Below are 144179 nucleotides of genomic sequence, written 5' to 3' on the forward strand. Positions count from 1 at the left end.
GCGGCGAATTACCAATAGACCACTGTTCGCACAAGTGTTATATATGCCATCGTAAAAACATATTCTGCTGGAATGTCGCAGTATCGATAAAAGAACAAATGGGCGACGACAACGAACATTCACAGGAATGTGCGCTCACTTCGCAGAACGCAACCAGAAGGAAGAGGTGGATCCCAAGTACATCTGCCCATTCGTGCGGCGATACATGAGCAACTACGTCAGGAAGCCCACTGACAACGAACTCAAGGAGTCGCAGCCAGCGACGGTGAGTCGCGGCGGGTCAGAGAATTGATGCGTGCATGCGCCTTCGCGCGTATTCTTTTACGAGTTGGCGTGTTGTGTTCAGCGCTCGAAAGACGCGCCAGGTGCAGAAAAGTCGCACAGGCAAATGCGTATTGCGAACAACGAAATCCAGACAGATAAAATCACAGTGCACCCATTTCACAGCGCTACATCAGCCGCACGAGCACTGTGCTAAAACTTCGGACCGGGAAGACTGCTGATGCGATGGCAACAGTTTCCGCGAGCAAGCAAACAGGACCCCATTATTGGTACAGACACAGTTGGGTGCGATCATCATTCTAGACTACTCTTCAGTAAAAGTATTCTACGATAAGAAAAAGGCACGTATATTCTGATAAGAAAAGAAAGTTACAAATGCGTAAAAATATAAATTTTGGTGCTCATGCCGCCCTAATTTGTGCTCATGTGATCAAAGTAAAAATAGGACAATAAGTGCGTTTCATAGGCCTTTCTACTTCTGTTTAAATCCAAAAGTTCTCTCATTTTAACTTTTCTTTTATGCTACTATTGCATTTTCAAAGTTCTTGAATTATCGCTTTATTGCGATAGCAATGATATTGAGACACCAGGCGCATTTCTGCCGTCGCCTTTGTATAAAGTCTGAGGGCGATAATATCGTTGCCGTGTGCCGGATGCTGTATGTACGAGTGAAAGCGTGCGAATGTCAGTCGGTGACAGCGGCTCAATCTCGCACACGCAAGGGTGGAGAGGGGGGAGGAAGCGCGCCGTCTTCCGTCGCGCGCAAGGCTCCAGGGGCGGGAGGGCAGGGATGAGGGGCGCGTCCTACTCCGCGCGGCCCGGGCGGCCGCGCACGCCGGCCCGGGCTGCTGTATCTTGAAAGCCATCTGCGACGGGGACAGATTCCGCCGCGCGCTGTGTTTTCACTGCTTAGTTCGCGTTGATGCAAGACGCAGCACGAAGGGGATTTCGCTCGCTGCTGCGGCCGCGCTTCCTCATTCCACCGTTGTCACAGCAAGTTTCCGTGGTCATCGAGTGAGATGTGTTCATGTTTCCTTGTGCGCGCATGACACCACGCTTGTTAATTTAGTTAGTATGCCCATGTTTACAAGTTTATACGGCCGATAAAACTACTGTCCTTACTTTGTATAGCTGTCCACTAACTTGCTATCGCAATGGATGCTTCGCCTTTCGGGCGAAAGTGCGACTTTTCTTTTTATTCTTCAAAATAGGAAGCAGACCCATTCATTCATTTCATATTATTTTTGGCGCTCTTTGCGTTATAGTAAACATTTTACAAACGCCAGTTTTCAGCGCCCCCAATGACAAGATAACACGAAGAGACGACAATACATCTAAAGCTACAGAATGTAAGATAAATGTTAAAACAACGTTAAGATGGTGTATAAGTCGAACAATTATGAGGGATGCTGGAGAAGCGCTCGTCAAATATATTTTATATGCTTAACAGGCTGCATATATCTGGGATTAATGCGAATAAAATGCATCGTCTTCATTCCTTTTCAACAACCGCACTTTTCTTCGCTGTGGAATGATGCAGCTCTTCGGAGCAAGATTAATAATGTGATAACTGTTTAACTCTTGTCAGTAAGTGTCGTTCCAAGTTGTACTTCTGCGTAAATATTCCTTGAATACTGAATCGAGTTGTGTCTTTGACACCGTACCCCCTTCTAGAACTCCACCCCACCTAGCATGTCCCCGTTTGAAACACATGACATATTCACTTGTTTCTTTCTGTTTCCTTCTACAGAACGGAGGGCCACCGACAGAACTCAAGCGGCTAATGCAAGATGATCAATAACTGACAAAAAAATACGATGTGAAGTGCATCAGTTTCGTGGCCCGGTTGCTTGCAAGGTGTTGCTGCCGGCATGTAGACTATCGAACATATCTGCATCTGTGCTCGCATATGACAACCAACGCAAGTTTCTACTCCCCACCACGTTAGGTCACCTGGATTCAAGATCATTCACGGTGACTAAAGTACTCGGACTGCGGTCACATGCCTCACACGCGCAGAAAGTGTTATACGTCCATTAAAACAGTTCAGGAAGTCTACAGACCTCAGCGAATCTAGGAACTGCCTCTGGTTAACCAGAGGCAGTTCTATGCATCCTTATCTCTCTCGACATCTCCTGAAGAAGCGGCAGCCTCAGTATTTTCAAAAATTTCTTTCTTTCTTTCTTTCTTTCTTTCTTTCTTTCTTTCTTTCTTTCTTTCTTTTCATCCTTGAACTCCCTGCGCATAGGGTAGCAAACTGGGCGTGTGCCTGGTTGACCACTTGGACTTTTCTTCAGTTGTCGCTCAAGATCAGGCAATAAAAAGAAAAACACGGCAAAGTTGCGCAGTTGCTTTAGTAATTAGGAACTACCTTAAGTGCTATATGTAGCCGATGATGGTTGTGATTTAGACTTGATCATTTCGAAAGCGTTCAGTGTAGTGCGATCAGCACACGGACACAGAAGAAACAGAACGTACAAGCAAGGCTAACTTCCAGAAGTTACACCTTACCGGACAACAACGTATGGCCCTTACGCACCCCGCATGTTCGCCCCAGGACATATACTCAACAAATGAGCATTGATAGCCGAAGCAGTGCAACAAAAGCTTGGCGAACACAAACACAAAAATTAATGGCTCAACATTGCTGAGAGTTCACGACACGGAATTTCTTGGTGTTTATGTAGACAGTCAGTTGCCATTACACATTCACGTGTATTAAATAATCTTAAGCATGTACAAGACGATGCCCATATCATACAAAGTAAGAGACGTATTTCCTCTACGCGCTCTTTTAGCATTTTACCACTCCTTCATTAATTCCCACTTCACATGTGCCATTGCAATCTGTGGTTTGACCTACAACTCAACGCTAGTCCCACTAAAAGTTGCAGAAAGTACTACGCTACGTGAAATTCTTTGTCTTCACACGCAAGGTTCTGTGAAGTTTGTCTGCTCTGCTTACTTTTAAACAATCAGCCTCTCAAGACATGCATTATGGCCATGGTTCATAAAATGCTAGACGACATTCTTTACTGCCCGACAACAAAATTAATACAGCAGAATAGACCATATTTAATAAGATCGACCTCTAACAGACAGACAGACAAAGGACTTTACGTTGTTGAAAATACCACAACAAAAAAATAATGGTGTACTTTTATTCACTAACAGAGCTATTAGGTCGTGGAATGAAGTTCCTGATCAGATATCTTCAGCAAAGTGGCTTTGCATTTTCAAACACAAACTTCGTTGGCACGTCACTGGCATTGAATAAACACGCAAATAATTACGCATGCAAGTGATCTGCAGCGCTATCAGTGTTCTTTACTAGCGGCGCAAAATTGAGCACGCTGCCCTGGCGTAACTGCAAATTCCACCAATGTTACATCTAGCAAACACGGTGAGAACGCTGTAGCAAATGTATGCGCAAAGTTAAATGCATGTGAAGTGAATACAGCATTTGTGAAGAATTTGTGAACAAGTGCTCGAAAGCGTCGTGCGATTCTTTTACTTTGTTTCCGAGTGTCCCGAGAGAACTCCGTGTTTCACAAACTTCATATTTGAGGATAAAAAGGAGCACGTTGTGGCCTGTGCATGGGAGAACATCAAAGTTTTTTGGGGTAATCCCAGTGTGCACAATATTTTCCTTATTAGGCGCTCCTAAGTGTATACAATTCAGTTTTATGAGTGGCGCCAATTGTTGCACGCCGCCCTGGCATAACTACAAGTGTAACGAAGATGGCATTTAGTGAAAATGGGAGGCATCTACGGCAGATCTCTGCGTGCAGTTAAATGAACGTAGATCAAAGACTGTCCTCTGCAAAAAAAAAAAAAAATTCTGAATCAATTATTTCAAGGTGTCACACTGCCGTTATACGTAATATTTTGCGGAGTCCTTAAGCAACGTTACAAGGCACCAGCTTCATATTTAAGAGGAAGATGAAGTTGAGTGTGTGACGAAGCCCGTCTGGTTGAGATGATACATAGTCAAAGGCGGGGTGAGTGCACCAACCAAAAAAGGTCAGGCAAGGTCAAGCTTAATGCTTTCTCAAACTTTCACGTTCCTGGATCACTTTCAAAAGTTACCAATAATCGCCGAGCTCTCACTTATTTCTCGATTTTCATGCGTCAAAAGGGGTTTGCAGTTGGTTTTGCGATCAGAACGGTGAACGAAGCAAGACACCCTGTTTACATTTGGAGAAAATAAGGGGCACAGTTTGAGCAATGTGTAGACAAAGTTTAAAGCATGCGGATTAATTGTGGTATTCGCAATAAATTATGTATACAAGTCCTCCGAAGCGCTAGGAGTGTACCTTACGAGGGGCGATAAATTGAGCACGGTGGCGTGGCCGAGCTACAAATTCCGCGAAGATACCACAAAGACAAGCGGTGGTGATCACCATGCTAAATCTATGGCCAGATTTGATTACGTCAAATGCAGCGTTTGCAAAAAAAAATCCTCAAGCAAGTGTTGGAACAGTTCTTAAAAGCTTTCTAAGCAAACATATGTTGGAAGTATTCTTAAAAACGATACCCCTACATTCGGGTATGAGCCTCAACTTTTCTCTCGCTCCTGCTAACTTGTGACTCCTCTGCAAAATCTGAGCCCGATCTAAACTTGAATATGCGTCGTCAGTATAGGACCCGCAAAGCATTTCAATTATACATGATAGAGAAGCACTACGAACTCGTTCTTTCCTTTATTTATTCTAGCTATTGCCGTGTTACCAGTGTAAGTCAGATGAAAAAAAGAGAGAGAAGTATCGACCTACCTAATTATCACTATTTATTTATTTATTTATTTATTTATTTATTTATTTATTTATTTATTCAATACTGCGGACCTTACACAGATCCAAGTTACGTCGAAAGATATCGCGTCTTTCTTTCTTTCATAAAATATGCCACTTAACCCAACTCTCCAAGGCACGCTTCTCCACCCCCCAACGTATATCTCAGCCCGCAATGATCAAATGTTCAAAATTGGTGTGGCTGCTTATATGCTGATTCTTTTATCCCGATAAATAGCACTTAATGAAACCACCTGTCTGCCTACATCGCTTCGATCACCGACGTCACCACGTTCAAGACAGCCATCGATAACGAATATTATGCCTGCTCTCTGTTGTAGTAAAACACTTTGTGGAGCTAGTTGGTGCATAGCTTTCAATAGATGAAGCGCCAATAGTGGCGGCACACAGTCCTGTCTGTATTCCTTCCTGTGTGCCGTCACCATCGGCGCTTCATTTATTGAAAACTCTCTGTTGTAATTACTTGTATTTGTCGTTCTCTTTTCCCACCTCTCTGTAATTCTTCGGTGTTAAGAATAAATAAATAAATAAATAAATAAATAAATAAATAAATAAATAAATAAATAAATAAATAAATGTGTTACTTTGCTGTTATCAGCTACATTTCCAAGTGCACCGAGGAGACGCTGCATTACACAAAGTTTATATTCAATTAAAATGGGGCCGATTTTAAGAGGGGTGGGAGGGGGCAGGCATGTACCCTAAGGCCAATGTTCTAGCAAAGTAAAACCCGTATGGAGGAATTACTGCCTGTTTTTTTTTTTTTTCGACTGTTCGAAAGCATTATATGCGTCCAAGGTTTCCAACGTACCAGTTATACAGGGTGTCCCAACTGTCATGGACTTACATTTAAAAATTTGAAAATGCCACATAGCTGGACAGAAATAAGGTAATGTTATTTGCGGTTACTTGGAGATAAATTATTTCTTGCATTCCGCCTAATTACATATTTAGTCTTAACTAATTAACCAACTTCTCCAACCTTGTATTTAAATGAAAAGTGTCAATGATAAAATTGTAGAGCAACATGAAAAACTCCCGATATAGCTTTCTGTTGCGCAATACGTGCTACATAAAAGTTTTCCCGAGCGTCAAAGAACGCGCAAAGTGCCTCGAGCGGCCAGTCGCGCGGCAATTCCTAACGCATACATAAAAAGGTCGATTTCTTTCTTTGGCAGTGATAGTGACAGTCTTACTAGCGCATGCACAGAGATATGTTCAATGTCGGCACTTTCAGTGATTAGGCAGGTCAATTCACACTCGCTTTTTTGTGGGACATGAATATCGCGAAAGCAGACAATGTAGCGGCATTTCTGGCAATGAAGGGCAAGAAAAAAATTAGCTAGGGGACGATTTTTTTTTATTTACTTAGGGTACTCCCTCAGCGGCTCATTCAATCATCTACGGGTTTGACCTATGCAAGCGGTGTCACTATAGCGCGCTATTATGCCTGGGAAGTCTCAAACTGACGAAACACTTGCATGCAGCCTGTGGCTGTGGCTGCATGGCATGAAGCCATGCAGCCTGTGGCTTGGCATGGCCTAAACGCCTTTTCATTCCGCATTTGAATGGACCGCAGTCCTGTATGGGACAACCGTGGCCACGAGGAGGCGATCACGCGTCTCATTTGTGAGTGCCTTCGCACAGCCTTCCCTGCTCCCCTATAGTGAGCCTAGAAAAAAGTACCAGCCGCATTAGTTAGACTGGACAATCGGCCTCTGTCGAAAGCGAGAATCCTCGGGCACTGATCTAGACTGTTCTACACTAATCCGGCAGAGAAGGCGCTGAACGCGTTCTTGCGCTTGTTAAGGACGTGCGGACTTAGTGACAGACTTGGAGAATTAGCACCTTGGCCTAATGCAAACAGTGCAGCCCTGAATACAAATGCTGCTACAGCCTTTGTACAAGCCACTGGGCTAGACGCACGGCTTTAGATATTCTGCAACGTTGTGGACTTGTGTAAACGCACCTTCTTCTCCTATCATCTTCATTATCATCATCATTAATCAGTCCTTTACTGTCAGTTTCTTTTCCCCAGTGAAGAGTAGCAAGCCAGAAACTGTACAAAAACTGGTGAAGAAACACAGAGCCGAAAGGGTGTATAGTTTATATATATTGTTGTGAAGTTGGGAGTCCGCGCGGCCGCGAAGGTTACATGGATGGTGTCGTGCCAGGTGCCGGTAGAAAGAGGGGTTTCGAGCGACGTTCAAAGAATGAGAAAAAGAATTATATTCAAAAGACCATTTTCAGTTTTACAAACGCGGCTCCAACTATTGGGGCACCCCACATGCTACAGTCATTGCATGTCCCAGCCTCTCTCCTTGCAGCGGTCGGGATCCGGTTTTTATGCCGTTTATTTTCGTCTTTCCCTCGCCGAGGGAACTCACTGGCCAATCAGAAACGCCGAATCGCTCACCATCTCCCGTTCCCCCACGTCCCATGTGTCGCCAACGTTGCACAATACGATGCAACCACGTGGCAAACTGTGTACCTGCCACCGACGCTTTCCCCGACAGTTCTCGACAATGACCCTGTAATTGATCAGTGGTCTCTTCGTGACGGCCAGGAGGGGCGACGTTGATGTCTTGAAGAGAACTGTCATTTCTGGGCGCTCGAAAAGCCGAAGATATGGACCCTGACTGTCTGTCCGTAAGACTCAGGTTACGCTGATTGAGCTGCCTCAAGTGAACAATGAGGCGTGATGAGCACCCGTGACAGCCGCATGTCTGCCGGTGAAGCATCCTTTGTTCTGAGAGATCGCCAAGCACGACAACATATAATGTTTCACCGTATATGTAACTACTAACGTTTCAGTGACGAGAGACCAGTCGATACACCCTTCACGCACTTAAGCAGGCATAGTGATGTGTGTATGAGTCTTAGTTTAACGAAAGCGCCTTAAGTTGAAATAAATCAATAGATTATCAAATCTATCCAGTGCGAGCGCATATCACTACTTGCACCAGTGTGAAAAAGAAATGTCAAGGCCATGAGTAAAACAGCTCGTCTATATGGTGTAATAAGATGAAGCAATATCATATTTCCTGGCTGGTTCAAGAGCAGACGGCAGCAAAGCTCCTGGCTTCGTGACTGTGGCCCTTATCTTTATCGCCTACTGCCGGCTTGGCATGGCGCAAGACGTGCGTACGAGTGTGTTGGCAGCAGGCGTGGTAATCTTAATTAATCACTGCTGACAAGAACTGAAAGTGCCCCAAACGCCCTGCGAACAATCCTGCAGCGATAAATTCTAAGTGAAATTAGTGCGTCGCAGCTCACGCGTGCTACTCAGTGCCGATCCTGAGATGTGGTCGCACTCCCGTGTGGCCACAGCTCAGGATATAGGCACCACTAATTATCCGGTACGCGATTTCGTGTAGGCACCACATTTACGGTACTAAATGCGATGCTCCCCTAGGCTGGCTGGCAGTTCAAACAGTTGCAGTATTAAAAAATGGAGGACGCTTAAGCTTCGCCTTTAAGAGTGGAACGCGATAGCATTCAAATATTCCTGACTGCTTCTCAGACTTCCCGCCAACTGCAGCGTACGTAAGCGTAATGTTTACTGGGAAACGCTGGCGGCGAACACTATGCACGAAGGCGGGCTTTCTGGTAAAAACGCGGCCTCTTGCGTGGGCCGCGATGCAGCTGATGCGAGCGCCATCTGGAGTTGTTGCAAGGAACCGGGCGCGCCGCTCCGTGACCCCCAAGATATTCGCGCGCCGGCGGGCGCAAACAGCGGACGCCGTGGCCGGTTTATGAATAGAAGAAACGCTTGAAAAGAGATTTGTTTGAGTTTTCGCCTAACAGAATTATGTTTTCTCGTATATTCTAATTACAATCCTACGCTGTCGTGTCTGTAGGTTATGCGTAAGTCGTACTTTACGATTTTTCTACGTATTTTAGCTTCAGAATTTCAACTAGTTTAGTAACTTCATGGAGACACATGAAGGGCCTGGGTATGCGTGGCTCGAAATAAATTTGGCTGGGACTACGTTCGACGCTGAACACTGGACGACGACTTCAGATTTTGTGCAATACGGTGCCCTTAACGCTATCGCGTTAAAATGCTATTGAGTGTATGGACGAGAAGAAGGGTAACTGGGTGGTTAATTTTTTTACTTGACGCAAACGCATTAGGCCAATAGGCAATGAAACCAAGGAAAGCATAGGAGAAATAACCTGTAGATTTAATCAAGTCTACAAATCGTCAGGCAAAGGGAAAATAAAATGGACGAAAAGACAACGTGCATTGGTTGGAACCAAACTCACATGGGACGCGGGCCATCCCTACTGAAAGAGCCCCGTGTTCCCCTTAACTCATATATCGAATAATATCATATGACACACAGAAAAAACTTGTTTTTGTATGGACTCCTATACGTTTAATATCGGGTTATTGGATATGAGAGTTATGGGGCATATGAATATTTCAATAGGGGTATTCTCTGTACCAGTTCACCTACGGCGAGGGCTGTTCCTACATCCCCTTTCTTGGATATTTGTGCATGTGTACGAGATCTGACCCTGCAGTGTTAGCCAGCACTGCTCATGCCCATGGTGGAGGACGTAGTACATCCTTCTGACCAGCGGCAGGTAGCATGGTGGCAGGTAACGAAGCTAAAGGGCAGGAGTGATTCAGCCCTCTTGACTATGTCTAGTGTTAAAAAGTCTTCAGTGGCTTAGGTAATAAAAAGAAGATAGTTGAAGAGAATGAAGAGCAAGGTAAATGTGATACGTATTTTACACAAAATTTCACATGACACTGAAAAGATTGGCGAAAAGCACGGTGCACAAGTGGATGCTTTCATATCCTTTAAATACGAAAGTTCTACGCAAAACAGGGACCGTCACAGAAAAAAAAAAAGGACACAGATAAATATACGCGTAAAATAAAGCACGAAAATAGTCTAATGGAATGTGTAGACAATGTCGTCCACAAGATCTATTTCCCGTGCGGAATATCGTGCATAGGGCAGACAAATCGCTGACAGAGGCACTGGAGAGAGGGCACATGTGTGTAACAAAAATGTTTCAGACATCAGTAAATTGGGCGACATACTGCATATGGTGTGGCCGCAATCACATCGTCATCAATATCAAGGGTTTGACTTGCTGTAGTTAAAAAAAAGTGCTAGAATTTTGGAAGCATATTTGATACTGGTGGGCGAATACACTAATTTTCGAATAAGAATCAAATATTACACACTAATTCGAATTCATATTCGAAAAGGAATATTTCAGTACTTCCAAACATTTGAAACCAATCAAATATTGTGCAACAACCGGCTGTTAAAGTCTTGCTACTCTTCTCAATTTGCTAAACAAAGTGTCGCAAATTATCAGAAGTGAAAGAACGACAAATGTTTTCGAAGGAATGCAGATACAAAGAAACAAAAGGGATAGTGCAAGTTTTGTTTTACAGCGAAGCTGTTAGCATCTTGGTGGTCGGCATCTTTCGTGTCCGTCCGTGAACAAGAAATATTACCATCAGCAATGGCTCATGCCTCCCTAAAGAAGCAAAAAAAAAAATGCAGTGGCTCATGACTCTCATAATGCAGAGGCTACAATGAGTCAGCAAAGTGAAGCGAACAGTGCACACCTTCACTGGAATCACGCATGTAACCTACAGATCGAACAGCGTACGTTTCAATAAGCAACAATCTCAAAAAAAACAAGCATCTATCATCATCAGCAATCGCTCATACCACGTAATCAAACAAAAATTCAATGGCTCATACCCCCGTAAGCAAGCAAAAAATGCAATGGTTCGTACCCCTTTAGGACAGAGGCTACAAACGCTCAGTAAAGTGAAGCAAACAGGGCGTACATTCATTGAAATCACCCATACAACACAAAGAACAAGATATGTTTCGATAAAAAACAAGCTCAAAACAAGCATACAAACCAACAAAAAATTTGCGAGGACACTTAAGCTTCGCTTTTAAGAATGGGACGCCGTACCAGTCAGAAGATCCCTGATTGCTTCTCACGCTTCCCGGCAACTGCAGCTTATTGTTGCGGCTAGACTGGCGTTCAGGGCATGGAATCCACCAAACCCATCGACTACTACGTCAGGTCGTAGAAAATGAAAGAAAAGGAATTATTTAGGTTAGTTACACGGCTTCAGTTACGTCGGAGCAAGTTAATCATCTCAATTCACATCAGGACCGTCTCCCTCCACTCTCGAAAAGTATTTGCTTTTAATCCCGTCGTCTTCCCTAGGCGAGTGGACTAGGGAATCTGAAGACTATCCAGCAGCAAATCACCATCGTCGACTCCGTTGCGATACCACGCCGATGCTCGCAATAACTCGCGGTAACTCCACATCGAAGAACCTGGTTTGGAATTTGTGTAGGAAAGAAATCATCCGACGACACCTGGTTCGTTCGTCGTTGCTCCCCCCGTTCTTGGCTCAGTCTGGCGGGTGAAGGGCGGGCTGAGATCTTTTCGTGGAACCCTGCAACAGCCGGTTTACACGCAGTTTTAACGGCTGGATAAGTGCCGAGGGATGGGTGGTGATTTGACTCGTCTAATTAAGTACGCCTGTTCATTCGTTGTCGAGGTTATCTGCCCTTCATCCTTTTCTCCGGTTTGCAGGTAATGGTGGGGTGAGCGCTTTTGTCGTTCTCCACGCCGCGTTGACGTCTGGATAGGAGGTGCGGTGGTTTGACACGTGGCAAACGTTCAATTAACAGCCTTGGTGGTGTTGAGACGTAACATTATGTAACCGCAATGTTTTCCCAGAAACGCTGGCGACGAGCGCTATCCTATGCGCGAGGGCGAGTTTTCTGGTTTATTGTTTGATGATATTGCACGGAATCGATCTGGTCGCGCCGCTCCTACAGAGACAGACCTCAAGCGGCAGCTAGAAAAGGGGTTTGTGTTTGCGTTTCCGCATAACGGAATTATCTTTTCTCTTGTATTCAAATTAAAATCCGTCGCTATCGTGTCTGGAGGTAATGTGTAAGTGTTACAAATTTTCTGACGTATTTTACTTTGAGAAATTTAATAACATCAGTAGCGCCTAGGTGCCACGCTGAGGGCCTGTGTGGTTAGGAATGATCTTCTAGGCCGCGCATGCCGACGCCGGATTTTCTGCGACATGGAGATCTTAACGCTATCGCGCTAAAGATCAATGCATACCCCCCTCAGAGTTGCAGTGGTGGTTTTGCATTAGATTCGCATGAACTCCGCTCTCGCGGGGCCTGGATCGCAAGTAAACATTTTTTTTTTTCGCGACGGAAGCGTACAAGACAACCTGTGTGTATTTCTTGTAGTCTGTTGTTTAATGTGGTTAGCAGTATAGTCATGTATAGTAGTTTTATCTTTTACGGTAGGATCAGCGATGTCTTTCTTGCAACTGGCCCTTTTACACGCCTTTACAGCACACAAGTCCCTACGCAGTTCTTTTTCTTTCTTATACCACGACCTCCGTCTTTTTTTTTCTTTTTTCCTTAACACCCATTTATTTCGCCTATTTGTGAAGCTCTAATTGATACAGCAGTCATTCATTCTTGAAAAGCTTGTTTCTTGGAAGGCTCTAAAGCTTTCGAGAGGCTATTCGCACACTCTTTAATGGCAACTAGTAAGCTTGTGTTTAGGAAAAACTAGGCAAATCCATTTTATCGTAGCGTAATTACAACTTCTTATATGATTTTCATTTCTCTTTTTTCATCTCTTGTTCTTCATTTACTTTCGGTGACCCTTTCTTGACATTACCCGTCGCTGTAGCTCAGTGCCTTTGCACTGAGCTACCGCTTCACTAAGCTCAAGCTCGCTGCGTCGATCCCGGCCGCGGCGGCTGCATTTTGATGGGAGTGGAATAGAAAACGCTCGTGCACCGTGCAGTGAGTGGTACAGTGCCTTGTATCGTGCCGTGGTACGCTGTGTACCATGCCGTGGATGTTGTAGCGTGCGCCGTGGACGGTAACAAAACCCAGGTGGTCAAAATTAACTGGGAGTCCCCCCACTACGGCATGCCTCAGAATCATATCGTGACTGTGGCACGTAAGACATCGGAACATGTTTCATGACTTCAAGTTCTTGTCATATATTTGACTTGCGCCTGAGAACAAATAAACAGTTGAGAGCGTGCGCACTTGTTCGCGCATGTCCTTTTCGTTGTCTTTTGTACGAAATACCAGCGTATAGAAAACCGCATAATGTCATGCCAACTAGTCCTAGTTCAAACTTTACTGAACGTTTTGCCCTGCACTTCGCAAGAAACGGTTCGCCAATTGATTTAGTTTAACGTCTCGAAGCAGTATTGGCCACTTGTAATTTAGTTTATTGATTTGTTCGTTAGTTTCTTATTTATTTATTTATTTATTTATTTATTTATTTTAGTCCTTACTGTGCCAATACACTAGGCCCCACGCCAGTGTTCTGAAGAACATTTGGGTGGAGGAGGCACTGGCATTCAGAAAGCGCTTGCAAAATGAACTTTCTTTATTTCATTTTTTTAGTGCGATTAGCATTATTTGCTTACATATATCTAGCATCTTACGTCGACCCAATGGCCCAAGTTGTCTACTAGCTTCGGTCAATAGGTATGTGCTCATGATCTGATGCCGTCGTGGTCATTCCGTCGTTGTCACACCATCATCATCATCAAGCAGTCGTCATCATCTCACTGTCGTCATGCCGTCATCATCATACCCCTTTCGTCGTTCCATAAATACCATTCCTTCTTCTCCATTTAATCGTAATCAGGCTGTCGTCATTTAATCATGATTATGCCGTCCTTAGCTCGTTGCGTCGTCTTCAATTTAAGTAGAACCCTTATCAGAAGAGTATAGGCTTGGGCTGGTTGGTAATGCATAGTTGCACTAGAAGCATAGCGCAGGAAGGACGATCGACAAAGACTAGACAGGACAAGCGCTAACTTTCAACACAGCGTTTATTGCGGAAGAGGAGCATATATACGCAAATGCATTATCATCACATTATCATTATCACATTAGCATTATCAACTACAGAGCTTGAATTCATGGCTTGACGGCATGTGGCGTTTTTGTTAAGTTTTTATGTCCTTCTTTCCCTTAGCAGAATCATTTGTGTATATATGCTCCTCTTCCGCAATAAACGCTGTGTTGAAAGTTAGCGCTTGTCCTGTCTAGTCTTTGTCGATCGTCCTTCCTGCGCTATGCTTCTAGTGGAACCCTTTTCGTAAGCCTCCAGGTTTATGCCCCGTAGGTGAGTACTGGTAACACGCAGCTGTTATACACTTTTCTCCTGAGGGATAATGGCAACCTGCTGTTGATAATCTGAGAATGCCTGCCAAACGCACTCCAGCCCATTCTTATTCTTCTGATTATTTCAGTCTCATGATCCAGATCCGCGGTCACTACCTGCCCTAAGTAGATGTATTCCCTTACCACTTCCAGTGCCTTGCTATCTATAGTAAACTGCTGTTCTCTTCCCGAGACTGTTAAGAATTACTTTAGTTTCCTGCAGATTAATTTTTAGACCCACCCTTCTGCTTTGCCTGTCCAGGTCAGTGAGCATGCGTTGCAATTGGTCCCCTGAGTTACTAAGCAAGGCAATATCATCAACGAATCGCAAGTTACTAAGGTATTCTCCATTAACTCTTATCCCCAATGCTTCCCAATCCAGGCTCTGAATACCTCCTGTAAACACGCTGTGAACAGCATTGGAGAGATCGTATCTCCCTGCCTGACGCCCTTCTTTATTGGGATAGTGTTGCTTTCTTTATGGAGTACTACGGTGGCTACGGAGCTATGGAAAGAAGAAGTATGGGTGTAAGGTTAAGGGGGATAAGAAGATAAGATTGGGTGAAGGAACAAACGCGAGTTAATGACATCTTAGTTGAAATAAAGAAAACGAAATGGGCATGGGCAGGGTATGTAATGAGGAGGGAAGATAACCGGTGGTCATTAAGGGTTACGGACTGGATTCCAAGAGAATGGAAGCGTAGCAGAGGGCGGCAGAAAGTTAGGTGGGCGGATGAGATTAAGAAGTTTGCAGGGACAACATGGACAAAATTAACACAGGACCGGGATAGTTGGAGAAGTATGAATAAATGAAACCACGTATATTCCACATGAAAATGCGCCGAAGACGCTGCGGTGGAAAGAGAGGGGTATTGCTAAAGGCGAAGGGTGAGTCTGCCTCCGTTTTATTAACGAACGTCCTGGAGGCAGCTAAGTGGGAGCCGCATGACGCTTGTGGCTGTCGCGGAGCCGATCGCCGACGGGTGGGGCCGCGGGGCCCTGGAGGAACCACAGCAGAGCTCGCCAGAGCTCGAGGCATGGTCCGGAGACGTGGTATACGGGCAAGCCCAAGTCCGGAGAGAAGGAGGTCAGGCTCCCCGCTGCATGGTGGCCAGGGCACGAAGCCTCGGTGGGATGTAGAGGGGGCACTCCAAACACAGGTGGTTGAGATCAGCACGACATGTGCACATGGAACAGAACCCACTTACGGGTGGCGGTGTGCCACCCCTGTGGAAACGGTTCAGCAAGTGAGGAGTAAGGAGGGTGGCTGTCTGAATTCTCCGAAGCAAGACTGACTCTCGCTGTCAGTCGGTGGAAGCGAAGGTACAAAGAGTGGATTGCCCACTGCAGTGAGGTAGGCGGCACGTCGTTGATGGGACGCATGCTTGTCTGCCATCGGGTCTGCTACCTCAGGTGTGGTAGCTAGGAGAGGATAAGGAGTATCGGAGGCTCTGGCTAGCACGGTAGAGAGATGAGCGCGCGCCAGTCTATGAGCCTTCTCGTTTCCGGGGATACCGCAGTGCGCAGGGACCCAGTGGATGGTAACATCGTGACCGCATTCGCGGAGCGGGCATGCCTGGTGCCGGATCTTCTGCAGTACATTCTAATTCCCTCTAATTCCTCCAATAGCACTGCTAGACTCACCTCACTAGATAACGTTCTAGCGTTAAACGTTTCCAGGTTCAGATTCCAATGGCGGCATGCGTAAAGAACATTAGCACATGCCCGATGGGCAGCCTGGGAGTCTGTGTACACATGATGGTGAACAGGGTCAGTTTGAGACGAAGTTGCGAGGGCCCATTCCAAATAATCTAGGATGGCCATTAGCTCAGCGCGGGTGTTGGACATTGCTTCTGCTGATATATGATGGCGGTGGTTCTGATTTTCATTTGTCTGGTCGTACCACGCAGTGGCATAACAGGTGTTAATAGCACCGTCTGCAGGCAGTGCAGCGTCCGTGTATACGATGCGTTCAGTCAAGGAGAGTGAACTCGTAGCCATGGCATGCCTCTTGGCATATGCAAGGCGCCGCATTCGCCGAGTAGGGTCCATATTGAGAGGAAATGGCCTGCCATCGGTGAGAGCCGTGATTTCCCACGGCAGCGTTTTGTTGGGCAAAATGGGCATTGTGTGGACGTCATACCCTAGGAGCATGAGTATATGGGAGTATGGGAGAGTCCTTTGCCCTGCAGTGAGCGTAGCCAGGCTGATGACGATGATGATGATGCCGTCCTTGTCATGCTATTGTCGTGATTGCGTCGTCGTCATGGATTCAATGTCACGCCCTCGTCGTGATGTCATCGTGGTCGTTCCATTGTCGTCATTCCAGCTTTGTCATCCGATTCTTGTCATAACATCGTCGTCACGCACTCGTCGGCGTCTCATTGTACCCATGTCATTGTCATCACGCTATCGACGTCATATCATCGTGATCATTTCAGAATGGTCATCCCGTTGTCGTCATGCCCTCATTGTCATGCTGCCTTCGTCGTTTAAACGAAATCGTTCTTTCTTCGTGATGCTATAGTCGTCGTAAAGTCATCGTCATGCCGTCATGGTCATGGCCGGTGAGCGAGTGTCATAGAAAAGTGGGCCGTTCCCGGAGACAGTGCATGCCGCATATGGTAAACGCAATGAAAATCTCAGATGACCACTACAGATTCTAAATAAAAGTGCCTTTAGCATTACCATGTGTCGGTACATTTAATAAATACTAGTCACATTAATGTCGACAGTATTCTTGAAACGGGTTCTGCTATCTTTCTTTTACTAGCGCGCGCAGAAATACGCGCCCTCCATTTCATTCAGTGTGCGTGAAAGCATTTTTGGGACGCGCTATATATCAAAAGCAAAGGCTGGTCTCAGGATTGCTAGTAAACTGACAAGTGGTGGATTTCTGGTAAATTCAGCATTGCCTTGCTTCAGTCGTAAGTATGCAATTGGTGCTCCAAAATAATTACAATACTGGAAATTAATGGAACATTCTTATTCAGCTGATTACACATCGCGGTTTCTTGACTTCTGTCCGTCTTCAATGCGCGGCGTCGTGTTCAACCGGAGCTGGACGCCATACCGCCAAGCTTGTTAAGTTTATAGACGGGCGGTTGTGATCCAGTGCTTCCTTTAAGCCGTTCTGCTGATAACGAACTGGCCTTCTGATAAGACACCGTCAGCCCTGGCAGGTCGCCATAAGACGTCACTCCCTTTCTGCCCGCCTGCCTGCCTGCCGAAGGTATCTCGCAGTAGACACGGTGAAGCCTTGTCCTTCTATTTGCCTCTCCGTTTTAAATAAACAAGATCTTCCATGAGTGCCAACTCAACAAGTTTTTCAACGCGAGTGCCTCAAGTGTTCAAATTTACTCGGCGGCCTAATTGCCAAGCGCTTTAATTGCGAGAGTCATTATACAGGTCTTTATAAATGACCCTGGAAAATCCTCGTTTTGAAAAAAACCAAATGATTTCGCGATGGGTTATGAACTCATTACATGACGACTGTGAGCTTGGCGTTCTCATTACTGCAGCACTTCTTTATGGCATGGCAGTAACGCATTCTATAAAAAAAAGCATTACAATAAAGATATCTGCAAACACACACACAAAAGTCCGGCAAGCAAATGTAAGCATACAATAAAGATATGCAGTCAGGCGGTGGTCCTTGAGCTGCATGCACACTACGAACATAAGTAGCAGATTGCTGAAAGAACGACCGAGCGCTTTCCGGTGTTTCAGGGTGATATAATCTCGACCGGGTGTGGTAGTCCTTCACCGCAGAAATAAGGAAACGACGACGAAGCCGGGGATAGTGAGGATGGAAAAAAGTAAAAAAAAAGGTTGTATTCACTTCATTGGTACATGAATGTGACTCTCATCTGAGCCTCGAGCCGTATCTGTAACACGTGGGCCAGCCCGGCCTTAAATAACCACTGGCGGTCTCGTTGTCGTCGCCCGTCATCTTCCGGGGACTGTGTAGTTGTGCTTTTCGCCGTCCACCCTTTTGTATCAACTTGTGGAGAGCGGGGGGGGGGGGGGGGGGGGCGCCTTCTTGCCTTTTTGGTTTGCCCCTTTTGGCCCTTGTGTCAGCTCGGAGAGCGTGTCGTCGATCGATTCGGAGAAGGGGCCAATCATGTCGACGTGGGGAAGCCCGCCTGAACGCCTTTCAGACCCGACAGGTCGATCATAAAAGCCTGCCCGCCGCCACAGGAGCTCTCGAAGGGGCTGCGGTATCCGAGCACCTCGTAGAAACCTGTAGACCCCGTACTTCTTGCTTCGTTTTGGCCGAATGTTCCAAGGCCCGGATGGTGACACCTTCTGGAAATAAACCACGCCCAGCCCAAGGCACAACCAACAGCGAGCACCCAGCCAACCACGAGAACTGCCAAGTTCACAAGTCCTTCCCATAACATCAGAATCGTACCTGCAGCCCTCGTTTGAGATTCCTGAAAACTAACAAATGAGAAAACCAGACTTCAGGGCGTTTTTCAATCAGCCGAATGCCCAACGTTTTCGTGGTTCCTTTTTCCGAGAAAGCCACGTTTGTTGAGAGGCTTGAGAGCACATTGAAACCCAGCAATACGGTTAAGCATAAATTCAAAATGGGGAAACAAAATGCCTTCGAAGGAAAGCAGCGAACGAAGGAGGAGCAACACACAAGAAACTTACGGATGCGCCTACTTTCACAATTACGAACGCGTAATGCACACCCGAGTGGATCGTTGTCTGAAATCTTTCGGGCCTCGCCCAAGGCATAAAAGGGCGCCAGGCATACGCGGCCCTCTGTCGTTGTCTGCCACTTTGTGTGCCCGCAGTTTGCTTTTTCGTCCCCGAAGATGAGGCCGTAAATGCGGAAGGAATTGCCAGCCTCCTTTTTCCCTCACTCTCGCGGCGCATTCTACTGCAGTGAGTCTGACGGGTCCTGTTCGCACACGCATATCTCCGCCCGGTTGAAACCTTCAGCCACACCCCTACTCGCGGACACGCGTTCGGATTTGTTGTTACGTGACGCCTTCGTTTTCTTACCCGCCACAACGAGCCCTTTGAAGTTCTGTGGGATGGCCTGTTCGTTTGTCTTACGGGCTGCGGTGTGGCGATTTTCTCTGTTCTTTGCTGAGCCACAACTTAGTTCGCTTGATTTTGCGCTGTTTAAACAATTTTTGCCATACCAGGTGGTCGTCTAATGCGCCTCTGAAGTCTCCGAGCGTTGGGTTCCTGCGCTGCTGGACCGCCTTGGAATTCTCCTCTCCTTTTGACAATTCTGGAAAGTCGTCCAAATGCAGAGGTACGAGAGAGTTTTTCAGCGCCTCCTTGAACCTTTCGGGACTGTTTAAACTGATCTCGTCTCCGCAAGGAACGTCCTCCGGGATAGTCCTAGTTTCCACTTTCGCGACGTAATCGCTCCCTTTTTCTGTCGCGATTCTTTCAACCACCTTCAGTGAGTCTGAAGAGCTTTCCGAATGTGTTAGGGCCAAATAAGTCTCTAATTCCTCTGCTAGCCCTTGCTGTGGTATTCCTACTGACCCGGATGTGTCCTCGCTAGCGCCTTTTTGACTGATTTCACTAGCTATGGGCTGCGCTTCTTGACGGTCACTGTCAGGAGTCATATTTTTGGCTTCGTTGCCGTGATTTATCTCTGCCGCGATCTCTTGGCCTTTGGAACGCGTGAGAGCTTGGAACGCATGGTCGCCAAAACTCGGGCCCCTCTTCTTCAACAGCACATCCGAGTGATTTGAAAATAAGTAGCGATAGTGTTTCGACAGATTTGGCGATACTGCTGCTTCAGTGAGCAATAGTCCAAACGGCCCTTCAATCTTTACGCGGGATATGGGCAAGCAAACACTATTCTTGTCGACTACCTGCCGGATCCACGCATATTCCCCGGTGAAATCCTCACGTTTCACAAACGCAGGGTGGACAATGTCAATTGTCGCAGCTGAGTCCCTAAGCACTTTACACGGCATTCCATTTACTACTATGTCGCGTAGGTAAGGTTCTAAGAGATCCAAGTTGTCATCGCCGCCTTTCACGAAAGAAAGCAAATTCTAGGCTTCCTACAGCCGATCGCAAGGTGTCCAGGCTCCTGGCAACGGCAACAGGCGATTGGTTTTCTAGCCTCCAACGCTTTTTCTGTTTTCTTTCGTCTTTTACTCCGGCGTTATTCTCTCCTGAATTATCGGGCTGCACGCGTTTTGTCCCTCCTCCAGCTTTTTCGGGGTGAATGGGGCGCCTGTTTCCCTTACTGAATTTTGTGAATGGCTTGACCCGCGTTTTCTCGGATCCCCGACGTGTGGCGAATTCGCGTTCTAAGCCCTCCTCGCCCGACCTATCTTGAATACACCGGCGCATCGCTTCAATCAAGGACCCATAGAACTGCTCTAAGCAGATTAACTCAACGACCTTGTTGTGACAACCAAACGCGTCTTCCTATTTTAGCCACTCAATTAAATTGGCTTTCAATTTGTAAGTGAAATCTTGAAAAGATTCGCCTGGTGTTCTAGCTGCTTCACGAAAACGACGACGGAAAGCCTTCGCTGAGAGCCGATATTTTCCTTAACAACGCAGCTTTGATTTTCTGATAGTCGTCTGCGTCGTCTCTCACTAGCCTTGAAATTATTTCGGTTGCTTCGCGAGGAAGAACGGTCAAAATCTGTTGTGACTAACTCTATAGCGCCAACTCGTTTTCTCGAAGGTTCGTTCAAAAGCAACAAGAAACAATCCCATGTCATCGTTTACCTTGTACGACGGCATGAAATCCCTTATTTTTACTCCTGCTTCACCTGATCGTCTTTCATTTATTGAGATGTTATTTGCCGACTGCATGGCCTGACCAAGCTGAATGTCCAGTTCTTTAAGCTCTAGTTCGTGAGCTCTCTGTTACTTTCTCTCAGCAGCTTGATCAGCTGTCTCTGCTGTTCCCGTTCCTCTCTTTCTGCAGCTTGTTGTTCAGCTTTCTCCTTTCTCAGCCGTTCTTCTACAGCATTTTGTTCAGCTTTCTCAGCTCGTTTCTCCATCTCTTTCGATGCTTCTGAAATTTCGTCCTCAAGAGCCCCGCACTTCTCAATTGCCCAAAAAAGCTGCGGCTTTCTCCGACTTTTACCAACCTCAATTCCCAGCTCTTCACAAATCAATAACAACGCTGGCTTTCTCCATTTGCTTAAATCCATGGACAATACCGAACGAGGACATTGTTACTCAGCTATGACGTGACGAAGATTTCAGCAGGAGCCTGCGCGTACAGAAACTAATTTGCAGGTTTAGAAAACACACGAGCTAAACCTTGGCAAATTCTCACAGAAGGTCAAGCGCTCACCATTCTTCTGAAGCCGGGACGAAGGGTGAAGTATCCCATTGCTGCCTACCAGTTGATATAATCTCGACCGGGTGAGGTGGGCCTTCACCGCAGGAAACAGGAAACGACGACGAAGCCGGGGATAGTGAGGATGAAAAAAAGTAAAAAAGGTTGTATGCACTTTATTGGTACATGCATGTGACTCTCATCTGAGTCTCGAGCGGTCTCTCTAACACCTGGGTCAGCCCTGCCTTAAGTAACCACTGGCGGTCTCGTTGTCGTCGTTGTCTTCTTTCGGAGCCTGCGGAGTTGTAGTGCTTTTCGCCGTCCACCTTTATGTGTCAACTTGTGGAGAGCGGGAGCGGGGGGGGGGGGGGGGGGGGGGCGCCTTGTTGCGTTTTTTGCCCGACACCCTTTTGTGTCAGCTCGGAGAGCGTGTCGTCGATTCGGGGAAGAGGGCAATGCCGTCGACGTGCGGAAGCCTGCCTGAACGCTTTTCAGAACCGACAGGTCGGTCATAACAAGGGTGTCTGTCACACATTCGACTGCACCACTGCATTATGAGTGACACAGAGGCTTTATAAAGCGTAGGTGCACGTAAAACGCAAGTGCCCCTTGGTTGTAGTCCGTGCATCTCATTCGTTCTCGAAAGTGAAGTCTCTCATAATTGTTCTTCTTGTTTTGTTTTGTTTATTTAACTGAATGCCTACACTGCTCTCTGAATTGTACGTTCTTGTGAACAGCTTCAAAAGCAGCACAGATACCGGTCAATGGCTGGTGTGCACATGTGCATGGTGGAGAGTTAACTACCAAATCAGCTTCTCTTGGACTGTGGATCTTCCAGCTAAGGCAGCTGCATCGTTGAAAGTGCTTGCACACACTGGCGGAGTACTTCATTCTACTCGGACACAAGCCGGGCGAACATGCTTCACCGTCCATTGACATATTTTAAACAATATTATATTTTAAAGAGATTTTAAGCAATCCAGTATGTTACCTTACGGTGCACTTTGGTAAGTAAGTGCATCAGGCCTATATCACTAAGGTGGTGATACAAATAAAGAGCCGGACGCTGGAGTAGAGATTTAGTGAAAATCTTACATTGTAGCTATAACCATGATTGGTAAACAATGCAACGACGGGACACAGCGAGTGTGACAGGACAACCCGCTGTCTTGACACCGGGTGAATGAGCCACGACGGAATAAGTGCCGTGTTAGCAGAAAGGTACCATCGTTAGCAGACCCTCCATCCTCACTGAAAAAAAAAAAAAGATCCAGGAATAGGACTACCACTCTTCAGTGCGTTGTCCTTCTTTGGATGTCCTGCCTTTGCGCTGCGTATCACTGCGCATCACCATGTGCCCTCATCAGCCAGGCTTATACCACACGTATGCTTGCAAGCGACCTCTAGCTCGCTCCTACGCGCAGAACCCGCTATCGTCCTCGGCCGGCTGAGCGCCCCCCACTCTGCTCGTCGCTTGGCTCTTCGGCTTCCCGAATAAACGTGAAGACGACGACACGTCACCTTGGCTGCCGTCACGTCGTCCTTACACCTTTCATGTAGTTGTGCAACAAGCGGCCCAAATGCACGCCGTCTTGAAGGCAGCTATCGGTGTTCAAGGATTAGGGTTAGTTGGAAAAGACATGTTTCCACAGCGTCCTCTTCCGCATCGTGACTGACTCACCCGTCAAAACAGCATATTCCACGCGAGGTGAGCCATAAACCAGACGGAAGACAGCACTCGGGGAGTTGTGAAAGAAGGTTGTAAACTCGCGAGCTGAGAACCTACTCTTTCGCCCATAATATGTTCAGTGTGAAAGTGTTTACCTTCTCTGCTCCCACGTGTCTGGCCACGAAGTTGCACAACAGACGCCGCCTCACAGAAACATCGCGGATTCTGGCTGGTTTACTCTATCGTGAATGTCGCTCCGGCTGGTGGGAATATTTATGGACAAAGGCTTACACTGCACGAATTGCTATTCAATCTGACCAATAATGGATCCTCGCATACTAATCATGCGGTTAACAGTGGACCATACTGTATGCAGTGGCGTAGCTAGGTCGTCTGGCACCCGGGGCCCATAGGTCTTCTGTCACCCCCCTCCCCGGGTGTAGCCGGCGGAAAGAGGGGTGTCCTCAGACGTATATGACACCCCCCCCCCCCCCCCTCTCTGGCCCCTGCACCCGGGGCCCCCGGCCCCCCGGCCCCCCCTGTTGCTACGCCACTGACTGTATGCAACTCCACGTCGTTTACGTGGCGCCAATTTATTCAACTGCAGTTCAGCTTTTGTGCGGTCTTTGGCTGACCCGTTCAAATATGGGCTCGTAGGACATTTCATTAGCCTATTAACCAAACAGTCCACCTAACAGCACTAGTTAGAATTCGGCGTACTCTTTGCACTCGTGCGTCAGATGAATCGCTGTATGGCGAAAGACTGCGGTGTGTTCTGCTTTAACCTAACTAGTAGCTAAGAAAGAATCATGCGGCTTCCAGACACTTAGGGAATCAATGTAATCGAAGCTTTCTGTGCTGTTTGCGTTGATTGACAATAATTGGCGGTAATGTTGAACGGAAATGTTTAAGCTCTTCAGCGTTTAGTTCAGTATATACGAGAGTGTTGAGGTGATGTCAAGTGTTAGCTTGAGCGCACCACCTACGTTTCTCTGCGTAGTACAAAGAATACACAGCGAGACGCGTTTCAGTGAGGCGTTGTAGTGCGCCATTGTTCATAGCCTGCGAGAATGTTCGCTCTATCAGTGCCTCACGGCGCATCGTATTGGTGCAGAAGTGTTAAAATTTAATTATGTTGCGGGGCTTTACGTGCCAAAGCCACAATTTGATTATGAGGCACGCTGTAATGGGTGTTGTGAATTAATTTTGAATACCTTTAACATGCACTTAAATCCAAATACACGAGCGTTTTTCTTTTCGTTTCCCTCCAGTCGAAATGCAGCCACCGCGGTCATGATTTAACCCGTGATCTTGAGCAACGCCACTGCCACAAAGCTATCGTGACTGCAACAGAAGTGTTGATTTGCTGGCCGCCTGCTTGCGTAGCGCTGTCTTGATGCTGCTGTGCTCTAAAGCTGCTTTGCATCTGAGCGCCCTGCGCCTGTTGTTCTCTGGCCAAAGTTCCACGGTGTTTATTTTTCAGAAATAGCAGAAATGCATCGTACCATACCTTGTATTTACATTTATCCAGTTTGTCCGCAACTCTTGCCATGTCTGGTAGTAACATTTCGCTGATTCAAGAGACCCCCAAAGAAGACACGCGTTTTTACGGCGCGTTTTCCTTCTTTTGTGCTTCTAGGTGGTGTTGGCTCTAAGCATTTTCTGCCTCCTCTCCCTACCTCCTCTCTCTATCTCCTTTCTACCATTATATTTTCTACCCTTTTGGGCGGTTGCGCGTGAGTGCAAAGGCAAGCACTGCAGCTTCTGCAATGCTTTTACGGGGGCTCATGCATAATTGGTACCGTCCAGGAGCTATTGTGAGACGCCCCAGTGAGCTCAAGAGGGAATTGTGACAATGCCGTGCAAACGTTGCTTGTACCCGTCTCATGTGCTCGTAGACGATGATAATGTTTACCAGCATGCGCTTTGAAATGGGGCGGTGAGAAATAGTCACCTAGCCTGCTTGATTTAATCAGATTTTACTACATCTATCATCATCTATCCTTTTGCCTGTTTGAACCCGATCGTATCTTTCATGTTTAAAACCTCTGCCACTACCTGGTAACTTAAACTGCGCTAGGGACGAGACACCGAAGTAGAAGAAGACAGGATGAACGCAGACTAACAACTGGTTTACTTAAACCACACTATGTTGCCTTTTCGAACAATGCGCATGCGCAAGCCCAATCATAACCGCCTGACCATAGAACACTCCTTCGCCAAGCCAATATCTACACAAAAAAATTAAGCTCTTAAGTGAAAAGATACACTGATAGTTCGCTGACGCCCTTATCTGGGCCGTGTCTTGCTATCAAGGAGGCTTCCAAGATGGCGGCCCCATCGCTGGTCTATGCGACACAACTCGATTTCAATTGCGAGGTTCGTTCACCGACAGCACGCATAAATATCTGATATTCCTGTTTCTGGCACCCTCACGTCTTCACATACTAAGACGCCGTCATCAAAAATCTACTGAAAACTGAAATTTATCTGCACCGGCAAGCCGAACTAGAAGTCATCGTCCTCAGTAAAAGCCTCCTTTTATGCCCCCTGCAGGACAAAGGACCCAGCGATCTCCAATTACGCCTGTCTTGCGCTTGCTGATTGGAACTTTCGCATGAAAATTTCCCAAATGCATCACCGCACGTAATTATCTGCCGTTCTCGAAGGCGCTTCGCTTGCCTTGGCACCAATTCTGTAACTCTAATGGTCCATCGGTTATCTGTCCTACACATTGCATGGCCTGCCCAGCTTTATTTTTTTTCTTAATGTCAACTAGAATATCGGCTATTTCCGTTTGCTCTCTGATCTACACACCTTTTTTTCTGTCTGGTAAACATAATATTTTTCATTTCATCGCTCTTTGCGTGATCCTTAGTTTGTTCTCGATCTTCATTGTTAACTTCCAAGTTCCTGTCCCATATATAAACACCGGTAGAATACAATGATTGTACATATTTCTTTTCAACGTCAGTGGTAAACTCCCAGTCAGGATTTGGGAATGTCTGCCGAATGCATTGTAAGCCATTCTTATTCTTCTGTGAATTACCTTCTCATGATGAGAGTCCCCTGTGATTGTACCACCTACAAATTCAATTGCGATGAAACTTGCATCGCAACAATTCCAGCATTTTATAAACTCTTCTTGATGTCTGCTATCAGAAGGAGTCTACGCACCTACAGCGTTCTTCCTCTTATATTATAGCTGTATGCCACTGCCTGAACGATGACAGGCTTCATCCTGCAATGCTGTGCATGTATAATCGTCTGACAAAGTACACATTTGCATATACTTCGCTTTGTAATTGCTCCTGTGCGCTTAAAAATAATCAAATGATTATCTTTACTTTGTCGCGTTTAGCCGTGCCGGCGCTTCACTTATTCATGTAGTCAGCGAACACTTTGAACTGATCCTTTTGCTTGAAATGAATACGTTTGGACACTTGTATAAACTTGTACCAGAGTTTCTAACCTAATTTAGAACAGGCCGTATAGTCGTACACACCGCCTAGCGTGAGATGTAAGGAAAACAAAAACAATAGGCGGTAAACACAATGCGAGAGGGACAGCGTGTGGGAAACAGGGCGAAATTTGGGAGAGGTTAGGCTAGCGACAGGCTTGGCACGCTACTCCAAATAATACGATGAGGGATGAAGGCGCGGTAGTGAGAGAAAAAAGTAAATTTGGAGGATCCTCAAGCGTCATCTTTAAAAAGTGGAATGTAAGAGCATTCAAAGATCCCTGACTAATTCTCACGCTTCCCGGCGACATGCAGCTTATGTAACCATACCGTTTGCTGGGAAACGCTGGCGGCGAACGCTATGCAAGAAGGCGAGCTTTCTGGTAGAAACGCGGCCTCTTGCGTGGGCCGATCCTGGAGGTAGTGCACAGTCACGCAAAAATATCCTATCATTTTCAAGTTTCTTTTAGTCTTTCGCAGTTTTGATATTTCAGTCCGATGATTTAATATAAAAGACATGCGCTGCCGGTGTTTTGCTTCATCACATTTGTTTGTGGGCTATGTAATTCTCAAAATTCCTAGGGATAACTTTGTCAAGAATGTATGACAAGGTATGAGCAACTTTCGTGATATAATGGTGTGGTAACATCCCCCCCATATACCGCATGTCATACAGCAAGGCGTGGCATAAACATATGCCTAAATATACAAGGAAACTTTCGCTCACGGGGAGGCCGGCGTTTCTGCGACAAGGGGCCCTTAACGCTAGCGCGTTAAAACGCGCACGCACGCACGCACGCCCACACGTACACACACACACACACACACACACACGCACACGCGCGCGCGTGCTCGCCCGCACTAGCACGTATATCCACAAGTTAATTATTTACAGAGTCGCATTGAGGCCATAATTACACAGAGTTGCTATAACTTCCTCCGTTGGGCGCTATTATAAGCCAGGGCACTGCCAAGCTGCGAGAACTTCCCGCACCTTAAGTCGGAAGTCGTGTCGCGAGTTGAAAGCGTTCCTCAAGACAGCCCATGAAGTCGCAAAGCGTCTGCAAACACACAAGACGCGGTCAGTATGCAGGAACACACACAAGCACCATCGGGGCATCACCGCCTAACGCATTTGCTATTAACGACATACCGGTAAGCACGAAGGCGGGGAAGTAAGTAAGAACAAAATATACGCCACCGAAGAACTGTCATGTATATAAGCATCAAATCTGACATTATTCGAAAGCTTCCCGGTGATATGACCAGACTTGTAAAGGCTGTTCTCACTTTCAAGACACTGCTTAGCTGAGCAACGGATTGTTTCGCACTCAGGAGTGAAGCACACTTTGCAGGTACGAATAACGAAACAAGAAATACAAAGGGGACCCTCTGTGTCGTCTCGTTTCTCTGCACACTGCTTTCCGTCGAGTCGCATCTCCTTGGCATCCTTGTTTTCTTTTTATGCACAGCCCACAGGTGACTCTTGAAGAAGGGCGGGGAGGGGTCAGGGTGTGCGCCGCTATCAACTGTTTATATGGCATCCTGCGGTGCGCTAATGACGCCGCGCCGTTGGCGGCATTTTGGCAAGCTCTTTACCTTCTCGCTGGCGGGTCGAGCGATAGCGACTGACCACAGGCGCGCACCAACACCTGTCCCTTGGTCCATCGCGCCGGCCTTGCTCCGTTACCCTCCCCCCTCTTTCGAGGCGCGGACTCCTTGTCGCGCGCCGGGAGGATGTGGCCAATTCGGTTGCTCGTGCGACTCGGTCGTTAGTTCTGTCAGCGACCTTCGTTCGTCTGGGACGTCCCAGACACTACCTCGGCTCCATAGGCGTCGAGTGAGGAACCATCGAGAGCACCCATCGACCCCGAAAATAAAGAAGCTGCCAGGAGCAGTCGTCAATCTCAAGGTATGCCCATGCTTTTATTTGTACTTTTTTGTTTCGTATTGCTTTTTTAACATTATCAACCGGCGTCGTTGGTTCATGTTAGATTTGCTGATTGATTCGTGTGGTTTAACGTCCCAAAGCAACTCTGGTGCTATATGAGGCAGGCAGTAGTGTAAGGCTCCGGATTAATTTTGGCCCCCTGGGTTTCCTTAACTGAGCACCTAAATTTAAGTACAAGAGTGTTCTTCAATTTCACCCCCATTGATACGCGGCCAGGAATTGAATCCATTACCTCGTCCACAGCACCAGAGCGCTATAGCCACTGGAATCACCCTACCGAGCTAGTTGTACAGAAAACACGATGCTAAATGTCACTTCGTTTACCCTTAAGATCATATCCACTGAAACTGTTGAAGCAGCTCTGAATCACTCGTGGTCACTCGAGCAGCTCGAACTGCGCTTGTCAACATGAGAAAACTCTTTCTTTTTTTGCGTGTGTGCGTGTGTGGTACCTGGCAAACTATTAAACTCATCAGATTTCATTCTGTCACACGATTTTGATTACTCCGACAAATTGACTGCCCCGTAAAAGCAAAAAAAAAAAAAAGATATCTCAATCTTGCTGTTGAGAGCTCGCGGCAGCTAACTGGTCTTTGCATTATGTTCTACACCTATATAAAAACTCACACTTCAATGCTGTGCGCTGAACGCAATAGTGAAAGAAATGTTTCTCTTAGCAGATGTCCCAATATACAACTCTTCTTAGCAAGGCCACTCCTATATCGAAGTTCTGGCACTGCCATCAACAGTTTTATGTACGCACAGGGCAGTTGCATTTTTACAGGCTGTCATTTTACCGCGTTGACTGGCACCCTGTGGGAATCTGTTTCTGTGGGTGACCACAAGCACACAATACACCTGCAGTGGTAGAATGTTATTTACAATATTCTCAGAAAATGGCAAGGAACAATACACTGCGGTGTGCAAGAATGCATTTCTGTGAAAATAACGCACAGTGCTGTGTAACATTATAGCACATCAGTGGTACATAACACAGACTAAAACTCACTGACGACAACATCACCGAGTGCACATTGTGGTCGTCTACATCGCGCTGAAGTTTTGCACTCAAATCGCATAAGAGCAGGACGCTAATTAACTTGCGCAACATTATCGCACGTCTCAGAATTCCTGCAGAATGCACAAGCATTAAACTCTCACCATCTTAATTTTGACAATTGCAAACGGGCCCTTCTAGAAAATTAAAGTGTCAGTTGATCCCATACGCATCTTCACATAGCCCTTAAAGGCAGGAACGATGGGCTCCCGAGATGAAAAGAAAACAGAGCTGATTTATATTCATTGTATCACTTCAAGCAAATGCCGTCTCAAATGTCTGCTATGTCAAACCAGCACTTTCACCAGAGGTCCTCGCCTTCAGTCTCCACGTGTCAAGCCTACCGGATTAGTATGCAAGCTGGTTACGGTGTATCTCGCAATCGCGTTTCTCTTACGGCTCGTATAAGTCCACGTACCACTATAGCGTCCTGTCCAACTCAAACGAATGTCCTTTCTACAAAGGATGCCCATAAACTACAAGACGTTGGTTTGTAGTCATGAAGCGCAACTCGTCAGCGTTAACGAGATATATTGAAGTGACCCGCTGGGGTACCCGAGGGGCTACGGTGTTGCACTGCTGAGCTTGAGGTCGTGGGTTTGATCCCGGCCACGGCGACCACATTCCGATGGTGGCGGAATACGAATATGCTCACGTAGCGTGCATTAGGTTCACGCTACAGAATTAGTAAAGGCAAGGCGCAGAAGACCAGGACTCAAAACGAACACAAACGACAGGACCGGCGCCTTGCGTTTACTAATTCAAGCATGAGCCAACTAGCCGAAGCAAGAGTTTAACTTGACGCTAAAGAACCCAAGGTGGTAAAAATTAACCCGGAATCCCCCCCCCCCCCCCCGAGGCATATTTATTGTCCTACGGTTTGGTGGCATTGGCACGTGAAACGCCTGAATTTAGTTTATAAATAAATAAATAAATATATATATATATATATATATATATATATATATATATATATATATATATATATATATATATATACCGAACTCGCACGTCCTAATGTAAGCGCTGAACCTGCAGGCCTTGCTTCGATATAGTGAAGTTGAAACGTTGGTCGAACACCGCTAGTTCCAACATCGCGATGTCAAATGATCTCCACAGAGCCTTATGCTTCAAATATGCTTCAAAAGAAGATATCGATGTGAAAAAGGTCGTGTTGGATAGTATTTCATCATGACATGTTACATGGTTCATTTCGATACCGTTTACAGTGCTGCTGAGGCTTTCCAATGCTCAGTTAAAAAGTTTTGTTCGATACTTTACTACCAACTAAGCTTAGAATCGTGAAACTAGATAGAGAGAACCGGTGCATCAAAGCACGAAGGTTTCAGTGGTTCTTGAACGAGACGTCTGTAACAATAGATGCACGGTACATGTTTCGTTCCTAAAGAATAACAGTTGTTGAGATACATTTACATTCTACTCCCGACCACACTGTCTCGTCCTCTCAGTATAAAGTTTGGCACAAATCTTTCTGACAAAGACTATTGCCATCTAAAGAAAGGTTGGTGGACGAAGCCTATGCTGAGCACCTATCATGAACTCTCGGAATGAAAAAAAAAATCCAGCAGTTGGCGAATCTGCAGGCTGTCTTCACTTTGCTGTTCCTCACGCACACCTACTAAACTAGAACATTAATCCTCCTGAAGCTATATCGGACAACTCGCTACACAAGGCAAAGCAAAACTGCAGAAACGTCAAGATGCCCAAATGTCTCAGACAAAAAGAAAGACACCGCATATACTGCTAGAAAATTCTATTGTACTGAATATACAAGCCTAACATGCTGTTTTGATTAAGAACCTGGGCATGTGCCGCATAGATTTGGTATAAGGCCCAATAGAAATTACTATCTACTGTATAGGCGTTCAATAACGCCAGAAGTTCTACGCAGAATGAGACATGTTATCTCGTTACCCTCATTGCTTTGTCTCAGTGATCGCAGAAAAAATGACGCAATACAACATTATTTACGTAACATATAACCGTCGCTATGCTGAGCATATTCAAGGGGCCAGTGATTAATGTTGTATTTTTTCTAACTGCACACGTCCCATACGACGAACACAGAAGCCGACCAGAAGCCAACAGAAATGCAATGTGTCACGACGCAGCTGTTATGGAAAGGGTTCCTCAGTACAGTGTAGTAACATGTTATGGGTACAATGATTTGCATACCAACGTGTTTGCACGCAATCGTGCATGCATACTTTCTGACGGCACGGTTTCTTCTAACGGCACGTGTGCCTATGTCAAAGTTGCAGCGCCGGTGTCCTCGCAACCTTTTGTCCTCGTAAGCTCGGAACCCCGTGTACGAAAACCTGATAAGGTTGTCCGGATGCTGTCAATGAAGGAGATGGTCCCGCTTGTCGCACACGTGACAAGCGATCTTCTTGCGACAGCGTGAAGTTGCGAATGGCGTTGCAGCCATAACACTCGCTTTCGCAAACACAAGTGCCACTTGCGCTGCCGCTTTCCTCACTTGCGAAACGTTGCCTTTTTCGAAGGCGCAACTTCAAGCACCGTTGACGCCAAAGGACCTTCGTCACACGCGCCAAGCCTAACGCGGTCACTACACGAGGTATAGCAGGACCATAACCAAACGCTATTAAACGAGGCGCGATCAGATATGTCGCTCGTATTTCTTTCATGGACGCCGCGCAGTGTCGGAGCGCTACTATGCTGCGGCGAGCGAGACGCAACGTCAATCAACCATGTCACTGAACTCAATGGTGCAAGACATATCAGTTAGGGGAATGGGCATTGCGAAAGGCAAGCGATTGAGGCAATGCAGTCGCAACGCTTCTTGGGTCACGTGAACTGCAGTTAAAAAAACAAAATAGAAGGAGGTACATGGCTGCTTTCTGTTCTCTTTAACACAAGCAATTTCCTGCTATTTAAAAGGGAACTATAATAGCTTAAGTTTGTAAAGAAGTGTATCGTCTGATCCAGGAAGAAGCGTCCACACAGAGAAAATCTTTGTATGGCATTGCAAGTTTAGACGATGAAACACCTAATTAAAATTTTATTGACTTATTGAATTATTGGTTTGTCTTAGCTTCGCGGAACAGAGTTTCAAACGCTAGCTGGTGTCTAACTTGGTTGTGATTTTCCTGCCTACAGGATCCTTTATGTCCCCTTAATGTCGGCTGTAATCGTGCCACTTGACGCTTTTACGAAGAAGGATACAGTTCACGGTCTAATCTCCCAACGGCTTCCTATAGAGCGCCCCCCTTCCCCTCCATCACCCGTCTTCATACAATTCCCTTTCAAAGTAAAAAGCTGACGAAGAAGCTGCTCCTCGGGCTCGTGCTATCTTTTAAGCTGCTTCAGAGCGTCGGAAAAAGATTACGTACGGCTTCCCATAAGAAATACACTAGTCGAAGAGGTAGATATTATTTGCACAACATGATTCGCAATGTACAGCCATGCAAATCGCGAAGTTGCGCAAAAGAATTTTTTTCCCTTTCATTGCTTCAGGTAACTTACCGCGACTGCTGAATTAAAGGCAGACAAAGCACAAGGTATTGTCCATTATTAAGGACCTCGAGATCGCCAATAATAATTAAACACAAATCTCCCAAATATAACACAAGATATATAAGCATTCAACGTATTAATTTCCATCAAAAAGTTACGATTAAGTATTTCAGGACAGAAGTGCCTGAAACGCCAACGCATTATGTGGCACATTCAGTGATCAGTTAATTACAGATCAGGGACAGAATTCACAAATCTTTTTGTTAGTAAATGCTCTTTGCCATTGGCCGGCCGCATTCGCTGATGATATGTCCAGTGTCAAGACTGACGAGTTTTTTTCTTCAGAAGAATTCCAGCGTAAGAGCTTCTAATGTGTACGGGCCCAGAGGCCCAATTCACAAAGCTTTTTTGTTCGTATAAGTGTTCTTTTCATTGGCAAGTCGCCTCCGGTAATAATATGTCCACTATCAGCATTGGCTGCAATTTTCTCTTACGCAGAAATGTATCGTAAGACGGATGTCTACCAATCATAATCTAGAAAGGATCATTGGCGAAAGCAGGCGGCCGATGGTACACAGTGCTTACGAAGTTGTGCGTTTGTGAATTCGGCTCCAGTTCTACGCAATCGCGCATGGCGGAGGAAGAATCGTGAACAGAAAAATGTGTCAATAATCCGAGTGTAGCCGAGGCGACAGTAGCCGACAGCTGAGGACGTATTCTGGGACGATCGCTTTCGGCGATACTATCGCCTCAACCATCAGGCGCACGTTGATTGGCTATTGAGCAAAACCGGATGAGCTGATTGGCTGGTTGAACATTAATTAGGTCAGGCGAAGGCGATAGTATCGCCGAAAGTGATCATGCGAGAATACATCCCCTAGTAGTTGAAGCTTCGTAGTTTTTTCGGCTGTTGTCGGTCACGTGGATCACATATTTTCCATTCAGTGCTAAAGTCAGATAACTAGAAACTAGAGCTAGTCTCAGGATTACAACGTAAATTGACATGGCTCGAGCACTGATACGAGCATATTGTCACGTGGTGGTGACGTAGAAGAACACAGTAGCAATACTGTGAACGAGAAAACTAACTTTTATTGGGCGAACTTGTGCCCACAAAACAGGCTACACTTATAGCACAACGAAAGCGGCGAACACAGTCGGCGATCGTCGGAAAATCTGCCCAGCGGGTCAAGCGCGTCGGCTTTTATACAGCAGTCGTCGAATGTTCCAGACTAATCGCTGGGACCCGCGCGTATTCCACAATGTTCTACGCCATTCGCGTCAGGCGATGAAATCAGATAACATAAGGTTCGGCGACAACAGACAGCCGGGTAGAATCATCGATAACTTTCCAGAAACGTCGGATACATGCAGGCGCGTCCGTCGCTGTGCGATTACAGTTGTTAAGCGGCGAAACGTGGTCGCCCGATAAAGATAAGTACACGTGTCAATATCCTGCAATTTCACAATTTGTCATTCAAAACGACATAGAGTGGACTCGAAAACGAACTCGAGGGGACCATGAACATATTTTCGTTTTGTCAGAAGCTAACATTAACAGAAATGAGCCATTCAAATTAATTTCGTCGTTCCAGGGCGTCGATCACAGAAGCGTGGTGAAGGGAATAGCAAAAGGGCAGATGTAAAAGAAAGAAAGAAATTGACTGCTTGGGAACAATAGAAAGTATCCCTTTGCGCACTCCTATCTTGTTATAGCCCTTCTATAAACCTTCCCTGCTTTCGCTGCCCAAATTGTTTGAGTGTCACAAAAGCTGATATGTCACAGAACTCTAGTGTTTTCCATAATATGGAAACAAATTATATAATGTAATCTAGTCACCATCAGCTTTATCACATGTGCACGTACTGTTCGGCGATTCATTCTTTTTTCACTCATCTCGTAGTCCGCCTTCCCACGTGCCCCTGCACTCGCAAACGTTATACGAGGCTCCAAAAGGTACGCAAAGCTAAATGATGCGCGGAGTCCATGGCCTCTAAGATTAACACGATGCCGATTTCTGAAGCCATGGCAGCGTCGCAGGAGTAGCGCGCGCGCACGAGTTTCAAGTTCAGGCACGATGAGCTCCAGCATTTTTTCTATTCTTTTTCTAAGAGAATAGCTTTCGCACCCGTTTGCACAGTCAGTGATTGGCGGTCGGTGGTCATAGCACGGCGGTCGGATTTTCATCCCCCGATTCAAAGGCGCCGATGCTCAGGGCAGCTAGCTGCCCTCGAGCAACCGATCTTCACAGGTCATTCGTCGCCGAACGCCTGGTAGTAAAAGCTTTTTGAGACGCACGTACCTTCGCGCGAGCGGGTTTTGGGTGGTTTACATTCTGTGCTGGAGCGCTCGAGAAGGACAGCGCCCTCCTTCTCTCCCACCGCCCCCTACCGCTGTGGCGGCAGCAGGAAAGGAGGATGGCAGTAGGCTTCCACGCGGGCTCTCGCGCCGCTGGAGAAAAGGCACACACATCACGAGTCGGCTTGCATTCGTACAGCCACCTACACTGCACCGCTACGCATCTGCTGGTTAATGACTGTTTTCTACCGAATTGCGCAACAACAAGAAACGCATCCTAAATATTCTCGCCGCAGCAAATGCGCGTCTTCAAGTGCGTCATTCGTTTGATAAAGCGAATAGCCTTGTAAAAGCGTTCGGGTATACTCGCTTACATTGAAATTTATTGTCGATGATTGCAGCACAATTAATACTATTTTTTTTTTTTTGACCACGCGGTTTGCAATACGGCACATTGTGTTTAAATAAATGCGTGCACTCCTTCTGCGGAAAGAGGCCGCACAAGTGGCCTGCGCAACTTAGCGTCCACGATTAACTGTTCGTAATCTATAGGCTGGTCTATTGGTATCCCGGCTACTCTAAGCACTTTCTCTTTTGGGGTCTTTGCCCCTGCACCCAGCCCCAGCAGATAGCGGGCATATATTGCATGCAGTCGTTAATTCGTGCTATTCATGCATCCTTTTTTAGTGCACGCGTTTCTTTTTTTTCAGGTTTATCACAAACACACTGTTAGATACGTGCACCTGGCTACAGAAGTTTCTGAATAACAGAACCCATTAAAGATTACACTGATAAATTTGTTGCAGTCAACGCCTACACGCGAGAATGACAATGCGAACCGTAAGCTTCCTGAAATAAAGCAGGGCGCCCGTGAATTCCAGCGTAGGTGCCGAATATACGAGAATATGCCAAATTTGCCTGACTTCCTTGTTCCGAAAACTGAGCCCAGTGCAAAACAGAGTGCAGAAGATAGTGCAGAAAACAGCGCAGTAAACAGTGCAAAACAGCGCAGAACAGCATGCAACACATTTTGGCGCTGAAGTGCCTAAGAAATTTTCACACCTTCTCAAAATCTACGCTTTGTGGTTGTTTCAGTTGATCGAGAACTCATGTCGGACTTCACGGCAAGTCATCCGAAAACATCTTCACTGGTGGCTACTGCGTGAACAAAGTGTGGACGGACTGGCGGTTCGAACACCACTGCCATTTGGTCAAAGTTAAAAGAAGAACAAATTGTGTCCAGGCTAATCGCTACGCAACCGTGAGTCTGGTGGGAATGGTAGTGGATCGTCTGCTGCTTTGTGGCATCAGAGTAACGTGGAACATTGAGTTGCTTACACTGAAAACGAAGCTGCGAACACTTGTATCCTGACTGCGAAAAAAGAAACAGATAAGAGAACGGAAAGCGATTGCGTTGACAACCCTGCCGAAACCCACACAGTGAAAGTCTGGAGCCTGTGACTGGAGAGGCGCCCGCCTTTGAAGACGCACAATAACAGGCGAAGTCGCAAAGGACAAAACGCAGGAAGTAAGGGGAAGTGACACTTAATTAACAGAGTCACGAAAACGCGGGCATTAAGACAAGCGAAGGCGGTAGATTCGCTCGGCTACTTACACAATTGAGATAAACAAAAGCTCCGGGAGCACGAGTGACTCGAGATACGTGGGCGGCTCGGCGCTAATGTATGCAGAAGGAATTGCCGAGCAACGGCAATAGACCAAGACACTCCTCCCTGAGATAGTGGCACTTAAGGCGATATCTAGGCATAAGATCCCGCGCAGACAGAAGGCAGCCGAGAGATTACAACAAAACAACCGAGACAGTAAGCAAGGAGTTGCAGAACGGGACAGTGAAAGGGCAAGGCCGGCCGCGTATAACAAGATATAGGGAAAAGGATAAGGGAAGCCAGCGAGACGACACCCGAATGCGCCAGATCATAAGGGAAGTACGGCTGGAGCACCCAACTGCAAGCTCTTCTTAGTTGGAAAGAACAGCGAAAGGAGCTGCAGAGATTACTGAATAGTCACTAAATCACGCGCGGGCTAGGCTGAATCGGAATAGCAGTAGTGAAGTCGTCGTCGTAACTTAAGGCTGGTCGGCGCGTATGCAGACCGAGTGAAAACGGAGGCGAAGCTCTACGAGCAAAGCATTCCAAAGAACGCGCTCATTGTGAACTTGAGGGCCGGAGGGGGTAAAAAGAATCAGTTTTGGAGTGACAGACGGCGAGAGCACATAGACAGAGTGTGAGACAGGGTCTGCTTACACAACAGCCTCCTTAAGGCAAGGCGTTTGCTAAAGAACGCAACAAAACTCTCACCACAAGTGAACTGCAAGATGGCGGCCGCTCACTTTGCCGTGCTGGACTACGTCGTGCTCGTCGTTTTCCTGGTGCTGTCCGCCGGCATCGGCGTGTTCTTCGCATGGCGCGACCGCCGGGCAAAGTCCAACAAACACTTCCTCACTGGAAACAGGGAGCTCAGCTGGCTGCCGGTGTCCATGTCGATGATGGCCAGCTTCCTCTCTTCCATCGCTATCCTCGGACTTCCGTCGGAAGTGTTTCTGCGCGGTTCGACCATCTGGACTGGTGCTATATCTTCCAGCCTGGCTGTCCTCGTGGCGGCTTTCGTGTTCCTGCCCATGTACTACAAAATGGATATCACCAGCATCAACGAGGTGAGTAAACGTTGTCACTCTGTTCATGTTTTAACGATGAGTATCGCCTCTTAGTCGGATGGGGCCAAGTGCAGCGAAATAGTACTTCGGCAATTTTTTTTATGAAAGGGTAGTCTCACTGATGCTATATTGGCAAAGCCGCAGAACTGGCAATACGGCAAGTTTTTTTTTTGTTGTTGTTGTTGTTAGCAGCCTTTACACATCACGTAAGCCAATGACGCGTGCACCTGGTGGTTGTCGGCGTAAGTCCCAGCACACCGCCTCAAAGTTATTTCCTGCGCGCCGCGTGCCACCGCAGAAACCGCCTTGTCTTGGAGGCCTTGCCGAGGAGTCACGCACTCTAGTCATGCGTCACTTCCGGCGAGCGTAATGGTGGCGTTTTCTTTTTCCCAGTTCCGGTATCAAAAGCGACTGTTCTTGCGAGCTGTTCAAGACGCTCCCGCTCGTATTTCTAACATGAAATTTTGCACTGAGGCTTCTCTACGTCTACACCGTAGAATTTTTACGCTGTCCAAAATTTCGTTGAAGCTAACCTTGACAGATAGAGAATAATTGTGATAGTGGAGGTGACGGAACACTGTCTTCTTCAGTTGTTAACACGTGTGATTCGATATGACTTCGATATGATATTTGGTGGAAGGAAGGAACGAAAAAGTGGAGAATGAAAGGCAGGGAGGTTAACCAGTTTAGCTCAACCGATTTGCTACCCTACACATGGGAGCGGGATGGGGGGATGAAGGATGGGGAGGAAAGAGAGAGAGAGCACACAGCACAGCACACACATCGTCAGTTACAGTCCGTCACTCTTGCGTGGTACGTGACATCACTGTCACAGCCGCTTGTCCAAGCGCGTCTCTTTCAAAAATTTCAAAACCGAAGTAGTCTCTTCGTCGCCTTCAGCTGCGATGTCTTCTGTCGGCGACATGTGAAAATCGTTTCAACTGACAATGGTCTATTGTCAAGGTGCGCTAGAACGGACGCCAGGGACTGTCTCTGAACATTATATTCAGGACAGTCGCACATAATGTGTTCTAGCATGAGTGGCCACAGCACTCTACATAGCCAGAGACATAGTCATGGTGGCACAATTAAACGAGACCACGCTCCACCAGCTAACAATCCACAGACGCCGCAATCGGAACGTCGCAGTGGTCAGCACACTCTGGACGAAGAACTAGCGACAAGACTTCAGCAGATCAAGTCTATATGCCTGGAAAACAAGCAGTACGAGGTTCAGGGCTATGTGGCTGCTCCGGATGCCTCCTGCAAAGGAGCCATCCCCAGCATAGAAAAGAACACCACGCCGACAACGCTGATGACGAACATCCGATCCCCGATGGCTCAGGTCTGGCATGCAAGAATGATTGGAGATTCAGTGACGGCCATCATCGCGTTCTCTGGCGTTCGGGTTTCCCGGTACACCTACTATTACGGAGCACAATACCGGTGCTACATTCATAAACCCCGGCAGCAGCTGTGCTGCGTGTGCCTCTCGACGGGTCATCGAGCGGATGTTTGCCCAACCCCGGATAAACCCCTGTGTACTGCGTGCGGAAATTCCACCCCCTCCGAAGGATATGATTGCGCGATTAAATGTTTCCATTGTGGCGGAGAGCACCCCGCCACTGGCTCCCGATGTCCAGTGAGGCAACGAAAACACTTTAACAAGAGGCACGTGTTCCGAGAGCAGCAGAAAATGGCGGAGCAACAACTCCAGTACGACAAGAAGTCCAGCAAGGTGACGATATTCAACGTTGCGGCACCTACCACTACTGGTGCAACACGTGGTCGTCCCCGCAACTGATTCCGGGGACACAGCCAGTCCCAAAGTCACAGTAGATCCAGGGGCCGCAGACCGTCCAAGGACCAGAAGCAACCATGTGGTCGAAGCCGATCTGGGAGCCGCATCCAGACGCAGCAGAAACAGCTACCGAAAGGACTTCATGCCACGTGGACGAAAACGCCCGACCAGCACACCAGGAAAGTGACAACGGAGAAAATGACAACTGAGAGTTGTTCAGCGCAGTATTCCCCTTTTCCTACTCCCTTCCTTCACTTCTATTCGCACCGCAAACAAACAAACAAACAAAACAATCTATCTCCCGCACAGACGATTCCACTCCCCGAGGCACCCACACTCGCAAGTGAGAAACTTCTTCCCAATTCCTGCACCAAACAAGAAATATGCGAAATCATAGATGAAATGGCGACTGTTTTGAGAGCCGAGATGCAAAAATATGAAGGAAGAGATTATGGCCGATGTCAAGCATATGCTACGAGTCCTACAACAAGCCATGACAGACATGCAACAATTCATCAGCACATCTTTCAGCGCAGCTTTCAGCCATAAAAAGGACTCCCTGCCACATGACACTAACGCCACTCGATACCCACGAAGGTCGCACCCTTATATCCGTCCGGCTCGTACAACATATGTCCTCACCAGCGAGGCGGTATCAACTAATCATGACCAGCAAACCTAAGAGACGCACTACCACCCCCTTCCGAATGTGGCAATGGAATTGCAGAGGGTACCGAAGGAAGAGGGGCTCCCTCACACAATTCCTCGCCACACAGCCTCACCCACCGGACGTTACAGCACTTCAACAAGTACATTGCACTCCCACGCTCACTGGATACAATGCGTACACAGACAAACATGACACCACCAAACCACCACTAGCTACCACACTTGTGTCCAAACAAATCACAGTGATCGAGCACATGTTCGACAGCTCCCATATTCCGCATGTGCAATTAGAAATTATACCCAGGAATCGATATCAAACCAGCTTGTTTTTCCTAATATCTACCGTGCTACAGGGAACCTAAATCGCGATGAGACTACTTTGGGCAACTTTTTTCGGCCGCCAGCAAACAAGTAAAAAAGTTGATTCTTCTGAGAAATTTCAATGCGTCCCACCTAGCCTGGGGCTATCAAACAGAAACCCCAAAAGGCCGCTGTCTAGTCCACGCCATAAGCCTTTATAGATTCACTCTGCTGACAGAACCTGACACACCAACAAGAATGGGTAACAGCGTAAGCAGGGATACCTGCCCTGACCTAACAATGGTCAAGGGTTGACTGAATGCTCCTGGAACAACCTAATGGAGAACTTGGGCAGTGACCACAGCATTCTAGCCACAGAAGTCCAACTGATGGCTGTACGCACCCCAGAACGTGAAATTAAAATAACGAACTGGGACGCCTTCCGGCGCAACAGAACCAAGTCTCAGCAACACGACATTCCATCTCTACACGAGTGGACACAACAGCCGCCACTCGTGTAGAGGCTCGCGTAGAGACAACAGTTGCCACAGGCTTTAAAGCTGCCACTAAGCAGTTCACTGCATCAACGGAGACAACGGATGTGGACAGACATCTTATCCATCTCTGGGATGCTCGAAGAGGGCCGACAAAACGATGGAAGAGGCAGCTGCACAATTGTAGGCTGAAAGAAAGAATCGCCCGGATCACAGCAGAAGCGGAAGAATGCGCCACCTACCTCACTAATAACAATTGGCACAAAATCTGCGACTGCCTTAATGGCACACTAAGTACTTCCAAAACGTGGTCCCTCCTTAGAGCACTACTCAACCCAACGCACACAACCAACACCATCCACACTATCATCCACAAAAAACGAATGGATGATGACGCTCTCCTCCAAACACTGCAATAGAGATACAATGATTCTGGTCACCGACCGGAGTAAAAGACTATCCACACGAGGAAGAAACCCAATTGGACGACGATATTACCAAGACAGAAGTGAGGGCAGCTCTACACGGCATAAGACGTAACACTGCGCCCAGGGCAGACGGCCTTCACTATGTACCCCTACGCAACCTCCACGATCAGGACATACAGCTACTCACTGCATACTACAACGACAATTGGAAAAACGGAACGCTTCCACAGGAATGGCGACTCGCCGATATTACCTTAATTCCGCAATCCGAGAAACCATTGTCCCTCCAAAATCTCAGACCCACTTCCCTGACTTCGTGTATCGGCAAACTCTTCGAGCACGTAGTTCTAATGCGCCTCCAGCTTTACCTCGAAGCGAACCAATTCTTCCCCAATGCCTTATTCGGCTATCGACCAGGTCTGTCTGCGCAGGACATGCTCCTACAACTTAAGGAGGATGTTGTGGATGGTCCGAGTAAAGCTCAAACAAGAGCAATTCTGGCGTTGGACCTCAAGGAGGCCTTCGACAATGTTTCACATGACCTCAATATAAACAATCGTGCATCCTCCCGATGCGGAAAAGGCATCTATGACCATGTCCAAGCCTTTTACCTGATCACACGGCCACCATCGGCGTAAGAAAAATTTGGTCAGATATCATAAAGCTTTCCGGCAGAGTGACTCCCCTGGGTTTAGGTTTGAGTTTGAGTTTATTGAACATCACATGGAGTGGGTTACATATGAAGAAAAGTATACAGAAAGGGGTCCCTTAGTGTAAACACTGCAATGGGACCTCTTGTCAAAATATGCATAACAATAATACAAAATACCAGAAGCAATTAGCAAACAGAATCAATTACGAAATACAAGCAAACGATACATACAAATATAGGGAGTTGGCAAGAATAGGAAGTAATGAACAGAAGAACTAATCAAAATTGAATAACATATGTGAATAAGTGAGTAAATAAGCGAAGGTCACATATGCAATAAATAAAAATTGAACACTAATAAATCGCACCACATGAAGTAACTGAATGAACATAAATAAGAATACAAGAAATTCACTGGAGAGGAGGAAGAAGGAATAACAGCGACCACCAATAGATCGACTACTCACTCATGAACAGGCAAACTGAACGTTTGAAAATAATTAATGAGGACGAGGTTTTAGCCTCCAAAGGTAGATTATTCCACACTTTGATGGCACTGAAGTTTACGGTATTTTGTCCATAAGCTTCAGTGCGAGTCCTAGGCAGTAAAATATTATTATTGTGGGAAAAACATGTAATATTAGAGTTATTAGAGTAGACGTAAATTTCTCTCCTATATTATAAAGAAGACTTGGATTACGCACGATCCGGTCGGTCATAATAGGTCTTAAAAAGTAATATTTGAAATAGGAAGGATATTTAATAACCAAAACAGTGTAGCCGAATGAGCGCGATATGTCCTGTTGGTAATAAAACGGAATGACTGTTTTTGGATATGTTCTAGCGGGCATAAGTAAGTTTTATATGTAAGGCCTTATGATTCGATACAATAGGTCAAATTACGATGAATGAACGCAAAATATAGAGAAGTTAGAGTACGGAGCGCGAAATATTGACGAGCTTCGGTAAGAGCCCAAATGCCGTAGGTGGTTTTCCTTTTTATTTGATTAATGCGCGCATTAAAGATTAAAAAACAGTCAAGTTCAAACCGAGAAATGTGCATTGATTAGGTGTATATATTGCATAGTTATTGGCATACACCGGGAGGAACTTACACCGTTTTTTAGACCTAGACCTGAAAATAACAAACTTTGTATTAGATGGATTAATAGCAAGCTTATTTTTATGGCACCAAATAGTAACGCTCTGCAGATCACTGTTTAGCTGGGAAGTTAAGACTGGAATGGAGTCATCTGAAATGAAAATAGTGGTGTAATCAGCGTATAGTAAGCATTCGGTGTGTGTTGACAAACAATCTGATAGGTCATGTGTTGATGAGGAATAGGAGAGGGCCTAACATAGAGCCTTGAGGTACCTTTATGTCAGAAAGCACGCCTGAAATAGATACAGTCTGAGTACGATTAAGTAAGTAATTAGAAATTAGTTCTCGCAGCGAGCCAGTTAAACCATAATAAGAGTGTTTGTCCAAAAGAATAGAGTGATTGATCGAGGCAAAACATAACTGAAGTCAATAAAGATTTATCCAAGGAATCTGCCGTCATCGATTGTGTTCTGATGTTTTCAGTAATTGCAGCCAACGTGAGGTTAGTGGAGGGCCCCTGACGAAATCCAAACTGATGTGGCGATAGTAGCTGAAATTGGTTATGGTAGTTTGTAAGACCTATCGAAAATAACCTTCCAACAACCTTACTAAAAAATGAATAATAGTGATGGGCCTATAATTATTCATGGCTAATCTATCGGCTTTCTTATATAAATAGGTATTATCTTGCTTTTCTTCAGTTCAGAATAAAAAATAGGGTGTTTAATGACTGAATTGACAATATGAGCAAAGACAGGAACGATGATAATGTCCTTTATTTGCCTAGCTGGTATGTTGTCAAGTCCAGCGCCAGTTGTTTTCAAATTCGAGATCGTATTGCGAACCTCAGTGGGAGTGGTTTGGAAAAGGTAAAAGGATTGCAAAGAACGACGACTGTCACTAGAGTAAGAGTGCCCGGATTGTGTTGTGACAGAAAAATATTCGCTGAAAGCAATTGCAGTGGTATCAGAAGTGCGAAAGGTGTTTCCATTATGGCAGATTTCCGTAATACTAGTTACGGAGATAGTTTTAGTTAGAAATGAATTTAGTATACGCCACTGCTTTCCTGTATTCTTACCGGCTTGAATTATTACGTGTTCATAGTAATCCCGTTTCGCTTTTCTTATTAGTAGGATTAACGTATTGCTATATTATTGCATGGCTCCTTTAAAGACAGATCAAAAGGCTCTTTCTTCGATTTTATGTACAGCTTGTCTTTTCTTCGTAAACAAGTAAGAAGACCTGGAGTTAGCCATGGGTTTAGGGGAGCTGAATTCTTTCTTCCGCGCAAAACATTAGAGGTTGAGGAAGTTATAGCATGAGATATGAGCGAAGAAAATTCGCTGTAGGTAACCTGAGGTTATGTGCAGGTAACGACGTGAGACCAGGCTGTTGTAGCTATTGAATCGGTGAACTTTTTTTTTTGTCAAGGACTGATTTGGAAAAGCAAGCATTCGAAGGAATGGCTACGCGCCGAAAACGGAGTGCTACAGAGAAGTGGTCAGTTATATTGTCGAGGATGACAAAAGCCTCGGGAGAAGTAAGTAAATTTGATAAAGCTTGATCAATTAAAGTACCAGAAATGTTGATAATAAAGCGAGTTGGATCGTTCAAGAGCGAATCAAGACCATATCCAAGAAAAATACTTTTATAAAGATTGGAACCCGAACATGAATCATCCAATAAGTGGATATTGATGTCGGAATAATAATAATATTGATGTTCGTTTCTCTCACCCATCCTGTTCAACGTGGTGATGCAACGATCCTTGACAAACTTCCGAACGTGCAGCACGCCCTGTACGCCAATCATGTAACAATCTGGGCAACCACAAAGTTGCACGGCGCCATTCAGGGCGAACTACAGGAAGCAGTAAATATAGTACAAGAGTGTGCAACAGCCGGAGGACTCACCCAGGCAGCTGAGAAGTCGGATTTTCTGCTTATATTAAAGAAAACGCAATAGGGCCGATATTCCACGAACCATCACACTGCATCTCAATGGCAACCTTATTCCAAGGGCAGACAGACTACGTGTGCTACGGCTTTACAAACAACACGACGGGAAGGCCACACGTACCCTACACATACTCCGCCAAAAAATCACCCTAGTAACGCCCGCCATAAAGCGCATTACAAGCCGCCGACAAGGACTCCAAGAAAAAGATGTACTCCGAATCGTTCAAGCCGTCATAATTAGCAGATTAACCTGCCACCTCCCCTATCATAACCTGACTCAGACCGACACCCACCAGATGGACCCCTCCTCCTTACAGCACTAAAGGCAGCGCTGGGACTACCCCAACATGCGTCCACGATGCTCCTATATAGTACGACTAGGGGTGCACAACACCATCCGCAAGCTAGTCGAATGACGTCTTAAAAGCCAATTGCAACGTCTCCAACAAACAATGCAGGGGTGCCTCATTCTATCCCGGCTAGGGTACCAAACACCAAGAAAACCACAACAGGAAGACCGCACACTTCTTGCGCTTAGCCTTCGGATCAAAATTCACCTGGCCCCAATTCCGCGGAATATGCACCCTGAGCGTCATAAAGGTCGAAGAAAGGCAAGAGCACAAGCCCTGGCTCCACTCTTTGTCGATGACACATCGGACACACCGGTCCTACACAACAACGTGGCCCGGCAACCACAGAGACGTGCCCTATGTCTAGTCGTACTAGATAGTAAAGACATTCTGAGGGCTTCGGCCACGCTCAACATTGTGGGCAGCGGCAAGGCAGAAGAGGCTGCTATCGCCCTATCCATCGTACACGCTTCAACCATACCGGCGCCGGATGGACCCATCCTAGTGGTAACTCATTCACAGACCACCTGCGCGACTTCGGCACAACGGACGGTGATACCCTACACACACCGCATCCTTACATCTTTACACCCCACAGCGTTACACAGGGTGCGTATCGTCTGGACACATGGACACGTCTCTCTCCATGGTAATGAACGCGCTAATGTGGTAGCCCGAGAGCTCGCTAACCGGGCGCCATTGGAAGAGCTGCACAACCCTGACGACGCACCGACTGAAACACTGAACTACACTGAAGCTCTACAACATTACACAGATAGCAGGAGACACTTCCCCCCACCACATAATTTCCTTAACCTAGAAGACGCCGTCACGTGGCGACAACTTCAAACTAATTCATTTCCAGTCTCTTTTATATCCACCTCTTCCACCCCGCACAATATCCCTCATACTGTCCCTACTGTGGAGCAAAGCTCACAGTATCTCATTGCACCTGGGAGTGCCCACTAGTTCCTGGTTAGTCCGCTATTCCTTCATCTTCCTCCTGGGAGACTGCGCTGACCAGCTTAGACCCGCAAGAGCAGCGACGGCTAATCCGGCGGGCACGCGGAATCTCCCCACCTCAATAGAAATCATTGTTCTCTCTCTCTCTCTCTCGATCGATGGGGGCGAAATGAAAAAACACCCGCGTACCATGCATTGGATGCAAGTTTTTTTTAAAAAAAAACAAGTGGTATAAATTAATCCGGAGTCGTCCACTATACACACGGCATGCCTCATAATCAGATCGTGGATTTTCCATATACAAAACCATAATTTAATCTTAAAATTATGCCACTGCGTAAAATGATAGGAAAACTTTGCAAATCGGCGCGCAATCATCATAATGTAACTCCTTTCAACAGGACAGTTTCACACGAACACCTGTACTCGCCGCACCTTCTTCAAGATAATCCACTAAGTCGGCCGGGATACCGATATTACATAGACAGAAAGCAATTTTATTTCTTCCCTTTTTTTTCTTTTTGGTCGAATTCTCGTTCAGAATTGCTAAGAATCTTGGCTTCTGAAAATATAAACACCGCATGTAGTCCATGCTTATCTCCTCCTCATGCAACGCGACCGCGTTTACGGAGATAGGTGATCACCGTTTCCTACAGCTGCCGCCGTGTTGTCACCCGGGTCGGACCGGTCCGCGGCATTTTACTAATCTCCTTAAGCTTTTTATAGCAGCAATAAAAAGTCCTAAGCCGCAGATTACTGCGACCACCTGTTGGAGTCCGTTCAACGAATAGAATTACAGGTGGCTTCTTTTGTTATGCACTTGCGCGCAAGCGACGTCGCAGTGCTCGTGTTTAGTAACATTAAGCACGTTTATACAGGGTGTCCAGGCTAACGTTAGCCAGTACTTTAAAATATGTGAATGCCACGTAGCTGGACAGAACTAAGGTAATGTTGTTTCCCATCGCTTGGACATACTCAGTACTCAGATTATATTTGCATTCCGTCTAATCATGTAATTAATCTTAATTTAATATTCAACTTCTCTGATATCATATATAGATGAAAAGTGTCAATGACAAAATTGTAAAGCAACATAAAAAACTCCCGATGCAACTTTTTATTGCTCAATACGTGCTGCATAAAACTGCCTTTCCGAGCGTGAAAGGAGCCCGTGAATATACGCAAAGTGCCTCGAGCGGCCAGTCGCGCGGCGATTTTGCGTGCATTTGCAGGCTTCTTCCACGTTCGGAAAAACACTTTATGTAGCACGTATTGAGCAACAGAAAGCTGTATAGGAAGTTTTCCATGTCGCTCTACAATTTTCTCATGGACACTTTTTATCTAACTATAATATTGGAGAAGTTTATTAATTAATTAAGACTAATTATCTCATTAGGAGGAATGAAATAGAAATAGAATGAAATAGTCGAAAGAAATAATCTGAGTATCTGCAATCGACGGCGACCAACATTACATTGGTTCTGTCCATCTACGTGAGATTCGCATATATTTAAACTCTGGCTAAAGTTACCTAGGACACCCTGTATACGCTTATACTTGACAGTGGCAATCTCGAAACGCACAGGGATGCTGCTATGGTTATAACTCGAAACACGTAAACTGTTGATTGTTTTTCACACAGTAACTCTCGTTACCTTCTCCGCCTTCTCATACATAGTTCAATAATGTCGCAGTTTCGCCCAAAAGGCGACACATCGATTGCGATAGCAAATAAATGGGCAGCTATACGAAGTAAGGATAGTAGATTCATCGGCCGTATAAGCTGGTAAACATTCCCTTACTATCTGAATTAACAAGCATGGTGTCACGCACGCATTAGCAAACACGAACACATATCACAAGATGACCGCGCGCACTCGCTGCGAAAACACTGGAGTGAGGGTGCGCGGCAGCTACAGCAGCGAGCGAATTGACCTTCGTCCTGCCTCTTCCCTTCAACCTGTACTCCTGCACTAAGCGGCGAGCACACAGCGCACACGAAGCTATCAGCACTTGGCGCACTTTGCTCGAATCGCAGATCGCTTTCAAGATAGAGGCCGCGCGGCCGCGCCATACGCAGACGCCGCCGCTGTAGAACGTCCCCACTTCCTCCCCCAATCCGGAGTCCTGCACGCGCAGGAGGAAGACGGCGCGTTACTTCTCGCTTTCCTCCCTTGCCCGCGCGAGACTGAGCCGCCATCGTCGGCTCACCATCGCACGCTTTCACTCGCACATGTAGCATGTGGCCACGATGTCATCTCACTTGGACTATAATTTATACGGAACATCACCGCGCCGACGACGGCGGAAAAGTGCCTGGCGTGTACATACACTTGCTGTCGCAATAAAATCACATAGAAAAAACTAGCTTGACTTTACTGGCGTTAATAACGTCAGTAAAGTGACGTTATTTTTCCTACGTGGTTCTATTTCTTTTTAACTTTTTCACTGGCGGATCCTGTCATTCCGCACTTCAATGGTGTATATATATATATATATATATATATATATATATATATATATATATATATATATATATATATATATATATATATATATATATAAACCCTTAAGGAGGCCGGACCCCGGACAGGACGGTACGTGCGTCGTCATGCTATACTACAAGTGCCTAGCGAATACTTTCTCTGTAAATTTCGGGGTGCGGCTAATATCTGAGCTCGATAGGTTCCATTTGTACTGCATGCCCATTAGCGAGGCATGGGCTATGCAGGCATTGTTGCGTGAGTAAGTATACCATCAAGGTAATACTTCCTTGCGTAGTGCATCTGCACGCGACGTGCTCGATAGCTCAATGTTCGTGGCGTGTCGAAAAATTAGACACGATGTAAGCGCTTTTCTAGCGCAGATGCACGCAACCAGAACTAACCAGAGGGCCAAAATATGGCGCGAGGACGAATTGATTGACAGCGCCTGGTCACCCGTTTCCTTTGCCGATTCAATCAGCCTTACTCTCTCGTCCGCAGTTCTAGTTACCTCGCAGAGCAACGTCATCGGTGCTTGATCAACGTGTTGCTATACGCCCGTGTTTCCGCCGGCACAATCATTGTTTCTCGACCTCCTTTTAAAAGTTCAGAGCTTAAGACTCTTTTTAAGAGAAGCTTGCTTTGCCTCTCACTTTGGCTCTTTTCCTGTGCTTTCTTGCCGAGCAGACAACAGCTTGCACCGCTGGTTATTTGCTACAGAACGTGTTAAATTGGGCGTGTGCTCATTCTTGTCTAATGTCTCTGAAATGGTATGTGCCACTAAGTGTGTATATATATATATATATATATATATATATAGTTCCAGGAATAGAACCACGTAGAAAAAATAACATTAGTGACGTTTCGGCCGGACACCGGACTCTTGATGGCCGAAACTTGTGTGTGTGTGTCACTTGCGTTATTTTGTGGAACCGTTCCCGTCATTAGGTTTTCATAACATTCGCTTTATAATATGCGCTTAACCCTGTGTCCCACATAAGCATTTCTGGGTTTTTGCTGGTGATTGGCCAGTTGTCGACAGTATTTCTACGTGTGCCAGGATTACATCTTGAAAGTACGCCTGTAACGCGATATATATATATATATATATATATATATATATATATATATATATATATATATATATATATATATATATATATATATATATATATATATATATAAACGAGAAGAAGGGGGTTAACCGAGGGGCCCGATTTTTATTTGTCATGTCATAAGAAGCCATCAAACATTGAGAACTAGGACAACATAGGGGAAATTACTTGTGCTTAATAAATGAAATAAAGAAACGATAAATTAATGGAAATTAAAGTGGATGAAAAAACAACTAGGCGCAGGTGGGAAGCGAACCCACAACCTTCGCATTTCGCGTGCGATGCTCTACCAATAGAGCTACAGCGGCGCCGTTTCCCCATCCACTTTCTTGGGTATTTATGTGCCCTAGCAGAACCCTGGGAGTGTTATCCAGCGCCACCACTCAAAGACCTTGGCGGCGGACGTGGAACGTTCTTTTTGCCGCAGGCGTCACGAGAATGTGATCTGTTTGGGTGAAGGCAACTGGTCAATAAACCCACCCATGCTGCCTGAAGGTATCAATGTTGCCGGATTCGAGACCCTCGTCATGTAATAAACGAGAAGAAAGGGGGTTAACCGAGGGGCCCGATTTTTATTAGTCATATCATAAGAAACCAACAAACATTGACAAGGACAACATAGGAGAAATTACTTGTGCTTAATAAATGAAATAAAGAAACGATAAATTAATGGAAAAAAAGTGGATGAAAAAACAACTTGCCGCAGGTGGGAAGCGAACCCACAATGCGAAGGTTCTGGGTTCGGTTCCCACCTGCGGCAAGTTGTTTTTTCCACTTTAATTTCCATTAATTTATCGTTTCTTTATTTCATTCATTAAGCACAAGTAATTTCCCCTATGTTGTCCTTGTTTTCAATGTTTGTTGGCTTCTTATAATATATATATATATATATATATATATATATATGCTAACTCATATACCGACTCACAATAAGAGACCGTGAGTCTATTTCCGTTCTCCGTAATCAAACATTCAATCGAAATAACATACCTGCATATACATCACCGGCTCTTGGGTATCTTAAAAGCTCGCATACCTGCTAACAGAAGAACGAGTTATATTCAGTAATTTCATCATGCAGGAGCAACACATTAGATGTTACATAATACGAAGGTCGGCAGAAAGCGCCGAGAGTAGTCTTATAAGCGCTTACACGTCTAAAACAAAACTGCCCCCGACTGCAATTCGAACTCATGCCGCTGCCACAATGCGCGTTTGGAGAGCCGGCCGAACGTGCTAACCGCCAGACCATCGTGCCCAATTCGCACTTCGCCAATATTCTTTGCAATGTTTGAAGCGCACACATTTCGTGAGTGGTGGTGGCGGTGCATTTGGCACGTCTTGCAAGGCTAGGTCCGCCTGCAACCACCACAACCAGCAGCAGCGGTAGCAGCATGCATTTCGAAGCGCACACATTTCTGCACTGTGATTGACGAAGACGTCATGCTGTGTGCATTGCAAAAGATGTATCATGCTGCTGCAGTGAGCTCAGCGCCAGAGGAATTGCTGAAGTCTGCTGATCTCTTTTTTTCGACAGTCATGACCGTTCAATTATCAAATGCTATTACACATTTACCAATATAATCATAGCTAGTGCAGGCGCTTTGTGACAACGATTCTCCTATTGTTGTCGTTGTTGTTGTCGTTGTTGTAGTGGTAGTAGTAGTAGTAGTAGTAGTAGTAGTAGTAGTAGTAGTAGTATTTCATCAGGCCGGACGAAAATGTACAAATACATTAGTGCATACATATACACAGATATATTGTGCAGCCATGTACCAATGTGTCCCATATACACTATATACACCATATACTGTACACAATGTATCATATACAAAATTGTCGCTGAACTGGCCACTCGAGGCACTTTGCGTGTATTCACGGGCTTCTATCATGCTCGGAAAACACTTATGCAGCACGTATTGAGCCACAGAAAGCTGTATCGGGAGTTTTTCATGCCGCTCTACAATTTTCTCATTGACACTTTTCATATAGTTATATTTGAGAAGTTAATAATTCATTAATGATGATTATGTAATTACACTGAATTAAAAAAAAAGAGTATTTCCAAGCGACAGCAAACAGCATTACCTTTGTTCTGTACAACATTGCGGCATTTGCATATTTCTAAATCTTGGTGATGATAGTTGGGACACCCTTTATATGTGTACTGTATAACAATATGAGCAGGTGAAATTTTTTTGTTGTATAATTTCTTATCGCGACAAATTTGGCCAACGATATCTAGCGAGCTACACACGCACAAGGGGGCAGTGTTGATGTGCTTCACAGGAACCATATCTCCTTTCGTCACAAATTGTGATAAAATGTTGATACACTCGTGAAAGATGCACAATTTTATTCCAAAGTGCCGCAGTTCTTTTATAAGAAGAACTAGCTTATAGGTCAAAGCACGTGGTCGACTTCTCCATATGTGCTGTGTTCATCCCTAAATGAACACAGCACGTATAGTAGAACATTGTCAAACACGGTATTGCTTTCAGCGAAGTGGTTCTGCGTAAAAACATTGAGCGCACTGAACTGAAATGGAGGGACGTTGACTACGCGGACGATTCAACTTACCTGTGGCGCAATGTCACAGGATCTTCTTTTCTCGACAACGCTGGACAGAAATGGCAGGAAGCAAGTCACGTATATATAAGTCGTAACTAAGAAGGATATAAAGAGCATGGAGTCATGTAAATTATAGGAAGAAAGGCTAGTGCCTCCTGAAACGGCATTTCGTCAATGGAAGTCGGCTCGTCGCGCCCAACGAAATGACGAAGTAAATTTGCCGGACTGCCGGCATTGATGTGCCAGGCCAACGACGCATACAGCAAAGAGATAACGCAAGCTGCTCGTGGGGCCCGACTGGCGGGGACCTCGGACACGTGTCGAAAGGCAGGGGGGCGGCGACATCGACGACACAGACGCTCTTTTTCCAGCCAGTTTCGGTTTCAAAGAGCTTGCCAAGGGGAACTAATTGTTCGCGTAGCTCCCGCATGAAATCCGCTACTAAAATTTTGATCGTTGGGATAGGTAGTGTCGAGGACGGGCCCCAAACCACTCGTTTGCTGTAGCCACCTATTGTTGATAATTAGAAAGTTAATTACCGTAAGTTCGCGAACTACACACGTAAGTGCGGCAAAATTGCTCTGCATCTAGAGGCCGTCAATGGTTACACTCGAATGGTAAACATAGCGTCAGCGTGATTTACGTTTTTCTCATTTTAAGAATTTGGTGCAGCTAAAAATAAAAAACACCCTTTACATATATGCATCGCCGTATAGAAATTTATTCGCGAATCCAATCGATCACATTGCTAACTTGATTGGTCATTTGTTCATTCGCTCAACCCCACTTTTAAATATTTTGACGATTTCTTCAGACTGACTGTTCAAGAAAACATTATTCTACTTGCATTTACCGCCGCTATGTCAGCTGGTATACCCCCCAGGTAAACGGGAATTGCGTCGCGAGCGCCAATTTCTCCCTTGGTGCTTTGTTGGCCAAACTGTAGGAGAAAAAAAACGAAGAAAAAAATCAAGCATGCTGCGATGACAACAATTTTTTACTTTTTTTTTTTTTTTTTTTTTTTGACGCGCCAGGGAGAAACAGCCTTCCGCTTGTCATTTGCTATGCGATCGACAAGCACATGACTTTCTCTGCAGGCGCCAACAGAAACCAACACCACTCACATTTATTTTTTTAAGATCGTCTTCCTCTTTCAGATCTTGCTTTTAACACCCTTCGGCTTCTAATGTGCTTAGTCTTAAACGTGTATGCAACGCATCTGCGTGAAAACTTATATTTTTCTGTTCAAAATGCGCGAGCATTTTGAGCAGAAACAGAACAGAACAGAATGCCATAGGGCACGGCTATCTTGTTTCGGCAAAACATAGATATAGGCAGAAATATGTGGCTTACTCACTGTTTTTATTAGCGCCCTATCGCACAGTAAGGCATTCAATAGACAACGCAATAATGTAGAGCCGAGTATCTCATTATCAGTACAAATGGGCGCATTCCGTACTGAGGTCACACATACATAAGACAGTTTCCTACAATTTCTCATGAGCTGAAAATTGCTAGAGAGGCTATGTTTGTTTGGCGTGCACAACACAACCCCAACAAATCAATTTCTGTCGCAACAGTTCTTTGCTTATAAAAGAAAAGATAATCAAGAGCTGGAGATCCACATTATTTCGCATGCCAGTAAAAACAACTTCCTTATTTTATTCCATACAATGGGTGCACTTTCTAGTCAAAAAACATGCTGCACATAGTAATTTTTTTGCAAATCTCTCCTTGTACGAATGGTTATATTGCAAATGTGCATATAAAAGGCCACAAAAGCTCTGCTGCGATATTTGAAGGCAACTGGATTGAGTCAGCGTCTGTGATCCGAACTGAGTGACCGAACGATATACCCAGTAGACTTTCTCTTCGTCTTTTAATCTTTCCGTCCCCTTTTCCCTTTGCCCAGTGTAGGGTAGCCAACCGGGCTCAGTCCTGGTTAACCTCGCTACCTTTCCTTTATCATTTGCTCTCTCTCTCTCTCTCTTCATATTTGGTTTTGTTTCGCCTTATATATAAGACCACTAGAACTTCATTTAGATCTGTAACATTGTGCCTAAGGTATCACTACGAAATTCCTCACGAGCATATCGCAGATGTTTCTTAAAGTTTGTAATGCACTTAGCTTGTTCTACCATCATCTAGGCATAAATGGCACATTTTTCATAAATTGCATAAATGGCACAGTTTTTTTCTGTATGGAACAGTAAATGAAGAAGAAGCATGTGTCAAACGGCGGTAGACCGTCAGTAGAGTTTGGGCTAGGACAGAGTGATACACAAAGGCATTATTGAACGCGTAGCTTCGGGACATGGAAAAATATGTTCTAAAAGCAACGCAAGTTGGCTGCATTCAATGCATCAAGGCAACCTACTCAGAACAATTCTATTTTGAATGGTTTTCAAGACTTTTCTCTTATGCGCCGAATTAAACTTACGTACTTCCTTTACCAGAGCACATAGGCTCAGTTTCGTGCGACTTGTCTGAAGCATAGGACAGGTGTCAGAGTTATGTTACGAGTTTAATCACTGGCTGGAGGTCATCCGCCATGAGAATTTAGACGCCCACACTATAGAGAGGCCAAAGCGTTTAAACTTTCCTAGAACACTTGTCTCTATCACAATATCCTTTCTTTGCTTATTAAGACTATTCGCAGCTCTGCCGAAAGGAGCCTATCCCCCTCCCCTTCCCCCCCCCCCCCCAGCACAGCCACACGCACACATTTTTGCTATACTAATAAAATCGCTGAAATCAAGAGTGTCGACCAACATTAGTACCTGCATGACTTTATTGAAGTAAGCTCAAAAAGATTCTAGCATCCCAAGATCCGTGTATAACAGCTACGTAATAATTTTTAAACAGGAGGGTGCGAGTGTTGGAGCAATGACGATATTTATGCAAATATTAAAATGTGCTGAAATATTTTGTAAAGATAGGTTAATCGGGAGACCGCCCTAAGAAGTACCGGAAATAAAAAAAGAAAGAATGAAAGACTAGTAAGGAAACATAATTTTCAAGCTTATGGAGCTTTCTTCTTGCAGCGGGCTTGCTCTCACGATGTTCTTTTTTTTTTTTTTTTTTGAGAACCACATTGATGTCACTTATGTGCAGCATAAGCCACGCATAGCAGAACTGCTGCAGCAGGTCAGTGCGACATTTAATAGAGCAAGCTATTTCTTATAGTGGACTGCTGTTTACCTTATAGTTCAGTACAGCAGTCACACCGCACAAGTAAAGAACAGAACACGTAAAGGCATCATGAGAACATCTTGTTGGGCTAGTTGGCAAATTTTCGCCAAAGTTGCACTTTGTGGTGTAAAGGAACACTACACACAGGTACACAGCACAAGCGCAGCGTCTTGTCTATGCTTGAGTGTCATGTTCCATTGAAAAGCGAATTCCACTGGCGACAAATGCGTGCCATATGATATCGCTTCACATTTTTGGAAATACGACATGAAAAGCCCGTTCATTATTACATTTCTAGTGCATGTGACAAAGAATATAACTGTTTTCGAAAAGTAGTACTTTCAATCCATGCAGGTCAGTTCTGATTATATTTGTTTGCAGGATTTCAAGTATAAATATCACTCCAAAATTGAATAAACAATGTTTCAAGTTTTAGTGCTGCTATAATTTTCATATAACATCTTAAAATCTGCTGGCTTCTCAATAGCTGGCTGAGAATACTACGCATCAGTTTTTTAGAGCTGGTTTTCTTGATTGATGAAAGTATTTGATCCATCTTGTTAAGGATTGGATAATTGAGCGTTTTATTTAGTTTGGCTCCATTTTTCCGCAAGAATACACATAAGAGGAAAACTAACTTGCACTAGTTTAAAGCTGCAGGACAATTGAGCATTGATATTTTTGCTCTGGAAGAATTTCCTATAAAGCGGTAAACCAAACTTAGCCAGAACACGGCAAGAACTGGCATCGCTGTATCGTATGCTGTAGCGCCAAGCGCGGAGCGACCTTTTACGAACTTGAATTCGCTCATTGTCAGCAAAACCTGTTCGGCTTTTTAGTTTAGCCTATAATCGGGAACATCGCGCACCGCAGACGAGCAAGCGATAACGAGAAACTGGCAAGCACACGGTGTGACGTTACGCAGCAAATTTTGCTGCGTAACGTCACAGGGCACCCGGTGCCGCAGCAAACGAGAAGGAAAAGAGAGCACTCGCAGTGCTCATGGCACTTGCGCCGTCCCCTGTCAAGTGGTTTTTGTACGAAAATAATGAACTACAGAAGTACAGATCGGCAGCCACTAATTTTTTCTTACCTTCATCGATGTTGCCTTCCACTCCAGCAGTCGGCAAAGCCGACCACAAGTCTTGTATTGACCTGGTCGGTGTGAAGTGGCCCCAGCAGAGGCGGTAGCCGTTGTACATCTGCTCCCTTCTCAGCTCCGCCAAGACCCCCCATTTGGCGTAATTTCGCCACATGTCACAACTGAAAAATGGACAAGATACCGCGTGGTCATGATTAAAGAACACATGAAACCGAAACGAAAGTTGAGAGTCCGAAGAAGCGACGAAAAAATTTTGTCCTTCTAGGCACAGGTTGAAAAGTGAAGCGCACCTCGGCCGTCGCGTAGGTTACTCGAACTTCTTGTAATTCAAAACGCAAACGGTTACTGCTACGCAATTGATTTTTTTCTTTATGGCTTCTGGTGTGTTCATGAACATTCAAAGGTGATAATGTCACAAGATCTGGCCACCGAAATGATCTCCAGCGTAATTAGTTTATGCAGCAATCATTCAAATACCTTACGCAAATATAAATCGCCAGTTTTTTACGCGTCAAAAAGAAATGGAGAGCAACCGCTAACACATACTTAAGCGAAATTTCCGTCCGCTAGCACCAATCGGCCCCTGTGCAGCTATCAACAAGTAGCTTCAGTTTCTTACAACACCGCAGAAAAATGCGCCGCGCCAAAACAAAACAGATATTTACTTGAAAAGAACCGCGAAAGATCTTTCGTTTCGCACTATAGCTGTTTTGATAAGGACAGCGCTTATTTCTTCATAACGACAGCAGAAAAAGTGTGCTTATCCCTAGTCAGCTGGGAAACGGGAGAAATTCGCCCTGCTTTTCCTCCCCGAGTCGCCACACCACACAGCCGCGCAGCACGCCTTGTGCCCTTTCCTCAGTTTTTCCGACATTGCCGGAACGCTCGCGGGCACAAAAGGAATGATTTTTAACTGCAGAGCATTCGCAAAAACGTGTACGTGCAACAAAAGCGGCAGGAGCAGACGAAGAGGATGACAGCCGAAGTGATAAGAGCGAAAGAGCCGCCCGTTGGTGCGACAAATGAAGCGACTAAATATATATATGACATCGAAAACGAAAACAGCCAGAGGCACATTTTATTTGCATACATAATTGCATCGCTTTACTTTATTGCCATGTAGGTTGAAAAGATAGAGATGTGTAAAAGTTACTTCATTTTCTTTTGGCTACCAGTGTCATGGCGACGCTTTATCGCCAATACCGAAACTATAGCACCACTGTCAACCAACTGCTTTCATTCATTTATCACAATGACTTGTTTCTAAATTCATAATCCTATAAGATTTCTTAAACCCGCCAGATTCTTGGCTAACGTCCCACCGCCCCTCTTCTGAGCGGGTATAAAAGTTCCACTACCTTTAGGTCTTCGTCACCACCAACGCCAACACCATCATCATCATGATGATGATAATTCAAAGCTATGTTGGTTGCTTCGTGATACTCTGTAAATAATTTGCAAATACATTATCCCTTACGTCTCCCCCAACCTGTGACAATATAAGAAGAAATAACTGGCTCATCAACAATATGTACAAGTTGTATTTTGAGCTAAAATTTACGAGAAAAAACATCTGTTTCAGTATTTGGAGAAGAGGTTCATGTCAACTGCTGTAAGGAACATCGCGTCAGCCGTCTTCATTGTGCAAACGGTAAGTGCCCTTTCGTTCGCCGCTCTTTGACAGCAAGTCTTGCAGTCGATACTGTACCGTTTGCATTGCCCTGACGTGCAGTTCTGCACAAAAATAAAAGATGCCACCTCTTTCGATTACCGTACTATAGACTGCGCGTGGTCGCCACTTCATGACGCTGTTGTTTTGTCGTCGCTTTTAGTTTGCGGATGCCTTTTACAAGAATGCTCAAATAGTCCAGCACCAAATCTTAGGACAACTACAAACATCAAATTTTGAGCTCGGCGGTAGATGAAATATTTTCACTAACCGAGTCTAAAGTATTGCTCTCAGGTGCAAATTTAGGTGCTTGTGAAGGCAAATCGCGTCGATGTACGCACATGCTCACATTCCCTGTATCGAAAAGAAAAAAGAACTGCTGCAATCAACGTAAGACAGGGGCTGTTCAACTTCTTGATGTACCTTGATGTACCCTGTATAGAATATTACGCCGCACAAATACAAAGCAACAGCTCAAGGTATTCTTAATTGTTGGAATATATTTTTGATGACTCGGGTAGCCGGCCCTTCGGTGGCCTCTTTTCCCGTTAACTTCTTATTTAATAAAAATCACAAAAGGGCGCACTACAACTAAGGCGCACAACATTTCATTTGTGTTGTATTTACTGTGTAGCTATATATTTGTTTCTTGCGCAATATTCATATATAGACATGTGTCAACTCACCCCAGCAGTGTGCCGATTTACGTTCGACTGCCTCAAGCTCATTTGACTACTCGCTTTACATTACAGTATCTTCAGAAGTTGTGCGTCATACGAGTACATCGTTACGGTCTATTCAGTACATGCGGATCTGCTTAATGTTAGGACGTATACCTTTCGATTATGAAAGAACACGAGAAGCACAACGGCCTTTACACGTTTGTTTCATTCGACCCCCTGTTTGCGATGTTTTATTGTGCTGACGTTTGGCCATCTATTGTGACATCGTACACTCAAGCGGCGCAAACGATTCATTCTGCTTTTTCAGCTCCTTTACATGGGCGTTGTGCTCTACGGCCCATCCTTGGCTCTTGGATCTGGTAAGAATATTAGAGAACTCTTTATTTTTTTCTATTTTTCATTGTCTGTATTTCACGTTCTGTATATTTTATGGTTTTGGTACCCGACTCCTACGATAACCATTTTTACAGTGGTAGCAGTATGTATGTACAAATAAATAAATAAATAAATAAATAAATAAATAAATATACGTTAGCTCTCCGATCAAAGATGGTCACTCGACTAAAATCTAGCCCCTAAGTTCCACTTACGTTTCTCGCTTACTGCATGAACTACAGCTGCCCTTAACTGAACACACTGCCGTCTTCGCACACCAGAGCCATCATAGTTTGAGGCGTCAGGTGGCATTGCGTTTGACTGCGCAAGCACCCACCAAGTTAATCTGAAAATAAAGGGCAAGCTGAATGCTGAAATAATGAAACACAGAGCACTGTGGGGCCACAATAAGTATGAGATAATGAGTTGAATCCGGAAATGAGTAATGGTGCCAGCGGTAACGCTCGCACATGCCATTCTATGCTTAAAATCTGATATCTTGTCGGGGTGTGAAGTTAACCAAAGATCGGTAGGCCGGTTGGCTTTGGGAGCCCATGGTAATATCACATATGAGGCAGTGCATGTTGACATGGGTTGGGCCTCTTTTGAAGTCAGAGAAGCACAGAGCAAAATTAACCTTGAAGAAAGACTCAGGAACATGGATGACAATAAATAGACGGCTAAAGTGCACAAGTGCCTAAAAAGCGGGGACATAGAATGGAGGAAGAGGTCAAGAAAGTTCACAACCAAGTACAGGATAATTGAAACAGTAAATAGACAACTAGGATTCACCCCAAAAGAAAGTGAGAGAAACAGAGTCAGTGAATTGAATGCAAAGAATGGAAACAAAAGAGACCATGGAGATTTGCAAGAATGAGAAGAAAGGAATTACAAGGGAAAACCTGCACGATAACACAAAGGGCAGTGCCTTGCTATCTGAGGCTCGAGCCGGTTGCCTAAAGACCAAAACATAAGGGAGCAAATATTCGGGACTAGATGAGACATGTGTATGCGGAAGCAAAGGTGCGGAGTCTACTCAGCACCTTCCAAATAAACTGCGAAGGGAATCACCAAGTGAAAACCGTAGGTAATGTACACCTTCCCGAAGCACTTGGGTTTAAAGCAAACGGAAGCATCAACCGGTCAGCAGTCGAGACAAGCAAGATACGTTTAGAGTATTGGTGGGAAAAAAAGAAGCACGGAAGAGATTGATACGACCGGATCTCTTGCAGTCACAGGTACCGTACAAGGTAGATTTTGAAGAAAAACAAAAGATTAAGCAGGTGTACACGAAAATGCTATGAAGGAACATGTGTAGCATGTCTGAATGAATCAAGCAGGCTAGGTGACTATTTGTCACCGCCCCGTTTCAAAGGAGATGCCATTAAATCATCATCACTAGACATCCTAAGTAGGCGTTCGTCGCGATGCCTAACCTCGTTTTCACGCACCTATTGTACTTCTTAATTTCTGGCATGTACGTTGATTATACGTAGATACTTATTTTGCTCTCCTAGAAGCTTGTCTGTGTACATTCTTCTGATGTTTGGGGTAGAACTATTGCCCAATGACTTTACGTCGTGACAAGTATCGAGACCTGTTCAGTATTAAATAAAGCGTGCGGCACTGTATGTAAAGACGACCGTTTCAGACTGTTCCGAGAGCCGACCATGTACAGTGAGCCAGTTTTAACGTTGTAGACATGGCTACATTTTTGTAAGGCAAGCTTTATTGTAAGGTTCAAAGGTAACTGGCACTCGTAACAACACTGCCGAGCCCTGTTTCTGCTTTATGTCTACTTTGATTATTGTAATTCTCCTGGGTTCTCACAACACGTTTTATCTTCTCACCAGAGTGATCTAATTGACAATTGCATTTTTCTTCGCCTAATAATAAATGAAATAACGTTCTGCGTTAACTGTTCCTTAAATTAGGAGCCTTGTAATAATCATTCACAAAACGCTCTGTAACGCCCGTGGAAATTTGCTGGGATTCCCTGCGTGAAGAAATGATGCCTAAAAGCGGACCGTACCACTGTGTCCCGTGTGGCTATCGTAAAGGAGGCGCCATACAGAGTGTAACAACGGGGAAGCGCTTCCATGGCCACTAAATGCCAGCGTTCCGTCGTGACCTGCTTGCTTCTGGGTTTCTGTCTACGAGTTATCTTAACAGCAGAGGCCACGGCTGTCGCCACTACCGCGATGGCGCCAAGGCAACGACACCACGCGCACAATTTTGCGCAATATAAAACGCCGCGCACCCGACATCGAAGACGGCACGCTCCGGCACATCTCGGAAGGCATTCGCATTTGTCCTAATTTGCCTGTAGAGTGATTCATATACGTCACACGAGGCGTACAGCTTGAGCAATGCCTGGCTCGCTCAGAAAATACAACTGTGCCTGCATACATTCAACTCACTCACTCACTCAGTCAGTCACCGATCACCTGCCCAGTAACTCATCCACTTGGCCATTCATTTGCTCATTCGCCCATTCAGTAGGACAGCCCATTGTATCCACAGAGAAGACGCGAGAAATAATTTCAAGAAAGCCAAGAGTGTGTCGCTATACAGGTTGAAAGAAGGCGACAAATGCGAAAGAGAGGGAGAAAGTTCTTTGAAGACGGGCACTGACACTGCGCTGCATAAGCAGTACTGGCATTTAGTCAGCTCAATGTGGCATGAGTTACACATTTTGATAACTGTTATAGCATGAAATGGCATGAATTTATGCAGTTACGAAGCAAGGTAACCTCTTTTTTTTCTCCGGCATACTAAGTGAGAGGACAGCAATCCAATGAAAAATGTCTCGTCAAAGACAATGTCGACCATGTGAGTCAGCCAACGACGAGTTGGCGAACAGTGCCTTTGTACGTGAGACCACTCTTGAGACCACTCTTGTTCGCCCAATTGTTTTATATAAATGAGCGTGTAGGACAAGCTAGCATCACGGGTGATGGCCGGTTCTCCTTTTTCGTTAGGCAAACAGTACATAGCAACGGTGGTGCTCACTCAATGTTCGTTTTTTTTTTTTTTCGACTAAACACCAGTTTTATATCATGGGTGACTTCACGCTGCGCTCCACCTCTTTATGCACTATTTACGTGAGACATGCGATGCGTTTTAGAACAAAGAAACGCAGATCGTTTTGTCTTGCAGTGACAGGCATACCGGTATGGTCCTCCATTCTCCTGAACGGCGTCGTATGCACTTTCTACACCGCCATAGTAAGTATTGTAATCACGCCTTTGCATATCTTTATTTTTGTGCAGATTCATGAGCACGTCTTGATGTAACCTACATATGTATCGTGTACCCTGAAACATTCTAGCATGAGAGCACGCCTGTTTCAGAGATCATTAGTTATTTCATAAGACCTGAGGACAGCGTAGTGTCGAGGGGTAGCGAATCGGGCTAGTTCTCATGCGAACCTCATTCGCATTCCTTTCTGTTTTATTTCTTCTTTATCCCTCTCTTTGTTTGGTGAAGACCATGTTGTGGATCTGGAAATAGGGAACCACGGGCGCGCTTTACCTTAGCAAGACAAAAAAGTCTCAAACGCGCGTTTGCGTGCGCGTGTGTGTGCGTGCGTTTTCGGTGAAAGGATTGGACATGACGACAGTCACATTACACGCAGGGAGGAATCAAAGCGGTCGTGTGGACGGACGTGGTTCAGATGATTCTCATTTACGTCGGCTACATCATGGTCATCGCATCGGTAAGTTTCGCAGTGCCGCTGTGTCATCCCAAGATACGTCGGCCCAAATGAATTTACAGACATAGCGCGCACTGTGGCGGATAACTGTATAAGTACGACTGACGCTAGCCTGTTTCCAGTTTGTGGCAGCCGCACTCTAGGCTCGATGCCGAACCTCGCTTCTCTGCGCAATGCGGAGACGAGTGTGCAGAGAAAAGCATCATTCTATTCATCGACAAAAGTGCACAGACAAACGCGAAATCAATGTGCTCGTCGAACATTTTTACTTCAGGAATTCTAGTTCGGTATTTTTAGGAACCATGACGATTCAGCTGTGTGCCATTTATTACTTAAGCTGCAGCAAACATTCTCCCATGAAATTCATGCAAGGTCTCAGGGGGAAACCATACTGTGTGAAAAAGCCTAAGCAATTGTTGTGTTCATTCCGCGTGGTCGGAAACTATCTCGCTCCAAGTCTTCCTTCGCACTATACGACCTTAATGATATTTCGCTCCCACTCAGGTCTATTTCAGCAGTCATTGAAACCACTTCCGTCACCTTAAATTATAGGCAGTGGGTCCATTCTTAGTGCTCTAACGGAAATAGAAAATCACGCCAAAGAATGAGAGGGTTTGGTACCTTTCGAGAGAGGTACCAAACTCCCGTTAGAATGTGGGCTAAATATTGAACAACGCGAACGGGGCACAGTTTTCGTTTCGACAGTGTGTGCGACGTACCACACGACGACACAAAGCTTTGTCAAAGTGTAAGTGTTCTGATTGTTCTCTCTTATTCGCGCAGGGCATGTACCACTTGGGAGGCATCGGCAACATGTGGCACATCGCCGGCGAAGGAGGCCGGCTTATTTTTTTCAAGTAAGAGATACTAAAAGACTGTAGGGTTGTCGAGGTACGAGAAAAATAAGAGGCACCAAGCAGTTTATTCCTTTCGTTAGTGGCAACCATGTGAAATCCCACAGAAAATGAAGCCAAGGAAAGTACACGGGAAATGTACTGTTCTCTATTAAATGAAACAACCGCTGCGATTGCACAGTGCCTGACATTGTGCTGCTCAACACGAAGTCGAGGGTTCGATACACGGCCTTGGAAGCAGCACTTCGCTAAGCGCGAAATGCAAAAGAACGCTCGTGCACTTTGATTCGGTGCACGTTAAAGAATCCCAAATGGTCAAAATTAATCCGAGCACCTCTACTGCGACGCTGAATTGAAATTCTCGGGTTTTACGTGCCAAACACCACGATTTGATTATTAGGCACGCCGTAGTGGGGGAAGACTCCGGTTTGATTTTGACCACCTGGGAATCTTTGACGTGTCCCCCAATGCATGGGACATGGGTTGTTCTTTTGCATTTAGCCTCCATCGAGATGCGGCCGCCGTGGGCGGGAGTCGATCCCGCGACCTCGCATATTTAGCAGCGCAACACCATAGCCGCTCAGGCACCGTGGTGCGTCTATGTACTGCGACCTATTACATAGCCCCTGAGTTTCTAACCCGATCGATCAAGCAGTTAAATAATATTTTAAATAGACACATAATGGAGGCAAGGAAAATGAAAGTTTATGGAAAGACATTACACGCGCGAGTTTCCATCGGTGAGCTACCTCTTGACCGAAAGCTCGTCTTAACGTCTCAAAGCACCCGTGATTTTAGGGTAAGTCCTTTCAAAGAATCAGGAGCCCTCGCCTAGAGGGCCAATTCTTTCCCGGCGTAAGTATGTGGCACGAAGTATACCTCGGCATACAGCAGGAATGAAAGCAAGCAACACGGCATCTGTGCTGGCACACATTGTTTTCTCTTTCTCGCTCTGCGCGCTAGTTTCCTGGAAAATGGGCTGTTTTCTTGCAAAGTCAGTATCTTTTTGTTGAATTTTTTGTTGATTCATGAGGTGTTGCGTCGCAAAACCACAGTTTAGGTGGGAGACGCCGCAGGCTCTGGATCCACTCTGACAGCCTGGGGTACCCTAACGTGCAGTTAAATTTCATTGTGGAACATGATTTAGCTACGCTGCCATGGGAATGAAACCGGGAATTGCAAGTGCAACTTCGTGTTCAGCAGAAAAAAACTCCATTCCTCCGATATTGAACGATTGCGGCGAGTATCCGCCTTCGTAATGCTTGCTGCGGTGTACTCGACCTTAGCATTGGTGCAGCCATTAAAGTGTGATTCCGGGTGTTTCAACCATGATTCCGTGAATGTTTACCATTCAGAATATGTTTGGCAAAGTATAAGAAGGAACGACGGATGTGTGTACTTCCGTGCGCGTGCGCCCGTTCGTGCATACGTGCGTGTGGGCTGCGTGTGTATCGGTCCATAATGTCCCGTTAAGCTCCTTGAATAATCAGCGATGAATAACAACTACACAAGTCGCTTAGCGGCCTCAGTGGGCAGCGACGTGCAATGTATCTCAGGCGTATCTTCAGCGTTTGATGACGTGAATGCCGCGCGAAGCACCGAAGTGTGGCAAGGCAGGCGTGGGGCTAGCGGAAGACCTGCAGAGCTCTCACATCGTGAACTTAAATCAAATCTCTCAAACTGCTACATACACTGTAAGAAATGCTGTAGTGAATAACGGAAAACGTTTTCCGGATTTTTTTTTTCTCGAGCATTTCCAAGCATTTACCCGTAAAAACGACGGAAGGTCGCCATTTTGTAAGGCGTATACACCCCTATATACACGGCAGCGAATCGAATCGCCGTATTATCAAAAGCAATTCATTATTCTTTTATTTTTTTCGTGTAATATTCATGACTCGCTCATTTTCTCCTTGTTCACGGTGATAGAAACGAGTGACGCCGATAGTTTGTCGAAAGAACATTACCGGTGAAATGACGGCTGGTTTTTACAGTGTACTTCAGTTCGCCGACCATGCCGCGACAGCTCAGGTCATTTCGTTTGTTATTGCTAAAAATGTGTAGCATATGGAATCTGTTTCGTGTGGCACTAGCAGTGAATATAATGTTGACAGAAACTACAGAGTGGTCATCGAGCTGCTTCAATGGCTAGCACCTACAGCGCGAGACGCCGACTGAAAATAGATCATAAATAAGTTAATGTTCTTAGAGCTTAAGAGACTCAAACAAGGTCACCAATGTACACTCCGCCATCCCTCTATCTCACGGCAGTTACCACAAAGAACAGCTTTTCTTCTGGCGTCATTTCTTTGCAGCGCCCACCTTCAGTATGACGTATGTTTCTTCTTTTTTTCTTTTTTTTTTACCGGCTTAAGCAAATGACACACCCACCACAATATATCACCCGCCGTGGTTGCTCAGTGGCTATGGTGTTAGGCTGCTGAGCACGAGGTCGCGGGATCGAATCCCGGCCACGGCGGCCGCATTTCGATGGGGGCGAAATGCGAAAACACCCGTGTACTTAGATTTAGGTGCACGTTAAAGAACCCCAGGTGGTCGAAATTTCCGGAGCCCTCCACTACGGCGTGCCTCATAATCAGAAAGTGGTTTTGGCACGTAAAACCCCATAATTTAATTTTAACCACAATATATGAATTTTCATGTTTGCTACAAACGCACCTACACAATAGTCACATTTTGCGACAAAATCAAGGTATTACCCGCCATGGTAGCGTAGTGGCTATGGTGTCGGGCTACTAAACACGAGGCCGCGGGAAAGAATCCCGGCCACGACGGCCTCATTTCAATGGGAACGAAATGCGAAAACACCCTAGTACTCAGATTTCGGTTCTCGTTAAATAACCCCAGGTGGACTAAATTATTCTTGACTCCCCCAGTACGGCGTGCCTCATAATAGTAGATCGTGGTTCTGGCACATGAAACCCCATAATTTAAAAAGAAAGCAAGAAATTGCATGTGAATCGAAATTGATGAAGATTATAGAGCAATGTTGGCTATGCAGTTAGATGCATGCGGCGCCAACATTTGAGTCACGAACGTATAGTGAAGCACGTAGACGGAGTTCCGGCAACGGCGACAGACTTCACCAGGCTCGGAGCGCATGCGCAGCGGTCATGTCGGCGCCACGAAAACAGCAGCCTCTGCGCTTTCCAACTGTACTTCAGTTCATGGCAACATTGAGGGGAATGCCGAAGGGGGAGTGCATCGTAAAATTGTAGGGCGAAGTTCCAGGGAAGGCGTGCGCTCAACCTCGCTCCCTATTGTACATATTGTTTTTAATGTTGTGTTGTTGTTGTGGGAGGAGGCGTGAAGATGTAGCCACCGTAGCCACGGTTTACTTAGGCCCGCCAGCCATGTTGCACCGGGATTTCGGGAGCGGCCGACACCGCGGCCGCTCTGATCGAGCGCGCTAGCGTGTCCTAGTCTCGCGCTACCTGCACGTGAGCCCATCTTGTTCGCCTGCTTTAGAGGCGACAGTCGCGCCGCTACATTCTCACCTCTTCGGGGTAAAGCGGGTTTGACATGGTACGAACGCAACATCCTTCTGACCATAAATGGCTCTGCTTCAGCCACTGCTATTGACATGCTTTGCGGCAGCTGGGGCGCAAAGAATTTCATCTTACTTGATCGGCATTCTTTTTTCTTTCTTTTTTTCGAACCTTGCTGAACTTGTCTTCTCGTAGTAGCCTTATTCCCTGATAGGCCGTCACTGAATTTGCTCCGACATCCGGAAACGCAGATAACGCCCCTTCATTGAGTGCCGCCTTTGTCGCAAGCGCAATAAGTCTGCTCCAGTGTCCCGCGATAAGTCGCGTATCAAACATTGCTATGGCAATAAAGAAAAAACACGCTTCACGACGCGATTGCGCTGAAGACGGCGTATGACGTCTTTCACGCGTCTAGATTCAGAAGCAACTGAAAGGACAGTTCTGATGGCGAAGCTTTATTCGTTTATTGTTGCTGTCACCATAAGACTGACTAGGCATTATGTACTACTGACGTCTTTGTTTCGCATTACGCCCGACCACACCAACACACCGCAATCTGTGGTGTAGAAGTAGGCGTTATTCACCATATTCTACTCCTGATGGTTCATGTATACCCGATACGGCGGCTTAAGTAACCAAAACAAACAGAGCCTTTACATTACCCAGTGCCTATAGCGTCTCATGTGAATTTTCTTTCACCCACGAGAGAGAGAGAGAGAGAGATAGGTAACAAGGAAATGTAGATATTCACTCATCCTGATTCTTACGTGCAAGCTAACCTGCACGTAAGAAAGGGGATGAGTGATTGAAAGGAAGAAGAAGGCAAATGCGTAAGGAGGCAGTGTTCACGTGCACACTATAGTGAGCGCAATATACCTATAAGTCAGATCCGCTGAGCTTAGGAAACTCACTAGATAGCGCGTAGCTTTCTAGGTTGATTATGGGTGAGGCCATGTACCCAGAATATTTGCCTCTCTAAAGGGTCGAACGTCCATTTGGCTGAGCGCGCTTCGAAGAAATTGGTGTCGGGGGTCGAAGCGCGTGTAGTGGCAGAGGAGGTGCTCAATGTTCTTTTCACAGTTTCAGTGGCAGCATATGGGGTGATCGGCCATTCCAATCAGGACGGAGTACGAATACGTAGAAGGGTTTAAAATTAAGCTCGTTGGTACATTTCGAAACTTCAATTGTTACAACATACAGCGCGAGATGCCCACTGAAAACAGATAATGAAGAAGTTGAACGTTTCACGAATTTGTGAAGAATACTCCCAGTTTTAAGTGACACAGTAGTGTAGTGTCGTACAGGAAGAGGACCGAAGGTAATTGCAGCTGCAGTGACGGATCAAACTGAACAAACGACGGTTGGAATTCGATGGAGTCTTTCAAAGAGTCAACCTGATGTCACTAGCTATTTCTCCATGCTAATGCAATTATTAAAAAACGGTCTCAGCTTAGGAACTTTACTGAACTGCTCGTCAACGAGACGCCTGCTAGGAATGAAGTGTACAGAAGCGAAAGGTCGTGTTACCGAGCGGCGACACACTGGCACGATCATTCGCTGCTAGTAAGTTCTAAAGTTGCAGACGATCGTATCCTTGCTGCTTTGCCGCATGCCTGCGCAACGTTTTCATACAGTGTTGCCAGATTCTCAAGTTTATTTTGCCCACATGCGAGGCCAAATTTCCCCTATTTTCCCCGGTCACGCGGTAGAATACCCTTTTCTTTCCCACATGAACAAATTTTTCCGCAAAAAGCTTTTACATCAAAAGGTTGTTTGTTGGATCTTTTATTTATTTCACTGAAAAAAAAACCCTTTCCGTCCATGTACAATAAAATTAAATTTTTCGAAACTTACCTAAGTAGAAATCGAGGTACGTCAGTCAAGCAGATATCCAGGAGAGACGATTGAGTCTGGCCTATGAAAATGTAGGAGGCGGCCGCCTGGAGTAAAGCTTAAAAACTGTTTACAATGCCTTGACGAATTCTTTTTTTTTTTTTTTGTAAACCTCAGACATAAAGGCCTTATTGCTTTGCTTTGCGTTGCCCTGCGTTGCTTTGCTGGCTTGCTTGCTTGTTTCAATTTGAGTCTATTTCACTACAAAGATATACATTGTTCCGAGTCATTGCCCAGAATCAGTGGCAAATTTCTTATAGGTAGGAAATATAATTCCGCGGTAAAAATAACTTCTTTTTCAATGTAAAACATCAGAGAGATTCTGGCAGAACCCGTTTACGAAATTTGAGCGTTGACCTCACCGAATATCGTTTATCCATGTCAGCAGTTTTGCGCCACACGTGTCTATTGAGTGGTCTGACGAATGTACAATGTTTCGAAGTATTTGAGTACGTTGCCGCGCGCCGTTTTATTGTGTAGCTTTTAATGTGGTAAAACTGTACAAACACAGCTTCCTGCTTTTCTTGTTTTCTATGCGAAAATTCTGGCGTTTTACGTAACAAAACCAAGATATGATTAATAGACACGCCGTAGTGGGGAACTCCAGAATAATTTTGACCACCTAAGGTTCTTTATTGTGCACGTAATGCGCGGTACACGGGTGCTTTTGCATTTCGCCCCCAGCGAAATGTGGCTGCCGTGGCCGGCATTCAATCCCGCGCCCTCGGGCTTAGCGGCGCGACATCGAAGCCACTACGCCGCCAAGGCGGGTGTTTTCTGTGTTCTTCTATGGTGTTTATTTTATCCCTAAAACGCAGGAAATGTCTCACATCTAAAGAGCCGTACCTGTCTAGGGGCGGCGATGCCCTTGTTTCAGGAGTTAAGGATGAGTGTCGAGTTGGAGAACGTTCGAGAACGCGAATGTAATCTTATACGATAGCCAAATTTCAGATTGCGCACTATACACCAATATGAAACGGAACGTTTGTTCAGTGTTCAAATAAAGATTCCTGCAGGCGGGACAATGCGAACCTCCCCATTCTCTATCCAACACATAGTATTCGTAATGGTCTCACGGCACTTTACCAACTTCAACACAAGTGTGAACTAAACGAGGGTCATCCAACACAAATCTTGTGCTCCCATTGATATCGAAGCAGCGTGTGCGCTCCTTTAACAAAAGCGTCACCCACAATTCCAGAAGTTTGCAGGGAGCTTAAATAGAGGAAAGCAAAGGTAGGGAGGGTAAGCAAGCATAATGCTGGGCAGCTTCTTCTCGTGTCCAGTCGCGGTCCTGCTTCTTCAGCCTGCGGCTTGCCTCCGAAGTAGCGACACCACTGTCGCCTTGATTAGCGTTATCTTTTTACCTACGGCAGGTGAAAGAAAAAAAAAATATCAGCACCGGCACAGTCCTGTGAAAAAGCGGAAGAAGGGTTGTAATCTCTGAGGCAATTATTGTCGCCCTTCTCGAGATGACGAGAACGCGCTTCAGTCTGCCAAAAATTCTAGAACCGAACAAGCACTGCACGCACAGTCAACGACGCCCGCTATCGCGGAACTGCGAAAGCGCCATCGTAACTTCCCAACACAAGCCGCGCGCGAGAGCTGTTTGCATTCGGGCTCCCGCACTTCACTGGACAACTGCTTCTCTTTTTCTTTCTTTTTGTTGCTCTCACGTGCGTTGGCCATCACGAGCACGTGTGCAGAGATAACGCCGTCCCCGCCGCAACATTTCACGAAAAGCCTGCCGGAGCACCAATCCTGCGCCTACTATACTTACAACAATTATGGAGCGACTGTATAACGCCATAACGTGCAAGCGTCCCAATGTGTACGCCTCCAAACCTTCACAGCGCGATTGCAACAATCGCCTCGTAAAGCTCAGTGTACTCCTGTCCCCACGTGTCAGTGTTCAGTGATCCTGTTCTCCAGTGATTTATGAATCTAGCGATGTCGGAAAAGGGATGACCACGTCAGACAAGATCAACCAGAAGGCGCGCAGGCCTCAAAGAACGCAAATATTAGTAAATCACAACGAAAAAGGTTCTCGCAGCTTTTGAAATATTTGAAATATTTGAAAAGCACCATTCTCAGAAAGGTTGTAAACTAAGCCTGTTGGTACATACAACGGGGCAAAGTCAGAGGAAGCGGGAGCAGGCAAACAACAACCATTGGTTTTCAAATAAATTCTTGTTGCCAGTCTGCCCGTGCTGTGTGGCCTTGAAGTCCCCTCGTGGGAGACCTGATCACTGGTCGTTCAACTTTTCCGGATTTTCAATAAAGTTGTTTCCATCCATCCATTGTGTGGTCTTTCACTGTCTCACACATCGTCCCCAAATATACGGTTTTCAAGGGCGGAAGCGCGTGAGGACGTGTTGTGCGTTGTTATACACATATCGTTCAAAGGGACAGGGTGTTGCAAACTAAGTAATCATAAAGCATTTGTTTTGTTTTTTTGCAAAGTCGTCAATCAAAAGCGCGTCATGCCTTAAACATTCAGGCTACGGGTCATATTGCCAGATATTTATTAGTTTTCGTGATGCCTCCATTCGTTGATAGAAGATACAGCGAACACTCAGATAGGATGTTTCGGATTACACTATACAGTATCCGATTTCTGGCTAGCGAAAGTGGACACACAGATGCGTTTCTTTCTCTCCTGCTCACCACAGTTTATCAGGTAGACGTGAATGGCCATCGGAAACTTGGGCATCTCCGTCGGGCTATGTCAAATATTATGCAAGTATAGGTGGCCGCTGCGTTCGGGAACTGCAGCACAGAAGGAACATTAAGAATTGTTGTCTCTACCTGGCCAATTCATTCGCTTGGAAGTGATTTTAGACCAGCTCCGCACACCAACAGTTGGCACAGGTGCAGTTTTAACGTGGCACACTGCGCTGTTTGGGTACTCAAGAGGGAAAGCAATTTGACAACCAGCGTTTAATTATCCGAAGTGTGTGTCACATTCTGTAATTCTGCGAGTCGCCAAGACTTTGAAGCTGATGAACTCCTTGCCATAAAGGTGGCGCCCCTACTATAACATAGACCCTCTTCACTATAAACCATGATCCCAACGTCATTCTTACGTTCTTACGCAATAAGTGTTCTTAATGCAATGAAGAAGGGGAGCACAGCCGAAGCACAAGCAGGCTCGCCAATGCAGTGCGTGAGACAGTGCTCAGCCTAAACCACTGATCTTCGCTGGGGACCTTTCTGGATTCACGGCCAACGTCTACTGAACCACTTTTCAAGTGGTGGAGGTTCTGGGGTCTCCACAACGCCTGCACCCTGGAACTCCGATCTCGCACGCTACCGTCGACTATGCCAGCCGGTGCGGCCCAGCACACATCCCTGCCACCGGCCGTTCATTGCTCCAGCGCTCTTCTTCAAAGATACCCCGCTGTATTCAGTGGCAAAGACGACCACGACCCTGCTGTTGAGGACTGGTTCACGTGGTACGAGAGGGTGAGCACGCACAATCGATAGGATGATAGTCACGAAGTTGAGAAATGTCATCTTTTGCCTCTCAGACGTGGCAAACTTGTGGTATAAGAACCAAATACGAAACGGACTTTCAGACCCGCTCAGCTCTCAAAGCGTCGTTCTTGGATGTATTCAGCCGCCCAGCCATCCGGGAGCTTCGCACCGAACAACGTTTGCGCACTTGGGCGCAACATCTGAGCATCTGAACTGTTCGTCACCACGTAGACACTGGCTCTAATTCACCACTGCGTCAATGACTAGATGGTGTTTCCGCCAGAGAACGCTGCATAATTTCAGAGCAGGTCGATGACATGCTACGACACGACGTCAATCCCATACTCCATGGGCCTCTTCAGAAGTTCTTGTAAAAAAAAAAAACCGATGCTTTCATCCGCTTCTTCGTGGTTTACCAGTGCCTTAATAAGATCACTCGAAAAGACGTATATCCCTTGCCGCATATCGACAATGCCCTTGATTGCTTACAAGGCGCCGAGTACTTTTCATCTTTAGGTCTGCGCTCGGGGTATTCACAGGTACCCGTGGAAGACGTCGATCGCCCCAAGACTGCCTTCATTACACCTGACGGGTTATATGAATTCAATATCATGCCCTGTGGCCTTTGCAATGCGCCCGCCACCTTCGAGCGCATCATTGACTCGGTGCTGCGCGGCTTAAAGTGTGACATATGTCTTTGCTACCCGGGCGATAATGTCGTCTTTGCTCCAGATTTCGGAACACACCTTGAGCGCCTTAAACACGTCCTCATATGCCTAAAGGATGCTGGGCTCCAACTTAATCCCAATATATGCCGCTTCGCTGCGCGGGAGCTGACAATTTTCGGCCACATTGTGTCCAAGGACAATATACTTCCTGACCCAGCTAAACTCCGTGTTGTCGCCGACTTTCCCAAACCGACGACAATAAAATAGTTAAGGAGCTTCGTAGGGCTATGCTGCTACTTTCGCCGGTTTGTTCGTAATTTCTTCTCTATCATGTCACCTATGGTACGGCTCCTTAATTAGCAGCACCAGCGATACGTCGTCGTGGTGTTCTGAGTACAACTATGCGTTCTCCCCTCTCTACCGTCTCCTAACTTCTTCCCCTATATTGCTCCATTACGAACCCGCGGCTGCAACCGAAGCGCACACGGATGCAAGCGTAGTCGGTCTCGGGGCAGTGCTTCGCCGAATATGTCGTTGCATATGCCTGTCGTACCTTTACAAAAGCTGAATCAAACTATAGTGTTACCAAGAAAGAATGCTTGGCAGTAGTGTGGGCGCTACGGAAATTTCGTCCATATTTATATGGCCGTGCCTTCGACGTATGACGGGCTCTACCACGTGGTCGAGCGCACACCTCCTGTTAACTTCGTTATCGAGCCTCTTACTCCACCTGCCAATCTCCGCAATCGTGGACGCGACATCGTTCACGTAGACCGCCTCAAGTCCTACTTCGACCCTCCTGTGCCCACCTCTTAGATCGCCAGGGTGGCTCATGTTTATTCCGCGGACGCAATTGTTCTAAACAAGAGTAGGACAGCCGAAGCCAAGCAGCATCGTCAACGCAGTGCGCGAGACAGTGCTCGACCTGAATCAGTGCTCGTCGCTGCGGACTTTTATGGGTTCACGGCAAACGTCCATTAAACCTCCTTTCAGTAAAAACAGCTGCCACTCAATCACGATGTTGTATAAGTTGACAAAAGTGGCCGGTCAGTAGCAATCAGCTCATACAAGTGAAATGCTTCGTGAATTCGTCCCCAGCTTGCTGTCTGTGAAATTTCCATGTTGAGTACGTACAGGCGGCTGGTTGCTCAGTGGCTATGGTGTTGGGCTGCTGAGCACGAGGTCGCGGGATCGAATCCCGGCCACGGCGGCCGCATTTCGATGGGGGCGAAATGCGAAAACACTCGTGTGCTTAGATTTAGGTGCACGTTAAAGAACCCCAGGTGGTCAAAATTTCCGGAGTCCTCCACTACGGCGTGCCTCATAATCAGAAAGTGGTTTTGGCACGTAAAACCCCAAATATTATTATTATTATTATTACAGGCGGCAGGCCTCTATCTCCCATCCCTTCATGCTGACTCAGCGACTACGGCACTTAAATTTGCAGCAAAGCTCGAGGCGTTCCCCTGCTGACCACGGAGTGGTGGTGTATACGCTTTACGAGACACCTTATTTCCGTGCTTGCACGCCTCTGAACAAGTGTCATGGGCATTCTCAGTGTGCGAGAACTCTGTTTTCGCTTGCGGCTTTGACAATGGGCGATAGGTGTAGATGACAGACTCTTGTTGCGCTAGAAAAAGCCACCGCTCAGCGCAGTGCCCCCTATGATAGGCTGTCGTCTCAACCTATCTTCGCAGCTTCAGCCCGAGCCTTTACGACACGTACACCACGTGGAACGTCATACTCGGCTGGACCATCGGTTGGATGGCCGCCTACTGCGCCAGCCAGACGCAGGTGCAACGCTACTCCAGCATGAGGTCGCTAAAACGAGCACGCAGGTTAGTAAAAACATGCCCTAGTTCTTTCTTCCTTCTTATGTTCTGTGTTTTTTTAATATTGTTCTGAAGCACTATAGTTAACAAAACATCGTTCCTACTACACATCGGTGATAAGTTCGCATCCCCGGCCAATGAAAGCAATAACCGAAAAGCATGATACCCACCTGTAACCGAAACGCGCAAGTTATGGCAACTTGTGTAGAGTGGCGGCGTTGTCGAACGACTGTCACCGTGTTCAGCGTTTTTGCCAGCCAGTTTCGATGTGCTGTAATTTCCCAATAGACTCCACCGTAGCCAAATGGCACTGCAGGCGTACACTTTCATATGCAACACTAGCACATGCCGGCTCTGATTAGTTCTACCCCGGCGGTGGCTGCGCCTGCGCATGGTGCGGCCTGTGATGGGGACAAAGCGAACTGTGATGGGGACAAAGCGCACCGAGTGTCGATAGCTTTGTGTGCGCTGTGTTCTCGCCGCTTAGTTCGCGTTGAAGCGAAAGGCAGTACGAAGGTCGATTCGCTCGCTGCTGCTCACCTCACCCCAGCGTTTTGACAGCGAGTGTGCGCGGTCATCGAGCGAGGTGTGTTCATGTTTGCTTATGCGCGCGTGACACCATGCTTGTTGATTTAGTTAGCAGGCAAATGTAAACAAGTTTATACGGCCGATAAAACTACTATCCTTACTTCGTATAGCTGTCTACTAATTACTAATTTGCTATCGCAATCGATGTTTCGCCTTTCGGGCGACACTGCAACGTTTTTAAGGCGAAAGCCTTTATAGGCTCATGGTGAAGTTTGTGTCAGCAGACCTGACCGCCGGAGTGTCCGCCAAAGCGTCATCACGCCATATGAAGACAGATTAAAGAATGATAAATGATTGATAGTGACAGTTAGTGAATGATAACTTTATAATAGAGATCGGTACTGGTTAATAATGACTAGTAATGACTGATAATGACTACTAATTACTTGTAATGACTACTGAGACCTCGAAATGACCAATATGTCTAACGACGGCTTGTGATGACCACAATTGATTAGAAATGACTAGAAATGTCTAGTAATGAGTAGTAATGACTAAAATGACGACTAATGACTTGCAATGACTAGTAATGACTACGAAACGACCAATATATTTAACGACAACTTGTAACGACTAAAATTCATTAGAAATGACTAAAAATGCTTTGTAATGACCAGTAATGACTAATAATGACTGAAATGACTTGTAATGACTACTAATGACTATATGAACAACGTGTCTAACGACGGCTTGTAATGACCACAGCTGATTACAAATGACTAAAAATGCTTAGTAGTCAGCAGTAATGACTAAAAGAAAGAAGAGAAAGAGACGAGGCAAAGAAAAAGAGGCGAATGTAAGAGGAGGAAGAGCAGGCTTTCGCCGTTCACCTCTTAAGAGAGATCTTAAGAGACCCTGTAATTTTTGTCTTCCTCAATACCCGACCAGTTATGAGGGGCGAGTGCGATTGATGTTCTCAAGTTGGATTCTATTCGCGACGCTAGGGCGCTGCTGCTCAATATCCCCGGGGTGGCCGTGACCCTGCTGCTGTCCGTACTCTCGGGGCTAACCATCTACGCCGTGTACCGGGACTGCGACCCGAGGCTCACTGGAGACATTGACAAAGCCGATCAGGTCAGGCAGGCACACCTTTTGTTTTACGAAAACTCAGCGATGAGTGACCACAACGATTCCCGTAAGATTCACTTTGATTTTTTTTTCTTTGCCTTCCATCATTGGCGCGTTCGCTAGCGCGCCGCCGTGATAGCCTAGACAGGCCATCCACAGGCGTTGGGTTTAAACAAAGCAAACGAGAGGGAATTTACGATATTTTCTTTTCTTTCATAACAAGTGTGTGTCATTGGCTGGCCGCCTCCACTAACAATGTGTTTCAAATCCCTATCCGTAAACCCCCTGTCGCTGCTTTTAGGAACCTCACTAGCTTAAAGATTCTTTTGTGAGCATTGTGAATACGGGTCCAAAATTAAAGGCCAAGAATCGTTTCAATGTCCTGCCCTTGTGCATATAGAGTGGTTCGGACGCGGTATTAATTTGCCCTCTGAATCATTGTTAGCCGAGTGATACGAGTCCGTCCCTGGCCATCCAACCGACCGTACGTTTTCAACCCTTTCACTCGATCTTACGTTTTGATTCCAGCTGATGCCGTACATTGTGCAAGATCTGCTGCGGAACTACCCGGGACTCAGTGGCCTCCTCGTCGCTTCTGTTTTCAGCGGTTCCCTAAGGTAAGTGCTCACACAAAGCCTGCCATTGACAACCATTACAACTCTCTCATGGCAAAAATAATTTCAATGATTTCATAGGAAGTCTTAGTGCTAACGCCTTAGTTGCCAGATATTCGTTTGTTCAATTAGAAAAATTAATGTTTTTTATAATATGAAGAAGCGCTTAGACTCACACATCTTCTTGTTTTACTTAAGAGGAAATATTAGCTCGGAAGCTCCCATCAATATGCATGGGAGCGGGAATATAGCTTTTCTCTGCAACCATTGCACTGATTTTGATTATGTTTGTTTAAAAGATGAAATGAAAATCTAGTAGCTGTGACAAGTGAATTTTCAATTTTTTCCTACAATTGTTTCGAAGACATTCTTAGAAAGTGCAAAACTTCGAAAAGCGCAACATCTCGAAAAGCGCAACCTCTCGGAAAGCTCAAGTATCCAGGTTATTGGCCAACTTAGAGTTTGCACGGCTGCCGCGGTGAAAGGCTGACGGCGCGGTCCAGCAAAGCAGCCTTCGTGGGAGCGCCGAAGCGGCCGTATGACCTGGGCGTCGATGAGAACGCACAGGTGGTGTCGGTGATGAATTATCACTGAGATTATCCGGCAAATAGACAGGCTCCCTTAACAGTTTACAGTGCGGCTGTCTGTTGTCAGGATTGGGGGCTCAATCCCATCGCTCGTGATCCGGTGTCAAGATTGGAGTCCGGCATGAATTCGAAGGTAGCTGGCCCACGCCGTCGTCCAACTTATCCACGCTGAGGACGTTGATGACGGGAAGTACTGCTTCTCATCGAGAACGAGGAATATGGGTTTATTTACAGTATTTACATGCAGTTCATCAGTCTAGCATGACTGCGAGAGAAAGTACGTCAGTCTAACACGACTGCTTGAGAGAGTGTCTCAGTCTAACATGACTGCTTAAGAAAGTGTATCGAGCATCCGCACAACAGCCGTTTATAAACACTCGGTCCTCCCCCGATTCCAAGGTGGCGGAAACGTTCGTCCAGTCATCGTAAACATGCCGCCTCTCCGCGAGTCTGTTTACACACACACACGCACACACACACACGATCACCGTCCGAAAACGACATCACACGGATTTCGTAGAACTCAGAGCGGACCCTCGCAGTGCACCCGGGTAGCCATTTTCTCGCGTCTTAGTCGGCGCGTGGGAGGAGGTCTCCGACGACGTTCCCGCGGCAACTCCCCCACTCATAGCAGATCAGGTCCGCGTTGGTGGGTTCGGTAACAATAGTTGGCCCGCCGAACTCATTCAGTCACAACGGCGACGGGGCTAGAGCGTAACGGTGGCGGTTTCAGCACAAAGCCTGCTTCGCCAAACGCATCCTAGCTGAAGTGACGGAGAGTGGAGGACGCGCGTATTGTTCCCGACACAAAGTCGACTTAGTCATGCCGTGGCTAGAGGTTGGCGGCGGCGCTCCAGGAAAGTTGCGGCCACTGTCGCAACTGGCCGGCAAAACTTGCACTACAGCTGGCCGTTCTTAACACTGTGAAGTATTAGTTGCTGAGACTGAAATACATATGCGAAGAATTTTCTGCGAGGAAGTCCAGCAAGCTCGCTCAAACTAACAGTAGGCTAGCGTTAAAAGTGTTGTAAGCAATGCCTGTGTAATCAATATTCCGACTTTGCATTTTACGTTACTTCGCGTCCTACACAAATAAGGAGAGCAGCAAACAAAAAAGAGGCCGATTTGGTCCGTGACGGACCTAGGACGGTAACGGGAAAACCGAAATTATGTCCTGAAACTTTGGTTAACCTATCTGCTTTTCGTTGCCTCTCTCTCTCTCTCTCAGCGTGTGTGTGTGTGTGTGTGTGTGTGTGTGTGTGTGTGTGTGTCATGTGCGGAAGTAGTGTTTTAAGCAGTTCTGTCGTAAAATGCCATGTAGCTTTCTCGCGACGATCGTCTTAAAAGCTCCTCGGTATAGTTTTCCAAATTCTCCTCCCAGCACACTTTCGTCGGGTTACAACGCCCTGGCAGCCGTCACTTGGGACGACTTCGTTCGGCCCCGGGTCAACATCAGCGATGGCGCCGCGCTCCGACTCACGAAGGCGATGGGTGAGCCTGGACATCATACTTAGCACCTAGATTATGACGCAGCCCAGAACTGAATCCCCGAAATTTCAGCCGCAGCCTACGGCCTGCTCTCCATATCGATCGCATTTCTCACCGGTACCATGGAATCTATCATACAGGTCAGTACTCTTTTTTTTTTACTTTTTCATGGCTAGAAAAGAAGGGGGTAGTGGCGGAGGGGGACAATAAACAAAGCTGAGAGATGTGTCCTAATAAGAAGCGCAGAAATGTGATAATCGTTCTGATATTTCAATGAAGAAGGACTTCGTCGAGTGAAATTGCGAGCACTCATTCATAAAATTTGGGAGTGCCTAACCGTATCCACACACAGAGACAAAGAGAAAATAATGGGAGAGATCTCTGTCTGCTTTCGCGATGACTGACAGCTACAACAGCGAAGAGCAGTATGCCCCTCTTCGCCATAGAAAAAGGACCACTGCGTTACTCACACAAGTCATGTAATGCAGCATTCCACCTGACTATGTCACACAAAGACACCTCAAAACTAAATTCCGGGCTACTACGTGCCAAAAGCACGGTGTGATTATGAGGCATGCCGTAGTGAGGGCCTGAGGATTAATTTTTACCTCCTGCTGTTCGTTAACGTGTTAGTTAACTCGATGCACGGTAAGCAGGCGTTTATTTCATTTCGCCTCCATCTTAATGAAGCCGTTGCAACCGCCAATCGAACCCGCGACCTCGGTCTTAGCGCAACGCCACAACCGCTAAGCCACCGCAGCGATTGGCACAAATGCGCGTTTACAGCAAGCTTCACACCGCCTGGGGCTCTATTTCCGACACGCATGGCGGCTGCACGGCCGCCATCATCCGCCATGTTGACTCTCTGATTGGCTGTCGAGAAGTCCCGTGTTTTGACATTTGTGCCGGGAAGTGGAAGTTTTCCAAATGCAATTATGCGCTTTCATCAAGATGACGAAACGTGACGTGGAGCTGCAATTTTTTTTCTGGTCCTTGGCAGCTACATTGCGACCCTAGCGCTCCAAAAAGAAAGTTAACAGTAGCGTGCAGAAGCCCGTGCAATGCCTCTGCAATTTCACGAATATGTAGTGGCGGTCCAAGACAGCCGCCATGTCAGCTTGCCGAATGCCAGAAGGAATATACCGTGCGGCTCGTCACAGGTAGGGCTGCTTCGTAAACGTTGATCTGACTTTGTGTGACGTTGCGTTCAATGCATAAGACGACGCTTTGTTAAATTAACAGGAACGCCAATGTCTTTCTCCGCAAAGTCCGGGAATTAATATCTCGAAACTGACGTCGTCCTGAGAATTCGTTCCAAGTAAATCTTTCTCGCGAACTACTCGGCTGGAATTTGTAAATTGCAATACGGGCCATACGGTAACTAGCTAAAAGTTAATTAGTGAAATTGTGCTAATTAGTCGATCATACATTTCAAATTTTTGCGCAAGCAATGTCCGCGTCTTCGAGTAGACCAGCTCATGAACTAGAATCGTGATAGCTGCCGGCAGCCTTTACAAAATATTGAAGTGTTCGCTCAAACACCCTGCAATATATATATATATATATATATATATATATATATATATATATATATATATATATATATATATATATATATATATATATATAAACGAGAAGAAAGGGGGTTAACCGAGGGGCCCGATTTTGATTAGTCATATCATGAGAAGCCAACACACACTGACACCAAGGAAAACATAGGGTAAATTACTTGTGCTTAACAAATGAAATAAAGAAACGATAAATCTCCCAGGGATAAACTCCTAGGGTTCTACTGCCTCACCAGGTGTCCATGATTTATCGGAGAGTCCAGGTAGCTGATCACGACTCCTCTCTGCAGTTGCACGATCATATAGGTACACCCTTAGGCGCAAATTTCTCGCGAAATCATCCATATCTTGGAACAACTGAAACTCGTTCATCCTTCTTAATCGTCACCTTTACACAACTTACCATCGGCTTCCCCCATTCACCGATAGCTACCGGGGCCACTTATGACGAGCCATGAGCCCTTACTGTTATAACTGTAATTCGTTTGTTCAGATTACATGCAGAGGTGAAAGTGCTTCTGATTTCAGTAGAGTGGGCTATGCTTCGCACGAAAAGGATGGAAAATGGAATGTGTCATTACAAAGTACGTCCGCCACGAGTTATTTCTGCAACGTCCTTGAAGGTTCCTTCGAGCTCACTCTGTTATTTCACGCAAAAAAACAAAGTGTAAATGTTGGTTTTCGCGCTGATTAACGCAGTTATTGGTCCGCATCAGGACGCGAAACGTCTCCCCAAAGAGTTACGACGAAGCAAACTTCGAGAAGGGTGCCTGCAGTATACACTAAAGACAAGGGTTGACTTCTTTTTTGTTTTAGTCTGCGTTGTCTTTATCGCAGGCTTCAGCTTCGCTGGTCGGAGCCCTGTCCGGTCCACTGTTGGCCATCTTCGTCCTAGGCACTTTCTTCCCTTGCTGCAAGAAAAAGGTAAGGGCCGGTTCGTGGCAGCTACGCACGGCTCCGACAACCGTTGGGCTGCCATCATCTCAGATCTGAAATGACCTGAACTCACTTCACATCCTGTCAGGCGAATACAAGTGATGCCCGAACTGCAGCGAATGTTAAGGGAAATTTACGGCAAGTTCATGTCGAAAGGAGGGCGATAAAGTGCTCGTAAAGTTTATTGGAAGCCTAGTTGGGGACGTTGGAAACAATATACTCTTGAGCTTGCATATTTCTGCGCCTATACATGACAATGCATTATTGTGCACCGGCGATAAGATAAAGTCGTGAGATTACACCCGACGGGTGTAACTTCAGCCAACAAACGGTCGTGACATCTGACACATTCGCAGCGTTCGGACGTGTGCCGGTGTAGCACGAGGTTAGCATTGTGGCAATGGTAAGCCTAGCGATAAATACTCTTAGCTACCTAATCACTGCAAGAGTGTGGTTTTCATCGTATCTAGCAGCAGTCCGGGAAAAGAATTGGCCTCACAAGCCACACTCCGTTCTATGCCGTTATCTACCTTCTTAGTGAAAAGAAAGAGGCACAAAGCAAGGAGAGGAAAGGTGGGGAGGTCAACCAGACGAGAGTCCCGGTTGCTACCCTACACTGGGGGTAAGGGAAAGTGGGAGTAGAAAGAGGGAAGGACAGGGAGGACCGCACGCACGCAATAAGGCGCACAGCGGGACTACATTCGGTCACGGAAGCCGGTTGTCTTCAAAAACTGCTCTAGCGCTCAAATAACTTTCTGCGCCAGCGACGGATGTGGCCAGGGTCCAAGAACTTTTGCTTCAGGAAATGTTCTAGAGCCCAGTTTGCTTAGTGCGCTTGGTGAAGAGATGCGTTGAACGTCGTGTTGAGGGCAAGTGCACAACAGGTGCTCGATCGTGTCTTCAGACTCACAATTGTCACACGCTGGTACATCGGCCATTTCAAGACGGAAGGAACAGGTGTTCGAAAATTCCACACCCAGCCATGCATAGACGCTAGAGCCTAGTTGACACTTGCAGCCATGACAAAGTAAACAATAAAATAATGATAATAATAATGGAAATAACAAAGGCCCTTAGGAGGCACTTCGAGAAGCTTGTGTTGTTGCGCGGGAAGGAAAACCAAGTTTTCTTTCTGGGTCTCTCTTTCCGAGTGGATCTGAAAGCGTCTGGGGTGCCTTCTTGGACGGACCGTGGAAATGTAGGGTACCGCGAATTACATGCAACTTTCTAGTAATGTTAGCGACGGAAAATATCAATATCGAGAATAAATAGCCTCATCATACTAGATAAAAAGAAATATGAAACAACCGAAATCGTCTCTGTGCGTTTTAAACCTGCCTGCTGTTTCGGTTCGCAACTCGGCGCGTCATCGAACTGCGCCTCGAGACATCAGTGGGCTCAGAGTAAGTGTTTCGCGAAGCACTTTATTTGTGATGAGCATGCAGTAAGCAGGTTGATTAGCTAAAGAAAAACTTAAGATTCGACAGTTCCTTTTATTGCGATAGCATTTATGTGGACACTCCCGGCGCATTTCTGCCGTCGCCGTCGCCGTGAGGTTCCGTATGAGTGAAAGCGTCTGAGGGTGAGCCGGCGAACGCGGTTAAATCTCGCATGCGCGAGCGAGGAACGCCGCCCAGATGCGTGCCCTCTCCTGTGGCGCGCGAGGCAGGGGGGTCAGGCGAGGGAGGGGGTCAGGCTACCAACATGAACTGGATGGTGTTGCTGCTGCCAACGCACGGTAAAACAGGAAAGCGCCTATTTTGACGGCGCTTTGTTTCGTCACACATTGCCCCTCCCAACGTTACTTGTTGGCCCCTCCCACATCGCGCCGATCGCTGAGTCGCAGCGATCGGCGCGACCAACATTTTGGAGTCTAGTCGCGGAGAGCCCACGACGTCGCGGCGGTCGCCGACTAAAAATCGCGCCATGTGAAAAAGCCTTTTGGCGGACGCCGTAGGGACGCGTTGCCGGCGCTGGTGTGTGTCGAAAGCGATCTGCGACGTGGCCAAAGTGCGAGCCCGCGCGGGCCTCATCTCCAAAGCGATCTGAAATCCTCGCAGAGTGCGCGTAGTGTCGGTAGCTTTCTATGCGCTGTGCTTTCGACGTTTCGTTCGCGTTGAAGCGAGAAATGCGCGGAGGTCAATTGGGTCGCGGCTGCCGCCGCGATTCCTAACTCGAGCGTTTTCACAGACAGTTTCCGCTGTTATCGAGCGAGATGCGTTCATGTTTACCTGTGCGCGCGTGACATCGTGCTGGTTAAATTAGTTAAAACACGTTGACTGGCTAGTTGGTTTGAATCCATGATAGAATGTGTAAGCGCGACTGAACAAGGACGTAGAAAGAAGCAGACAAGCAAAGGCAGCGCTGTCTCTGTGTGTCTGCTTATTTCTACGCCCTCGTTGAGTCACGCTTGCGTATTCTATCATTGGTAATTTAGTTAGTAAGCGAATGTTCACAAGTTTATACGGCAGCTAAAACTACTATCCTTACTTCGTACATCTATCTGCTAATTCGCTATCGGCAATCGGCGCTTCGCCTTCCGGGCAGAACTGCGAATTTTATTTTTTTGAACAAACGCTACGCATCTGTTCATGCGGTAAACACGATGCGTAGTCGCGTAGCGTTTCGGCATGAACAGATGCGCAGCCCTTGTTAAAAAAAAAAAAAATCGCAGTTCCGCCCGAAAGGCGAAGCACCGGCTGCTAGGCGCAGCGTATCCGGCTGATGCACCATGTACTTGCGAACCGGCACAATGCAGCTAAGCGTACATTCATTGCTACACGGTTAAACGCGGGACGGTAAAACGACCGCAGTCATTGTATTGCACTCCCGAAAGATAGCCTGTCAGGTGTGTCTGTATGGTAAAAGAATAATAAATTATTTTCCAGTTGCTGTTAACTTCCTCCAGCTGTTAACTTCCAGCACACGTGGGGAATACAAAGCGCGAAAAAACATGGCGCTGACCTCTTCTAGGTCGAATTTTTTTTTTCTTAAGAACTTTCGAATTTCAGTTATAAATAGTGGTGCGCGAAGTAAGAACATTCAAAATTACGCTCACACCATTTGCTACCACGGGTGAGACGTGCGGACACGTTTAAAAAATCCGGAACAGACGGCGCACAAAAGCGTGCCTTGATGTGTGCATGTTTTTGTATTTAGCGAACGCAGACTTGGCAGGTGAATTGTCTCGAATCCCATGGCAGTGTGCAGAATGGTCAGTTTTGCATATGGCATAATTTTAATTTATGCAACTGAATCTAGTCGCAGATGGCGACACGCTGGCGTCTAAACTCCCGCTGGATGACCAGCCAAAATCAGGATTCATTCCGCTTAAACCTCCAGTCTGCATTTATGAGCTCAGATTCGGTACATCGCGAGAGCAGGCTAGAAGAGCTCAACCAGTGGCCTGTTTTCGCACACGTCGTGTAAGTCATTCCGAATATTGTGGGCAGTAATCCCGCAAAAAAGCGTAACCTGGAAGGTGAGTCATTCGGACCATTAAACTATGCCGTACGTTGTGTGAACTTGTGCGCTTACCTACAGCAAAACCTCACTGCACGCTCGCACTTTGCGCTGGTGCACACACAATCAGGCGTTCATTTCTCTCTTCCGTCTCATCTCTCAATTCTCGTCCGTCGTCACCAGCAATTTTTTTATCCTAGGATTGTAGAACCGTTACTAAGGCATACGCAAGTGAACCTGCCTATGTCAGAAAACGGCAATGGGCCAGGCGGTGCGGCTATTGTTTTGTTGAACTAAGACGGCGATTTGGGCCCGTTCATTGAAATTTAAGATTTCAAAATAGGGCAAAAATATCTATGCAACGCCATAAATTTATTTCATAGCTTGATTTTTTTTTCTTTTCGTTTTTACGTTTGTCGAGAGACGCGAAGCGAAGCAGCGACCGAAGTGCAATAAATTACGTTTCGGCCCCAGGTGGGAACCTTGTACACAATAAGCCCAGTGAAAGAAACACAGTGTGTCAAAGTGGTATTATTTGGAAATATATAAATAAATATTTATTAGCTTCGTTTATTACAAGGACAGTGGTGCACGCGGTGGACAAGGCTCCCATGCGGGAGCCGTGACGTGATTAAATTTGCTGTAACTTCCGGTTGGTGCTTCACTTCGCGTCTTTGGAGAACATGCACTTGCTGGTGTGTTAGCTTCGACGTAAATAGTTCTTTTATTATTCTTTTATTTTATTTTTTCGCGATGCTTCTTGATTACTAGCTCTATACCCACCTCGAAAGTTCTCTGCCATGGGGAACTATCGCCCGCACCATTTCACACAATTCTCATCAGGCATAGTGACTTAGCCTGTACAGTAGTGAAATAGCGTATCAGTAAGCAAGTGCGCCCATTATCTCCACCCGATACACCAAGTAAACCTATACACACGACTGCTCTGGTCACCGGCGGAGTGACTTAAAGAGAAGAGAATCACGAAATCGTATTACATTGATAAAGACAATCTTTCAAAACTCTGTTTTCGTTATTATCACAATTAGGGGCTGATTATTAGAACAGAGAAAGTAACATTTCGATATATTGCAATTCTGGCCGAAATCGGTGATGTCAGCGGGACGTCACAGATTTTTTTAAGATCGTATTTGGGTCGTTGTAACGCTGCAACATTTGTCGAAACTTGCTAATTTCAGCCGTTTGCTCTTTTAGAATACAATGTATTTCATCTTCATTGGAAAATATTACTAGATCCGAGGAATAAACGCTGTAAAATACCAATTACATCAATGCGAGCTCGTGCTTGAACTTCAAATTGGCGTCGCCAGCAGCGATCGTACTTTCCGTCTTTTAATTCTAGCTACTAAGCTTACCAAGCTTAGCAATTTGCTACCGTAAACGTGGGGAAGGGAAAGGGGAAGTGAAAGAAAGAAGACACGAGTCTATAGCGCACCTTCACATGCACCAAGCCAGGTGCAGCATATCTAAAGTCGGGCACTCAAGTCTGTGGCCTGCAGGTACTGTAGAAAAGCTCGAATGGATTCCTGGGCTGATGAGCTGTGAGGCCAGGCTACAAGACCTTTGCTTCTGTAAATGGCCTATCATCCAGTCTATTGAAGGCACAGTATAGAGAATGGCGTTGTTTATCGAAGCGAGAACAGTGGTACAGATGATCGATGGCTGCTTCACACTTGCACTTAGCGCAAATGGGTGATTTCGTCATTCAAGTGCGATAGATGTAGGAATTAGTAAAGGCTACTACTACCCACAGCGTACACAACAGTGTTACGTCGCGTCACGAAAAAGTTTCTTGGTACTTGCAGTTTCAATGATGAGTTGAGGCTGTGTAATCGACAGTTTGAGTCCTGCGTAGTATGCCGGCGACTCAACCTGATGGTTTGCGTGATATTGCGAAGCTCTCTTGCAGCGCCTATACCCTCGATAAAGGCATAAGGAGTGTCGGTGCTCCAGCCTGGGAACGTCGGACAGCGTCATCGGCGAGGTGATTACCAACGATGCCACAATGTCCCGGCAGCCACTGAAAGATTATGTCATCTCCTCGTTCAGAAACGCAATGCCAAATTTCGTTGATATGGGACACCAGTTGGTCGTAATTTCCACGTCGTAAATTTCGTACGCTTTAGAGGGATGCTTTCGATTCACGAAATATTGCCCTTTTGCTAGGCGGTTCTTTTTTGATGTATTCCACAGCACCACGAAGAGTGGCCTATTTCGGAACCTGTTGACCTGCACGCCCCCGCTTAGCTCCTCAGGACCCTAATAAAGCCGTTTGCTGCTGCTGCTGTTAAATGTTGCGACGCGTGGTCTTAAACTTGATCACAATCGACCAAGTTGGTATAACAATGGCACACTTCGGACTTTCCGAAACCGAACCGTCCATGTAAACATAGATTCGGTTACCGCACGAACTGTGCAAAAGCTCCGATGTGATTTGCTCGAAAGCCGCGGAGGTCACGCTATCCTTCTTCGCAATTCCTGGAACAGCAAGGCACACCTGAGGCTTTTTTTCAAGCACCAACAGAGGGGATGGCGTTCTTGTTGCGGGCGAGTATCTCGATGACAAAGAGCGCTGGTCAGCCGCAACCGATCAGGGAAACGCTGCCTCGGGAAGGGGCACGCATCAGCGCACTATACACGCACTATGTACGCACTGTATGCAGGGTGCCATCACGGGAATCGTGGTGGCCATGGCCACGTCCTGGTGGCTGGCCCTTGGCTCCATCGTGTATCCGCGCGACGCGGACGACCTCCCCACGTCCACCACCGGGTGTACCGAGTTCAACCAGACCCTCACGGCCGGCTCGTACGACCCTCCACCGTTACCGAGGTGAGCGGGTGGCACGGTGCGTGCACCGAACTCGCCGATGAGTGCGTCGTTGAGCTTCCGAGTGGCTCGCTCGGTAAGCGAGCCACGTCCCGCGCAGCCGCAGCCATAGGTCTCTATACATGCAAACGCTGCGCCGATATGCGTGTATACGGCGTTTACCCGGTAGCGTCTTTTCGAAGGGATAAGCAAAATAATGTTTACATGCTCGTTTGCAAGTTGTTACGAACTAGCGGCGCAGTCTAGACCGGTTATAACGAACAGGTTTACCCGCTTGAAATACTTCTATATACCGTTATATTCACACTCGCGTATAACAGCTGAAGACAAGCTCTGTGGTGCGTTCGTTTGTATACCAATTTGTTACCTCCTGCAGTGCAAACAACAAGCAAGGAAGAAATCCAGTTCTTGAAAAACAGAACTGCCCGTAGTATATTAAGTAATTAATTGCTTGTGCTCTTGAACTTCTTCTAAGCGTCTCTATAAGAATGGCGTTCTCGAGGCGCGTGATTGCGTAGACCCGCTCCAGTGTACTTCTCTCACTGTCACTGCAGCACAGGCGCCGCGCATCCACTGCGGAAAGTGCATCCTGAAGCGCCACGAAATGCAAACGTCTTTATGGCGCTGGTAGTGGGCACGCCGAACTAGTTACAGCCATCGCCCAGCTCCTTATGACAGAGGTATTTTACGCGGGTATCGGTTAGCAGGTTTTAAGTGTCCCATATCGAGAATATTATCCTGGTTCATTATAATCGGGTTCGAGTACATACGGTGACGCAGCGCCGATTTCGCGGGTTCTATAGACCAGCGCGACTACGGGGCTGTATACACTATAGACCAGTCTAACGATAGCAAAATCAAAGCAGCGGATTGCTTTCGTAGACGAGAAAGGTGGCTGATTTCCAACGAACGATCATGAACACTATTTTCAAAGGTGCCGTGATCAGGTGGTTGGGTAAGAGCAGTAGTTTGTGGTTTGTTTGCACATTCAATCTTTTCACCGCTAACAACATTTTAGCACTAGCAAAACAACAAGTACTCATATATGTGGTAATCCGGGCGTGCAAGTTGTCGCTGATGTGTAGTTACGATTCAGCCAGTGATGTTCAGGGTGTTAAAAAAAAAAAAAAAAAACGTGCCTGGACCTCTCTCCACGTATTGGCATTGTTGAAACTGTAGCATATCAGAGGGCCTACACGTTTGCGCCCGTTTCGCGTTTAACGTCCACAGATGACTTCAAGAACCACATGCCCCGATACCGACGTGTAATGCACCGTCTTCTGGACCGGCGAGGTGGTCATCAACTCTCATCATTTCTTGTAAACTCTGTCGGACATCATACAACTGCATCTGCGGTATCAATTTCTAGGGCTACAGTTTATATGCGTTACCGTCTTTCGCGTTAACGTAGAAACCTTTCTTTCTTTTTTAACTCTTTCACTTCATATCGTTGTTCTCACCCACGAAAAGGTGCAACTAACTTGATGTGCAACTGCGTATGCTAAACAGATATTGAGCAAGTTCAAACTAGTGGGTACATGTCACGCACACCCGCGTGAGGCAAGTCTCGAAGCCGGCTATTTCTGCAGCGCCTAGCTGGTTCTCTGAATTGAAGTGAAGTTTACTTTTTGTTTCTTGAAAATAAGATGGAATGGAATCGAAACAAAAGGCGGATTGCTTTGACAGGGCGTCAGCTGAGCTTCAGTACTGTTGACAATCATTCACAAAACAAGATTACGGAACATTAGCAGTACACATTATACGCGAAAGGCAAACGCCTATTACAATGCACATGATAGTGGTCAATTAACAACATGAGAAGCGGGAACTTACAAGCACTAAGTAAAAATAACACAACAATAGTAAACGTAGCACATCAGCATCCGTAAACCGAAGTAGCAATTGTGTGGGGTACAAGTGAGTGAAAGCAGTTGCAACATTTGCTTTCACACCATATCAATTAAAACAAGGTACCGAATACTACGCTCGCAGTTATACAATGATACATAGCTGTCTTTACAGCTCTACTAAGTCGTTGCCGATTATTTTCTCGTTAATATCCGTGTTAAATCTTCGCATAGGAGGAGAAGCATAGAAATATAAATGGTATAAATGGTCATTACTGCAGAATTATTATTTGCGGCGCTCACGTATTGCGTCCGCTTAGTTAAATAACTTCTTAAAAATGCCTTACTCAAGCCCTCGTACGCCATAACAATTTAACTTACTTAGATTTCGCGTTCAACATAATCAAAGACCTTCGGATGTCTAAAGGCATTTGAATGTGCTCAACATGAAATACTTTAACTTTAAAGCTTCATTCACACTAGTAAAGCTTATTCCAGCTGCCAGTCATGTCGGCGACCAGAAAACCTACGTGGCGCTACTGGAAAAAATTCTCACCGCGCCGATCGGTCCAACACCGATTTTCGTCGCTGGAAAAAAAAAAAAACCTCTCTTGACGCAAGCCAATCAAAATGCGAGCCTTTTGCCTTGCTGGCTCTCTGTGAAAGCTAAGTTTCCCAATACGGTAGATGCGTGGAATCTGCGTAATTTTCTTTTCCTTGATACACACATGTACTAGCGAATACTCCTGCGCGATAACCGTGAATCGCGAGCAAACCTGCGAGAAGTGACCTTGAGAGCTTCCGTCCATGCGCAGCGCGTCCCGCGAGAGCTGGCGGACGACAATGAACACTTGGCCGTTCGTGACGAGAGCTCGATCCAGTGTGAACGCGCGCCCTTCGACGTTGCGTTTTCATGCAACGTGCGAATGTTGTAGCGTTATTTTTATTATTATTTTTCTGCACGCAGTGGAATCTTCCAGTTCTACCACATCTCGTTCATCTGGATCGGCATCGTCGGCTTCCTCACGCACATGGTGGTGTCGCTAGCAGTCAGCCTCGTTTTCGGTGAGTCCATCGGCGCGAAGGGCGATAATGAAAATTGTTGCAGCAGACCCGTACCCAGGATTTTTTTTTTTTTCAGAGGGGAGGGGTAGGTAACTTTTCTATGCAAATGAGGGGTGGTGTACATTTACCAGTACAGACGTTAACAATTCCCACCGTTCGCTATAAAGGCGCGTAAACCCGCAAAAGAGAAGTTAAATAAGGTGTATCTCACAAGTACGCCTGTGATACACGCGTATCCCTTACTCGGTAAACCAGGAACCACATCAAATTGACTCGCGCAGGAAAGAAACGCAGGAAAGACACAGCCGAGAAGAAGTAAACAAACGAAAGCATAAACTGAAGATTTATAGTAGTGTTTTTCTAATTAGCACTGGAAAACTTATCGAGAAAGATACATTTGTGGAAGAATCACAGTTCTTTTGGATACCTCGTTTACTGCTCTATCAAGTTAAGGGCCAAAGCCGACTCGTATTGTTATTTGGAAAGTTGCGTAACGATGCGTGGCCGCCAGTACCGTAAAACCGCGTAGAGCGCAGGACGCTGCTGTTCTAGACGTACAGCGCCCACCACGGAAGGTTAGAAAAACACCGACATAAACACAGCAGAGAAATGGCTACGTCAGGCGGCTCGACTGATAACTGTAGAAGCGTCATTCAAAACACAGGCAACCATTCTCCACTTCCGGCGGTGTTTTCTCTACTCCCTTTTTAAATACAACGATTTTAATGCATAAATATTTTCACAAACAACGGTTAAATGCGTTAATTCTTGCTTTTCCTTCCTGTTTGGCTGTTGTTTCGGCTCTCTCTCTTAGAAGATCGCCTAATTTTTAAACTTCTTGCGACTCTTGCCTCCCGTTGCCGATTTCGCACGAAAAGTGCTGTACAATTAGGGCAAAAAACCAGACGAGGTATCGGGTGTCATTCAAATTGCTTATGGGTTCAACGGTTATCGCAGGGCTTGTATGAAATGTTGATTTTTCTTCGGTTGACTGTGAAACGTAGATCGTTGAAAAGATATCAGCGGCAGCACCTTGACTTTCGAAACAAACATCAATATGATGAGAAAGCCGAAAACCAGCGCCACCTCCAGCCAGATGCCGGCGATCCGATCGTTCACCACCCTCTCCTATTGTTCTTTCCTGCTCTTCCCGTCGGCTAGCATTCGCGCCTGCTTTACGGTCGCGGGGGAGAGTACCATCTGGGCGGCGCCTCACAGCGGTAGTCGGAGGAAGACTGACAGACGCGTGAAAGCCTGACACCTGACAGACGCAGGGACGGAGCGTCTACCACTTATCGGTAACGGCGCGGGCGCGCCCTCAGACGCCTGCGTTACGCAAGTAGGCGTGCCTAAATTAGTCGTACCATCTCGGTAGTGTCGCATCGCGGCAACTCGCTGAACTAAGGCGCACCAACGGCTCCCATTGGGGAGCGAGCGATTGCACTGGCATTGAAAAAGTAGAGGAGGCTTTGGCGTAAACATTCCGCCATTCTTCAGCTGGGAGAATATCACTCTGTTTCACGCCCTCAGTTCAGTGTCCTTTCCCTTGACCCGATCAGCGATCGCTTCCAAGCCTCGGCCATAATAATGCTGTAACAGCAGCCCAGTGTTGACCGCCGAATAGCTGTGTAGTCTCAAGATTGATTTGACGGCACTTTAGGAATATGGGTGAGGAGCGGTGACGTAGCCGGAGGGGAGGGGGGGAGGTCTGCCGCTTAATTCTGGGGGGGGGGGGGGGGGGGGGGCAGGAGCCCCGGGCCCTCCTCCCTGGATACGTGCCTGTGTTGCTGGCTTTATTGTGGAGAATTACTTTACACGGGGACGCAATTTCGTTTATTTTTCCTTTATTTTGATGGAAAACCGTCAAACGGCTATTGGTTGAAAATAATGATAACCCCTCCTCTACCTGGACCAGGGGGTGCAAGCGATGCTAGGGATCCGTGGCTCTTCGTTGTCGTAATGCCTCGGCTTCGTGCTTCCTCGCGGCGAGGTCGGCACGTCAACGACGAGCACTTTCTCGAGCTAGTTCCTGACGGCGTTCATGAAACGCCGCCTGTTCTTCGGCCGAACGCACGACGCGCTGCCCGCCCCTGCTGCCGTTCCTTCAACACAGCCCGCTTTTGGACAGAACGAACCAAACGCGGCTTCCTCATCTGATTGCCCGGCCTGAACTGGCGGGAAACGGCGGCCGCGAGGCAAGCGAACACGCGATCACACCCTTTCCCTCCTGTGGGTGAAGGGGGACGCCTGTGATTGGCTCGCGCCTTGCGCTGCATCTACCTTCTTCATGCATATAAAACCCCGCTTTAATGGGCACGTATGATGAACCAACAGTGGCTGAATCGGTTAACGTGGCAATGTTTTTTTTTTTTTTTTTTTGCAGTGGCACTCGCCCGCAGTACACTCATTTCCAGCAGGACAGTCACGCCACCGAAATGCGAAAACACCCGTGTACTTAGATTTAGGTGGAGGAGGAGGAGGAAAAGAGATAAGAAGAAGGCAGGGAGGTTAACCAGAATCATGTCCAGTTGGCTACCCTACACCGGGGGAAAGGGAAAGGGGAAAACAAAGATAACAGGGAGAGAGAGGAGGGAAGGAAAGAAGGAAATTGCAGTGAGTTCGCTGACGTGTGTGGCCTTACAGAAATTGCATTAATAGTCACAGTTGGTCGCACAAGCCCAAGATTTAGGTGCACGTTAAAGAACCCTAGGTGGCAGAAATTTCCGGAGTCCTCCGCTACGGCGTGCCTCATAGAGAGAGAGAGAGAGAGGAATGCAGGAAGGCAGGGATGTTAACCAGTCAATAGTCTGGTTGGCTACCCTACGCTGGGGGAAGGGAGAAGGGGAAGAGAGAGAAGGGAGAGAGAATGTGTGGATACGTGAACGGACAGCACTTGAGTTAAAGCCGCTCGCGCAAACCAGAAGTTCTGAGAAAACACAAAAGTGCCTTCACTGCCTTCTGAGCCGATGATCGGTCGGGACGGTGCTCTAGTATTGTCTGTTTACTCAGAGGACGATCATCGAATTTCCTCAATGTGTTGGACAAAGATTGTGCTTGAAATTGAGGACAATGGCACAATAATCGGTCAATGTTCTCCTCGCATCCGCAAACATCACATGCAGGACTATCAGCCATTCAAATTAGTGCTGAGCTGGTATTCGTGAAGGCAACTCCAAGCCATAACCGACACAGAAGAGACGCTTCACGTCGGTGCAGACCGGCTGGAGGCCTGAGTTGAAGTGACGGGTTTAGTCTGTGCAGTCTTGTGCGCCTTGTGTGTACGGTATTCCACTCTGCTAAGGAGATCGTGCGTGCTATAATGCCAAGTTGTCTCGCGGCGTCGGTCCTAGATAGAGGAATGGACGCAGCGGTCTTCTTGGTTTGACGTCCGGGCTGCCTTATCGGCGTCATCATTTCCAATGATACCGCAATGACCTGGTATCCACTGAAAAGAGATATCATGGCCTCTTTCTCTTAAGTGATGGACAAGTTGGCGTGCCTCATAATCAGAAAATTAAATTATGGGGTTTTACGTGCAAAAAAGGCGTGCCTCATAATCAGAAAAGGGCTTTGGCACGTAAAACCCCATAATTTAATTTTGTTTCAGTCACGCCACACTGGATAGAATAGGTATATGTCTCAAAAAAAAATTATGGGGTTTAACGTGCCAAAACCACTTTCTGATTATGAGGCACGCCGTAGTGGAGGACTCCGGAAATTTCGACCACCTGGGGTTCTTTAACGTGCACCTAAATCTAAGTACACGGGTGTTTTCGCATTTCGCCCCCATCGAAATGCGGCCGCCGTGGCCGGGATTCGATCCCGCGACCTCGTGCTCAGCAGCCCAACACCATAGCCACTGAGCAACCACGGCGGGTCTCGGCTCACCTAGTCCCTTTGTGCACAGCGTACGAGGTCCAACCCATTAAATTTAGTGACCACCGTTTGGTAATTGCCGGGTTTCGAACAAGTCAGGCAAAAGCCAATCGAACTGGAACCTGTGGAAGTTTACTGTGAAGTTGCTGGATGACGAAGACTTTGTTAGCGTAATAACGGAAAAATTAGACAAGCTACTCGCAGCACAGCCAACCAGCCTGGCAGCTGAATGGGAAGAATTGAAACAGATGGTTAAAATAACAGCCATCGGAAAAAGTAGCTCCCTTAAGTATAATCAGAACGAAAGTGAAAGCAAACTGCTCGAGCAACTACAATTCTTGATTAGTATGGAAAGCATCCAGACAGCTATCTTTATCAAGGAATTAAGAGGCGCTTAAGTTCAACTGGAAGGAATCGATGCCGAGAAGAACAATGCTGCGATTATACGTGCAAGATCCGAAAAGCTATTGCTTGGGGAAAGACGAACGAAACCTGTGCTATCGGACGAAAAAGGATGCACGTGCCGGAAGGAAATCTGCGAAATAGCAAGCGTATCAAGCGTGTGACAGCCGAGAATTTCAGTAGCTTGCTAAGCCACCAAGAGCATTTCAAAGATGGCTTCCAGAAGCAATTCGTTCCATTTATGCCGAAGGTGGACGACGAAGTTAAAGCACGTCCCGAACAAAAGATTACTGTGCGGGAAATAGAGGACGCAATTGATGACTTGGCTTCAGGTAAAGCGCCTGGGCCCGACGGCCTAGGTGCCGCCTTTTATAAGAAGCTTAAGGGTATAGTTGCTCCGATGCTGCTTAGAGTTTTCGTTGAAGCTTGTGACCCGAAACGAGTACCGTTATCCTTCACAACGTCGCACACTGCGCTCATACCGAAAAGTGATGATCCAGAAAAACGTCTGTTGGCGGGATCTTATCGCCTTGTTAGCCTCACCAACGCGCCGCTTTTAAGACAGGTATAGAGTATCCAAGATCATATATAAAGGTGGTTTATTTGTTCTTGTTCGTCACAAAACTGCTGAGGAACAAGAAGGCATAGGCAACATTAAAAGCCCCCTTCCCAAAAACACAGTTAAGAAATTGAGACTACCCATTTTCTCATATAACACCGTACACACATAGCACACAGAAACACACCAAGTCTGCAGAAACGATCACAGTGTGAAGTTACACATACTTGACACGCGCACTTGTTTGTCGTTTTCTGGTGACAGCACTTCACCGGCTAACAAATGTTAAAAGTTATCGCTCAGCGCAAGACGGGCCTTTCTGTATCGAAAGCTTCTCAAATGTTATCCCTGGTTCTCTCTGTTGGCTATGCTTTTCGCCGAGCCTTGTGTGGTCAGACTGGGTGCGCGGCACGAATAGGGGCGCACATTCTAGACTTTACGCGAGCGCCAGGGGTTTCGCTGCAAGGATCAATGAGCCACGTATAAATAGCCTATCTATAGTCTTATCTGCAGTTCTTTAATTGCTCAAGAGTGATGTGTACTGCCCTCTTGAGAATTATCACTCGAAGACCGCATCGTAGATAAGTCTACGACCTAATGCTAATGACGATCGCTCACATTAATTTGTACCGGCTCGCAGAACGCAACGAGAAGGAGGAAGTGAACCCCAAGTACATCTGCCCATTCGTTCGGCAGTACATGAGCAACTACGTCAAGAAGGGCACCGACAACGTACTCAAGGAGCCTCTCCCAACAACGGCAAGTATAAACGCGTAAACGTAAAGCGAGATTTACAGAAATGCGGCGCAAATCCGCCTTCGCACGGTTCCTTTCGTGACGGCACACTTGTTTGGCCTGCGTTCGAATCGCATTTCTGCCGTCCAGCTTCCCTTGCCTAGAAAAGCTCCCACCCATGTTCACCGAGACAATCACTTATACATACTTAGTCCGACGGATGTGTGTTTGTCACGGCAGCATTTGGTTGTCACCGACTGCGGCACTTGAACCGTGTCCCTTACACGTTTAGGAAAAAGGAAATATTATTTTTGTGAATAACGGGTCCTGAATTCCTTCGTTCTCAAGCATGCGCAGCGACTAAGAAGTGCAGGGTGAAGCGTTTCGCGAGTGAGTAGTAGGCGCACCAATTACAGCTTTTGCAGCCCAAGAACAATGTGCTCGGGCTTTCTTTTGCATGAACATTCCTGATTTCGTAGGAAATGACCACTTGTTTCATAATTATAAACTCCATTTACAATATTTCGGGCAATCCCACAACGGAGCATGTTGGGACTCCTCGTGGCCACAGAGTGGACTTACTTTATATTTTGGAGTGCGAGAACGCTGGAAACTCGAGTTGAATATTAAACGGGCAGTTCCTTCTGCCTTTTTTTTTTAAGACGTGTACTTGTAAGCACTGGCAACGACAAATAATCGCTTTCTTTTTCTTTTTCTTTTGTGCACTCTTTAGTCCAGGAAGTTCTGTCCTCAACATTATTTAACATATAAAAGCTAGCGAGGTTCGAACTGACCCATCCGCAGTGCTCATTGCTAGTATACGGATAACTGGCTCCCTCTTACGTCGCAACATAACGTGAAGTGAGGCACCAAACGTCGCACCAAACGGGAAGTGAAAAGCTGACTGGCAACTTCCACCGGAAGTTGCCAGTCAGTTGTCAGTCAGTTGCATAACGTCTGCTTACTGTTCAGAAAGGAGGACAACGCGAAAGGAGAAAACAACGGGACGTGACCGAAACAGCGTTTCGTCTGTCTCCGTGACGCCCCGTTGTTCGCACTGTTAATCGTTCCCTTCGGACGTTACACCCCATGAAGACCCCGAGACCTGTTACTTTGCTGGGCTCCGCAGCAGCAGTGCATACTTGAGTTTCAATACTCGCCGATAAATTTTTGGGGCAAGGAATGCAAACGCTACAAGGGAGTTGCAGTTTCTGCAACGTATATTACTGCGCCAAATAGTGCGGCGAAGTTTGACCAAGGAGGTCTTTTATGCCACCATCTACTATGGAACCTCGCAATAACGAAATCGCATCTTAGGTAACCATACGTTTGTTATCTCAGATATTTGTTATGTGCGTGTATTAGTTGTGTGCTGATATTGGCGAGAAACATTTCATTTACATAGTTATAGCGGATAACTCGTAATAGGCGGGTATTTTAAACCTTCAGTTTGACAGCGCTGTCTGTTTCGGTTCCTTGCAGCGCGTGCTGAATCACCATAGATTTTTACTTGCGGTGGTTTCGCATTCACCAAAACACCGGAAGAGTAGAGCAAAATAACTAAAATTCAAATGCAACACTGACGGCTGCGTTTTATGTCTCATTTTATTGTGAGTTGCAGCAAAAAGTGAAACGTTTATTTATTTGTTTCGAAGCTGACACAAGTGTGAGTGAGCTAGACTCCAGGACTATTTTCGGGAGCGCTGTCAGGCGTGAGCTTTCCGTACGCGGCTACTCCTTCATTGCCACAGAAATTTGTCCGAGAGTATAGCACTCCCTTTACCGTATTTATCGCGGCACACAAATGGCCGCTTGGTTACGCAATGTACGTTTGCAACACCTGACGTCTTTCTTTATTTTCCTTCACAGAACGGAGTGTCACCGACAGAACTCAAGCGGCTGATGTCAGAGGACCAATAAAAAAAAATTGAAAAGAAAAATAGCCGCACCGGCTACATCACGTTTCACGGCTCGGTTACTTGCACGTTGTTCGTCGTTGTTGACAACGATGTCAATTTACGGTTGCGCTAGAAGACGGAAATGCTGTTCGAAATGCTGTAAGTCACATATTGGCTAAAAGAAGGAAAAAAAAAACAGCGTCGAATTCCGTCCACGAAAGGCAACAAGTCTCAAATTCGCTTTCACGAGAACGAAGTAAAAAAAATCGCCCGCCAAAGGAATTCGAATGCGTTCCTCTCTAGTACACTTAGTATATTATTAGCACGAACGCCACGTAATGCTCACTTAAGGCATTCATTTTCTTTTTCTGCCAGTTTTGACAAGTTCAGTGACAGCACTTGTTCAGTGGACCGCAGTCGTAGAAAAACTACCGGCGAGAGTGGCTTTAAAACACAGGGTTTCCTACAATAATTACTAGATTGAACTCTGGCGCTGCAATCGTTGAGCGTTTTGAGCTGCAGCAGACTCTGCGAACGCGCACAAACGCTCTCAATTCCAACAGTTCAGCTTGTCGAGGTGGCCGGATCGAAACGCGCCAAGTGTCCCAAGGCACTGGCTTGCCCGCGACGAATTCGTAAGGGCGGTTTACGTCCCTTGTCGATGCAAGTGTCCGTGGCGTAATGGTTCCGACATCTGACTTCTCTGCTGGAGGTTCTGTGCTCGAATCCCGCTGTCGGACAATTTTATTAATGTTCATTTCACGATTTATTACTCAGTACCTTTGTTGAAAATGACGAGCTTACAAAGTCGCGAAGCCGTTTGAACAGAAGGACGATCTTTAGACAAACCCGTGTGTTTCCCATAATTATCATGCTGGTTGAACCCCCCCATTGCAGCTCAAGTAGATACCATCGCCAGAGTTCCCTCCAGTACTTAGTGCATGAGACTCTATGGCTAAAAGGACGCGATATACTGCAGTGTTGTAACATGAGCTTTCGAAGTGTTCTTCAACTTGCGTTGACAACAACTTGCGTTGACAACAACGGTATTTCGCAACACCAAACTTGCGTTGACTTGCACACTGAAGTGTGCAACAACAACAACAGCAACGGTATTTCGCAACACCAAGCGTGTTGCGACTGCTCGGCGTGTTAAAGCAAAGAGCGCCAATCTAGCCGAGTCTAATGTAAGTTGTTTTTATGATTTTATGTCCCCTACCCACTCTGGGAGATTGCCGCCGAAAATTGGGTAGTACAAATTAATGCATTAGAATAGTACACAAAATGCATAAAAAACTAAAATTCAAACGCAACACTGACTACAGCGTTTTATGTCTTATTTTAATATGAGTTGCAGTATTTATTTGTTTGTTTGTTTGTTTGTTTGTTTGTTTGTTTGTTTGTTTGTTTGTTTGTTTGTTTGTTTGTTTGTTTGTTTGTTTGTTTGTTTGTTTGTTTGTTTGTTTGTTTGTTTGTTTGTTTGTTTGTTTGTTAAAATATAACCACTGGTTTAGTATAGGCAGGCTAGAACGAAAGGAAACAGAAGTTGGAGCGTGTACGCAAATAAAGAATGAAGGAATAACTCAGAACATAAATATAACAAAAATGAAAGTCAATATCGCAAAAGAATATATTGAGGTCAGAATTTATCAAATAAGTTTAATTTAGCCTAAAAGAAGACCTGTAATGGACCTTGTAATGGACCTGTAATAAAACCTTTCCGTCGCTGTGCCCGAGAGTCAAGATACCAAGGGATAGCAAACCCAGAACAGTTGGATCTAATCCAATATTGCGGAGCGCCGTTTCTAGGACGACGAGGAAAGAGAGGGACGGGAAAAGGTAGGCAAGTTAGCATGGAGGAATGAAAAAGAGGAGGGAGCATCGCGCAACGCGATTGAAGCCAGACCTGGTGGCCCAACACGTGATCGCGCGTCTAAGTGCGCGTTTGGCTTTAGTGTTCCCCCTTAGTGTTCCTGTATATGCCCCTGCGGGAGCATATACAGGAACACTATTCCCACTCTGCAGGCAGAGCCACGGCAGGGCAGCCGAACAAAATCTCGAATATCGCTCCGTGACATCGACGGGACAGATCACGTGGTGGGTCACGCGCCGCCGAGCAAATGTATGGTCTTCACGGAGCGTTCGTTTTCGAAGGCTTGCTGCGTGACGCAACGCTCCCTCCTAAAATTTTCCTTCCTCCATGGAAGTCAGCCCGTGCATACACCGGCTGGCTACCCTGTGCTGGAGTAACGGGGCCAAAGGGAATTAAAGATGAGAGCAAAACGCTCGAGCATAAAATAAACAAAAGGGAAAGAAAGAAAAAAGTCTGCAAACTAATGCGATGTGACGCACGACACTCCTCCAAGCCCGGCCCCCCGTCCACATGTCCTTCTGAGGTTCTAAGGCGGCTGCTGGTGCCGCGGCGAGGAAATCAATGGCTCAGCCAGCAGTACGAGATTGGCCGAGAGTCGGGCAAAGCAGTTCGCAGTATACGGTAAGTTGTAGGGTAAAACCGCAGGAGATAATGTAAATATTTTACAACGTTTATTTGGTACGTGACACAATAAAAAAATCACAATTTAACGAAGACAGCCACTGCGGCAGGTCGCTCGGGCCCAATTATTATTTAAGAAATTTTAATAATCAAGTAATTATTAAAACAAATTATTTAGGCAATTGCTCCGCCAGGGGCAAAGAACGAGAATATGTTGCCTAATTTCTTGCCAGGTTTCAGCCTGCTAGTCGAGTGGTTCAAGCTGTAGAAATCCTCGCTCTGCTTTAGAACAGAACCTTTATTCAGCCAACGCGGCCCAAATGCCAAAAACATACTTTGGAATCCCTGGCGTTACGCTGACGTACCGGCGCTGGGGTTTCGGCGCGAAATCCAAATACTGGTACTTGGACCTTCATTTTCTCATCCAATAATCAAACTATCTTTTTGAAATGACTGCCTGCAGGGTTCTCAAACAAGGCTCCATTAGTCTAAACTGATTTATTGTTTCCCTTTAGTGTCCCTTTAAGTATAAGGTCGTTCGTGGAATAATTTCTGACGATACAGTGCTAAAATCCTGCTGCACAGCATTCTCCTGTTGCAGGCAAACCTTTGCGTAGTGTGCCTTTGGCTCTTGCCTGCATGCTCAGCAGTGTTTTAATATCTTTAATTATGTATCCCTATTAATTTCATTATTAGTTTCACGTTGGCAAGTCTCCAGTTATGTCCTTGCTTATTTATCACTTATTTTCCTAACGTTCACAGACACGAACCACGAACTGTAGAGGTTCTGCAGGCTGGTGAAGCTTCCTCGGTAGCGTTTTTATTGACCCTCCTCCAAGCTGATTCAATTCAATCACAGATCTGACTAAATTTTAAAAGAGAAACTTACAACCTTGTCGCAGGCTGCACTAGGTCAACAGAAAACATCAAAATAATTGAACATAACACAGCGTTCTGGACATGGCACGCTCAACAGAATACATGTTTATAAAAATTAAGCTAAGTGTTTCAGTAGCCTTCAAAATGGCGAAAAAAATAAAAGAAAGAAAGAAAGAAAGAAAGAAAGAAAGAAATAGAACCTCGTTTCTTCGTACACAGATAGACACGCCAGGGGCGCGGGATTATTTTACGACAACGAGAAGCTAAGCGAGGTGCAATAGATTCATACCTAGAAATGGTATATCATGCATCCCAGGCTCCAACTATTAAAAAAAAATGGCAGTATGCAGCACTCCATAGAATCCGTAGAACGATTTCGACGCACAAATAAAAAAAAAAAATTTAGGGTGTCCGAGACACGTGGCCCACCGGGCAATCACCGAGCGAAGCAAGGTCCGTGCAACGCCGCATACATTACTCCAACGAACGAGTCAAGTGGCTTCCTAGCGGTTCATTTTTCTGACCTCGAGACGCATTTTGCAACAAAAACATCAAAAATAAATGAAAGACTCGTGCTTCGTGCTTCGGCCGGTCATTGCAGATGGCTTCGAGATGCGATGGCGGCGGCGCATCCGGCGTTCGTCGAACCTTCTCCGTTCTGAATTCAACCGCAGACGAACTGATAAGTTTCACGACGACAGGAAAGAATGGTAAAGAAAGCGTTCGGACAGATAAGAGGCCGAGCCTGCCTCAATAAGCACGCTTGACCTATACAAAGTGAATCGGGCTAGATGAGCGCATGATTAAGCAAATGAATGAGTGAAAAAAAAATCGGAGGATGACAATTTCACCTGTTCGAAGAGGCGAGGGGCAAGGTGTTTTGGTAATGGGGACGTCCTGTTTGGATTTCGTGCCCAGCTCATTCCCCTGCTCGTACAATAACCTCTGCATCTCTCTCTCTCTCTCTCTCTCTCTCTCTCTCTCTCTCTCTCTCTCTCTCTCTCTCTGTGTGTGTATGTGTGTATGTGTGAGTGCGTGTTTTAGAGGAATCTGTTATAAACTGGCATGCATCAAGCTTCAGCCGGGTCGTATCCCGATGGAGGTGGACAATAGAAATGCTCGTGTATTTTTAGGTGTCATGTTAAAAAATGTGAGGTGCTTCAAATCAATCCGGTGCCTTACCATGGCCTCACTCGTGAGTCATGAGTGAGTGAGTGAGTGAATAAACTTTATTGTAGGTCCGGCGAGGACGCGAACTCGTCGCGCACCCGGCTAGTCCCACGTCGGGACCGGCAGGTCTAGCCCACCGGCCCGGTCGCGGGCACGCCGGACGGCCAGGATTTGCTTTTCTAGAGCGGGGCTACGCAAAAGCGAGTCCCACTCCTCCTTGATGAACTTGGGGTATGTCGACCCGCACTCCCAGAGCATGTGAGGTAGAGTGGAGGTCTGGCCGCAGGACGGGCAGGCGTCGTCGCGATACACGTCGGGGTAAGCCTCGTGGAGAGCGGACAGACACGGATATGTGCTGGTCTGTAGGAGCCTAAGTGAAACGGCTTGCGCCCTATTCAACTTGGGGTGAGGGGGTGGAAAGACCCTTCTGGACATGTAGAAATATTTAATAATCTCATTGTGAGTAGCGGGAGCGTCCCTGTGACCGTAGAGAGGAGGGGAGTCAGTGCTCCTTATAGAGGAAGCGCGGTCGGTGAGGTCACGCGCAGCCTCGTGGGCAGACTCATTGAGGTTCGGGGGAGCACCCTCGACCGATCCTACGTGAGCGGGAAACCAGTGAATTGAATGGTTTGTGAGAGCATGTGGACTCGAGCCGCTAAGAAGACGAACAGCTTCCTTGGCGATGCAACCCTTTTGAAAAGCCCTAACTGCCGTTTTGGAATCACTATAAATTTCGGACCCACGACCGTCTAGCAGGGCGAGGGCGATGGCGACTTGCTCGGCGACTCCGGGGTCTGAAGTGCGAATTGAGGCGCTATTGGAAATGTTGCCGCCCGAGTCGACCACAACGACGGCAAAGGTCTTCCTGTCACTGTACTCCGCAGCGTCGACGAAGCTTGCGCTAATGTCGTGTCGCTTGATCTGTTTGAGGATGGCGGCTGCTCTGGCCTTGCGTCTGCCCTCGTTGTGGACGGGATGGACGTTTCGGGGCACAGGGGCGACTTCGAACTTTTCTCGAATGCACCTAGGGATCGGGGTACTGACCATCGGGAATCCCGCAGGGTGGTAACCCAGCTCTTCGAGGATGCGTTTACCTGCTGCTGTGGTGCCCAGGCGAGTGAGTTGCGCGCGTTCTTGGGCTTCGGCAATCTCCTCGGCGGTGTTATGTACCCCCAGCTTCAAGAGATCCTCGGTATGGGTCCTGATGGGTAGCCCGAGAGCCCTCTTGACTATTTTGCGGATAAGAACATTGAGCTTGTCTCGCTCCGCTCTGAGCCAGTTGTGCATAGAAATCGTGTACGTGAGGTGGCAGAGTACGAAGGCATTGATCAGCCTGAGAAGATTGCTTTCCTTCATGCCTCGATGCCGGTTTGCGATTCTGCGAACGAGGCGGAAAGCGTTGTCCGTCTTCGCGATAATCTTGCGGAGAGCAGTTCCGTTTCCGCCGTTGTATTCGACAAACATGCCCAGGACCCGAATAACGTCGACCCTGGGTATCACCCCCCCGTCACAAGTGCGAAGTCTGATGCTGCTTTCAGAGACTGGCTTCCAATCTTTGGGTCTGCCTCCCTTCTCTTTTCTGTAAAGTAGCAGCTCCGACTTGGCGGGGGAGCATCGAAGTCCGGTGGGGCGGAGATACTCCTCGATCACGTCAATCGCCTCCTGCATGGCTTCTTCGACTCTGCCCTCGCAGCCGCGGGAGCACCATATGGTGATGTCATCGGCGTAAATGGTGTGCTTGACGTTCTCGACGCGCGCCAACCTCTCGGAAAGACCAATCATACAGATGTTAAACAATGTTGGGGAGATGACGGCGCCCTGAGGAGTGCCCCGCCCTCCGAGGGGCACATCTTCGGAGCGGAAGTCTCCAATGCGAAGCTTGGCCTTCCTGTCAGTCAGAAAAGAGCTGACGTAGTTGTGGAATCTGGAACCGAGACCCAGGTCTGAAATGGTCTTGACGATGAAGGTGTGGAGCACGTTGTCGAAAGCCTTCTCGAGGTCCAGACCCAGCAGAGCCTTGACGTCTCTGGAACGGCCATCCACAATCTGATGCTTGATTAGTTTCATGGCATCCTGCGTTGAGAGTCCGGCGCGGAAGCCGATCATGTTGTACGTGTAAACCTCGTTGTCTTCGAGGTACCCGTTAAGCCTGTTGAGGACGACGCGCTCCATGACCTTGCCGACGCAGGAGGTTAGAGAAATCGGCCTGAGGTTCTCGATGTTCGGGGCCTTGCCGGGCTTGGGAATGAGCACCGTGCAGGCCATCTTCCATTCTGCAGGAACAACGCCGCTATTCCAGGACTCGTTGATTTTGTCGGTCAGGAAGACGATCGACGTGTCCTCGAGGTTTCTCAACATTCTGTTGGTGACTCCGTCTGGACCCGGCGCAGACTTGCGGTTGAGCGCGAAGATGGCCTGTCTAATCTCGGCAATGGAGAAGTCTTCGTCGAGCTCGGGGCGTGGAGGGCCTCGGTAGTCTGGGAGTTGGGTCACTGGATCTCCGTCGCGACGGACGGGCAAGTACCTCTGTACCAGTTTTGCGACGAGCTCATCGACCGTGTGAGACCTGGTGGCCTCGTGAAGGGCCCTGGCCAACGTATGCCTCTGATTTGACTTTGAGCCGCTTTCGTCGAGAAGGTGCTTCAGCATACCCCAGGATTTGCCGTTGCGCATCTGTCCGTCGATGGATTCGCAGAGCTCGTCCCACTGCTGCTGGCATAGCGCCTTGCAGTGGTCATCGATGACCTTGTTGAGCTCCGAGATCTTTTTTCGGAGTCTGCGATTGAGCCTTTGACCCTTCCATCGGCGGAGCAGGGCGTTCTTGGCCTCGATCAGGTGGGCAAGTCTGCTGTCCATCCGCTCGACGTCGAGATCGGTTTCCACTTTCTTGGTAGCCGCGGAAGCGTCGTTCCGGACGCCTTCACACCATTCTTCGAGGGTGGCGGGTGCCCTGGCTCTGCTGGGTTCTTCGCGAATCTTGCGAAAGTGGTCCCAATCGATGAACGTGAATTCCTTGATCCTACTCCGAGACACCTTGAAGTTGGTCACGAGAATATAGTGGTCGCTGCCGAACTCCATGGCGGTGTTCTCCCAGCCCACGTCCTCAACGTTCCTGACGAACGCTAGGTCAGGTGTCGAGTCCCGGGTGACGGAGTTGCCGATGCGAGTAGGAAAATTCTTGTCAGTGACCAGAGTGAGGTCCATCTCGTTGGCGTCTTGCCACAGGTTGCGCCCCTTGGTAGTGTCGTAGACGTAACCCCAGATGCCGTACGGTGCGTTGAAGTCACCGACGACGACCAAGGGTCGAGGGCCGGCCAAGTCGGTCGCTTTCTTGAGGATGGTCTTGAACTGCTGGCGCGAGTCCCTGGGGTTGCTGTAGATATTGAGGACGAACACGCTGTTTCTGCGCTGATTCTGGTGTGGTACGTCGAGCAGGATCTCAACCATGACATATTCAATTCTACCACACCCCAGCTTGAGGTCGTGGGTGAGATGAGTCAGCCTTTTATCAATCAAGGTGCAAATCCCTCGCCCCCCGGGCAGGCCCGACACGGCCCTGTAGCCCTGGAGCGAGGCGGCGGAGACTAATGTTTCCTGGAGAGCAATGACTTGAGGTTTGACAGCGAAGGACCTGAAGAACTGCTGCAGAGGGGCTTTTTTGTTAGAATATCCCCTGCAGTTCCATTGCCAAATGCGAAAACTCTCTTTGGACCTATCCATTATGGCGGACCGGATGGACTACCACCTAACGGGGCAGTTAGGGCTGTGCAAAGACTGGGACCTCCTGACGCCGCCCTGGTTGGATATTGAAGTCTAGCTTCCTTTAGTATGGCGGGAACGGTGAGCGGTTGTACGACGGAGGCGGGTGTAGCCATTCGCGCCTCAATGGCGTCTATGCGATCAGCGAGAGCTCCGAGGCCCCTGTTGGGGTCTCCGAGTGCAACCTGAATTTGACGAACGTTATCGGTGAGACAATTGACGCTAGCAGTGACCTGTTTGAGGCCATCTGCCAGCCCAATGAGAGATTGCTTAATCTCGCTGACTTCTGAGGACATCGCTCCCGATTCACCTGTTTGTTTTACTACTGCTCTACGTTTGGAGGACGTCGCAGTACCGTCTACTGGGGCTGGGATTGGAGTCTCTGTGGCCCTGCCTGGCGCAACGTTATCAGACGCATTCGTAACGAGTTTCCGAATCTCTGCCATTTCGTTAACTAGCCTCTTGATCATGCTCTTGAGGTCGTCGTTCTCTTTTCGTAAGCGAATGACTTCCGCGTCCCTAGCTCGCTCTGGGTGTGGGTCGTTACGAGGTGCCTGAGCAGCTTCTATATTGGTACCGGGCTTGGGACGTGCCAGATCGGCCCAAAGGAGGGTCGGCTGCTTCCCCAAACGCGTGGAGGCCGGCTGAGGTCCAGATGCTGGCTGGGTTCTCCAACCTGGGCGGTCCCTGGAGCCGGATCTGGATCGTGATCGGACTCGGGATCTTGACATCGACCTGGCCCTGGAGACGGAGCGGCTCCTGGTGCGACCCCTGGAGCGGCCACGAGACTTGGATCTCCCCCTGGACCGGGAGCGGCTGCGACCGTATTGGCGTTCAGGCGATGCTTGCCGGGCTTGATTCGCGCCCTCCATGGGCGGGAAATGTTCGGCGTTGAGGGCGCGGGAGCGTTCCCCCCGTCTGCGCCTGACGAGATATGGCGTCTGAAATCGTCGCTTGCACTCCTTGGCGGCGGTAAGGTGGTCGCCACCGCACAGCTTGCATTTGGGATCGCACCTATGCTGGGCGTCAGGGTTTGCTTCTCCGCATCCTCTGCAGATGGCGTCGTTGGGCGAAGGGCAGACGTCGGAGCGGTGTCCGAGCCTGCCGCAGCTGTAACACACGTCCATTTGCTTGCGAAATAAAGTGCACCTGACGATCGTGCCGCCGTAGGAGACAAAATTTGGCACTCGGTACCCCTCGAACAGGACCACCACGGTGCCGGTGTTCTTGATTCTTTTGGCGCCCAGCGCCGTGGGATTCCTCGGGTTTACGAGTTTTTTGTCGAGCACCGCGGGCCCGTCGGTAAGGGAGACGCCTCGGATGACGCCCTTGCACGTGTAGTGGGGGGCGGCCTCGTAGGCGCTCACCTCGAAACGTTGACCGGTGACGGAGATGCCTTCGATGCCGACGTAGCGTGCAGCGTTGTCCCGGTTTGGTGTGCTGATCACCATTATGTTTTGTTGAAAGTTGGGACACATCGTGTCCGTGTCTCGCGACGCCGGATCGAGCCCGGCAGCCTGCCATATGGCGTCTGCGACTGCGGTAGGTCCACACTTGCTGATACACAGGCCTCCCCTGGGCCGCACGACGATCTTTGCCTCTTCTTTGGGCAGCGGAGGCATCCTGGCCCCTCGAATTATCTTGCTTTTAATGCCCGCGCGGTCGGCGGGACGCCGAGCGTTGGAACCGGCGTTATGCTGAACGTCGGCCGCACTGGCATTGGCCGCATTTCTCTTGCTCCCTAAAGAACGTCTGGCGGCAACGAGCTGCCACCCGGAGTCTTTAGTGAAGTCCTCGGGGGATAAAAGCTCCCCTTCCACCTCACACTCCATCACAAATTCCGTGGAAAAAGCCTCTGACGAGAAGAGGTGGGCGAGCGATGCCTCGCCTCGCGAACCCTAACACGGTTAGGCTCAGCACACAGTGATGGCGTAGTCGAAAGAAAAACGGGAATAAATGTCACAAAAGTCCACCCACCCACAAAAGTCGGGTATCGGCGTGTTCCTCGTGACTTCACAGATCCGGAAATGTGGAAAGTTCAGGGGTACACACTCGAAAAACATCCGAAAACGATGGCAAAAAGCGGGAGCCGAGCGAACCACGTCAGGTGTGGCTCAAATTGCGATTTCTTTTCACAAATTAAAGCATTGAGTGCAACAAATATATATATATATATATATATATATATATATATATATATATATATATATACATATATATATATATATATATATATATATATAAAGCAGAGTTTTTCAATAGGCCAAACGTTCGCGTACTTAGAAAGATGAGAAACAGCTTCGCCGGTTATCTTTGGTTTATTGACCCAACACTATCGGTCGCTGGACAGACGTTCTTCAAGGCATACAGTAAATTCTCGCAACCGCCTCTTTATATATTTCGGTACAGAAATATATATATATATATATATATATATATATATATATATATATATATATATATATATATATATATATTGTTACGCGCGAAGGAGACCGTTTGTAACCCTTGCGGATGAAGGGGACCGTTGACTTTAAGTCGCGAAGGTGAGCGTAAGAGCGGCCAGCTGGTTGATCAACTCAGCGTCGTTCTCTTCTTCCTTCCCCCCCTCGGGACCGCAAGCACGTTCACCGTTCTTCGTTTTCTTCATGCGTAACAATATACGTAACATGCAACATATATATATATATATATATATATATATATATATATATATATATATGTGTGTGTGTGTGTGTGTGTGTGTGTGTGTGTGTGTGTGTGTGTGTGAACGAGAAGAAAGAGGGTTAAGCGAGGGGGCCCGATTTTTATTATTCCTATAAGAAGCCAACAAACAATGACACCAAGGAGAACACAGGGGAAATTAATTCTACTTACTAAATGAATACAATAAATGGTAAGTTAATGGCAATGAAACTGTATAAAAAAACAACTTGCCGGAGGTGGGAAACGATCCCACGTCTTCGCATTACGCATGCGATGCCCTAACGAACTGAGCCACCGTGGCGCCGTTTGCCCATCCACTTTCTTGGGTATTTATGTTTTACTACTCGAACTAACCTTGGGAGTGTTAGCCAGCGCCACCACTGACAAACCTTGGCTGCGGGTGTGGAACATCCTTTCTGCCGCAGGCGTCACGAATGCGTTATTTTTTGGGAGGTCAAAGATCCCGTACTCGTGACGGCTGCGGCAGACGCTGTTGGAAGCGATCACTACAACTGCTGAAGGGGGCGAGCGGGGGGGCGGGGGTATGCAGTACTTTATTGCTTTAGAGTAATGGTAGTAGTGGTTATTTTGACAGCACGCCGCCACCCATAGAGGTGCTGCAACAACCTTGAAATCAGCTGTTAGGCTGGTTCTTCTATATACAAAAGGCTATGAACATCACTCCCCACGTCGCAAGCTGCCATCAGAGCGGCAGGTTGCGCAGCAGTCATCTCTACCGGGAAATGTATGCGGGGAGCGCTACGTGCTTTGCATCGTTGTCAGTAGCGCCTCACCACCGACTACGTGGTTCAGCTGATTGCTTTGTAGCCGTTTTTTTTTTTTTATTGAAACGTATGCTGTTCTATATGCTGAGCGCGTAATTCCAAAGAATATGTGCCCTGCCCTCTTCCCTTTGCTGACTTCTTGAAGCCTCCGTCCGTCTTACGGGGGTGCGAGCCAGTGCGCCTGGCCCTGCACTGCCGCCGGGATCGGCCCACTAAACAGAGCACAAGCAGTTACACTTAGGCAATTACAAACAGAGTCTTATTATTCACCTGCACAAATAAAGGAATGGTATGACATTGCAGACATGAATATTATATGCAAAGCATGCAAAAAGGAGATATGCACGCTTGAACATATGCTCTGGGAGTGTGGGTCGCTCGGCCCTGGCATTTCCCTGATTCGGTTTTTAGGAATAATCAAATCTCCAGATCATATCCCTCAAGTCCTGGCTGTCCAGTACGGCCGTGATAGGGCTAGGAGGCTTGACCTCCCGGTCCCAACATGGGACTAGCCAGGCAGGTGGCAACTATAGGACAAGAATAAAGTTTTTTCCTCCTCCTTCTCCTTCTCCGCCCACATTTTTGCTGACGGACGCTGACACGAAAAAAAAAAATGCCGACCAACTTATAGAGGCTAACAGCTTCTCCGTAAAACAAATATTCACTCCGGTAGATCATGAAGGCAATGACAGACTAGCCTATAGCGGATGCGCAACCACGTACGAACGTTTCCCGATCCGCAGATGGAAGGGAAAATCACCGTGAAAAGTCTAACCTGACGACGGCATGTTCAGCTTTGTGCGGCTGAACTTCAATGCTCGCCGCACGTTTCGCCAATCTGTTTTCGCTTCGCAGGAAGCGACTACACTGAAAGCGCTCGTCATACGCGCAAACACATGAGGTGAAGCTACTCGACCAGAGAGCGGCGAAGCAGGTGAGGTTGAGGGAAAGGGGAGAGGAGCGGTCGTTTATATTTTTCACCGACGCCCCGACAGCGACAGCGGGAGCCGGTTGCTCCGATCAGACCGCGGTGGAACTCAACAAAGGGTGTCCCGATAACCGTGAGCAGCGAGAACGGTAAGAGCACGTGTTCAAACCCATGTATATATACGCGTCGTTCTTTTTTTCTTCTTTTAGGAGAATCTTTAAAGTTTACCCGTTACATGCAGCCATCTTGAGCTAGTTTACTCTCAGAGGCGAACATTAATCGCACGAGAAATGAAAATGAATATTTGACTAAACAAAGTTTCGCTAATTAACTCTTAAGCTAATTACTTTAGTCATATATTGCAGTTTGCGAATTGTAGCCGGTGATTTCTAAAGTCATATCCCCTTAGTACCGATCGGCTTTCTTTTTTTTTTTTTCCTATGCTTCCCTCTGCCGCACGCCACTTGAAACGTTTTGCAAGGGTGCCGGGGCCTTGCGCCGCTTGATTTGTGTACCTGCGCCCATTTTGAGTGCGCGTCATTCGTGCATTTCGTGGATACCGACTCATTATTAAGAGCTCCTCAGGGGCTGTTCCTGGAAGCCATGTAGCACTCACCGACTACTGGGTGAGCAGGCTTCTGAGTGTGCATGCTGTTCTGACAGTGCGGCCCATAAAGGCACGCTGAGTTGTGTCTTCCGACGCTGCTGCCTTGCAGTTTATTGCCGCTGATTTCTGCGCTTGCACCTTGCTTTTCGAATTCTTTTTGCACGTTCTTTAGATATCTCGCATATTCAACAAGTCTTCGAGCGCAGCCTTCCGCGTGGATATACCAAAGCGGTGCACTTGTTTACATCTACATCTACAGCCGCAGATCGTTGTTAGCGATAGATATTGGGGGAAAGGTACATCGCTGATACGAAATAATGTCAGAACGTAGCAAGACATACATATCTACTCAGATGAGCCGAATTGTTCCGTTCTAAGACGAGTCAATATTAGCGGCCGAGCCACTTAAACCATACCGATTAGAGCATAGTTTGCTTGGCTTTTCTTCTACTTCTTCTTCTTTCTTTTCGTTATCATTTGCTTTTCTTGCAACTAAGATATTATTATGCTATCCACTGCTATGCTGCCAACTATGTTACAATTCTGTTGTATTTACTAACCGAGGGTCCCGTTTTCAGTATCATTACTTTGGGACCCTCGTCTGTATATTACATTTATGTACCTATGTTTTTTCATATGAATAAACTTCAACTTCAACTTCAACAAAGGTAACTGTGATCTAGATATATATATTGTGGTCTGTCAATTTATCACTGAATCTTGCTTTTCTTTAACTTCGTCGTACAGTTTGAACCAGCCATAAAACATTAATAGAGAAAACTGTGCTCGCATAAGCGCTCATTCTCTCGTGAAACCGTGGGTGCCATGCATCGATCGCTGACACCGTTGGTATAACTGAGCGCGGCGGTTGTTTATGCTGTTGCACCGAATGCACTGTCTCTTGTTTCCCGTTTGACGGAGAGGTAAAAAAAAATGCTTCTCTGGAATTATTAAATGTGTCAGCATAACAGCACGTACAGTCCCACCCGTCTACGTAGCGAATGCGATCGACAGCGTATGCGGGATAGGCGAGGTACAGATGTCGGCGCAGCGCTGTGTCGCCACTTGCCGCTTATTGTGTACGCACCGTGCAAAGTGAAGAGGAGTTGATATCAAATCGCTAAGGCCAGAATTGGACTATAAAAGCAGTTTCCTTCGTCCTAACAGCTTACATTGAAGTACAGGTCCGCCGATAGCGGGCGCACTAACTCGATGGCGTCAGGTCTAACCTCTGCTGAACAGAATCAACAATGGTTCAAACTTCATGTGCACGGCTTGAGAGGGATGAAGCTTGCGCCTTTAACTTCGTAAACGTGCCTTGACTCATTTTGAGCGCTATTATACATGCAAGTTAGGCTGTTGTGGCTTTCACGTTGTCGGTTCGACGGCCGATCGCGCGGGGTTTGGTCGAAGGATGGTCGGAGGAGGAGGAATAAACTTTATTTTAGGAAAGCAGATTTGAGACCTAAGCCTCTCTACCTAGATGACGGCCTGAAGCCCTTGGGCCCTGGCGGCATCTTCGGCCTGCTGCATTGCCTTAAGTTGGTCTTCCGGTGCACAGCTGAGCAACGCGGTCCCCCACTGGTCTCTGGTCTTGTGTATTTTGTTCAGTGTGGGTGTCCGAGGACAAGCCCAAAAGATATATTGTAGGTCCGCCCTTCCTTGATAGAATCTACATCTATCTGTGTAAAGGTCCGGGTAGCAGAGGTGGTAGGCCACCGGGTTTGGATATGCATTCTATTTGCGGGGAACTTAGCGGGGAATGTGCCGGAGGGTAATGGGCACTTCCCAATTTATAGTGTTTGGTGATCTCGTTAAAGCTGGTCATCCTGTCTCCCTTCGTTCCCAGTATTTGCACGTCACCTGCTCGGCCCGTCAGTTCTCGATTCAGGTTGCGGGCTATTCCCGTCGCAGTACCCATCGCAGTACAACTCGCGCTCATCGGTTGCGTCATGATGAAATGGTCTCAGCGGCACACATGTGCTGAATAACCAATCAATCAATCAATCAATCAATCAATCAATCAATCAAATCTTTATTTCAGTTTGCAGTACAGTGTGCAATACAAACAGGGGGTAAGAGAGAAAAAGCAGTCTATACGACCGCTTGACAAAGCTCCCTAACCCATTTAACAACATTGACAGTTGCGCCAGGAGAAAAAAAAGGAAAAGGTTCAGCAATATTAAAGTACAATATGTGTAGTGCACTGAAATACCTCGGACATTGTGAGTACAAGAGTTACGTAGATCTTTATACAATGATATATGGAACTTCAAATGCAATTATACCATGTAGTGAATACGCGCATGTTCAATACATAGTACGAAAAATATTTGGATTAACGTGAAAAGTTGTAAAATTATAATAATAAAAGAAAAGTCAAACGCTCTAGAATGTAAGGTCAACAAAAGCTAAATCACGAATGAGTCTCGGGTAGCAGAAAATGACGTATAGCATAAATTATCACAGAATTCTGTGTTTAAACATTTGGGCAATATGTACATAAACAGTGTGAAACCATAGTTAGTTCTACATCGAGATAATGTATAAGTATGTCGTTTTCTAGTTCCATATTGCGTAACATGCGGGGTAAGTTTTACAATGCCATTAAGGAAGGGATCATTTTTTGCTGTCGTTTTTTATAAAAACAGGCAAATCTGTATTCAAAGAATTTATTTACGCCAACAATATTATATTTTAAGTGTAGAGGAAGTGTTGCGGCACCATATGAGGTACAGCAATTATCCTGAAAAAAACATTTTTTTGAAGAACAAATCATTTGTGAACATTCGAAACAGTGGTGTTAACCGGGACTAGAAAGCAGTCATTTAGGTATGAGTAAAAGAAAAAATAGTATACACTTAGCTTACTCTTGACGGGTAAGCTACGTCTGTTGCGTGAAAAATTCCGATAAATCTGGAAAGAGTAATGCAAGCTTTATTTATGTAAGCGCCCCAGGTCATGGTAGTAGTAAATACTACACCAAAAGAAGTGAATTCATCAACATAATCAATATTACTGTCATTTAAGACTAGATGCGGCGGATTAGATATGTACTTGTTCTTCGTGTGAAAAATCATTGCCTTTGTTTTACCTTCGTTAATTTTTAGTGCATTGTACAATTACCATTTCGCCAATAATTAAAGAACTCGATTGGCAGTGTCAGTTATTTTCAGAATGTTATCGGACGAAAAAAAACTAGGAACGTATCATCTGCATACATGGTGAATTTTGCCTCTTGTGTGATATTAATAATGTCATTGACATAAATATTCAAGAGTAGAGGTCCCAATAAACTGCCTTGCGGGACACCATTTTTGATTTGCAGGAGTTCAGACGAATAGTTTCCAATTGCTACTTACTGGGAACGGGAGTTTAAGTATGATTTAAATACATTAAGGGCGTGCCGCCGTACACCATAGAGTTCTAGTTTTGCGAAAAGATGTTCGTGGTTGAGCGTGTCGAACGCCTTGCTGAAGTCTACAAATATGCCTAATGTGAGTAGTTGGGATTCAAAGTTGTTTAGTATATGTTCTTTTTGATCAATTAGTGCGTGCTCCGTTAATCTATTCCGAGTAAAACTACACTGATGATCAGTAATTACAGAGCACTTGAGAAAAAAAAAACATGCAGACGGCAGCGAATTATTTGTCCCAGTCCCTTTGAGAAATACGGAAGGAACGATGTAGACCTATGGGGGTTACTCAAAATATTCCTGTCGCCTTTCTTGTAAAGGACTGCAACTCTTGCTAGCTGCATATCTGCGGTAAATCGCCACGTGATAAGTACAGTGTTAAATATATGTGTTAGGCATGGGACGAGAAAGAATAATACATATTTTACCGGCCTGCTTTGGACATTAAATGAGCCTAAGCTATCGCTGTCGCGTAAAGCATTAAAGGTGGAGTATACCTCATTGTTGTCTGTTGGCTCAAAAAATAGTGACTGTGGTGTTCGGTTACCTAGAAAACAGCAAAAGTTAGGGTTGTAGCAGCTTCCACCAACCCACGAAAAGAGGAGGAGGAAATAAAGGCAGAAGGCAGGGATGTTAACCAGAAATGTGCCTGGTTGGCTACCCTAATCTGGGGGAAAGGAAAGAGGGAATATAAAAGAATTCATTGAAGGCAGCGGCTAATTTTGAGCCACATAGTTTTTGTCCGCCTATGGTTGACCTTGTGAGTCTCTCGGTTTGGGTATCCCTGTTTAATAGTTGATTCAAGTAACCCCATTTATTTTTTAGTTTTGCGTGAGAGGGCCACGTCGATAAGTTAATGTAGTAAGCATTTTCAGCAGCGCGAATTTCGCTGTTAATTTTGTTACGTAGGGATTTGAATTGTGTCAGAGTTTCAGGGCTTTCGGTGTTTATAAATAGAGCAAATGGCTTGAATTTCTTTTTTATAAGACGTATAAGTCGGGCTGTCATCCATGGTTTGCGTGATTCTTCGCAAGGTGAAATATCAATGATCGGGAAGCAGTCGTTGTAGATCGGCAGGAAATTTTGAAGAAATTCTTTGTGTGCGTTTTCAGGCGTGCACTGTTCGTAAACTGGACTCCAATCTACAGATGCAATGCGACCCTTAAATGTTTCACGACGTGTATTGGAAATTGTCTGGAGCCTTGATTTCACAGAAACATCATGAAATGTTTTTTTTTTTAACTCGTAAAAATACAGGTGGGTGGTCGCTAATGCCTACGGCTATACAACCAGACTGTGAAGTTGCAGCATGATTTGTGATAATTAAGTCCAGAGTTGAAGAAGTTGGGGCAGTTACGCGCATTGGGTGATTTTTGGCATTATTAAAATTAGCCCTTTCAATTGTGACCAGCATTTGTTGAGCGGGGTTGTAGGTGGCCATGTCAACATTAAAGCTTCCTCCAACATAGGATAAGAAATTATCAGAAAGGAACGTTATTTCGTGTTCGAAGTAACAAAAAAAATCAGACATGAGACATTGAGGAGAGCGGTAGACAATAAAAAAAGAAAATCGGCCCCTTTGGATAGTAAGGATTTCAATGTTGCTGTTATCTCAAGCAACATTATGATAGCAGAACGCATGCGCAGCCTTTTTTCGCAAGCAACGCGACGCCTCCGCAGCGCTTCGCAGCGCGATTAAAATAAAGCTAGGTTGCACCCCGGGATTTGTATGACGTCAGAATTGTGACGATTCCACGTCTCTGATAGCAAAACTATGTCAAAAGGGTCGTTGAAGCTAGATAAAAACGAAGTGACTTGTTCAGCTTTATTCAAAGCAGATTGCATGTTTAAGTGTAGAATTTGAAAGCAACTATTCTTGTCTGGAAACGCTTTGTTGAACTGAGTAGGTGTAAAAAGAACAGTTCCATCTGTCGTATGAAAAGAAATATGCGTGTAACTGCGTATCCCGACGTGGTTTATGTCATCTTAGAAAGATCAGCTTGAGTGTGGGTACGAACAACTGCAGAGTCGCTGGTTTTTCGAGCAAGAATAACGCCATTCTTTGTCCAAACGTACTGCCAGCACACAGCCTTCCTTTTGGCGTCAGCTGCGCCCAGAAGCCGTTTGTTCTCGGGTGTGTAATACTCATCTACATAGACTCGAGGCGTTCTCTGGACACCCACGTCTTTGTTAGTAAGTTGTGCCTTCTTTGCCTTCTTGAGTGCCGCGTCTCGCTTTACACGCGACTTGAACCGCACAATTACGTTGCTGTCAGGGGATGCTTTGGTTCGGACGCGGTGACAGCATTCGATCCGACTCGACGATCAGCTCGCCAATCACAATACCGAAGTTACCGAGTATGTCACACAAAACTTCACCCTCTTGTTTCACGACTCCTTGAAGTTCAAGGAGTCGGCCAATCATTAGCGTGGTCGTCTTGTCGGTCTCGTACCGACCAAGTGTTAGTGCGCCTTAAGCGAGTGCGTGAAGTCAGGCACACGCTGCCACCAGCTACGAAGTGAGGACTGGCCCTGCAAGAAGACTTCCTCAGCAACGTGATGATTTAGGGCGCAGCTCTTGAGCGCCCGTTCCTGAGTTGAGAGTCGGCGTCGGCGTCCCTCGGTGTAACCGAGCGAACGGGCGCCGCAAAGGATGAAAGACCGAACGCGGAACGCAGTGGAGGATGGAAAATGGTGATAGCGAAGAGAGCGCGAGGAGGAAAACAGTGAAGGAGGGTGCAGCGGAAGCATGAGGAGGAAAGCGGAGGAGGAGAGTACGGCGAGAGGGTGAGGAGGAAAGCGGAGTGCCGCACGAGACGTGCTCAACGGCGGCGACCAGGCATGCGGCGAGCGCGTCCGCCGGTGCCATATATGGAAGCAGAGCGCTGGCGTCGGCTTCGGACCCCTCTGCGCATATAAGCTACTTCGCATGCGCCGCCGCCGCCGCTAGAGAATGCGAGCCCCGCATTGCGACAGTGCGAGCCCCGCGTTCCCGTGTTCACGCTTTCTTTCTTAACTATGAGCGACGCAATCGGTGGAAATGCTTCGTCAGCCGCTGCTGCTAAAGGCCGATCCACACGACGGACCAAGTCCGCGGGCCGCTCGATCACGTGATCTGAGGTCACGGCCCGCCGCGGTCCGCTCCGGCGCAGGACACATCCACACGGCGGACCGCCATAGCAGACGGCAGAGCAGACCAACCAGCTACACTCTCGGCCAGATTGTTATCATTGTTATCATTACGGCTCGAGTCCCACAAAGCCGGGAACTGCTCAACGAGGTATACAAAATGAAAAAACCTCCTCGTCACTCCAAGAGGACACGGTGTTTAAAAAATATATCTGCTGCACGCACGTGTAGGCGAACGGCGGACATGAAACGACTGGCTTGACTGGCTTTTGCTGAGCCGAAAACTAGATTGAATTTGGCTGAAGACACTCTGTTGCCGGACAACATTGGTTGGCTAAGCCAAAATCGCTGCGGTTCGCATGCGGTTCGCCGCCAAAACGGAAGCGGGAAAAGCCTCGGCGATTTGTTGGACCGCGAGGGCCGCGGTCTTGCGCGGGCCAACGGCGGTACGCACGAACTGGTGATCAACGTTTATAGATACTTAAAAGTATCTATAAACGTTGCTGGTGATGTCCTATCACGTGATGCGCGGACCGCGGTCCAAAAGAACAATTTGGTCCGTCGTGTGGATCGGCCTTTAACGAGCTGCCGGAGCAGAGGCGCCGCCGCCTCTGCTCGGGCAGAGGCGGAGGAGTGCTCTCGGCGCGCCGTCGCCGAGAGCACCCTGTCGTTCAGAATCAAATTCTTTACCACGATATATCGCGAATTAGAAACACCTAAAGAGCTGCGCTCAAAATTCGTATTAAAGAGTATCGTAATCATCGGCGAAATTTTTGCGTGTCGCTTAAGCGTAACGCATAGGTTTTTCGTTAAGTTTGCTAGCCATCAATGAAAGACGACCACTACGTGGCTCACAGTGCAGTCCGGAGCTCCACGTCAAGTGCTCACAGACGGAGTTCCTACTTTCTTGTCCAAGGCCATTATTGGCATCATGCGTATCTGCTCTATCCAGCATCATCTTACCACCTCCTACCATGCACAAACCAACGGCCTGACCAAGCGACGGCACCGGACCCTCACAGACGTGCTTGCGAAATGCGTTTCAGCGGGTCCGCAATTCGGACCCCGCGATATACCTCACATTACCTTCGCCTATAATTGGTCTCGCGTTCACACTGTCGGCTGTTCCGCTTTCTACCTCTAGTATGGCCGTGAACCCACGCTACCGGCAGGTACCTTGCTACCATCAATTACGACCTCTGCAAGTGAATATGCCCGTGATGTAATCGCCCGCGCTGACCACGCTCGACAACTTACACGCGCTCGTCGATCAGTGTGACAAGAGAACCAGAAGCGCCGCTACGACATCTGTCACCGCGAAGGGCACTTTTCGCCGGGCTCCCTCGTGCTGCTTTGGTCGCCTTCCCGGTGAGTGAGCCCTTGCGAAAAAACTCCTGCCTTCTTACAAAGGCCCATACCGCGTGGTTTACCAAGTCACTGATGTCACCTACTAAATCGCTCCAGCCAGCCCCGCAACGTCCTCTGCTCCGAAAACCAATGACATCGTCCACGTCGCCAGGCTCAAGCCCTGCAACTCTCCGATTTCCACAGATATCTAGCGGTACCCGGATGGCGCTCTTTGCGCCGGGGGTTGTGTTGCGACCCAACAGAAGCTCAAGAGACATGGCGCAAAGAAAGACGAAGACGGGCATCTGGGCTTGGCACAAGCTGGTTTCCATCTTCGTCTCTGGCTGCGCTGCTCTTGTAAACACATTTAGTTAGTTCCTTTGTCTGTGTCTCTCCAAACGTAACAATATGTTTTTGAAGTTTCTGACAAAAATCTGAGCGCGGTTAATGACAGTCGGTATTCTCTCCTAGATGGCTCATTCTCTGTTGTTGTTATCTGCCATTTCTTGGTCTGAAGGGTGCAGAGTGAAATCAAGATACGTATTTTGCAAGACCGTCATCAGAGGGTCGTAGTTGGCTATGTCGTTTATCATGGTGGCGACAATGAAGATATCAGCAACTCATGTGAAACGGGGTGGTAGTATATTTGGGCAAGTTCGCTTTTTCAACGTTCTAGAGTGAGAAGTCTTCAAATACTACGATACATTGCGCTACATTCAATGTCACTCACTGACACATAAAAATGAAAAGTACACAACTCGATGCATTGCTTATAAACACTGTTACGGCCCTAGATCGTGCGGAACCTATTCAGCGCACATGATGCAGTTTACTCACTGAAACTGAGTGTGGGAGGATTACAAACATGCACAAAGAAACAAGCAGCAAAATAAGACGCTCAACTGCTTCATAGTTGTATCACAAATTAGTGTATCACACATATTATAAAGGCGACGCAAAAAAATCCACCGAATGCAAGTACGGCCAGGCCGCATAAGCTGTTGCGTATAACGGCGATGTAATACTTTAAAAGAATGACGAAATAAATTATTACGTGCTAGAAGAATAAATTTGAAAGGAGCAAGGTCTGCTGGCGGGAGATGAGAAATTTGCAAGTGGACACCTGTAAAGCTTTAAGCTTCCAGCGGACACTATAGTGGTGCTTAATAAGGAATTACCTATGGATCGAAGGATCTTAAAATATAAATGGCCGGTATCGAGTCGCATACAATTCGTTTGCGAGTATATCTGTCGCTGAAATAATCAGCGGCTCAGTATCTTGTATCTGTACCATCATAAATTTGCAAAGTGTCTATGCCCAGGCCTGTTTGTGCTATATGCCACAGGCGCTTTTGAAACAGTTTCTTAATGTTGCAAAGAAAAAAAACTACAGACGCCGCGAGAAGCAGCGCGAACATCTCCGGGCCGCATGCAGTCGAACGCCGATGCTATAATGTTTAACTATTCAAGTTACGCACCGTGCCCGTTCTGGTGCTACGGTGTACCGGCAGACACACATTCAACCCCGATAGCTTGCTGTGCCTTTCTCTTTTCTTTTTTTCTTTTTGTCTAGATATGCTAGCCTATATCAACTTTACCCGCCGCGGTTGCTCAGTGGCTATGGTGTTAGGCTGCTGAGCACGAGGTCGCGGGATCGAATCCCGGCCACGGCGGCCGCATTTCGATGGGGGCGAAATGCGAAAACACCCGTGTACTTATATTTAGGTGCACGTTAAAGAACCCCTGGTGGTCGAAATTTCCGGAGTCCTCCACTACGGCGTGCCTCATAATCAGAAAGTGGTTTTGGCACGTAAAACCCCATAATTTAATTTTTTTATATCAACTTTTGCAAGCATAAATTCACACAGTATTCGTTCCCCGAGATTTGTCGCTCGTATACAGCCACGCACTTCTATAACGAAAGCCGATACATTAGCAAATGACACACGCATCGAACGACAAAGCATGGTCCGGTCAGATTTATGTCACCTGTAAGCTCTATAAGCGCCGCTACAGCAAGAAAATTTAAAAGAAAAAGGAAAAAGGAGAATAGTAGCTATTTTTGGCGATATAGGTGGGTATGGTGCAGTTATATCATGAGAAGCCAACAACCAAGGACACCAAGAAAAACATAGGGGCAATTACTTGTGCTTTCTAATTGCATTGAAGAAATGATAACTTAATGCCAATGAAAGTGGATGAAAAAACTACTTTCCGCAGGTGGGGAACGATCCCACGTCTTCGCATTACGCGTGCGATGCACTATTCGCATTACGCGTACTGGTTGCCAACATAAAGGTTAAAGAAAATGTCATGCGTAAAGTCAACCAACTGGGTTGTCGTAGTAAAATTGTGCCTAAACCCGTGCTGTATATTAGATAGCAGATTATGTTATTCCAGGAAAAGAACTATGTGCTTCTGAATGACTTGTTCTAAGACTTTACACGACTGTGTTGTTATTGAAATCTGTCTGTAGTTCGACAAAGGCTGCTTATCACCGGATTTTTAAAGAGGAAGCCCTTTAGCTAACTTCCACGAGAAAGGAACAGCGGCAGCTGATAAAGGTTGGAGCAATGATAGAGTAATTCAGATATTCAAGGAAGACCCTCAAGTCGCATTAACGCCCCCAAGTATTCCCTTTTTCCATCGGCGATCTCTCACTAGAATACTCCTACAAAACATCGATGTGTGTTGTCATACCATTCCTTAGTAAACCCCACCCAATGTATTCAATTCTCATCGTGAAGGTTTACCATTGCTAATGATTACACAAACTTTGTGGTATTGATGCAAACAAAACTTGTTCATGTGCCCACTCTTGCATGGGCCGTGGTGGGCCTGCAGTATGTTCAAATAAAAAAAAAAGAGAGAACTATACGCTTCATATACTATTCTCTTAAAGGAAAACAAAGAGGAAAGATACTGATGGGAAGGCATGATGGGAGAACTGAAGGACATACATTACCGCCCCCCCCCCCCCCCCCCCCAGCAAGTGCTCTTCGCCCTACGTTGTTTAACGCAGCAATGCCGTTGTTACCTCTGCGTGGCTATCCAGAGCTCGATAACCGCAGATCTTTGTAGTTCGGCAATGTTGTTGTTGTTGTTGTTGTTGTTGTTGTTGTTGTTGTTGTTGTTGTTGTTGTTGTTGTTGTTGTTGTTGTTGTTGTTGTTGTTGTTGTTGTTGTTGTTGTTGTTCACCTCTTTTTCATGCTTACGATCGAAGCATAAATATCATCCGCTGTGGGCACCCGCTGTGGTGGCGTAGTGGTTATGGCGTTGCGCCGCTAAGCCCGAGGGCGCGGGAACACAACCCTGCCACGGCGACCGCATTTCGATGGAGGCGAAATGCAAAAACGCGTTTAGAAAAAGTTTATTTTGACAAGAGACGATACGAACACTGAGTCATAATCACGGCACAATTCCACCGGGACGATAACATGTAAGAAACGAAACACAGCACGTTTTCAACGTAAGTAATGTCCGAGTCCTCACGCACCAACATATAAACACGTGTACCCACGGAAAGGCACAGTTACACATAAACTAAATGCCACATGTACAAGATGATGTTCAATATATACAATGTACACAATGGTTATGTACAATGATGATGTGATAGAACACTTTACACAATTTTGAAGTGATGCGCACGAGATGTGTATATACAAAAATGATCATGTATACGAGAGGACACACACACAGAAATCACGGGCACCTGCATTCTATGTGCATTAAATGAATACTTCTGATGGTCTGGCTACAAGAACCAGGCTGGACGAAAATTCAGCCATACGCGTCCATCAGCCACCGACAGGAAACGACATGACCACTGTCGAAGGAACTCTTCTTCTCCAAGGAAGAACAACTCCTCCGACAGAAACGACAGTAGCTCAGAGTAGAGCCTACCCATAAGTGGAAAAAGAGCGCGGTGACGACGTCCCGTGGCAACTGCCTCGCACCGGTTACGCCACAGACAGAAGGCCCCCGCAGCAATTAAAGGTCGCGCGAAGCGGCCACCTGAGCAGCGACCAGATGTAATAAAGCGGTTAACTCCAAGACCACGAAATCCAGTATGCACGGCCCTCCAAAATATCCTGGCAACGACGCATTGCAGCAGTACATGTTTATTGGATTCTTGAAGGGGGAAATTGGGACAATGCAAAAACGCGCGTGTACCGTGCATTGGGTGCACGGTAACGAAATCCAGGTGGTCAAAATTAATCTGGAGCACCCCACTATGGCGCGCCTCATAATCAGATCGTGGTTTTTGCCGGTAATACACTAGAATTTATTAATTTATTATCCACTATAGACAACACTACCTCTAAGAACCAGTTCTCATGCATTCATTTCAACTAGCTGGAAACCATGCAAGGAAGAGCTTTCGTTCGCAAGCCTTATACTGTTGTAATGCAACCACCATGGATTTACCAGCATACGCAAGTCTGCACAGGAATAGATGGTTAGACAGATAGAGGCAATGTGACGCTCTTTGTTTTTTACAAATATGACAACTATTACTGAAACAAAAATAAATGGGGTAGTTCGCCCCGTTGGCTGTCGTCAGCTACCCCTTTTCACTAGGCTAATAATATAGCACAAAAAATTTTAAACATGATAAGTTCTTGCATTAGGTGATACCTAAACGAAACAGAGTAAGTAACAGCTCTAAAAGCAAAAGTATCTAACGGAAAGTTCTTCCTTGCTTGCTTTGCGTTAACATCACGAGAAGCATGCTGGCATAAAAAAGAGAGAGAGAGAGAAATAAACGTTTATTGTACGAAACAGTGTCCCGAGCGAGGACGGGTATCACCCTAAGGTGGGAAGGCTCCTTAGTCCAGGAACCCTCTGGCTTCGACTGCCCTCTTGGCCCTGGCGACGAGTTGTCGTTGGTCTTCCAGGTCCCCGAGGGTTAGCTTGGCCTCCCACGTTTCGAATAGGTCGTTTGCTTCTATTGCTCGTTTTGCGTGCGTCTCTGGTTGCATTTCGCTGCCTTCGTGCCACGGGCATTCCAGGAGCAAGTGTGCCAGAGTGTCGGGTACGTTGCAGAGCGGGCAGAGGTATCCGTAGAGCGTCGGGTAGAGGCGATGCATTATCATTCCGTGCGTGTACGTATTACTTTGAAGGCGTCTGAGGATCAGGCTTTCTTCTCTGTCGAGTTTAGGGTGCGGTGGAGGGTACACTCGACGCTCGAGCCTGTAATGTTGCAATATGGCCGAATAGTTGGTGGGTAGGGCCTCCGTCTCTTCTGTCGCGGGTCCGAAAGCGCGTGGGGAGAGGGGAGCCCGGCTGACGTCCTCGCGGGCAGCGGCGTGGGCCGCTTCGTTCCCCTCTAGTCCCTCGTGTCCGGGTACCCACGTTACGGAGGTGTACGGGAGCGGAGTGCTTCGTCTTTGCAGTATCTTGAGTGCATCGGCCGAGATGCGGCCCCTCAAGAAGTTTCTGCAGGCGGCCTGAGAGTCGGTGAATATAACCGCTGAGTCTGTGCATGTAGTGGTGGCGAGAGCGATTGCCGCTTCTTCAGCCGTTTCCGGGTTGCGTGCCTTGATGGTTGCCGATGCTAGCTCGGAGCCTTGGGAGTCTACGACGCTGAGAGCGTACGCGTTTCGATGCGGATACTTGGCCGCGTCGGTGTAGCGGGCATTCGGGTCATGCTTGAAACTTCGTTTGATGGCGTTGGCTCTAGCCTGTCTTCTACTCTTATGATATATGGGATGCATGTTGCGCGGGACACGTGCGATGCAAATGCACTCTCGAACGTCCGGTGGTATTCGCTCTTTCTTGTCCGTGTCTGCGACATACGTCTCGCTGTAATTCAGGTGTCGCAGTACTGATCTCCCTGTGGGCGTGAGCTTGAGTCGTTCTAGCTGGCTGTTCTTGTGCGCTTCGGCGAGCTCTTGCCACGTGTTGTGGACGCCCATCTTAAGGAGACGTGATGTAGAGGCCATGGCGGGGAGTCCCAGGGCGACTTTGATTGCCTTCCTTATCATGATGTTGAGCTTTTCTATTTCACCGTTCTTTAAAGCCAGGTACGGCGTGCCGTATGTGATGCGGCTGGTGAGCAGTGCTTGTATTATGCTTAGAGTGTCTTGCTCCTTGAGCCCGCTTCTTTGGCTTGAGATCCTCTTGACAAGGTGCGTGAGTTGCGATAGGGTGCGTTCTAGTCTCGGTAGGCTTGCAGCTCCCGATCCGTCTTTGTGGATGTGGAGTCCAAGTATTCGCATGGTGTCGACTTTCGGTATTGTTGTCCCGTTGAGTGTGATGGTAGGGTCGGGCTCTTCGTAGTTGGGTGGTCGGCCTCTCGTTCTTGCTTTCAGGACGAGGTGCTCAGACTTCTCTGGGGCGCAGCGGAGACCGCAGTTTCGGAGATAGCTTTCGATGGTGTCGACGGCTTCTTGTAAGCTACTTTCTTGCCTTCCAACGTTCGCAGCTCTGGTCCAGAGCGTGACGTCATCAGCATACATCGCGTGACGCAGATCTGGTATGGTCTCGAGGAGTGGGGGTAGCTTGATCATAGCTACGTTAAAGAGTAGCGGTGAAATGACCGACCCTTGCGGGGTGCCTCTGTTTGGAAGTAGGAAGCTTTCACTGCGGATGTTGCAGATTCCGACTGTTGCCGTGCGGTCCATCAGAAAGTTTTTGACGTATGCGTAGGTCCTAGCCCCGCAGCCGGTGTCTTCGAGATTGGTGAGGATCGCGTCGTGGCTAACGTTATCAAAGGCTCCCTTGACGTCTACTGCCACTATGGAGTATTTGCTTCGATTGTTTAGGTGATCTAGAAGGCCTTCTTTTAGTTGTAAGAGCACGTCCTGCTTTGAGAGGTGCTGCCTGAAGCCGAACATGGTGTCTGGTAGGTGGCCGTTGTCTTCCAGGTACTGGGTAATGCGATCGTGAACCATATGTTGAAAAAGCTTTCCCGCGCACGAGGTGAGGGAAATTGGGCGTAGGTTGTCCAAGCTGAGAGGTTTGTTGGGCTTGGGGATCATGGTGATGTCCGAGTGTTTCCACACAGCAGGCAGTTCTCCTTTCTCCCAGCACTCATTGTAGTAACGGAGGAGAGCCTCGGTAGCCTGCGGCGGTAGGTTGCGTAGGTGTTTGTTAATGATCCGGTCTTTACCAGGGCTAGTATTTCTAGTCAGCTTGGATAGGGCTACGTTGATTTCGGCCTGCGTGAAGGGTCGGTCGAGTTCTGGATTCGGTTTTCCAGAGTATTCTTTGCTGCGAGTTGCCGCGGTAGAGGGTGCGTCTCCGCATAGTTTCTTTTGTAGTTCTCGCAGGAGGTGTTCTTCTGATCCGGCGTGGTTGTGGATAAGACTGTGAAGATGTTGCTTCTGTTTCGTTTTGGTGGGTTCAGTGGCCAGGAGTGCGCGTAGGAGGTGCCAGGTCCTCTTCGTGCTCAGAGTCCCCTGTAGCTTGTCACAAAAAGCGTGCCAGTTCTGCCTGGCGAGGTGGTCCGCATAGTCTTGAGCCTGCTTGGTCAGGAGAGCGATACGTGTTTTTAGCTTTCTGTTAAGCTTTTGTCGCTTCCATCTCTTCAGGAGGCCACGTCTTGCCTCCCAGAGATGGAGGAGGTGCGTGTCGACCGCGGGTTTATCGGCATCGAGTTGTATGATCTTGGTGTAACGTTCTGCTGTGTCTAATACATTTTTGAGCCACTCGTCAATGTCAGTGATGCTTGCTCCGGAATCTAGCTTGTCCCTAAAGGATTTCCATTCGGTTAGCCGTGCAGTTCCGGTCTTGGTCTGTTTACGGGTGTGTGGTACATCTAATTGGAGGATATGGTGATCGCTACCTAAGGTTTCTTGGAGTCGACTCCACTCTGCCCAGGGGACGTCCGCAGTAAAGGTTAGATCGGGGTTTGTGTCCCTCGAGACGCTGTTTCCAATCCTCGTGGTCTGGAGAGGATCATTCCAGAGGGTGAGTCTGTGTTTCTGGGCAGCATCATGCACTCTAGCACCCTTCTTTGTGGTGGTATGATAGCCCCATGCCGTGTGCGAGGCGTTGAAGTCTCCCACTATGACGAGTTGGTGTCCATTCGTGGATTTCCTAATTTTTCGCACAAAGTGATCGAAGTCCGGTAGCTGGTCGCGAGGCGGGCTGTACACGCTGGCCACGAATAGGCTTTTCTGCGTCTTTCGTTCCGGTAAAACCTCGATTAAGGTGTGTTCGGTCTGGGTGTCCTCTACGTCATGTTTTTGGGCTGTGAAAGTTTTCTTCACCAGTATGGCAGTTCGTCGGGTTTGTGCATATGTGGCGTATCCTTGCAGTCGGACGTTCTGCGTGTTGGTTTCCTGTAGTGCTATGACGTCGGGTTGATTCAGCTTGACGAATTCTTGTAGATTGGCGTGTCGAGGGTGGTATGATCGACAGTTCCATTGCCATATGCGTATAGTTGAATGCTGGTTCTTTGCCTTGTGGTTAGGGGTCGCCATCGTCGTAGGATTCGAATTCGCGTCGGCGATCGCGAGTGGGCGAGACCGAGTGAGAGTCACTGTGGCTGTTCGCCCGTGCCTTCTTCCGAGTCGTGGGGCGCGAATTGTCGAGCTGTGCCTTGGTGATGTAGTTGTTCTTTACATGCGCGACAAAATTGCTGAGCTGTGGTGCGATCCCATCAATTTTGGCGTTTAACGTAGCGATCTTGTTTTCGAAGGTAGCGGCTGTTTTTTCGACTGCTGATTGGACAACTTTTTCCATTGTGGCGTTAATGTTCTTCATGAAGGCTTCTTGAAATATCAGGCACCTTGCATCTACTATGGCTTCAACGTCGGCCTTGGTCAACGTCGTTCCCGACTGTCTGTTTATGTTTTCGAGCTCCTGGCATTTTTGATGCAGCTTGTCTGTGAATTCTTGTTGTTCTTTGCATTTTTGAAGCAGTTTGTCGGTGAGCTCTTGCTGTTTCTGTTGACTGCGGAGTAGTTTGTCTATGAGGTCTTGCTGGCTTTGTAATTGGCTGTGCTGATTCTGCAGTTTGCTCTGCTGGTCCTGCTGCTTGTTTCCTAGGACCCGTATGACTGCCGCTTCGGCCGATGCATCCAAGCTGCCCGTACCACCCGAGTCGCTCGAGCCGTTTACCGCATCGGCGTAGCTCGCGCGTTTGACTGAGCGGGAGCGAGAGCGGGAACGTGAGCGCGAAGCACTTCGCAGTATTGGCTTGGAGCTGCTGCGCCTGGGCGAGCTGCCCGCACTGACACTGCTCGAACTGGTGGCCGAGGTGCCCAGCTCCGGGAACTCTTCACTGCTGGAGCTCCAGCGGTTGTCTCTTTCTTGTAGTCTGTTAAGGCGCTGTTGCCGTATATTGTAGGGCGGAGGGCTTGGCTTCAGTCTCTTCTTGCACTCTGTACTTGCAGTTTCGTGCGCTTCTCCGCAGAGCTTGCAGGTCGGTTTGCAGTCATGGTCTTGTGGTTGTCCAGTCTTGCCGCACTTGTAGCAAAAATCTGGGATGGGTTTCGGACAGACGTCTTGGCGGTGTCCCGTGTTGCCACAGGTGCGGCAGTACTGCACTGACTTGCGATATGGTCTGCAGCGGAAGTCTACGCTCTGGAAGATGATGTAGTAGGGAACGTGCGGTCCTTCGAAGAATACGATTGCCGCGGTCGACTGACCCATCATTCGGGCGTGAAGGACGGTGTATCGTGCCGGTGCTCGGATTCCAGCCATAAGTTCTGCGGTGCTTGTTCCTGGTATGAGGCCATTGATGACGCCTCGGGAGACGTCGTCAGGGGTTCGTATGTTGCCTTTCACGTTGTGGTAAGTACCTCCGAGCTGTATTCTGTTGATGCTGACCAGCATCTTGGCGTCTTCCTTGTCGGCCGTGCTTGCGACGATTAAATTTTCGATTCTCTGTACTTGTACGCGTACTTTATCATTGAAGTCCTGCTGTGATAGTCCACTCGCTCTACCGATGGCGTGCACGACTGCGACGGTATTCGATTTGGCGAGGTCGAGACCTGCTTGCGGGCGGTAGACGATCTTAAAGTCGTCAAGTGGCAGGGGCGGCATCCTGGGTCTGCGTTGTTGCTGTAAAGGTGCTGCATTGGGCGCTTGCTCATCGGTTGGTTTTTTTTCCGGCGTCTTTAAATTCGAGGTGTCCTTCTTGGCTTTCTTGCTTCTTGTGATCCAGGCGCTTTCCGCTTCGATTGTTCGGCCGCTTTCTGCATCATAGTTCCAGGTACCTTCCCCGGTGTTTTCTTCCGTCCGGTCTGTTTGCATAGCATTTGCTTCATCTTCTTTCTGGTTTGACATTTCGCTTGCAGCAGCTGCTTCTCGGCTCATCGTAGGGGCTCTTCGCCGCGGCGTGGGCGAGCGCTCGTGTGCTCGTGCTCACGCGGCGCGCGGCGCGAGGGTGTTTCTGCCGATGAGATCGCGGGAGCTGGTTCTGGCGTTAGGCTTAACCGGGCGGGCGGGCGGTCGTCGGGAATAACGCTTTATATCTTGAGATAACGTGCACTCACCCGAAAGTGGCTAGTGTCCGCCGGTTACTCTCGTCTTGCCGGTTGCACCGGTGCAAAACTTGGGTTCGTCACTGGCCTTGTTCCGGGTTGAGAAGCACGAGAAGCGGGAGCCCATGTGAGACACTGCTGAACTCCCTGGCATAAAAAAAAAAAAATATTTTTTTTTCACAGATGGGCCTCGTATTCAAGATCGCTCATCTTGCGACACTGTCGTTCCAGGAACGATGTTTATAGAGTGCAACTATCATCGGCTGTACGCTGACTGTGTGTGTTTATTGTGCCTGATTTCATTATGTTCCTTCCTAAACCTTACCTAACGTGCCATACATCGACCTGACTTTGTTTGTTGTTGATGTTGTTTTCCTCTTGCGTCCTACCTTTAATGTACTTATGATACATGCCGTTGAAAGAATGGTCCACAACCTTTTCTTTTTCTCTTCTTTTCCCTTCTTTCTTTCTTTTTTCTGAATTTTCCCCCATCCTCCTGCAGCGTAGCAAACTAGGAAGTTGCCTGTGGTTAACCTCACTGCCCTGTTTCCCCTCTCTCTCGGTTTCTCTCCACTTCCGCCGCCATGGTCATGAGTGGCGCTGAGTAACATTCCCAGGGTTAAGCTTTCCACGGCCACTGGATAAAAAAGAAAAATTTGGAGGACGCTTAAGCTTCGCCTTTAAGAGGACGCTTTGGCTCAGGCCCAACTCCGACGCCGCCTATTCAAATACATGTAAAACGCAAAAACGTTTTTCCGAGATAACTCCTGGACCGATTTTAATGAAATGTGTTGCATTTGAGAGAGAAAGTCAAATTCTAGTGGCTGTTGGAAGCGGAATTTCGATTTAAGACTTGAATTTAATTAAAAAGATTTTGAAATATTTGACAGCTTGAAAAAAATAGGAGCACGAAGTTTACAAATTCATAGTGTATCAAGAGCGGATATCGCCGTTCTGTAAAGGGCATCCATTAGATCATTCAAAGCGGACAAATTCGATACGTCATTTTATATCTTACGTGAATTTGTTACGTTTTTTACGAGGGTTCTGCAAAAGCTGCATTTCCATATTACTAAATTTTTGAGATTAATGTTTAACGAATAAATTTTGTCCGCTTTAGATATACTACCACATGCAACTCACAGAATTGTATTATCATTTATCGTTACCGAGTTACAGAGTTGTAAACAATATAGTTTCGTTATTTGAAAATATTTAATTTTTGCCAATTTTTCATAAACAGTTCAGGACCTAAATCGATGATTCGAAGCCAACAGTCACTAGATTTTAAGTTTTTTCCTTTAAATGCAACAAACCTCATCAAATTTGGTGCAGTGGTCTCTTATAAAAACGAATTCTCGTTTTACATGTATTTAGATAGGAGCACCCGAGCTAAAGCTTCCTCTTAAGAGGAAGCTTTAGAGGAAACACTGCCATCCGGCGCGGCGCCACAAGTCGGAGACTGCTGTCTGGAGTCTGCATAGAAAAATGCGTGATAAACGCGCTTCGAACGCCATTGCCCGCGGAAACCGACGTGTTCCGTCCCCGAGAGCTTGCGCCGTTCGGCTCAGCCAAGCGGCCGAGAATGCAATTATAGCTGAGACATTCGCTACCATCGCAGCCCGCCTGACGTGGCAGGCCGCACCTGTTTTTTCTTTTGTTGTTGTTGTTGTTCGGCGGTTGTGATTTTTCACACATACCCAAACACCCAAAAGGTTGACAAGACGGCGGCCACTGCGGTAGCTTAATTGGTAGGCTGTGGCACGCTTAATGCTCAAGGTGTGGGATCGGCTTCCACCCACGGCAAGTTGTTTTTAGCGCAGTTTCATTTCCCTTTTTCTTATTATTGCTACATTTTTTTCTTTCTTTAAATTTGTTTTCCGCGAAGCCTTTCATGCTTCATTGCCTGTTTACTTCATATGGTTGTAACTAAATCAAATTCGAAACCCTCGGTTACCCGTATTATTCTCGCAGGCTCTGAGAATGTTCGATTTTTCACTTTTGTGGCTTTTGTTTTGTTCGAAGCCTTTCCCTTTTTAATTTAGAGCGCAGCTCTTAGGCGCCCGTTCCTGCGTTGAGCGTCGGCGTCCCTCGGCGTAACCGAGCGAACGACCACAGCGAAGGATGAAAGAGCGAACGCGGAGCGCAGCGAGAGATGGAAGACGGCGATAGCGAAGACAGCGCGAGGAGGAAGGTGCAGCAGAACAATGAGGCCGAGAGCAGAGGAGGAGGGTATGGCGAAAGCGTGAGAAGAAAAGCTTCGTGCCACGCAAGACGGGCTCTGCGAGGACGACCGCTACAATATGGCGCCAGAGTAGCGCGCCGTCGTCTGTTCACCGATGACGCCATTGATGAGGCATGCGGCGAGCGCGTCCACCGATACCATATATGGGAACAAAGCGCTGCATGAGCAGAGGTCTGTCTGTGGCGGCTGCTGTGAATCACGCACACGCGTCACCCACGCGCTGCCTCTCGCGATCTCCCGATTAGCGAGGCAGTACACTTCGCTCCGTTTGCAACGTGCCGCGCGAGACAGTCTGTCCGCGCCAGCCAATATATCACGAAATGAAAACACGTATAGAGCTGCGCTCACATTTCGCATTATGGGGTGTCGTAATGTCCGGTGGATTCTTTTAGCTCGTAACTCGGCACGAGAATGAGTAGCTGGCGCCACTTAAAGGCGCGCAACGTCTTCTACTTATCATGCATTGATTCTAACAAGCGCCTGCAAATTTCCTAATTACATCACCCCACCTATAGTGTTTTGCCGTCCTTGACTGCGCATTCCTTATCTTGGCACTCATTCTGTAACCCTAAAGGCCCACCGATTATCTAACCTACGCATTACATGACCTGCCCAGCTCCATCTTTTTCTTTTAATGTCAATTAGAATGTCGGCTACACCCGTTTTCTCTCTGATCCAAACCGCTCTCTTTCTGTCTCTTAACGTTATGCCTAGCATTTCTCTCGTTCCATCGCTCTTTGCGCGGTCCTGAACTTTTTCCATTTGATGCCGTAGGGCAAACCAACGAGAAAGAAAGTGGGCCCTATAGGGTGTCTGTATACGTGTTTCCACAGCTGCGGCGGTGAAAGCTGACGATGATGATGATGATAATTTATTGGCATTCCCTTTGAAGCGGCACGGTTTAAAGTAGTCACCTAGCCTGCCTAATTTCAGGTGTGCTACACATGTTTTGAGCTCAGCTCTCAGGTGCCTGTTCTTCTGCTGAGTGACCCAATCGGTTGAATTCAAAACACCTAAATAGCTGCGCTCAAATTTCGCATTAGGTATTATCGTAGTTGTCGGTGAAATCTTTCTTTCTAGCATATTTTTGTACATCTCCATAATCCCTTCTTTCTTCTGCCTCAGAACTTCTCTATGAACCCTGTACTGCTACCTAAGCCTCTAACAGATACGGCCGTATCAATTTCTTCCCTGCTTTTTTTTTTTCACCAATCTTTTGAACGTCCCTTTCTTATTTAGACTGCTGACCGGTTGATGCTTTCATCCACTTTAAATCCAAGCGCTTCTGGAAGGTTTACGTTACCTACGGGTCTCACTGGGTAACCTTCGCATTCTATTAGGATGTGCTGAGGGGACTCCGGATTTCTTGCTGCAGCATCCACGCGCTTCATCTTGCTGCGAATATCTGCCCCGGTATGTTTTTGTCCTTAGGCAACCAGCTCGAGCCTCAAATAGCAAGGCCCTGCCCTTCGTGTTATCGTACAGATTTTAACTTCTAACTTTTTTTTCTTCCCATTGTTGTAATTCTTCGTGGCCTTTTTTGCTTACATTCTTTACATCGAATTCGCTGTCTCTCTTTCTCACTCCCTTTCTGATGACTCCTGCTGTTGTCAACTTAAACTTTCACGAGCTCTGACGCCACGGTGCTGCACGGCCGCATGCGTGGGGGCCTTCATAGCCAGCTGCGTTCGAGCGAGGCTACAGTGAAATATACTCTATCTCAGTAGTTCCCTGCAGCACTGTGGAAACTGCAGTACATTTTAGCCAATAGGAAGGCCGAACACCGCTCAAAATGTGTTCATCCGCAGGGCATCGCCGCCTCAACCTCTACTTTGCCCTCCTGCACGGTTGGTGGTAGGCGCAACAAATGTTTTGGCGTTGTAACCATAAGCTGCGTTTTCTCGAATGCGACAGCAGGGTCCGCCGTATACGACGCGCATGCGCAAGCGGCTGAACATTGTCACGTATCGCTACAATATCTATCATCTACCACGCAAAAAAAAAAGAACACCCGCCCTGGTTGCTTAGTGACCATGGTGTTCGGCTGCTGAGCACGAGGTCGCGGTATCGAATCCCAGCCACGGTGGCCGCATTCTGTAGGGGCGAAATGCGAAAACACCCGTGTACTTAGATTTAGGTGCATGTTAAAGAACCCGAGACGGTCCAAATCTCCGGAGTCTCTCACTACGGCGTGCCTGATATTCAGATCGTGGTTTTGGCACGTAAAACTCCAGGATTTAATCCATTTTTACCAAGCAAAAATAGATATCTCTAATCCCGCCAATAATCAGACAGTTACACCCGGAACTTTATCACTCTGCACAATGATACTGCCTGTACATACCTTGTATACCTTCGGTAGTGCTGCAAGTTACTTGTGAGATAGAGTACAGAATCTAGCGAGGCCATGAGCAAGCAAAGATATAGTACTTCCGAAGGTTGCGAGAACTCAATAACACAGCTACGCCGCCTTTTATGCATCAGTTGCTCAGATTAGTATACATACGTGAAGGATTTTCTTTCTTTTCTTTTTCAATCGCAAAACATGCGCACTATCACAGTATTTCGTGGGCACGATGTTGTATTTCAGTGGGTGCCATAGCAACGCTGGGTTTCGCGGTGATTACCAGGCGAACAATAACATACCGATCGCGTGGTATAAGACGACTTGATTACCGCGCAAGACAGTCCCAATCAAGTCCCTTGGCGTAAACCCGAACAAGCAGCAGACTGAATGAACCACCGTGAAAAAGAACACGAGATTATTTACAGTGATCCTCCGTTTTAACGACTTTCAGCGAGACAGGATGTGAACCTATTTGTACACGGTATTTCACAAACAGCCATAATGACGGACGATGTGCATTGCAGCAGCGCGGCAGCTCGTAAATGTGTACTGGAACAACATTGCGCTCGATAGTGACCACGTGACAGGTGGCGACATTCGGCTTGCACTCGTGAGCAGCTGCATCTAACGTTCGTCATCATCATGTGATGTGATTAGTTCCGAAAATTTTCCTGCAAGTGGCTCATTTCCTATCGAGGCAGATGTACAGGGTGTCCCGGATAGCTTTAGCCAGTTTAAAAATATGCGAATGCCACGTAGTTGGACAGAACCGAGGTAATGTTGTTTGCCGTCGCTTGGAGATACCCAAATTATATATTTTTTCATTACACCAAATTAGATTAAAAGTGTCAATGAGAAAATTGTAGGGCGACATGAAAAACTCCAGATACAGCTTTCTCTTGCTCAATACGTGCTACATAAAAGTGTTTTTCCGAGCATGAAAGAAACCCGCGACTATACACGCGAAAATTCCGCGCGACTGGCCGCTCGACAGCTCACTCCGGCTAAAGTTAGCTGGGACACCCTCTACCGGTGTTCAAAATTAAGCTTTATGGTTTTCCTAAAATTAGGCAGTGGAAGGCAGGCGAAGACCACCGATGTAAGTAAGTTACGTGGCCAGGGGGACACGGAATGAGATAATAATTATCGCTGTCAGCAACCCAATTAACTAAAATTGACTAAATTGAACTGAACTAAATTGAATTGAGGGGAAGGGGGGCAGTTATCATCCTTTCCAATGCCTCCGCCCCATTGTCAGACTAGACGCCGCACGCAGCAGCCGCGTCACATCAGGGAGGAGCTTTGCGCCGATCCTAACTCTCTTGCATGCGCAATCATGCGAACGACAATCAAAATTTGGAGTCTGATATTTCGGAGCACAGACACGCTAGAAGAACTCTTCCAACACATACTGTGTAGAAACACGACTGCCTCTAACTTTTTGATGCAAACATACCCACTTACTGCAGTCAACAAAAAGCTAATTATTCAATTTTAGTTAATTTAGCTGCTGACAGCGATAATTACCATCTCACTTTGTGTCCCTCTGTCTACAGAACTTATGTGCACAGGTGGCCTTCGCGTGTCTCCCAGTGCCTAATTTTAAGAAAACGATAAAGCTTAATTTTGAACACCCTGTATAACTACCACACATATAAGTAGCATGGATCCTAGCCGAAGATGGAAACTAACTGGAAGGGGACGCGGCATTAAATTACATCTGAAAAAGAACAGTCCAGTAATTTCAAAGCAATGACGAGGTGGTTCTTGAAAAAAGAAAAGACATGAATGAGAACCAGGTAGAAAAGGAGCTAGTGCTGACGAATTTCAACTGGAAGAAAACCGGAGAGAAAATTGCTAAGCGCACAGCTACAGGGTAATACGAGATTCCCGCTAAGCTGATTAAATGAACTAGGACCGGAAAGTAAGGAAGCGCTGTTGAAAGCAATGGAAAACTTTAAAAGATAGACGAATAACAGACAGTTGGCGACAAAGTAGAATGAATTTAACTTATAAAGGTAAGGGAGAGAAAGATAGAATTCACTCGTATAGACCTGACCATTGCATCGGTAATATACAGGTTAGCAATGCAGGCGATTAAATTAAAGTCTTTCCCTAACATGGGGAAAATAAGTGTTTTTTGTAAGTTACGCCAGATATTTCTTTCTGAAGGAACCACAGCGCTCAATATTTTATGTAATACATAAACAAACAGCAGAAGAATGCACTTTTCACGCAAATAAGTTTTATTAACGAGATGTATGTCATAAAAAAAAACATAAATTACCAGAATCAGGATTGTGGGATAAAACAGAACAAAGTTGGTAAAGACACGCTTGTATTTACTCAGAAAGAAATGTCCCAAAAATTATGAGGTACACATAATTCCTTGCCGTCTAATAGGCACTATCTCCGACAAAAATCAAAATTTTTCATTTAACAGGTATTGAACTGCAAAAATTGAACTGCAAGCACTACAGTTGGGCCTGCCGGGATGCGGCCGCCAATGTTCCGGGTAGGTTTGCGTCACCGTCGCTCTCGGAGACAAAGACTGATTAAAACACAGCATGCTCAGACTCGCTACTGCTCGATTCATCGATATCGTGATCTTTCGAACAGCGCGCCGCTCTCAGAGGCGGCCACTTTTTGCTTTCTACTTTGACAATCGTGAAACCTCGGAACGCCTTAAGAGATCACTGCCTGACGGGAAAAAAAGCGAACTGCTTAGAAAACAAAAATATAGTTCTCCTCCTTCACGTCCTATAACGCAGAGCTTCCGTGAGCGGCACGGAAAATCTCGAAAGCGGCGTTTCAAACCGTCGATAGCGGGCGGCCATTTTTGCTTTCTACTTTGACGATCGCGAAAACTTCGGAGAGCGCTCACAAAATCATCACCTGGGGGTAAAAGCGAACTCCTTAAAAAACAAAATATAGTTCTCCTTCACGTCCGATAGCGCAGTGTGTCCGTGAGTGGCCCGGAAGGTCTCGAAATCGGCGTTTCAAGCCATCGATAACGGGCTAACGATGCCCGATGGGCGCGGTAGGGAAAGAGTTAAAACTGCAAGCATGGGCAGAGCGCAGTGGCATATTGGGAAAACTTCAGAATGGCTTCAGAATCGGTAGGCGTGTGGATGTTAGCTTACTTGTTTTTACTCAGTGTATTCGAATATCCAAAGAAGAAAGGAGATCGTTATATATTACATTTTTAGACATTACCGAAGCATATGACAACGCAGACCGCAACATTATGTAGGATATTCTGGAAGGGGAAGGCTTGGGCGACGGTTATATAAGCTTTTGAAAGAGGTTTAGCTAAAATACCGTTTGTGTTGAATAGGAATGGATGAGGAGCGAGAATAAAGTTGATATCAACAAGGGACTGAGGCAGGGGTGCCCTTTATCTCCACTGCTGTTTATGATGTACATGGTGACGATGGAAAGGGCGCTAGAGGAAAGTAATATCGGCGTTAATCTCCCATACAAACTTGCGGGTAGAGTAGTAGTGTAGCAGCTTCCAAGTTTCCTTTATGCGGCCGAATTTGTGTTGCTAGTTCACAAGCAGAGTGATATGCAACGTCTGGCTAATATCTGTGGATAGGAAGGCGAGAATTTAGTTCTCAAGTTTAGCGTTAGAAAATCAGGCGGTATTCAATGAGAACAGTGAACAGACAGTGTCAATTCAGGGCCAGAAAGTACCTCTGGTAAAAGAATATAAATACCTTGGTAGTATATGCATAAACGAAGGGAATAGATATATCGAAACACAGCAAAATACAATAACAGCAAAAGGGGAAGAGAAATGCGGCCATAATGAAACACAGAGCACTATGGGGATACAATAGGTACGAGGTGCTCCGGAGTATGTGGAAAGGTGTAATGGTTCCAGGACCTTCATTTGGAAATGCGGTTGTTTGCTTGAAATCAGGAGTACAATCAAGACTCGATGGCAACCAAAGGTCAGTGGGACTCCTCGCATTGGGCGCTCCCGGGAAGACTACAAATGAAGCTGTGCAGGGTGATATGGGCTGGGCAAGCTTTGAAGTGAGAGAAGCTCACAGTAAAATTGATTATGAAGAGCGACTGAGGAATATGAAAGAAAGTAAATGGGTTGCGAGAGTGTCCTGGAGAGGTATTCTGTAGGAGCCCACTTAGTGGACTGTCCATTCCGGCCGCTGCTGATTGGCTGGGACCGCTCGTATCCTCCTCGCTCGTACAGCTGCATCCAATCAGCAGCGACCGAAATGGACAGTCCACTAGGTGGACTCCTACAGAATACCCCCACAGGTATTTGTAAAGGAAAAACATTGACTCACAGTGGAGGAAAAGAACTAGAAAGCTTACCAGCAAGTATGCGACCGGTATATTATATAGTAAGCAGCATGGTAACAAAGAACGTCAAACGGAAAGTCAGAGAGGCTGAGACAATCACATGGGTGGCGACAATGGAAAGGAAACTTGCTGTGAGTGACTACCTAAAAGGGAAGAGCGAAATCAAGGAAAGAAAACAATTTATGATAACTCAAAGGGAAGCTCCTTTTAGAAGCGAGATCAGGATCCCTTAGAACGCGTAGCTATAAAGCGGAGTACACCAAGGAAGAAGACACATGTGGTTGCTACGGTAGAGCTAGGGAAACAATGGAACATGTATGATTACAACGTGAAGATGTCTACCCTGCTGTCAGTTTAGACTCCTCTTTCCTTTCGAAGCCTTTGGGTTCAGGGACAGCAGGGCGAAAGTAAACATGTCCGCAATAGAGATTATATAGAGGCGATTGGAGGTTTGGTGGCAGAAAAATAGGGAGAGCACAAACAACGGAGGCGCACAATAACAAAGTTCCCAGTAGTGATTCAGAAAGTTTGATGCTGGGAATTCTTTGTGTGTGTGTGTGCGTGTGTGTGTGCGTGCGTGTGTGTGTGCGTGTGTGCGTGTGTGCGTGTGTGTGTGCGTGTGTGTGTGCGTGTGTGTGTGCGTGTGTGTGTGTGTGCGTGCGTGCGTGTGTGCGTGCGTGTGCGCGTGCGTGCGCGTGCGTGCGTGCGTGCGTGCGCACGCGTTTGTTTGTTTGTTTGTAAGCGCGCGCGCGCGCGTGTGTGTGTGTTTTAAGATAGGTAGGACATTAACAATATAATAACAATAGCTTGGTGGCACAACCCACCGCCCCGTTTCAAAGGGGACGCTCACAGCATTCATCTATCCATAGGTTTTATTCATGTGGTTTAACGTCTCAGAGCAACTCTGGGACTTCGAGAGACGTCGTAGAAAACGGCTTCGGATTAATTTCAACTTCCTGGAATTCTTTAACGCGCACCTTATTGCAAAAGAACGCGACCTGGGGTTGAAGTCCTCTCTTTGGAGGTTAGCGATACCACCCTGACGGATGAATGAACTTTCTTATATTCGAGAAAAGCCGTGCATCCCGAAGTGCCGGCAACAAAGGCAGCCCTTGTGCAGGAGCGGTCCGTGAACTTGGCCACACACATTCATTCCATTCCTTAAATGCCAGTCACTATTTTAGTAGCCACCTACTGCACACGTCTTCACTCTACCGTTCCACATTTTGTAGCATAGATGAAGCCCAGCACGTCAGCCATCACCGAGATGCACTTCCGATCACCTGATCGCACTGTAGCAATGTGGAAGCGGTAACGGTTTCGCATCGCGCTTGCGCCCGAGGCAACGTGCTGTTCATGTTGATGTGGCTTCACCCTTTAGAAAGGGCGAGCGCTAGTCCTGCGCCCTAGCCGTGATAATAATTAATACAATAAACCAACAGTGCCACAAAAGAAAGAAAGCAAACACATGAAAAAAATAGCAAAAGTCTCAGTTGCCACTATCCACTGCATTGATTATTATTATTATTATTATTGTTATTATTGTTGTTGTTGTCGTCGTCGTCGTCGTTGTTGTCGTAGTAGTCGTCGTCGTCGTCGTCGTTGTTGTTGTTGTTGTATGATGATGATGACGATTTGATGATGACTTATTAGCATCCCATTTGAAACGGGGTTGTGACGAATGGTCACCTAGCCTGCTTGATTTAATCAGGCATACTAAACACGTTTTTCTTTATTTTAGCATTGTTGTATATGTTTCTTTATTCTCTCTTTTCTTTTCCTCAAAACTTCTCTGTCTACCTTGTACAGTTACCTCTACTGTAACGGATCCGGTCGTACCAATATCTTCCTTGCGTTTTTTTCCACCAATACTCTACCAAACGTCTCTTGCTTATCTGCTTATAAGCTGGTGGCGCTGCGCTGAAAGCGCGATCTCGTTCCTTTAGAGCCAACTATACTCCGTGAAAAGAATCTATAAGCGGCTGGCAAAAGCAACTTAACATGCTTCGTATGTCCTATAACGAATCTTAATTTAGACCCCCTGCCCGCGATGGTGCGGCAGTGGATATATGACGTCGCGCTGCTGAGCTGGAGGTGGCGGGTTCGTTTTCGAGGATTCGCGATGCCGCATCTCGAAGTGGGTCGGTGTGCGAAAACGCTACACAACAAGTGGTCAAAGTGAGCCTTCCACTACACGGCGTGACCCCACTGTGCTAGTTATGGGGAACGTAAACCCCACAAACTTAAGAATTTTGACCTCGTGTCCCGGCGGTTTCAAATCCGTGTCTAGATCTTCTGGATCTTGCCTATTAACTGAAGCACCAGTTCGCTGTTCGGGAGGTGGACGATCCACGTCGTGCACAGACAGGTCTGTATAGTACCGATCAACTCTGTTGATTTGTTTAAGTTGTGGCGTTGCTTCGAGCGTGGCAATTTCACTCAGCAGTAATAATATTCTTACGAGCCAAGAACGCTTACGTCGGGCTGCTCTTGCTATACATATGCTGGTCAGACTTAAAAAGCAGCGAAATGAAGTCTTCCACGCGCTGTGTCTGATGGAAAACACATGCACGTGGTTGAATCGCCGCGCTCCAAGAATATGTTTTATTATTATTATTATTATTATTATTATTATTATTATTAGTAGTAGTAGTAGTAGTAGTAGTAGTAGTAGTAGTAGTAGTAGTAGTAGTTGTAGTAGTAGTAGTTATTTATTTATTTTCTTGCATAGGCCTTATACGACCTGCCGCTAACTGAACAGTAAAAGACGATGACACTCCTCTGGGCGCCGCCACGGGGCCATAAAAAGAATGTCTCTATTCGCGCACGCTGTGTCATATCCTTGGGCACTGCTTGCCATCACAAGTTGTGATGGTAGGTTGCGATTTTCATGTCGTGGTCAAGGCAAGTCGTAAATGCCTGAAATCACTATTGCGATGGCAAGCAATTACGATTTCGTGATAAAGGCCCATTGCTGATCCTTAGCGCCGAGCTCCGAAACTCATAGTTCCGTGGATGCGTAGCCACTCCTTCAATGTTATTGACAGTCGAACGTGTGATGTGTCGTTTCTAATTCACCGGAGGTCTTCTGGCAACACTATAGTTACTGCACACACGCACGCACTAACGCACGCACGTGAAAATCCACTTGCAGCCATGTTGTAAGAAACAGTAAATTTGCAATTTGAAGAAAGCATAGGCCGAGCCAAATAATATGCCCCCCCGTACGCCACTCCGACTCAATATGTAACGTGCGGAGACAGCTTCCAACTTGAATGTGCATGCCGGTGCGTATGCCGGCATTTGCTAAAGGAACAGGTGGTGCTCTTGTGCGTCGCACCATGCCTTGCGTGCATTACAACTCTCTGCAAGCCCATGATTGACCAGTACAGGCACGTACCCAGGATTTTTTTTTCGGGGGAGGACGAATCATTTACAGCCTCGGGGGGCGCAGGAACAGTGGCTTGCAGTTATGAGGGCGTGGGCGGGGCTTAAGTTGCAGACTTAAGTTGTGTCCGACTATACTAGCGTGTTTTGAATTAGCTCTGGAAGAAATATACAGAAATATATATGTGCGGAAAAATCACAGTTCTTTTAGATCCCAGGCTTACTGCTCTAACAAGTTAAGTGCCACAACCGATTGGTATTGTTATTTGGGAAGTTACGTAATATTGCGCGGACGCCAGTCACGTACAACCGCGTATGGCGCAGGAAGCTGCGATTCTACACGTACTGCGCCCACCGCGGAAGGTTAGAAAAACACCTACATAAGCACAGCACAGAAGTGGCCACGTCAGGCGGCTCGAATGATAACTGTAGAAGAGTCATTCAGAATACACGAAATTGTCCCCCACTTCCGGCGACGTTTTCTCTACTTCCTTTTTTAAATAAAAATATGTTGATCCATAAATGTTTTCATAAACAACGACCAAATGTGTTAATTTTCGCTTTTCCTACCTGTCTGGCTGTTGACTTGGCTC

At 46.8% G+C, this 144179-nt stretch overlaps 1 protein-coding gene across 1 annotated transcript; it reads left to right on the plus strand.

The window, feature by feature from the left end:
* Positions 1-28502: 28502 nt before the first annotated feature.
* Positions 28503-99678, plus strand: LOC126522482 (sodium-coupled monocarboxylate transporter 1-like). Its single transcript, XM_050171232.3, has 17 exons — positions 28503-28658; positions 36647-38225; positions 58988-59056; positions 60065-60116; positions 63292-63359; positions 63770-63850; positions 64631-64704; positions 75946-76086; positions 77613-77742; positions 78265-78353; positions 80319-80428; positions 80498-80565; positions 82831-82917; positions 89076-89242; positions 92054-92151; positions 97629-97747; positions 99593-99678. The coding sequence occupies exons 2-17, from the start codon at positions 37887-37889 to the stop codon at positions 99641-99643; spliced, it is 1743 nt and encodes a 580-aa protein (XP_050027189.2). The 5' UTR covers positions 28503-28658; positions 36647-37886; the 3' UTR covers positions 99644-99678.
* The last annotated feature ends 44501 nt before the right edge of the window (positions 99679-144179 follow it).

Source organism: Dermacentor andersoni, chromosome 6 (genome assembly GCF_023375885.2).
Source record: "Dermacentor andersoni chromosome 6, qqDerAnde1_hic_scaffold, whole genome shotgun sequence".
NCBI lineage: Eukaryota > Metazoa > Arthropoda > Arachnida > Ixodida > Ixodidae > Dermacentor > Dermacentor andersoni.

Bases quoted from the DNA above. Each gene is read 5' to 3' on its own strand.
- LOC126522482 (XM_050171232.3), top strand. From the start codon at position 37,887: ATGGCGGCCGCTCACTTTGCCGTGCTGGACTACGTCGTGCTCGTCGTT. The intron at 78,354-80,318 runs GTAAGTGCTCAC...TTCTCCTCCCAG, and splicing joins GTTTTCAGCGGTTCCCTAAG to CACACTTTCGTCGGGTTACA. The intron at 89,243-92,053 runs GTGAGCGGGTGG...TTCTGCACGCAG, and splicing joins GACCCTCCACCGTTACCGAG to TGGAATCTTCCAGTTCTACC.